The 116,718-nt window shown below is 32.4% G+C and overlaps 11 protein-coding genes and 1 non-coding gene across 20 annotated transcripts; 7 read left to right on the top strand and 5 right to left on the bottom strand.

The window, feature by feature from the left end:
* Positions 1-7,945: 7,945 nt before the first annotated feature.
* LOC101203670 (RNA demethylase ALKBH10B) lies at positions 7,946-13,239 on the top strand. Its single transcript, XM_011661026.2, has 7 exons — positions 7,946-8,903; positions 10,175-10,314; positions 10,618-10,735; positions 11,474-11,590; positions 11,778-11,893; positions 11,981-12,135; positions 12,318-13,239. Exons 1-7 carry the CDS (start codon positions 8,222-8,224, stop codon positions 12,787-12,789), a joined length of 1,800 nt encoding a protein of 599 aa, XP_011659328.2. The 5' UTR covers positions 7,946-8,221; the 3' UTR covers positions 12,790-13,239.
* Positions 13,240-13,646: 407 nt separating this feature from the next.
* On the bottom strand, positions 13,647-15,501 carry LOC101217772 (BSD domain-containing protein 1). The gene has a single exon (XM_004148821.3). The coding sequence runs from the start codon at positions 15,254-15,256 to the stop codon at positions 13,862-13,864; it is 1,395 nt and encodes a 464-aa protein (XP_004148869.1). The 5' UTR covers positions 15,257-15,501; the 3' UTR covers positions 13,647-13,861.
* Positions 15,502-20,425: 4,924 nt separating this feature from the next.
* Positions 20,426-22,602, top strand: LOC101203908 (probable galacturonosyltransferase-like 4). The gene is made up of 2 exons (XM_004148849.3): positions 20,426-21,221; positions 21,852-22,602. Exons 1-2 carry the CDS (start codon positions 20,496-20,498, stop codon positions 22,329-22,331), a joined length of 1,206 nt encoding a protein of 401 aa, XP_004148897.3. The 5' UTR covers positions 20,426-20,495; the 3' UTR covers positions 22,332-22,602.
* Positions 22,603-25,975: 3,373 nt separating this feature from the next.
* LOC101218012 (auxin-binding protein T85) lies at positions 25,976-30,289 on the bottom strand. The gene is made up of 5 exons (XM_004148822.3): positions 30,124-30,289; positions 28,622-28,728; positions 28,323-28,526; positions 26,945-27,012; positions 25,976-26,602 (listed from the first exon to the last, which is right to left on the bottom strand). Exons 1-5 carry the CDS (start codon positions 30,203-30,205, stop codon positions 26,494-26,496), a joined length of 570 nt encoding a protein of 189 aa, XP_004148870.1. The 5' UTR covers positions 30,206-30,289; the 3' UTR covers positions 25,976-26,493.
* A 1,358-nt stretch (positions 30,290-31,647) lies between these two features.
* Positions 31,648-35,837, bottom strand: LOC101218251 (protein RESISTANCE TO PHYTOPHTHORA 1, chloroplastic). The gene is made up of 4 exons (XM_004148823.3): positions 35,497-35,837; positions 33,725-33,935; positions 32,377-32,546; positions 31,648-31,990 (listed from the first exon to the last, which is right to left on the bottom strand). Exons 1-4 carry the CDS (start codon positions 35,740-35,742, stop codon positions 31,952-31,954), a joined length of 666 nt encoding a protein of 221 aa, XP_004148871.1. The 5' UTR covers positions 35,743-35,837; the 3' UTR covers positions 31,648-31,951.
* A 2,510-nt stretch (positions 35,838-38,347) lies between these two features.
* On the top strand, positions 38,348-66,962 carry LOC101218490 (piezo-type mechanosensitive ion channel homolog). Of its 2 annotated transcripts, XM_031888415.1 has the most exons (22): positions 38,348-38,750; positions 40,255-40,335; positions 42,731-42,890; positions 42,988-43,145; positions 43,873-44,029; positions 44,159-44,345; positions 44,651-44,766; positions 44,996-45,080; positions 48,108-48,323; positions 48,413-48,590; positions 49,645-49,773; positions 49,915-49,916; positions 50,022-50,088; positions 50,249-50,482; positions 51,552-53,099; positions 53,729-56,217; positions 57,136-57,531; positions 58,650-58,808; positions 59,536-60,045; positions 65,457-65,601; positions 65,687-65,831; positions 66,369-66,962. In XM_031888415.1, the coding sequence occupies exons 1-22, from the start codon at positions 38,702-38,704 to the stop codon at positions 66,502-66,504; spliced, it is 7,347 nt and encodes a 2,448-aa protein (XP_031744275.1). In that variant the 5' UTR covers positions 38,348-38,701; the 3' UTR covers positions 66,505-66,962. The 2 variants fall into 2 exon arrangements, with proteins under 2 accessions (XP_031744275.1, XP_011659324.1); XM_011661022.2 differs by having other exon boundaries at positions 49,915-50,088.
* Positions 66,963-67,897: 935 nt separating this feature from the next.
* Positions 67,898-69,911, bottom strand: LOC101218725 (methyl-CpG-binding domain-containing protein 4). Its single transcript, XM_004148825.3, has 2 exons — positions 69,787-69,911; positions 67,898-68,814 (listed from the first exon to the last, which is right to left on the bottom strand). Exons 1-2 carry the CDS (start codon positions 69,826-69,828, stop codon positions 68,311-68,313), a joined length of 546 nt encoding a protein of 181 aa, XP_004148873.1. The 5' UTR covers positions 69,829-69,911; the 3' UTR covers positions 67,898-68,310.
* Positions 69,912-73,130: 3,219 nt separating this feature from the next.
* TRNAS-UGA lies at positions 73,131-73,212 on the top strand. The gene has a single exon. It is a non-coding gene; the product is annotated as a tRNA-Ser (tRNA).
* Positions 73,213-73,530: 318 nt separating this feature from the next.
* LOC101219196 (39S ribosomal protein L46, mitochondrial) lies at positions 73,531-77,090 on the top strand. Of its 3 annotated transcripts, none has more exons than XM_004148827.3 (7): positions 73,531-73,653; positions 73,833-73,985; positions 74,121-74,186; positions 75,168-75,242; positions 76,005-76,134; positions 76,209-76,331; positions 76,636-77,090. In XM_004148827.3, the coding sequence occupies exons 1-7, from the start codon at positions 73,532-73,534 to the stop codon at positions 76,777-76,779; spliced, it is 813 nt and encodes a 270-aa protein (XP_004148875.2). In that variant the 5' UTR covers position 73,531; the 3' UTR covers positions 76,780-77,090. The 3 variants fall into 3 exon arrangements, with proteins under 3 accessions (XP_004148875.2, XP_011659322.1, XP_011659323.1); XM_011661020.2 differs by having other exon boundaries at positions 73,589-73,733; XM_011661021.2 differs by lacking the exon at positions 73,531-73,653 and adding an exon at positions 73,676-73,707.
* Positions 77,091-78,870: 1,780 nt separating this feature from the next.
* Positions 78,871-86,434, top strand: LOC101218955 (autophagy-related protein 18g). 4 transcript variants are annotated; one of them, XM_031888738.1, is made up of 13 exons: positions 78,873-79,460; positions 79,700-79,832; positions 81,279-81,465; positions 81,538-81,737; positions 82,076-82,346; positions 82,464-82,513; positions 82,884-83,126; positions 83,229-84,077; positions 84,147-84,298; positions 85,134-85,270; positions 85,508-85,777; positions 85,859-86,032; positions 86,107-86,434. In XM_031888738.1, exons 1-13 carry the CDS (start codon positions 79,369-79,371, stop codon positions 86,109-86,111), a joined length of 2,763 nt encoding a protein of 920 aa, XP_031744598.1. In that variant the 5' UTR covers positions 78,873-79,368; the 3' UTR covers positions 86,112-86,434. The 4 variants fall into 4 exon arrangements, 3 of the variants coding, with proteins under 3 accessions (XP_031744598.1, XP_031744597.1, XP_004148874.1); XM_031888737.1 differs by having other exon boundaries at positions 81,279-81,737; XR_970101.2 differs by lacking the exon at positions 79,700-79,832 and having other exon boundaries at positions 78,871-79,460; positions 81,279-81,737; positions 82,076-82,513; positions 85,882-86,032.
* A 2,897-nt stretch (positions 86,435-89,331) lies between these two features.
* LOC101219433 (LRR receptor-like serine/threonine-protein kinase ERL2) lies at positions 89,332-91,380 on the top strand. 2 transcript variants are annotated; one of them, XM_011661018.2, is made up of 2 exons: positions 89,332-89,644; positions 89,781-91,380. In XM_011661018.2, exon 2 carries the CDS (start codon positions 89,834-89,836, stop codon positions 91,019-91,021), a length of 1,188 nt encoding a protein of 395 aa, XP_011659320.1. In that variant the 5' UTR covers positions 89,332-89,644; positions 89,781-89,833; the 3' UTR covers positions 91,022-91,380. The 2 variants fall into 2 exon arrangements, with proteins under 2 accessions (XP_011659320.1, XP_031745049.1); XM_031889189.1 differs by having other exon boundaries at positions 89,337-89,466.
* A 4,050-nt stretch (positions 91,381-95,430) lies between these two features.
* On the bottom strand, positions 95,431-103,816 carry LOC101219671 (LEC14B homolog). Of its 2 annotated transcripts, XM_004148829.3 has the most exons (10): positions 103,588-103,816; positions 102,725-103,248; positions 102,278-102,397; positions 101,446-101,523; positions 100,578-100,754; positions 99,215-99,292; positions 98,719-98,894; positions 98,324-98,482; positions 97,872-97,932; positions 95,431-95,914 (listed from the first exon to the last, which is right to left on the bottom strand). In XM_004148829.3, exons 2-10 carry the CDS (start codon positions 103,148-103,150, stop codon positions 95,723-95,725), a joined length of 1,467 nt encoding a protein of 488 aa, XP_004148877.1. In that variant the 5' UTR covers positions 103,151-103,248; positions 103,588-103,816; the 3' UTR covers positions 95,431-95,722. The 2 variants fall into 2 exon arrangements, with proteins under 2 accessions (XP_004148877.1, XP_031744780.1); XM_031888920.1 differs by lacking the exons at positions 95,431-95,914; positions 97,872-97,932 and adding an exon at positions 97,944-98,250.
* Positions 103,817-116,718: the final 12,902 nt, after the last annotated feature.

The following is a 116,718-nucleotide window of genomic DNA, read 5'->3' as shown; positions in this document are numbered from 1 at the left end:
ATATCTTTTCTAATTTATTTTTTTCCATTTTATAATTTTTTAAAACTTAATGTCTTTCTTTACTTTTTTTTTTAAATTAAAAAAAAATAGAACATTTAACTAAATATTTATACTAAAAATCAAATTTTCATTTTTTCTAAATGAAAAATTAATTTTTAATTGTAAAATAGTTCGTCAAAACTCATTTTTTAAAATTAAAATTTCATTTTGTTTTCAACTTTAACGTTTTTTTGTTTCATTTTCAAAACTAAAATTTCATTTTTTCTGAACCATACAACTTACACAATTTGGCTCATGGAGTAATTTGGTTATTTTTTTGTTTATGTTTATAAAACATTAAAAACGGGCACCAAAACACAATAATAAGATAAATTATCAATTAAATTACATTTTTTAAAATATAAAAAACGAAACAATGACTTCTTTAAAACTTATTGAATAACAACATTTAGAAATCTTAGATGTAGTAGCTCACAATAAATAGTGGAACGTGACACCATTTGGATCAAAATTGTAGACTTAGCTATTTTTGTCAATATTCCATTTTGTCATATTTTTTCATTTATTTTTTTATGTTATTTTCATAATAAATTTGATCATGACTTTGTTTTTTTAGTTCTTTAAACAACTATATTATTTCAAAAATTAGTTTAAATTTTTTTAAAAATAAAAGTATGACTTTTTAATAGTCTTAAGGTTTAGGGAATTTCTTTCCCATATGAATGGATATTAAATGAGGACTAATTAAATACGTTTATAAAATACAAACATCAACTTATTACCTACAATAAAAATGACTCTAATTTACGATGAAAATTCTCACTATTCAAATTAAATTGTTATAAAATTTTAAATTAAAAGATAAAATTCACAACAATCAACAAATTGCAATAAGAGAAAATCGTTCTTAATATGAAACAAATCAGAGTGAGCACAAGTATTAGACAATCCAAACAAATAATCCCACGTCTAATTTGAGTACATAATCAACACAATAGAAGTTGTATTCAGTTGAACATGTTCATGTTAATTACATTCAATTTATAATGTTATATTCTAAAAGAATTTCATTTTCTTCAAATTGAGTGATTAGAAACCATTTTTCTATTTGTTTTATTACCTAAAAAATATTACTCAATTTTACCACAATTTATTTCTTTATTTCTATATTCAACTAAAATTTCAATTTTTAAAAATTAAATAACTTAAATGCATATGTTTAGTTAATAAAATAATTTGAGATAATTTCAAAGCTTTGCCCTTTTACTTTTTTTTTAAAAAAAATGTAATACCTTTTTAATTATTTTAAGATCATATAATTATATTAATATGTGGTTTAATTTATTAAAAAATGAACTAAAATTGATGACCTCACACAATGTTGCATTGCTGTCTTTAAATCAAAATCAATATTTAAAAAAAAAAAATTTCTTATAGTTTGTATATAATTTATTATTTAAAAAAATAAAAGTCAGATCGTTGTTGATTTTATTTATTATTTATTTACTTCACTTTTAGTTTTAATATGCAATTGGAGAATCAAACGACATGCCTCCCGTTTTTTAAGCAACAAGTCCAAATCAATAATTATAATAAATAAGTATTTAAAAAATTGTTTTAAATACTAAAACCTTCAAAATATTTACACAAAATTATACTTAATCATTTATTACATATAAAAACTAAAATTTTAATATATTTAAAAATGGTTCATGTTATTATATTTGAAAAAACTCCCTAAATTTAAATGTACTATATAAGTTTTTGATGTACATAGTACTATTTTACTAATTTCTTTTTTTCAGATTGACTTAATACAACTTGATTCGGAACGGTTTAGAAGTAGATCAATTAACTTAGTTATTGTAAAAATAGGATCGAGATAAAATATAGTTTTCATTTAAGATATTTAAACTTCGCATGCTTATTCATTCAATTGTTTTTATATTGAAAAATAAATTTAAAATGTCAAGTTGTTGATTTATTTATAATTTATAAGTATGAGATGTCAAGTGAAAAAAAATCTTATTTTTTAAGAGAAACTATTTCAACCGTTGTTAGTTATTGTCTTACAAATATAATTTAATTGGTTTTTTCTTTTTTTTGTCTTCTTAGTTTTATGCTTTTTATATTTAGGTGGACTTCTCATGCTTTCTCCTCTTTTTTATCTTTTCAAAGAAGTGCTTTAATTCGAGTTCAATTTTAAAGAAATAATTAAGCTCGACTACGAGGAAAAATTAGGAGTGAGTGTGTGATAACTTGAAAAATAATCGGTGTCAGTTGAGAAAAATCTTAATATAATTTTTTAAAAAGTATTTTTAAGGAAGAAACCTGATCGACCAATAAAACTTTGAGTCCTCGACGATGAATACAGTTTGAGTATTTACTAAATTGATTATAGTCATGATGGTTGGTTGAGAAAACGACAATGATTAATGGTTACGTTGTTGAAATAAGTAGTTTGAAAATAGTTGAGCTCATTTGATTGAACAAATTAAAATAAAATAATTATCAAATAGTTATATTTTTTTAATCATTTTATTTTTTTAAATCAAGATAATATGTGAAAAGTATATTTGAATGGTGGAAAACTAAACAAATAAACTATTCAAATGCTAACAAAATTAAATAATAATTGTTAAAGAGTGTTAGTTTTATAAAAAAAATTATCACCAAAACATGACTTTAGAATTTAATAGATCATTTGATAGAAAAATATATACATACTTAAATCAAATATTTAAATTATATTCAAGCATGACAAAAAAAAATGAGCTTGTCGATCAACTAAGATAAAATAGAAAAGAAATAAAACTATTGTAAATGATAAAACTCGTGAAAAGATTTATAAATGAATAAAATTTTAGATTTTATCTTATAAATTTTGCTACATTTGGTTAAATTTTGATTAATTTTGAAATCAAATAATTTTATAATTATTTTGATTCATTTAGGATAATTTATATATATATATATATATAAATGTGTAGTACAGTACGGTATAAAAAATGTGGATGTAAAATGAAATAAAAAGAGAAGAGGAAAAGAGGCATAGGGAGGGGCGACTAAATTGAATGGGATGGTCCTAAAGTCACTATTTCCACTAACCGAAGGGACGCAGGCACCGTTGACGGTGCGAAACTATCCTATTCCGTGGTCCCCTAATACACACGTCATTTTCTCATTACTTCATCTTCTCTTTTTATTTCTCTCCCTTTTTAATTTTATTTTATTTTGAAAAAAAAACCATAAAAGTAAATTTCTTTATTTTTTTATCTCGGGGTTTTTTTATTCATTTTTATTTCTGACGTCACCATGATTCCAATTTCTCTTCACCTGTCTTCTGCTTTTTCTTTTCATTAATTTGTTTGTATTAGGAAATATCTTTTGTTTTGTTTAATTCATGTTAAATTGAGTTTTGAATCTTTTTCAATACCAAAATATACACCATTCTTAATTTAATTAATGAAAGGTACTTAGATTTTTGTTGAAAAAATACTCATATTTCTTATGATGGATAAAATTGCATCGGTAATAAAATTATTGAAAATATTTATAAAATATAATAAATTTTAGTTTCGTACACGGTTAAATTCTATTAGATAGATATTGATATAAGTAATATTTCATACTGATATGTATATAAAACTTTGCTATAATTTATAAATATTTTAGTTCATTTTACTATATTGGAACCAAAATTTGCGACAATAAAATCTCTATATATATGAAAATGCCCAAATTTAAATTACACTTTCATTCATGTATTTTGGAATTAATTCGATTTTAGTTTATATCCTTTTAAATATTTAATTTTAGTTTACACATTTCTAATCAAATTTTATATTTACTGTTGAAGTAGATTTTTAATAATAAAAAAGTTAAATGATAATAATGATAGTTTTAAAGTAAAAACAAAATAAGAAAATATTTATACTCTATTAAACAAAACTATTAAAAAATAAAATTATTATTCTCGATAAATATTTACGTTTAATGCTATATTTTTTATGATTTTGAATTATATATATAATATGCACTTTTGAGATATATTGAAATAAATGAACTAAAATTGAATATTTTAAATTACTTAAACTAAAATTAAAAACTTATTAGTAATAATTATATCACTATAATAGTAGCATTTCTAGTTTTTTACAGAGAGGGAAAAAGTAATTTTTAATCTTGATCATATTTGGATTTTAAAAATTTGTGTGAAAAATATTAGAAAATATAACTTTTTAGAAAATAAAACAAAAAGAAAAAAGGAATTCACTTTGCCTTTGTGTGCAAAAGATTTTTTCTCTTCAATATATTATTTCAATGTAATAATTATAGAACCTATGGTTTTTATTTTTATTTTTTTAAAAAAAGAAACGTTGATATAAATGTCATAAGAATAAAAAGAGTATATAAGGAATATTACTTCTAAATATCTTGCCATATTTTTCTATATTTATTTTAAAAAATCTTTCCCTTAATAATTAAAAGAAGGGGAGATTATGATAAATTTGAGAGATTATTTTTCTGAATAAAAACAAATTTTAAACTTTTGAGATAAAATACACAATAATCGAAATTTAGGTAATTTTTTTTAATATATGTATAAGTCTAAATTAATTTTTTTAAAAAATACATAACAAGACACAAATAATGTAATAAGTAAAACAAAAAGTTAATGATCACATAATTGAATTAAATTCAATCTTAAACCATGTAGTTAATTATTATATGTTATAATTTAACGATTTAACAATCACGATCTAAACTCAATTTAAGGACATTTAAGGCATCTTCTCGAGTGATGTAATATTTTTTTTTAAAAAAAACTTGAGAATATAAATTTGAAAAATAATGATTAAAAGGAATATAAGAGAATATATATACATATAGAAACTATAATGTTTAAAGGTGGCAAAGTACATATGGTTTGAAACTAAGGCACATGCTCTAGTGATCTTTATATAAAACTTAAAATTGAAGTAAAAAATTAAAAGATGAAAGAGAAAGAGAAAATATATCACAAATATAATTGCTTTTCTTTCTTTTTATGGACATGATTGAGAGTTATTATATATTAATTATTTTTATGTAATAATTTTATTTGTTCTATGTAGTACCCATACCTAACGAAGCAAGTTTTGATTAATTTATGAGTTATATTTTTTCTAATTAATTATCACTAACAAATCAAAACTTGTGAATATTAAGAGGTGATTATGTCCATGTTGCAAATTACAACTTTGTTCACTTAACTAGATTTATTGTTCTTTCAACCAAGATATTAGATAGTTTAGAAGCTAGCTCTCACGCGATAAACAATTCCGCATATAACGTTATTTTGCTTTCAATATTTACGAGAAGGAAACCGTGAATCATACCAAAACTTTGTTTCATGAACAAATGACATATTCACATTACGTTGAGTTTTCTCTTAATTTATAGAATCGATATTTTCTATCGACTTCCACCTAGACATATACGATTCGAATATATTCGAAGTCAAACATATAGATAATTAATATATGTGTTTTGCTATTTCATGCCCAAAAGTGAATAATCTCTTAGTTCATGTGTTTCAAGTGGTACACTAAACTAAACTATATAAAAATTAAGCTCTCAAATCGAATTTGAACTCTACCAACTCATTTATTTAATTGTCCAATTTATAATTTTATTTTGTACTCATTGATCATTAAAAGTAAAATTTGAAGAAAAAAAAGTACATAATTTGTGTTCAATTTGATTAAATTAATTAAAGGTGGATGCCATGTCACCATCGTTTACAATTTTCCTCATAAACACATCTAAGTATCTAAACATAATATAATAATGTCAAGCATATAGACAACATTGCTATATGCAATGTCTCTCTTAAAAGAATAAAAAAAAGATTTGCAAATGATAAAGAAAAGATTGTGGGCAAATTGTAATTAAAAATCACTTATAATATATAGTGATAGTTTTTAACTTAGAAATACATACATTAAGCTTAGAACTATTCATGACTAATGTTATATGAAAACATGTTTAACTCTATAATATTTGGGTGTAAAAATAATTTATAAGAAATTAATTCTTAGGGATTCGTGACCACCATGGATTGAATCATTAACCTCTTAAGTCATTTGCCGAGAATTTGAGACTATATCTCTTTTTGATCATTAAGCTAACTCATGATAGTTTTTTTTATTTAAGAGAAAAAGTAGTGGGGCGGTTACAATTATACAAGCTTTTCATAATAAAAATGGAATCCTCAAGGTTGTACAATTGTTAAAATTGGACATTTCATATAATAGTTGTTAATTGAAGCACCAAATGATAAAAAAATGGAAATTCAAACTTATGCAATAATTGTTACAATTTCTACAATTATGTACGTTTGATAATTTAATTTTAACAGTCGTATAAAGTTCAATGGTTTAGATTTTACAATTGAAAGTTCAAACCTATACCGTTAAGTATATAAGTTAGGGTGGCCAAATTATGTAAGTTTTTAGGGTTCAATTTTTACCTTGAAAGTTTAAAGTTATAATGACAACTACCACACCCTCTTTTCTAGAGTTTGTTTTCGTACTTTGCTCTAAAAAATATATATAATTATGCAAAAAAAAAAAAAAAACTTTCATTTTATATTTTGTACACACGATTATGAATGTAGTATAGAAATATTCGTTGCTAACCAAATTTGTATTAATTAGAACGTTAATCAATTATGCATGTAAAGTATAAATCTAACATTTTTTTTTGGGGTCATGTATATGTGAAAATGTTAACCACATTACGAAAATATTCCTGTAAAACATTTTGCCCAGTTTTTCACGAATATTGAATCTTCGAGAAATATACTCCCGGCCCCTGGGTATTTGCTTAACTAATTAGGTAATTTTCGGGTCAAATAGTTAAGCTATTTCATTGAGGAGAGGCGAGACTTGAACCAAAGGCTTATCCATATAGTTGATAGAACATGTGCCTCCGCCTTGGTAGGTAGTTTTTGGTATTGAAGTCTTTCATTTCTAGAAACTATGATCGTTTTAACTATTATCAACAATTTTAATTTATATTCAATATAAAATATACATGGACTATATATATCATATGTATTGAAGATTAATTGATATGTCATTCAAGTCTTCCTTCCTTATTTTTTAGGTTTTATCAAACTATAAAAAATATATTCTAAACTTTATAGAGTTGCAACAACTCAACATTAATTTAACTAATACAATTTTCACTATCCTTGGATAGACAACTTTTACTCCTTTCCCCATTGATGATTGTGTCAATTTGTACCATATTTTAATTTTAATTAAAATAAAACATTACATGATACAATGAAGTAAGTAAGCTAAATAAATAATTGATTTAAAATATTATTGTATACAAAATGATTCTGTTGCACTTTTTGAATCACATGCAAAATATTTTATTATCCAATTACTTGTTTTTTTATGTATGTCATATCAAATCTTCACTCTTTACTCACAATCAAATTAAAATTTTAAACAACAAAATTTCTACTTTTAGTCTAAGTAAGAAGTAAGTTATTGAAGATTTGAAGCACAATAATTAAACTAAATGCAAAACCAACATAATTATATGATTAAAGAAAAAAAAAGGAAGGAGAAAGAAATGTGTAATTGTCTTAAATAAGAAAATCTAAATTTTGGTATTACTAAGATACATCACCATGATTGGAAATGAAACAACATGATTACATTTCCTTACATTTTCAGCAGCACATATTTATTATAAAAACAAAAGTACAACAAATACCAAAAAAAAATTAAATCACTTTATTTAATTTCTAGTTTATTTAAAAAGTAATTAACTTTATTTTTAAAAGAAAGAAAGAAAGAAAGAAAGAAAATGCATGCCACGTCACAATCCCTTAAAATATGCCACGTCATAGAGCTCCCATATATAAATAGCCCTTCAACGCCTCTTTCCTCATTTCTCTGCTAATTACGAAGAAGAACTAAACGCTTTCTCTTTTTACATTTTGACATTATTTATATAAAATTTTCATATATTTGAATTTATATATATATATATATATACACATTTTGTGTGTGTGTGTATATAATTGAGGGTGTGTAGAATTAAGGAGGAATAGCGATTCGGTTCCGAAATTTGGGTGAATTTTGAATCAGGAAGAAGAGGAAGGGAGAGATTTTTTCTTTGGGGAATTTTTTTGTTTTTGGTTTGGTGATTTTAGTGGATGCCGATGGCGGCGGGGGCGACTGAGCGAGCGCGGCCGGTGGTGATGCCGGCGGCGGCGGCGATGACGGTGACGGACACATTAGCGAAGGACGCGGTGTTAGGGTGGTTCAGAGGGGAGTTTGCGGCGGCGAACGCGATAATAGATGCGTTGTGTGGACATATGGCGCAGGTGAGTGAAAGTGGAGGATCGGAGTATGAAGCAGTGTTTGGTGCGATTCATAGACGGAGGTTGAATTGGATCCCGGTGTTGCAAATGCAGAAGTATCATCCGATCGCTGACGTTGCGGTGGAGCTTCGGAAAGTGACGGCGGCGAAGAAGAAGAAGATGAACAAGAATCAGGAGGAGGAGGTGAAAGGCGGAGGTGAGGTGGAGGCTGTGGAGGTGGCGTTGGCTGAGGGCGATGGCGATGGCTATGGCGATGTTGAAATGGAGGTGAAGAAGATGAGTGAAGAGGATGAGAAGGAATTTGTTGAAGAGGATGAGAAGGAATTTGTTGAAGAGGATGAGAAGGAATTTGTTGAAGAGGATGAGAAGGAAATTGTTGAAGAGGAAACAAATGATGGAAAATTGAAGATCGAAGAGATTTCGATTGAGATTAACGAAATTGATGGCGGAAGAAATGAGGTTTTGGCTCCCATTGAAGAAGAAGATTCCATTGGAAGCGAGATAACTGATTCAGGTAAGTATACTTTTAGTTTCGTTCTCTCAATCAATCAAAATCTGTAGCACATTTTTGTTTTCATTTCTGTCGATTTCTCTGTTGATCTCGGAACTTGAACACTATCTCAACAGTTTACGATCCAAAAACTTTTGATCCGATCTTCTGAAAATTTCTCAAAATTCCTCTGTCTTTGTCTGATGAACAGTGAAATAAAAATTCTGAATCGAGAAAATTTCTCGAAAGTGGGAGAAAAATCAAACAAACAAAAGCAAAGAATTCTTTTCCACATTCAAACGATTCAAGAGTCAGATCCGTGATTTTAGTCTTTACATAAACCCTGTTTCGTCAAATTTGTTCAGCCACGGATTTCATTTGTTTTACAATTACCTTCCAATTCATCTTAAAAAATTGCTCAAAATTTCAAAATCATAACGTTTTTCATCCCAGTCGCTTTATCTTTACGCCAAAATTCTTTCCAAATCAACAAATCAAAGGTTCCCCAACTCCAATCGTAAATTGACTGCAAGTTGAATATCTTCCCGAGGTTTAAGTGGGGGTTTGAGAATTTCGAGGCGAAGGAAGAAAAAGTTAAGCTGTTACAAGATTCTACAGTTAGTTCCGGAATGACGAATACTGTCAGATACGCAATGCCTCGAGATGGAAGCTTTGTTTAATCAAAATCAACACCCATCTTTCAATCTCAGCCATCCATTCTACCCAAAACTAGAAAGAAAAAAAATAACCCTTTCCCCAAATATTATTATTATTATTATTTCCTTTGGGGTAGGTTAAAGGACACTTTTTTGACAAATTTCATTTGTTTTTTACCCCTTAAATTCCTTTGACGACAAATTTAATAGTAATTTTATTGTTGAGCGTAGGTTTTGCACACACACATATATATACATATATTCACTTTATTTATTTACGGATTGTACCCGATATATACCCTTTCTTTCAAGAACAGGAGTTCATAGGTTAAATTATAAATAGTATAAATTTTATTTGTTTGAAATATTTGGGGATGGTGAATAGGCTAAATCTATGACTATGTGATGACCGCTAGAGCATAAAAATTGTCACGGACAAAGAGTTGACTAAAAAAGAGGCGCATGAGAATTAAAAACACCATCTGGCTGCAATTCTGACTATTATTTTAAATTGAACAACTCATTAAATGCATTTGTTTAGTTATTTGTTAAGTAATTTATTGTTATTGAGGCTGAGATGTAAATGTTTCTGTTTTCTTTTGGGAATTCTTTTTTTTTAAAAAAAAAAAAATGGGGCAGGATCTCAAGGAGGAGAAGAAGTGCAGGCCAATTCTGCAAGTGTTGAAATTTGTTCTAACCATGAAGAGTGTGAAGCACGTCCAGGACAGATGAAGTTGACAAAAGGTTTTTCCGCCAAGGAGCCAGTAAAAGGCCACATGGCGAGTTCTTTCTTTTCCATATTGAAATTTATTTAATGACCCCCTTGAATTCAATCCCCCTTTTGGTAAAAATCATAGTTCAACAGTAATTGACTTTACTGTGTTTCTGTTTCTTTAGAGTTAAAAGCCTTCAAATTTTCATACGTACTTCAAGGAAAACGGTGCATGAGATATCAAATTAATATACATATATCATTAAATGAGATATGTTGAATGTAGAATGGGGGACTGTAGTATTTGAAATTTTCTCGAAGTTTGGTTTGGGACTGATTGTTTCATTCATTTGGTGACATTTGGTGGCAGGTGAATGTAGTGAAAGGATTGAAGTGTTATGAAGATATTTTCACCCAATCTGAATTGGGCAGGTTGAATGACTTTGTTGATGACCTTCGCTCTGCTGCAAATAACGGGGAGCTTTCTGGTTAGTCTCTTTCATTTTATCATTATTTGATTCTCTTCTTATTATTGATTTTTTTGGGCTTTTTTTAACACTTGTGTATGCCCTGTTTCTTAAATATAAATGATGTGAAAATAAATTTTTGTTAATTACTATTTAAAGTGGTCCATCTTTTAGTAAATTCTATTGGAGGTGTATACTATTTTCAATAATTTACCATTTCAATCACACGTCTTGAAATCCATTCTGATATGGACAATCAATCTCCTTCTTGAATTCCATTCTGATATGGACAATCCCCTTCCTGTACTCTGTACCCATTTTGTCCTACCATGTGTTTGTTTTGTTCAAAGTGTCTAAAATGAAGATGTCGACAATATTCAATAATTATAATAACAATAACAATAATAATAATAGAATGATGAAGTCTTGATTTGACGAAGACTAATGAAATATTGGCCTCAACAAAATTTCATGAAAAAATTATAGGAATGAAGAAATTTATGTCTAGAAAAACAGAATAAAATTTAATATGTAAGTATTTTGTTTTTCTTATGGCACCGTCTTTTTTATGAATGTCAAATCCTTTTTATCCTTGGTTCTATTATACCAGAGGAAATGTACGGAATGGCTTAGTTTGAAGGCCTTTCTCCACAGTTTCTTCGACTTATTTTATCATTTCGTGTTTGTTTATCAGCATAACCAAAATTGTAAGATGTTTATATTGGTTTAGAATCTAAATTAAATCTTTTCAACGTGCAGGAGGCACATTTATTTTATTCAACAAGCAGGTTAAAGGCAGCCGGCGAGAGATGATCCAGCTTGGCGTGCCCATTTTTAGACAGATAGGAGAAGAATCGGGCAATAACAGCCAAACAAGTATGACATAAACAAAACTCCCTGATTTCTGAGGTTGAAATTTGTGTAGGCTAACTTTCGTAAGAAGTGAACTAAACTACAACATTGTCAAACCTGAATTCAATATGTTAAAACATTAATAACGTCTGTTGTGAACGTTCTTAGAACAAAGGAAATACTAAAGTAACTACATTCGCCATACTTACAGGCAACATAGAGCCAATTCCGCATATTCTTATGACGGTCATAGATCATCTCATTCAGTGGCAACTGATTCCAGAGTACAAAAGACCAAATGGATGTCTTTTCAATTTCTTTGAAGAGGTAATTCTATTTCTAAACGACGTTTTATGTGGCTACAATGAGACCTAAGTAATTAAACGGAAGGAAATTATTTTCTTGTGTTTGTAGGGTGAGTATTCACAGCCATTCCAGAAACCTCCACATTTAGAACAACCCATTTCCACTCTCGTTCTTTCTGAATCAACTATGGCTTTTGGGCGTTCTATTGTTAGTGATAATGAAGGCAACTATAAAGGACCACTCACATTGTCCTTGAAGGAAGGGTATGCACTTTTGAACTTTGTTATCTTTTTCTCGATTCATTATTCTTAGTGCCCTCATTTCTTTGCAAGGTTACAGTTTCTTGTACTTGAGTTGGTGATTGAAAACAGACGTGTTTCCAGTGTTGTAGCCTTGTTTCAGTTCTTGTATTGATGATATAATGACAAGCAATGTAATATTGCAGGTCACTTTTGGTCATGAGGGGCAACAGTGCAGATGTTGCACGCCATGTCATGTGTGCATCTCCTAATAAAAGGGTCACCATCACGTTCTTCCGAGTTCGGCCAGAGTATGATCAATGCCAATCACCAACCCCTCAGATGTCCAATGCTATGACTCTATGGCAACCAACGGTTGCAGGTACATGTGCCTTGCCTAATGGAGCCACCTATGGCTATGAAGCAATGGAGGTAATGCCAAAATGGGGGATCCTTCGTGCACCAGTGGTCATGTTAGCTCCTGTGCGCCCTATGGTAATGAGCCCTGGACGATCTCAACGTGATGGCACTGGAGTGTTCTTACCATGGGCTGTTAATACAAGAAAACCAGCAAAACATCTTCCTCCCCGTGCTCGAAAAGGACGGTTCCTTGCATTACCTCCTGCTGTCGAAACTCGTCTACCAGACTCATCTCACGAGCCAGGCATAAGTGTTTGAGATTTGACTACCAAACTCATCTCACAAGCTAGGCCTAAATGTTTTGAGTTTGAAATCAAGTTGTGGCAGTTCTGAAGTCGAAGCAACACGACTCGACTAAGTAGTGTTCTTGTCCTTTTACAAAATGATCTGAGTGAGTTTTTTTCCCATTCCACCCCTTCTCCCAACACCACAAAACCACTTATTTATTTGGATCCCATGTTCTTAGGGGTTTTTTCTCTCTTTCTAGATGAAGTTGAGGTTCAAGTTTGAAGAGTGAACTAGAGGATTTAGGTTGGAATTTTGTATTTACTAATTGTATTTAAATCTTTCCTTTTCTTCCTAGACTTAAACTTGAACTCTTTTCTACTGGGTTTACATGGGTTTTTCTGCTTCCTGTTTCCCACTAAACAAAATAGTGTATAGAGGAAGCAAAATTTGCATCAGTAAAATGATTGATTGACATCATAAGAAACCAATTTGAAATCTAATTTGTATATCAACCAAAACCATTAAGGCAAACCTGGAACTCCAAGCTTCTTCAAATATCACATTCTTTTAGTTTTGTTTCTTTCAAGCTATAACTGCCTTCATCCATCTTATACACATGAGAGTGATGATCATATGAAGAACCTCAAACAAAAGGGTTTTAAATAAGGCAATTAGAAAAGATAGTACCCGAGAAAGATCGGGATCCTGAAATGTTAGCTTACCTCTTGAGCGAAGTGATTCTTAAGTGTTTGCCTCAAGGCTGAATAACGTGAGGATGTGTATAATGAAGTGGAAAAAACATAAACGTTTCACATATTTATAGAGTTTCAAGACAGGAAAGTACTATCATATATATATAATTAAAATCAATGTGGAGAAAAGAACTCAAAAGTTGAAGGTAAGGAATTTGCCTAATTTTATGAGAAAAAGAAATCAAGTACAAATTTGAACATGATTCCTTGAATGAAAGTTGAAGATATACAATCACAGCACATTGCATTTAACCGATAAGGAATAATAACACTTCCAAAAAAATGAAAGATAGAACATAGGAAATCAAATAATATAACCTTCCACGGATTTTTGATCTATCGAAGTTTTGTTATTCTGTATCGGTACCCCAGTCCAGATCTTCATCATCTTCAGCAGTACTCAATCGCTTTTGTATTTCCTCTCTATTTGTTATCCCACCTTGAGTTACTACTCCTTTCTTTTCCTCAATGATGCTCAAATCCTCAATCTCATCCCACCCGAGATCTTCGTCCTCAGGCATAGAAGGCTGTGTTGAAACAATTGAAACATCACTGTCTTTAGAAGATTCACCATGATCAGACTTGGCCTCGACAGCCATCGGTTTCAATCCTCGATCCTTGTTATTCGACCCAGAACCACCTTCCAAATGGACTTTCTGATCAGACCCTTTCTTTTCTCCTTCTAATTCCTCAACAGAAGAACTCTTCTCCCTCTTTCCATCGTCACCAACAGAGCTTCCTCCATTCAATTCCTTCACAACTTCAATAGATTCTTTCCCACCGACTTCCTCCTTCGCTGGTAAATCATCCTTCACTTCAACATTAGCAGTAGAATGCTCGACATTCACTTCTTCACCTTTTGTAGCCTTACCCTGATCTTCATTACTTACATCATTCTTCACTGTATCCCCTTTCGACCCAGCATTCATCTCATTATATCCTTCATTGTCATCGTCATCATCGACATCCCAACTCAAATCCTCCTCTTCTTCTCTAGCAATAGCTCTCTTCACAAGATTAGCCCTAACATCCTCAGCTTGCTTAAGCTTATGCACTTTATAAAAATACCTAAACCAGAAAGTTTCATTATCAACAACATTAGGAACAACCTTCTTGTGTATATTATCAATAGCTCCATTTTCTTCAATCAAGTTTTCAATTTCTTCACTCTTATCATTCAGAACAAATTGTGATCTCCACTTCTCATAATCACCCAAATCTTCAGGTTCATCACAGTAAGTGGCCGTATCGCCTTGAAGCGAACGAACCTGAGCATCAAACCTACTATAAGGCTTGGAATTTGAGCTTCTTTGATTACTCAAATTCTGGTTAGTACTACTATCAGAATCAGATTCTTGATCTATAGCTTGGATCGCATTCTTACCTTGAGCGATAATTTGAGCCGTACCTTTCAAAACGGAGCTACCGAATTCATCAAAAGCATGCCCTACCGTCTCCAGCGATCCATGGGCGACTTCAATTTCCTTCTTCAAACCCGAACCAAATTCCTGGAGATCGCGTCGGTAAGTCTCGATAACTGACTCCGATCTAGCACTCAAAGTCTTGATCAACCCACCGAAACTCCAAGCTCCGGCATCGTCGACAGGGGTTGGATTGGAAAGAGGACTGGAATCCGATGATTGTTCTCCTTCTTCGAAAGAGGATTTATGAGGCGATTGAGGTTCAGTTTTGGACGCGGTGGAAGGATCGGGATCGTCGGAAAACACCGATCTGAAGAAATTCATTGGAGGGATTTTGGAAAAACAACGACGAAATTGAGAAATTAATTGAGATTATGGAAGAAAGGAAAGGAAGGGATAGAGATTTGAAGAGGTTTAGTTAGGAATTGAAGAAGAGTGTTGATGTTGTTCTTCGTCAAGATGGTGAGAAGTCTGTGTCAGGAAGAAGGGAAGGCCACGCCATTATCGATAAAGTTCTAAATCTCAATCTCATTACTCAACTTCAGTTATTTGTTGTGAAAATTTCTATTTTTTAGGGCTTCCATATCTATATATATATATTGATAGATAGATAGAGGTAGATTGCAACAACTAATCCAAAAACTTTTTTTTAAAAAAAAAAAATCAATTTTTGGTATTAATTGGTAATTTTTTTTTTATATTTAGAGAAAAATACAAAATTATTGGTTCCAAAGGGTATATGAATATACAACATCCTTAAAAGTATACTTTCATTTTGTATTTTACAGTTGAATACAAATATTATTTCGAACTTTTGATCTGATTTAGGTACGCTATGGTGGTGTTTCGTGACAATTTGGATGCATACTTGGTCTTTAAGTTTTTCTCCTATTGTTGGGGTGAAGCTCTTTGAAGTCCAATAACTAAAGGCATAACAATATTTATGCACATTGATTCCAATTCTAATATTTTATGCGTAAGTGATTAAATTTTGATTCGATTTTATTTATGTACAAGTAGTTTGGTTTCAACTGGGTTTGACACAAATGAGAGGTTGTTTCAGAATTTTTTTTTTTTTTTTGTATTTTGTGGTTTCGGCTTCAAAACAAATACCAAAAACACCCCTAATTTTAATTATGATTCTAATTTGAAATTTAAGGATATGTTTGATAAAGTGAATATGAATACATGTATAAATTTGATAACAAGGGATTAAATAAATACATAATTGTATTTCATGTTTTTGAATATGTGTTTGATAGTATAATTCAAAAATTAAATTCTAATTTAAACACGTGTAAGCTGACAATAAATTGTTATTAATTTATTTTCATGTTTTAGTTAAAAAAAATTCAATAAATATTATTTTGTAAAATAATATATTGTTATTAATTTATTTTCATGTTTTAGATTTCAAAAATTCAATAAATATTGTTTTGTAAAGTAATATAATTTATATAAGTTAAATTGGAAGTTTGATGGTAGGTTAAACATTTATAATTAGAATTTAGTCATCTTCAAAAAAAAATTAAAATTTACTTTCTATGATTTGATAAAATCTTTATAAATAATTCGCATGGAAATTATTATTTAGAAGGATATTTTCACAAAACAAGAAACTGTATTTAAAGTTATAATAAACTAAGAAAAGTTATACTCTAGTTTTTAAAATCAAATTTTACCTTCTGCTTTATTGAATTTGTATTCTTTCAATTACATAAATCAAAACAACTTCGGAACGTGAGAGATTGTATGTGGTTGAACTCTCAATGAAATCTAAAAACATAAACACACCAATCTTTGGGTGGGTTGGATACGTACACACCCAGATTACAAAAATGACCTAAAGTATGATGGTAGTTACATCTACACCATCAAATTTTCAAATGTAAAAGTTATATCCCTAAACTTCTAAAAATATTAAAAATAGATCCTTAAGTTCACAATAACATTAGAAATTAGACCTACATTATTAGAAAGTTAAACCCTTTAATTGAACGTTTAATTTAACTCAATGTTAACACTTACGTAAGTTCAAAAGCTCAATTTTTAAAATTAAAAGTTTAAGAGTATAATTGCAATTATACCTATAGTATGTAGGAGTGATTTTTGCAATTTTTTCGAGATTATATAAAGAAAAATTGTCAAAATAGCAAATTTGATAAAATATTTATAACATATAGGCATTGATAAACATTGATATTCTTGTATCAATGGCATTGATAGACAGTGATAAAAGATTATCAATTTCTATCATTTATAGAATACAAAATTTTAGTATAGTTTGTAAATATTTTAATTTATTTTTTATTTTAAAAAATGTCCATTATATAAAAGTATTAACTATGACAATTTTGGAATTTTACTACTACATCCAACAAAAAAAAAGACGAAATAAATTGAAATTATTTCATCATCTATTAAAGATAATGATCTTAACTATACTTATTTGTTCGATCATTCTTTTGTGATATGAGAGAGTAGCTGTCAAATTCTGTCATCTAAATTCTTCTTTATAGAATTTCATGTCATTATTTGTCAATCTATATTAAAATTAAATCCTAATGATAAATAAAATTTGAAGTTTACAAAATAATTGAATTTAGTAACTAATGAACTAAATTAAGGCGTTGATCCATTTTTCTATCGCCAACCATTACTATAGACTATGATGTTTAAATTTGAACTATTTTAAGAGATCATTTGGATGGGTTTGGAATGTATTTAGTATTTATAAGTGATTAAATTAAAATAAATTATTTTTAAATAGTAATGTTAGTTAATTGAGAAACTTCAGTCATCATCGTCGTCATCGGTCAAGCTTTGAACTATCTTCGATGACTTTCATTGGTCAACCTCTTTTCACCACTTTCCTATCAACCCACCTTCGACCACCTTTTTCACATGATTGTTGGTACACCCTTTGATTATCATCTCGAACAATTGTCATCATCAACCTCTAATCACCACTTTCCATGACTTTTCCTTCCATTTGACCATGAAGGGTAAAGTAATTTTATAATAATTAGAAATTAATAAACACCTTAGTGTGTAACAAATAATCTAATTATAAACATTTTAGTGTATAACAAATAACAATAGATGTTTGTTCGTAAAAGTATTATCAAACACAAGTGTGTTTTTATTTTAAAATTATCCAAAGTGTTAAATGAATGTTTTTTTTAAGTATAAAAGCAAAAATGATAGTTGTTAAAAAAAAATTAACTAGATGAAAATTATACGATGAATATAGATTCTTCTTTATTTTTTAAGCGGTTGAATTAATAAATGAATATATTCTGTTGACTTTTATTCATAATTTTTTTCGAGACTTGTCTACGTCTTTACTCTAATAATCCATTATCTATCATGTAGAACTAAAATTTGAAAAAATCAAAACATGAACAATAAGTACAAGAACAATTTTCAAAGTAAAGAAATCAATTGGGTTTGAGTTTGATTTTACTCAAATTAGACGAAATCTAAAATGGGTGTAATACTTACCAAGAAGTTTTTCTGGCAAACTTGGTTGGCTGATTTGAGACAGGTTCATCATCTTGATGGCTTCAAATTTATTAAAAGGTGCAACAAGGCCAAAATCCCTTGAACCCAACAGGCCAGGTGTGGAAGTTTTTCTTGTTTATCTTTTTTTAATCTTCCACTTCTTGCATGTTGTGGAGTTTGACTGTTTGGAAGTTCTAAACCTTCTAGTTGGCAAATCCGAGAATCTTATTGAAGTATCATATTTCATACATGAGGAGGCAAAGTTTCCAGAGTTGGCCGACATCTCTTTCGTTCATGTTCGTTGCTGAAATAATTAATCATCTGTTGGCACATTCTTTAGCTTCTAAGATGTAGGAAGAATGAACTTGTATTCTCTCTTTTTTTGTTCTTTAACATGAGTGATTTGTGCCTTGTTCTTTTCTTTTAATGATACTTCCTGAAAAGGGGAGAAAAAAAGAGTAAACACTTTCTACAATGAGAATCATACAATGCTATGATAGTGTGTTTTTTTCTCTACTTTGTTGAGATCCCACTACAAATTACAATCAACATCATCTAAAACCAAAATTACTTTTAAAATATTAGAACACACCTATTCTCTTGCTTATATCATTGTCAAAAATTAGAACCAGGAAGGGAAAAAAGGTAGAAAAAGATATTGGAGCCTTTGACTACTTTGATCCAAGCAAAAAATCCAAGAAAGGTAGATAAATTATTTAAAATATAGGTATTAGTTATTTCTCCTAAGAATTTTCCCTTCCCTCAAAATCCTACCAACCTTCTTGTTCCCCATTAATTAATTCCTTCTCATCACTCATTTTCCTAAAGACACACTCGTCAAGCCTTATTAGATCATGTAAAATCAATTCATGAAACACACCTTTTTTATTACTCATTTAATTTTTACAAACATCATAGATGCACATATATGTTATAAAACCAACGTTTTCTCAACCCATCAACTTTAATATATTGATCAAAATGTACATATCATTAATACACAAAGCCCTAGAGTTACCTAATGCTAGATTTCAAACATATAGTTAACTCAATAGTAAGTTTCACATGTATGATTTTTTTGTTGTAATCGAAGGTTCAAATCTCTATCCTACCTTTATTCCATTACAAAAATCCAATGAGAAAGAAGCTAACAAAAAAAAAGGTGGACAAATTAGGGAAGAAGAAGGGAAGGCAAATATCAATGTAAATCAAACAAAGAAAATTAAACTTTCTTCTTCTACACGTTCCATTTGAAAAACCTTCAAATGAAACTAACAACTATTTCAATTAAATAAGTCGATAAACTTTCATAAATGAATTAACTTAAACTCTCATCAATCATGCATTTAAGAAAAAGTTAAAATCATGTTTAAAAATTAATAGTAATGATAGATAACGAAAATGTGAAAGAGAGGTAAATAGAAACTCTCTAAAGTTCAAATTCTAACTAAGACAACCCTAGAAGTTTTCTTAGCATACAACAATTTTTGGATGGAAGAATTAAGTCTCCCACCTGTTAGATGAAACATCATCTCAATTATCACTCACTTCAACACATCACTTTCATCACTCTCACTCTCGAACTCTCAAAATTTTGGAGAATAAATTAATTGATATTTGTCCTAATAAAATTAAACCCTACATAGACAGTGTACTTTTCCTTAGCTTACTTTAAGATCCCACACCACAAACAATTGAAAATCATCTAAAACCAAAATTTACTATAAAAAAAAACCCATGAGTCAAACAATATATCCTTAATACCATTGTCATAAAATTAGAAAAAAATGGTAGAAAAAGATGGAAGAATAATGGTTGACTATATTTTGAGAAAACAAAAAAATCTAAAAATTGCCCTAGATACCCTCTATTCTAAATTATATCCTCAAACCAAAACAATCCAAAACAATCAAAAATAGAGTAATTAGTTTTGTCCTAAGAAATTTCCCTTCCTCAAAATCCTACCAACCCTTTCTTCCTCCCCAATTATTAATCCTTCATTTCTAACTTCTTTCTTCTTCTTCCTCCTCCTAAATCCTTCCTCAAACCCAGCCTAACAATGGCTGCCATTTCTCTCTCTCTCTCTCTCCTCCAATCCAAAGAAATTTCCCCTAAATCCCTTCCTTTTTCCTTTCACCCTTTTCAACAAAGCAAACAAAGACAGGAAATGGCCAGTTTCTCAATCAACAACAATAACAACAACAAAAACAACAAAATCCATTATTATTTCTCCATCTCTTTCCTCGGTCTTTTCTTGTCTCTTCTCCTCCCAACCCCCGTCGCCGCCACTCCCTCCACCCCCGCCGGAATCCGGTTAGGAATCATCCGAAAACCTACCTCGGACGTCCCAATCTTCCGGGAAGCACCAGCGTTTCGAAACGGGGATTCGTGTAATAAAGATGAAAAGATACATGTAGCAATGACATTGGATTCGAATTACCTGAGAGGAACAATGGCGGCGGTCTTGTCGATCCTTCAGCACTCGACTTGTCCGGAGAACGTTGAGTTCCATTTCTTGTGGGCGAGATTTGAAGGGGAGGTGTTCTCGTGTATCAAATCGACATTTCCTTATCTGAAATTTAGGATTTATCGTTTCGACGCCGGTAGGGTTAGAGGGAAAATATCGAAATCCATCCGGCAAGCTTTGGATCAACCGTTGAATTATGCGAGGATTTATTTGGCGGAGATTTTACCGTCGGAGGTTAAGAGAGTTATTTATTTGGATTCTGATTTGGTTGTTGTTGATGATGTTGCTGAGCTTTGGGGTGTCAATTTGGGTGATAAGGTATATATATATATACATATTCATTAAAATTGGTCTTCTTTTTCATAAATTCCACTTTGTGAAATTTGTGAAACTTTTTTTAAAAAAATTTTGGATTGATTATTTTAATTTACGTTTTTTTTTTTTCAAATTGGAGTTGGAAAATATTTTTTTGGAGGAGTGGAAAAAAGAAAGACGAATTTGTTTTCAAATATCTCTAATTGCGTCGTTGTCGAAAAAATACCCTTAAGGAATTTCTTGACGATGTTTTCAACTTGTGGAAACAAAAAAATAAATTTGGCCTTTTCTATTACAATGATATTTGCCCAAATTATTATTATTATTTTGTTGTTGTTATTAAAAATTCCATCACCTTTTTTACATTAGAAAGAAATAATTTGCCTTAAACCTAATTTATTTCGATATTTTTCATACAAACATGCATGTGGGTGGAATTCAATATCTTATTTTAAGGTTGATATGATATAAATGTTATGTCTACATGCACTCTGCTCTGTCTCTTTCAAACTTTTTCAAATATTAGAATTTGGTTTAAAGATATTGATATCATCGTTTTAGTTGAAAAAAAAGAATGGAAGAGTTTCAATCTTTTTCTTAGTTTTTTCTTTCTTTCTTTTTTCATATACATAGGTATTAGCAGCACCGGAGTATTGTCATGCAAACTTCACAAAATACTTCACAGAACAATTTTGGTCGGACATGGAGCTAGCAAAGACGTTCGACAGGCGAAAACCATGCTACTTCAACACAGGTGTAATGGTTGTCGACGTCGAGAAATGGCGTAGGGGTGAGTTCACACAAAAGATGGAAGATTGGATGGCAGTGCAGAAGCAACGACGAATATACCACCTTGGCTCTTTACCGCCGTTCCTCCTCGTCCTTGCAGGTGACATACGCGCAGTGGATCACCGTTGGAACCAACATGGTCTGGGCGGAGACAACCTGGAAGGAAAATGTAGGAGCCTCCACCCTGGTCCCATTAGCCTCCTCCATTGGAGTGGCAAAGGGAAGCCTTGGCTAAGACTAGATTCTAGGAAGCCTTGCACTGTTGACCACCTTTGGGCCCCTTATGATCTCTACCGTCCATCCACTCATTCATTGGAAGAGTAAAGAGTATATAAAAGAGAGAGAGTGAGAGTGAGAGTGAGAGAGAGAGAGAGAAGAGGGAAGAAGGGAAAAAAAAAAGGTTTTTTTTTTCTTTTTTTTTCTAATATGAGTTTTTTGCTACGAAATTTGGGTTAACCTAAACTAGAAGGAGCAAAGAACGTGTACTGATATAAATGATCAAAGTTGGATTTGGGGGAAAAGTTGGCAAAGTGGTTTAATTCTTTTTTTTTTTTTAATTTTTTAATTTTTTTTGGGGGGGGAGTTTGATATTTGGAAAATCTTTTTTTTTTTTTAAGAACCAAAAGTTTTCCTCAGAGAGAGAGAGAGAGAGAGAGAGATTAAAGATAGAGAGAAAGAAGAAGGGAAGATATACATATGGTGATTATGAATTTGTTTTGTTGTTGTCAATAATAATCTATCAATAGAGAGAATGATATGAACAATTCAAATAGTTCTCTTCTTTCCTATGATTTGTTTGTTTGAGGGTCACTACTTCTTTAGCTAACTTTTCCCCATTAATTATTCACCACTTTTCAATTATATATATATATACACACACATATATATATATACACATACATATTTCTTCAAAGTTTATATTATGTTAAAACCCCCATGTCTTGTATATATATATTTTACCTATTTACTTTCATCGTTATTCTCATACATAACGATTGTTCAAGAAAAACTATATAATTATATAGTTCAGAAAGATGATAATATATATGAAGAGAAAATTTTAATTATTCTCTGTTTGTTCCCTCTAAGAATTTAATGAGCAAATTAAAATAATGCCTGAATCAAAGTAGTACTATAATACACAATTTATACATGAAAATATTTTATATTGAAAAGGGTAAAATCTATTCATTCACATGTCTGGAATTTAATTAGAAAAACGAGCATTCACATATCGGAATTAATATCTTTAGGTTTCTATAATGTAATTTGGACATTTTAAATATATACTGAAGAAGCAGCTAAAGTTTTTGTCTTTTAATTTTGGATGTAAAATACTAATAAAAATGTGCAATAATAGAAATTGCATGATTAGTTAATTATAAAACCCTACAAACAACAACTCGTACACGTTCACCTTCCTTCCAAATTTGGTTAATATTCATGAAAATATTTGAGGTTTGTCTTTTTTGAATTTGAGGGGGCTCCCATTTCTTCCTTCTTCCTTCTTCCTTTCCATCTTCTAATTACTTCTCTTCTTCTTTTGCAATATTTTTTATATCTTTTTTAAATCATGATTTTGGTTGTCGATCAATCATCAATTGCATGTATATTTTTTTTTTCCAAAGTGTTATTTGGTTCAAGATCGTGTACAAAATATATAAAATATCTTGGTACACGATCTTAAACCAAGATCGTTTAGATTTGATATGCAATTTTGTATCATTTTCTACACAATCGCATATGATCATGATCGTTTAAAATAAGAATTAAGCGAGTGCATTTTTTATATTTTTTTATTGTGTGTTTGTGACCTTTTTTCCGTTTTCAAAATTGTAAATATTTTTTTGGTTTTTTATATTTTTTAAAAAATTTCTTATTCTTTTTCTCCAAAAACATCATTTAGAAAACACTTTTTCTCTGCTTTTCTCTCATCTTTCTCTAATTTCTCTAACTTCTTTTCACCCGAGCTCTCTTGCGATTTTTTAGAATTTTTAGTCACTATCGAACAAACTCTTTTGTTATTTTGGAAAGTGTTTATGTTTTTTTTTAAATTAAGTATTGTTTAATACATAATTTAGCAAGTTTTTTTGTTTTTTTCATCTCACACAAACATTATTTCGCAAACATCTTCAAAGGGAAAAAGAAGACATTCAAGTTGTAATTTTTTCCTTTTTTTTGGTGCTAAATATGTATTAAACAACCCTAAATCTTTCAAACAGTTATAAAATTGATTTTGGATTATACATTTAAGGTTTAAATATTTCACCAAGAGAGTTTGTTGAACAGTGACTGAAAATTAGAGAAAATGTCAAAAAAATAAGTTTTTTTCACGTCTTTTTGGGAAAAAAAATAAGAAATAAACTTTTCATATAAGGGCATTTTTTTTTATTTTTCATATCTTATTCGTCCTAAAACTCAACTTTAAACGGAAAAAAAATCCAAATACCTATATAACGCCCCTTCAAGTATAATAATTATAAACCCTACAAAACCACTACTATGAAGCTAGATTGCAATTGTGTTGATTCATATCTTACTGCTCCAAATTTTTCAAATTAAACTTTTAAGAATAATATCATTGAGGTGAAGGCGTTATTGATATTTTCAATTAACATTTTATTGATACATATACATTTTCTAAAAGCAATGTTTTGAATGAAGAAGGGAGGGCAAAACGTTATAAAGAGGCTGAAACTATAGCTTAAATCAGATCAAGGGTGGAGATTAATTTGAAGATGAAGCCAACACTCCCACGACTACAAAAACAATCATACTCAGCGTTGTTTATGATGCATAATCAAGTCACGCCTTCACAGTGGAAAGCGCGTGAGAAGATGGGGACACAAAGTTCTGATTCAGTTTATATCGTATTTTGGTAATTGAATTTCTTTTTTTCTAGCATATTTGAGTTTTTACCATTAAGATTTTAACTCTTTTAACGGAATAATGAGATGATTTCTATACGTGAAAAATGCTAGGTTGTCAATAATCACTTTTAAATATCTAGGATTCTAATTTTTAATTAGGGGTATTTTGTGATTTAATGAAGTGTTATTTGGGTTTATTTGATGAATCTATAACATAATCATTAATTCAAATATAAAAATTAGAGTTAACATAATCCTAATGACATAAACCAAAGTAACTTTTTTTAAAAGAAATTGAAGACTAAAAAAGCGTTTTTAAAAAATTAGGAATCAAAATCCAACCATTTAAATAAATTAAGAATCAAATATAGAAAAATTGTAATTTTTTTTAGATTTGAGTTCTCTTACGGGTTGGAGATTTATATTTCTAGCTCCAATTTTTCATTAAAAATTCTTTTTAATGTTATTTTTTTTATTACTATTATTTTATTTTTCTTGGCTTTATGTGTCATAAAATTCAAAATATTTACAAATAAACAAATATTATACTAAAAAGTTTAAGAAAATAAATATAACATTTTGGAATTAAATTTAGTAAATTATAATTAAACAATAGTAATCTAATTATAATTATTAAGAAATAATCTCATAAAATATTGTCTATTTATATACCGAATAATTTCAAAAGTCATGTGATTTAAAATAATTTTCTTAAAATATAAATTCATAAAAAAAATTAAAAAAATGATTTTTCTATGAAAGGTCAGTATTTTGTCAATTTTAAATGGAAATATTTGTTTTTTTTTTACAACTTCCTAAGCATAATGATAACTAATTATTTATTAATAAATCAACAGTTTAATACATCACTTTTTTATGGATTGGTAAAAAAATTAAGTTTGTGTATGTAGGTAAGAAATCTAACTTCGTAAACCCAATTAATAATTATATATATTTATAATATATTTCCAAATATACGACCCAAAAGATACAATATAATAGTCTATCTTCGTCAATCACAAGATAGACTATGATATTTCGTAAAATAATTTTCATATATTTATTTACTGATTTGTTAGTTAATTAAATTTCTAACACTTCCAAGCACCCGTTGATCTATTAGCTATTCCAACAACTTGAACATAGCACAACTTTTGTTTTTCTTTCAAATAAATATCTTATCAAAACACTTTCACAATAAAGTGATCAATGGAATTGATAGATTCGCAGATTAATAGATCACTTTTGAAATGACATATATGTCACACAAAAGGAAACCTAACAGGGCCTGAACGAAGATCTTTCATCCACAACCAAATGTCTCAAATGTTGTGTGAGATATTATACTGCCATTTTTTCTGCCCATTGGAGAAATAATCTTGCAAGAGCAAATGACAATCACTCCACTTTTTGTCAGTCCTATGGTATGAGGAAGGATTGGGGAATATGATACTTCATAACAAAACCAGAAATATGAAGTAGAGGTAGAGGTAGAAGTAGAACAATGAAGATTTGAATCTTCACACTGAAGTTCCACATATTTCCACTACTTTCTTGAGAGTCTACTCCACACTTCATGCGCAAGGACAAAACAACATTGAACAACATCAAAGTGATCAAAGTTCGTCCTTCACCGGCGGCGCTTCGAAACATTGTTCGTCCCAATAGTAAGGGAACTTCAATCTTGCAGCAGTGTGGGGCATGAACCAATCATCATAAATAAACCTGAAAGCAAAAACCAGAAAAGAAACTTTTGAGTGAAAAAATAGAAGACTAATTTTCTTTGACATTTAGTCTTTATTCCTTGGTCTAAACCAATAGTGTTTGTAGTTGTTCAAGAGTCTTAAGCCCCACCAACAGCTTGAAATTACTGCCTCAAGAGATTGTACTTTTAAGTAGCATATTTTTTAAGTAAGATTAACTTAGATGTATATGTGTGTATGTGTGCGCAACAGCATTAATGAACCTTAAACCACAGGATGCTCAAGTTAGACTCATCTTCAATCTCGCTTAGAAACAGAAACGACAGATGAAACTTATAATGTAAAATGGAAGAAAAATACACACACTTTGGCTGGTGGCCTAGAAATGATGACAAGCATTTGTAGATCCTCATGTTCATTTGTATTCCCAACCTGTGTTAATGGATGAACATTCAAGTTAAATCAAAGGCTTGGTTCAAGTTGAGAATTGATACAAGCAATGTTGTCTATTTGCTAAACTGAAAAATATATTTCGGTAAAAATTCCAAATAACGTATAAGTGGGGGCAACTTAGTAAAACCAAGTAATGCAAGCACGATCAGAGGTTTAAACTGATGATACCATCCACATCAGTCCACATTCACAGATCAGAGGAGAAAGTCACTAGAGAAATGTTCCATCTTTTTTAAAGAAAGGAAACGAGAAAGGTTCCACCTGAGCACCAGATTTCATAATTCTTTGTTATACTAAAAGAAGAGGAACGTATAATCCTAATCCCATTCCTTTTCGTATCTTTTCCTTTCCATTGAAGGAAACAGAAATTTGTTATCCCATAAAGAAAGATATACAAAGGGAAGGGGAGGTAAGGCATCAACTCCCCAAAGACAGTAAGATGAAGTAAAGTGTTGTATACATTTGGTCGATGTTATCTTCGGATTCGTATTGCTGTGTTTTCTAGTTTTTACCCCCACTCTCACTTTGGTGCATGTTCTCTAAGTTTTCCCTTATCCTTTATTTTAACTTTCTAAGGTGTAATTGTTGCTGTAGTGCAATTAGTTTTGAAGATTGCTAAAGCAAAGACAAAGTCGTAGCATGGGCTAAAAAAGAAAATGAATGTCTGAGGAAAAGAAAGTACGTGACTAACAAATAAGTTGATTTTAAACAGTCAATTCATTGTTTTCTTTCTCAACCATTATGATGCCACTCTTCTTTGGCATGCACTACACTCATAGGATAAACAACACCCTTTCTTTCTTGTTTAATCCTACAAGGAGAAGCATTAAAGGCCTTTTTGCAGTCCCTCAAATACTGAAGTAAAGGCTAAACCCACTCAAAACATTCTTATGCCTTGAAGAAGAAAATTCTCCACGAAACCTCCAAAACCACATTTGAAGGAGACTTTTACAAGTCAAGTTAGCTACCCAACCCAACCTTAAACAGTGGATATTGCACAATACTTCACCTAACAAAGTAAGAACCCCCCACCCTCACCTACTTTCGAAAAGAAGCCTTCCATGAGCTTTCCAATACTTTTTGAATGGCAACAAAAATTCTCAAGATAGCAACTGCTCATTCATGCATCTGGTACATAGGCATGTTATACTTGAGTTATTTTCCTAATTCAACTCGCACAAAATTATTGGGTTTACTACCCTAGAAGCAGAAATGATGAACATCAAATAAGCCACAATATTTATGGATGGTTGGGGAAGCAAGGAGGAGATTTAAGTAGATCAACATACCTGATGAGCATCATTAACGGGTATGAGAAATGTACTGTTTGAATAGATAGGAAATTCTTTTGGTGTTCCAGGGCACTTTTCATGAGAACTAGGAGCGAAATAGAGGGTGCCAGTCCCCTTCAGAACCACAAAAACTTCTTCACAGGAGTGCCTGTGAATAGGTGTGTGCGATCCAGGAGAAAATGTTTGGAGCCACACCTCCACCTGCAAAAGCCAGTAGGGCGGTAATGGCTAGCCCAAGCAAATAAAAAATATCTTCTGCTTCATTATGAAGCTTGACTCGGTCCTAGAACCTTTACCTCCTTCAGCCCATGCAATAGTGAACCTGCAACAGTAATGTGAGACAAGCCTCCCCTTCCATAGTTATCTTGTGGAAGCTCACTGATATTTCTTACTAGGGGCACCCCTGTGGACAAAGGAAAAAATTTACATCCATTTAAAAGAACAAAAGATGATAACTACCATACAGAAGTCAGTCAGATGCATAAAGATCAGCCTTCAGGCCGCCCCATCACTTTTATTACTTTACAAGTACAGATGAAAACATTTCTTACTAGGGGCAACCCCATGGATCAAGGAAAAAAATTTACATCTATTTAAAAGAACAAAAGATGATAACTACCATAGATAAGTCAGACAGATGCATAAAGATCAGCCTTCAGGCCACCCCATCACTTTTCTTACTTTACAAGTACAATTAAAAACACTTAGGTTCAAATCCAAATGCTTAAAGGTTATATAAGCGTATAGACAACAATTTGGAGACTCAAACAAAGCATAACATCAATTAGTTCGATTGTGAACTTGTAGCTTTGTCCTAAATGCTATCATGATATAATATGTTCAATACTGAAATACCTTGAAACCAAAAATCACCATTTCTCTAGTCTTAAAACACAAGCACAAAATATACTTAACCCAATGTAGGTATCGCTGAAAATAAGAAACCCAATTTTATGGATATTATTATTCAAGACAATATCTTCAGTTTCGTAGAATTCCTTGTTTGGAAAGCTGGGAGTTTCTACTTGCCTTGCCGGGATAATGGAAAATTGGCTTTTGGAAGGCCTAAATGTGTGGAATCTAATGGAGAAAGCCAATAGCTCTTTCGTGGCACATACCGAAAAAAACAAATATGAGATCCTTTAAGTCTTTACATTTTTTTCTTTTTAGTAATCTTGCACAAAATACATCTTGGTGCATATCTTTACACCCAACATTCATTGTAATTACAGCCTCTTGATGATTATCAATGATTGAACGGTTATCATTGTGTAAATTTTGAAAAGGGTGCCCTCTACCCCTGATTTTAGGCTGTTCTAGTTCTTTTATGGAATCAAATTCTAAAAAATAAAAGAAAGAACCAACTTCGTTTGTGCTCATAGTGATGCCTCTCGGTGGTACGGTCAGGGTAACCTTTCTTAAAACTGGTTTTGGAAAATTTACGACGAGTATAAACATGCAACCTTCTTCAAATGACGAAATTTCCTCTTGTTCAATCTGCTTCTTCAAAATGCCAGCCAAATTCATCAAAATCCTCGAAAAAATTCTGTAAAAAAACCTAAAGGAAGATATCGACCTGGTTGCTTGCCGCTTAGTTAATTCGAAACAAAGTCCCTAATGGTCAAAAGGGTTTCAAAAGCTACCGAAATGGAAACCAAAGGATTCAAATATAAGACAATATAATGTCAAAAGCATTCCATATGACAGAATTCAACTTCTTCAGAGTACACAGAGACCCATGACACCAACGAAACAATAAGTGCGACAAGATTGAAGGAGGAGGAAGAAAAGTGATTACCGATGATCGAGCAACGGGATGCTTCAGCGATTGCAAAGAGAAAAATTGAGCAAAAAGATAAAGCTAAGGAAAATACCGCCATTGATATGTAGTCGCTTGCTGCACTTTCACCATTTTTGGTGTTTCATCACTCGTTCACACTATATACCCTCGTCGATACTTCCATAATTTGTATTTAAACCAACACAATTACTTATTAGTTTAAATCTTAAACTAATAATTATATTAATTCAAACCTTTAATTTCATATACTTTATCAATTTCAACTTTCAATTTAATAAATGTATGAATTTAAATTATAAATTTTCATAAAAATATGTAAGTAGAATATAATTGAGTGTCCAAGTTGATTTTGATTGATTTCTTTAAAATGAATTATTTTTTAAATTAATTATAAAAAAATACATTTTCTCATTTTTTTTTCAAATTAACTTTTTCTGCAAATTTAAACCTTTCAAAATTTAACCCAAAACATACCTTTAGCAAGCTTTGACCATTTAGACACAATTTTAAAAAACTCCATTTTTGATCGGAAAAAAAGTTGTTTTCCAACATTTAGACCAAATTTTGAGAATGTTCAAAATTTTGAGCAAACTTCAGTTTTTCTCTTAAGAATGGGCTATGTTGCAACAGTTCGAAAAAAAGTTAATTTTATGATATAGTTTTACATATTAATATCATTTCCAACTCAAAATTTGTCAAAATATCCATAAACCAAGTAATCGTTTAAGATAGGGTATTATCGTTTTTCTTAAACATCTAATATGGCATGGAAACAATATCGTAATTTGTATCAAAATTATCAAATTTCTAAATTAGATGCTCCAATACCGTCTTTTCGACATTGTTTGGAGCATTATGCATAGTCCTAGTCGTCACTAGCTGAGCTCTATGAAATATTTGCATGCATGGAGATTAGCATTTACCACACATTAAAGTATATGCATGGATATTTTGCCACTGTCTTATTAATTCTCTTTGTATTTTTAGATTTCTTCCAATATTTGTTTTCATACCTCACTTTCTTTCCCTTTAGAAATACAGCGACTAAAAAAACAAAAACAAACATTTTGAAAATACAAAATGACTGTGATCTAAAAAATAATAAATAAATATAAACAAAACAGTAAATATAAACGGGATAAGAGAAGAGAAGTAGAAAATAGCAAAAAAAAAAAAAGGATATGAAATAATACTACTATAGTTAATTGTAGGTTATTAACTATTGAAAACACCAACTATTATAACTAGAGCAGAAAACATCTCAAACATAAATGTACATGAAGGTGAGTTATAATAATCCGCTCCACTCACTTGAAGTTGGAAGGCAAAACATCCTTTTTAAGTTAAATATATCAAGCAACTTGTATTCTTTTAACCATTTACGAATTCTCAATTTGGGTTCCTTTTGAATGTATATATGTATATATAAAAATATTTAGTACAATCAAAATACAAACTTTTTGGTAGCTAACAAATAAGTTTTTATTCAAAATACAAACCTTTTGGTAACTAACAAATAAGTTCAAAAAATAAACCATCCCACATTCATATCATCTAATATAAACTTTAGAATCATCATAATCTATAGCTAAAGTCTCCTCAGGGACAAATAAGAGAATATAGATAGTAATTATACTCCTCCAAGACCAATCCTAGAGTTTGATTGAGCTATATAACAAAATCCAAAAATGCAGGCGTAAATTTGAAATTTGAGGATATCAACAGTATATTACTACCTTCCATAAGATCTCAAATAATTACTGTACCTTCTATACATTAGAATTCTTTTTACAGTTTCGATTGCAATCCGAAAATCTTGATTTGATTATTCGAGGTCCACGTCTGTTCTCTGAAACCATCCCAACTGCAGATGAAAGCACTTTTAGAGAAGATAGTAAATCGAATATATAAGTTGTTTGGTGACATTTTCATTTATAGTTTCTTGTTTTTTCAGTTTTTGAGTAACATAGGTGTTTGGTGACTATTTTTTATTTCTCATTTCTTATTTTAAGAAACGTCAACAAAATGAAGTTTCTTGAATATTGTTCTTGCTTAAAAAAATATATAACATAAGATTTTTTTAAAACTACTATTCACCTAAAAACATTCAAAGTTTCTAATTAAACAAGAAATGTGGTTATCTTTTTCTCTCTTTCTTCACTAGAAAACAGGAAATGAGAAATTGGAACGTGACCATCTGAGGCCTACATTTCTCATAAGATTCATTATACACGAAAGAAACAATCATACCTTCCAAGCATACATTCCGAAGAAGGCAACGGTATCTGCTGACCAGACGACTGCAAAAGACTTCAAGAAAAATGGAATTATAACGTTGAGTAATGGGACTAGGAGAAACAGGTAGTTGAGAGCTTCTTTCTCATTTTTTGAGCAGTCTCGTGCTCGGAGCGAAGGTATTGCTGCCATTTGAATTTTTCATGTCATCAGTCAAAGTTAATTTGAAATTTTCTTTTACAGTGAGCATAAGGAAGTTATCATGGTAAAAACAAGTAAAAAAAAATTAAAGACTTCAAACATTAACGACAAGAACAGACTCCAATATCCAAAAATAAGAGACCAAGATGGTAATTACAAAAGGGATACGATGGAAAAAATAAATGAAATGTAATTAATTCTAATTCATGTACTTGATAGAAAAAAAGTAAACAGTGGTGCTTGTAGGATATAACTTTTCTTTTCACTTATGATAGGATATAATGTGATCAATCATACTACAGATGATGGGAACAAGACAAAGTCTTCTAGAGTTTCATTTAATTTATTTACTAATAAAAGGAATTGTTTAACAGTTTTATTTATTTATTTATTTTGGGGGAATATGACACAATTTCATTGATAAATGGATTATTCAAAGAGATACGAAGGAGATTCCCTAAAAAGTTCCAAGCTCCAAAGGTTAAACTGTTTGAAGTCAAGTCTTCAGTTTTAAACAGACTTCTAAACTTCTACTATCACCAAGTAATCAGAATGTCATGTCCATATAAGAAAAAAGAAATAGCTATATTTGGCTGAACAAAATTTAAAAAACATATGCACACATAACATCTATCTTGTTGCATTGCATCAGAACAGATTGAAAAGAAAAAAATCATTTTCTTGTTCCTTTCCTACCAAATAAACTGCTAGAAGAGAGGGTGTGGATGACACAAGTGCGGAGAAAGTAATTTTTTATTCAACTCAACATGCCTTTATATAGGCTTACAAAATGTAACAATGGAACTTCAATAGTTAAGAAACCATAAACATTTTAACTCTCATGACCTCTAAAAACTCCCAAAGAACTCGATGAACACAATTTAATATAAAAACCAAAAGCCACAAATCAATTTAATTCCTATAACCCTTCAATTCTCATTAATAATATGAACCTTTTATCTTCTCAACAATAAACTAGTTTGTATGTTCAAACCAGGAGAACATTTAACACAAAAAAACAACAACGACATCAAAATGTTTCTAGCTACAAAAATTTATTAGAGGTAAGAAAAAGAGCTCTGCTAATGGTGGACGAATACTTAAATCTAGCAACTAAAAAGGAAAAAACGAATAGAAATAAAGAAAAAGGGGAAAAACTTACTGAACATCCAAATTGACCACATTCCCATTAATCTCCATATATCTGGTTCGTTTGAGGGGAATAAAAGATTGAAAGATAGAACACCGCCTAACAACATTGAGGCATAGCCTTGAACCTCAAAGACAGTATATAAAGTAGTTCCAGGTACAGCAGGATTTTTTGAGGCAGTAGAGGCCCTTGGTGCAAATGTTGCAGCAGTCTTTTGAACAACCTATTATGAACATCAAAATCATGAAGTGCTTAGATATCAACTATGCTTAAACTTTCTCTTCAAACTAAAATATGTTCTCTCTTGTTTTTACTTAGGAACATAAGTTTAACAAATATAACTTTTTCTTTCAAGGAAACAAAGACATTGCATTGATAAAAATAAAAAGAGATTAATGCTTAAAAATACAAGAATTCCAAAGGGGAAATGAGAATAATAAAGCAATAGTCGAATATTAAATCAAATCATCTTTCAAGGGAAACAAAAAGGCATTCCAAATAATGCAAATATCCCAGATCTAAATAAAGTATCCTGTGAAGCTATTAGAAAGAGAACATCGAGAAGAGGTCTTTAGACGAGTTGAACTGAATCAATCATCCCAAGGGAGATAAATGTTATGAATACCACTCTGATTGTGCTTCAAACAATAATTCGGAAAATAAAGCTTTACTGCATCAGGCCACGAAACTTTGGATTTGAAACCACAGCTGATCAACCAATCAATTATTGAAAGATATTTTCCTAATATGAATTTAGAAAAACCCCACTAGTTGTTGAAGAGTGAGAAGAGATTCCACCAACATTGCCTCTTAACACATAGGTGAAGATGTTGCCAAGGGTTTTCATAAAGAGTTCACAGAAAACTTGCCTGATAATCAAGAGACTGACATCAAGAGACCGAGTTATCAATCACTTTCTAACCCACTAACCATCCAAGGAGCTGCTGAAAATCAGAAATCTCATCATCTTTAAGCAATCTTTCAAAACTAACGTTCCGTGAACGAGAAGTACCCACCCAATGAACACAAATGTCTGGCCGGAAATGTTAGTGCTCCTTTCACCCGACAATAATAATAATTCAAACATGTGCTAACCAGTCTCCACTGAACTCCATAAAACTAGGAGAGCTTATGCGAAGGAGATTCACACTCGAAATAAAAACTGTAATTCAACTAGTGCTTGAACTTACAATATTTAGTTCCTATAAACCACCCGCTGAAGCCATTGGTACTCTACGTGCTATCGAATCCATTCATTTGAGAGAATTATTAAAAAATCGTAATTATTAGATAACATGAGATTCCATCTCACAATCATTTGACAACAGGAGCATAATTCGTATATCTTAGAAAGATTGTAAATTTCAATATGTACCTCTTTGGATTCACCATTCTTGAGGTCAAATCCTTTTATTTTTTACCTACTACGTACCCCTTGAGGCTTCATGAGCTCTAATATTAATGGAAACTAAATGGGTAAATCATCTATCTAATAAATATTATACGGTCTCATCATTTTTTAAAGGGGATCCTCTATAGTAACAACAACTCCCATCAGCCTACAAAAATCCCAATAATCTACCAGACGGAGCTGACAAAAAACCATCAGACAGTTCTGAGGGAAACTCCACGATTCAAGTAAATTTCGGAAGTTGCGATCAAACCCACTAAAATACCACAGAAGAAATGTAAAATAACAAATACCCATTAGATATTAGCAATCAAAGAACCGCAAAAACAATGAAAGATCATTAGATACAGCGAATGCAGCATAGAAAGCGAACCTTCTTGAGGTCTTTATCGAGTGCAGGAGCAGAGGACGCCTTGGTTTGCTGCTGGGGTTCAGCTGCAATCCCATTTTCTTCTTCTTTCGGTTCCTCAACTGCCTGGGTTTGTAGGTCGTTCGAATTGGCGCGCAATCTGTGGCTGAATTTAATGGCGGAAAGCTCAAGGGAAAAGGCAGTTCTGTGGGGAAAGAAGCTTGGAATATAGCAGAAATTGCAAGGAGAAGTGGGAATTAGAGTGTTCATTGCTTTGGTTTTGGATAAGAAATTGCAAGCCAGAAGGGGAACCTGGCTGCACGACTAGTGGCACCACACCACCGAACTTAACTCTATCATTCATTATTGTTTTTATATACATGTAAAACTATATATGCTTATACATAGGGCAATTTTACTACTAATGGGATTTCTTTTTACGAGCCAATGGTAAGGATTTCTTTTTACGACCGTAACCTCACTTAAGATGTTTTGTAAACGTAATTTAATTATAATTCATACTATTTACTTTTATTATACGGTTGTTTTAGTCGATCTACAACCTTATCGATTCATAATTCTTGAATGGATCATTTTTAGCTTAGCAACCCAACAACATACATAATTAAATGGACTTACTTTCCAAAATATTACATTTTAAGAAAAACAAATCTACCTTCAATTTCATCATTTTTATTTTTCATTCCATTTAACCTTGAAAAATTGTAGTCAAAATCTTCATAAACTTACTAGCTTTGTAAAAATACATATATTACAACCATATAGTTGAATTCTAGTGTTTTGTAACTCGTTTAACCAGTCATCAAGAATGAGAAATTGTGCAAAATATTTATATAATTTTTTAACAAGTTTGGGAGGAGTGCAATTTAAATTAAAAAAAGTTATCAACATGATAACTATTATGAAAAACTCAATTAAGTAGAAATTGAAAATTCTACTATCATATGAATTACTGCACAATTTTTTATCATAGCTTTCATCTTTTATACTATAAAGAATATTTTGACACGTTCTATGAAAGATTGATTGAAATGTTAGAAAATTGAAAATAATATAAATATTTTTCCAACCAATTTTTAAAATATTACATTATACTAGTAAGTATTTGAACTTTGAATCCATGTAAATTACACATAAATCATTTTTCATCACAAAGTTTTTTAAGGACGAATATGAAGTTCTCATGTGGAACTATCACACTCGTAATGCGGCTAAACCTAAGGTTTCCTTCCTTGTTTCCAAAAAAAATATTCAAATGTCTTTTGTCCTCTCATGAACATAACTTCCAAGAGTTGGATGAACTCACAAGAGTGGGATTAGGCCCTATAGAAAACCCATATAAAGGCCCACCAAAGCTGAGGAAAACCAATTAGTGCGAGCAAACCAATAAGTAGCTTGTTCTTTGTTCTTTATTTCTTGACATTAGTCCAAAGGAGATTAGTGAGTTAGTCTTCACCTTGAAAATCGAGACAAACCAATTAGTGCAAGCAACTCGATTGGTTCAATCACTGTCTCGTCTTCAAATTTAAATTATTGTTTAAATTATTCTTTTAGAATTAAGAAATAAAAAGTTTAATGACGTGGAAGTGAGAAATTTGAACACATGGGTTTTTTTTATAAGGCTATTTATTAGTTTTTTTGGTATCTACATTCAGAAGGGAAAAAAAAAAAGTTTGGTCAAGAATTATAAACTAAGGGTAAGATGTTAATTTAATGTCAAAAAATAAAAAGCAAACTTCCATTCATGTGCCGTAGGAGAAAAATCACGTGGTGCCATTCCCTTGGCCAATCACTTGGGCAACAGCCAGCAAATTCTATGTACATATATTTAAACCTTTCTTTTAAGGAAAAAAAATTATTTAGATAAAGTCGGTCATTATCTTTCAAGAGGTGTCTCGAAATGAACGTATAATAATTGATTCTAATCCTAAAATACTTTGATTTCTAAGTTTTTAATAATTTGGTTGTCGGACATTTGAACTTTAATACATAATATCTTATAAAAACTTTAAAATTTATAATGACGTCAAATTTAGTGTTAAATGAACATGACGAAGAGAATTGTGGATATAAGTAAATGTGGAAAGAGTATAAGGTTTAATGATTCAATCCTAGTAAGGACATTTGTGTCATTTCATCTTATAAGTCTCCGCAAACAAATTTTTAAAATTGGATAAGTTTTCAAAATTAAAAATCCAAATGACTAGTTTTTTTTTTCTTTCTTTAATGTCCCTTTCTTTGCCTAGTTTATTATCAAAGTCTGATATTCAAAAGAACGAGAACTAGATCGTTGTACTAAAAAAATTTAAATTGCTACACATTTCAAAGTTATAAAAATCAATGTTAGGTTTATCATAGATAAAACATAATCCATCATTGCAAATGTAAAAAGGGGTTTTAGTTCACTATACTCGATGTTTATATGTATGTAATTGTAATAAATTGTGAGATCGTCTCCAAAATTGCAATCAAATTATGTAGTCTAATGCATAAATGAATGATGCTCAATCTGATTATACTTGAATATTGGATGGGACACACTAGCTTTAGTGTAAATATTGAGAATTATGAAATTGTCACATTATCGTTACTTCAACTGTTATCTTCACGCTAAGCAAGGATAATAGTAATTACATTTATGAATTAAGCCTCGAAAATTTCATTCATATTAGAACAAATTTTATTGCCCTTTGACAAACAGCCTAAATTATTAACAAAAATGTTAAGATTTGAATTTACAAATTAAATAGTTAGAGACTAAATTATTTTTAGAAGTTTGGGGAAACACAAAAGTGTTCTTAAACCTAAAATTATTTTTTGGGCTTTCGTCTAAATATAGTCCCGGCAGTTCATCTTTCAACTAATCAAAATTCAGTTAACCATTTATCTACATACATTTTCCGGAGCTTCGATTCTAAAGGCTGGTTGATGCTATTGTCTTCCTAGATTATATAACCATACTGTCCCAGCGTCAATTTTGGAGCTCCCCAATTAATCAAATTCTGATTTCTTCTATTGCAAGTCTAAAATCAGCTCACTTTTTGACTTTCTGAATTGTAGGGAGCTTATTTATTTATATATATACATACATACATATCTAGCGCTTCCTGGAAATGGGTTTTCACGATTTTGATTTAAATCGAAAACCCATTGCCGGAGCAGTGCTATTGATGGAATCGAAGTGATCGTTCTCTGCAATTCGTCTCTCATGGGGAGTTTTCTTGGTGGCTTTTTGTTGCCGCTTCTGCTTCTTACTGGTAAGAGTTGGTCTGTTTTCATGTTGTAACTTGTTGTGAGTTTCTTTTCTTGTGAGATATCTGTACACTTTGCTTTGAAAATTTGGTTGAGGGCTTGCTGGTTTAATATTTCGATTGAAGGAGCTAATGTTTGTGATTATTTGTTGCCAAGTATGTGATAGTTTGTACTTTTTACTCATTTTGATATCTCTCGAGGGATTTTATAGGATTTTCATCGATATACTGGTAAACCAAAGGGTGTGGTGTAGCTTGTAAGTGCTTGGTGTTGAGCGAGAGATAATAGTTTTCGAAACCCGCAATGTCATTTGTTCCTCTTTAGTTTTGATTTTCACTTGCTGGATTCTTGTACATATCCCCAAGTATAGTGTTTTTTTTTAATAAGAAAAGAGAAGCGATAATTTATTAATAATATCAATACTAATGCTCAAAGTACAAGAGAGTAGGACACAAAAAACAAGAAGAAACTAAGAATTTGAAGGCGTAGCCGGACATAAACTAGGTAAGCATTCCCTTAGCGTCTTCATCATATCCTCTAAAGAAACCAAAATAAAACCATCGTACAAAGATACAAGAATAAGTCAATCACACTGCAGTAAAAAAGACAAAAGAAGAAGAAAAAAAAGAAAGAAAAACAAACAAACAAAACCAGAATAAGGAGCAAGGAACTACAAAATACAAGTGTAATGTTGAAGTGTCGATATAGTTAAATTTAACACAACCCATTGGCTTTTAAGCTTTTGGGTTGAACCATGATTTAACAAATGGCTTGACATGTTTGGAGGTGAGGTGAAAGCTGACGGTTAAAAATTCAATAAGTTAGAACTCTTGTTTTGTCTCCACAAGCTGGCAGCCTTTAGTGGGTGAAGATAACTTATGCAAAGAGTGATTCAGATCTTGAGACCTTGGTTGCAAGGAGAGAAAAAAAAGAAAAAGAAAAAAGAAGAATCAACATAACAGTCATACTAGTAGGCCTTTTACTCCATATAACCATGTCTGGCATTCTGGATTGGACAACCCAATTCTGATCAAAGAAAACATTTGGTCAAAGTTTGACTTCTGATATTTCTAACTTCATGAACAGCCTAATAATTTATATGAAATTTGTAATTGCTTAAATGTCCAAGGTTCCTTAACTTTATTCGCTGGGAAGTGCAATCTGATACACTCCCAGGTTAAACAGAAAAAGACTGATATGCCATAAAGTTTTTTCTTAGGAAACAAATATTATATTTTAAAAAAAGAGGGCAACAATGAGGACCGGGGTTTTAACTCTTTTATAAGGGAGGAGGTCATAAAGTCCTCTTCCACATTGCCCAAAAGGAAAAGAAAAATACATGTAAAATGTTTGTGTTTGAACTTAGAGTTCTTGACATGTTTAGCTTAGAGTTATTTTATTATTTAGCTGCCTTCTCAATTAATATCACATAAAGATACTGATGAATGGTTGTCTATTTGACCTCCAGAACTTTTAATTAACTCTTTTTATTTTCTCATTTTCTTGCAGCGGCTCTAATAAATTGGAGTCTGGTCTCTCTTACAGATTTATTGGTGTTTCTTTTCATTCAATTTAATGCACATAAAATAGGTAATGCATTGTCAATGTACAGTCAATAAAATTTGTTGTCATCTTTACTTATTGTTTGGTTTGTGCCTAGCTCATTCTAACAAATTTAATTGATGAATGGTATGAAAACGACACAACTGTAAGAGAGCTTATGGGTTTATAGATAGAATGCCCAGTATGCAAAAATCAAGGAGGTGAAATATTTGCAAAAATATTTGAGGACTTTGAGGGGAAAAAAACAAAATAAGTACTTCAGTCTTCATCCAAGGACATTTTAAAGTGGTTTCAACTTTCAAGTACCTCAATATATATTTTTCTTCTGAAAAAGAAACACGTCTCTTTATTCATATAGATGTAAATAAAAAGAGACTTTTTTTAAAATATTCGTGAGTATCCAAGTCAGCCTACGCGTATCTCAACTAATATCACGAGACAACCCGCCTGACCCTATAACATTTGGATGTCAAGGTAACTCATAGGACATTAATTCCTAGGTAGGTGGCTACCATGGAATCAAAAGAGACTAATGCTCTAAGTACATGAGTGTTATACAAAAAGCATAAACATGATCAATAGGTGCACCTGGACATTTCAACTAGGTTGACACCCCCTTGGCGTCCTGATCATATCCTTCAAACAAAAATAAAAAATCTCACTTGAGGCTTATATATTCAGCCATTACAGAAAGAACAAAAGACTATAATTCACTAGCCTTGCAAAGGTTTCAACATTGAAACATACAGAAGATCTATATCAAAAAGCACATAAAGAAGTTAATTCAAAACAAGTAGGTTAAGCTGGGAAAATATAAACTCTCCAATTTGAGTAGATTTCTTGAATGTTGTAGCCCTCAAAAGGCTTAGAGAAGGAACACCGCGAGGGGGCATTCTTACGGGCGACTTCAAATTGATCCAACCAAGCAAAAGATTTATCATGAAATACCCTTTGGTTCCTCTCAAACCATAATTCTGCCAAAGGCGACTTTATCGCATGTAACCAAAGTGATAGAGGGGTTTTTTTGAAACGCACCCCAACTAAAAGATGATGCATATTTCCTCGAAAGTCAGCACCAAACACCCAAGATAGGTTAAAGATAGAAAACAGCTTCTCCCAACACCGAACTGCGTACGAACACAAGAAGAATAGATGTAAAGGGTCTTCCCCATGCTGATGACATAAGGGGCAATTGGAAGTAGAAAGATAATGGTAGGAAGTATCCTAATATCCAAGGTCAAAGACTTTCAGGTGGTCGTTAGTCTTTCAGTTTGCTTGTCAAAGATAGTTAATGTCGATCAACCACTAACAGGTGAAAGAAGTAGTGAAGTTTTTGGGCATTTATATCTAAACCTCGACCCACCACATAAAAGTAATAGTTTTAAGGGAAATATTTTTGCTTCAAGTTTTTTGGGTGTTCCATTGCCCTTTTTAACTACACTTGCAACTCCTCATTTTCTTAATTTTTTGAAAAGGAGACAAGCTTCTTTATTATTAATAATCTCAATGTACAAGAGAGCTATACAATGAGAATTATAGGGAAACCAATAAATGAGGGAGAGATAGAGAGATAGGATCAGTGGGTGCACCCGAACATCTCAACTGGGTTGACACCCCCATGGCACCTTCATCATATCCAAAATACAAAGAAAAGACCAAAGTACAAGAACAATACTAAGGTCATGAAAAGACCAAATTAACAACCAAAATAACTACAAAAGCTACCTACGGTAGACAAAAGCAAGGCTGAAAAGTAAAACATAACGGCAGAAATACATATAAAACTCGTCCAAACTACTAAAGCACTAATTCTGAACTGGAAATTGGGGGAAACTACATTGTAACTCATCCGATGAAGGCGGTCCAATTGAGGCAGATGTCTTGAATGAAGTATCTTTGGATTCTGCATTTGAAGAACACCAAGCTGCTGCGATGAAAAGTTAAAAGGACAAACCCATTTCATCATCAAAAAGTCATGGTAAATCGAAGTCTCAAGGGTCCTAGTCTAGACACTGTTTCATCAAAGTTGCTTTCCAATCACAATCCTCAATAGATTGCTAAAATGTCATCACATGTCCGCACAACCCAAAGAATACTTCTCCTTGATACGGTGATGATCCCTACATTTTGGAATGAAGCAAGAGTCTTGTGGCAGGCTTGTTGTTTTGTTATTTTGTTGGGATTATGGCTTGAGAGGAATGATGGGATTTTAGCGGGGTTGATTGGTTTTTGGAGCATGTGAGGGATTGAGGTTTAATTTGTCTTTATCTGTAGCTGTTAGTGAGACTTTTTTGAATGATTAACTTAGTAACATTCTTTTAGATTTTTTCGTTTGTCTAAATGAAACATGGTTTCTTACAAAAAAGGAAAAAAAAAACTCTTGTAAATTTATTTGTACTTTACATGGGCTTCTTTCTTGTAGGGTTTATTTTTGGTCGGCGGTTTTTGGTATTATGGCCAATTATCATATTCTCTTCGCTTGTTATTCTTGCTCAAGTTACTTTTCTTGTTATATGGTCTCTTGAGGGATATAAGTGGAGCATAGCCAATGCATGGTGGGCTAAGCTAATTGGATTCATGACGTAAGTGCTGAAAGAAAGCATTTTCCTTTTTCCTTTTTTCTTTTCGTTCACTTCTGCTTCTACTTGGTGAAAATTTATTCTTGTGGATCATTTGCAGGATTCAGTCATGGAAGTCGCCTTCTGTTATTTATTTCTTGGTCGTACAACTGTTAGCAATTTTTGTTGCCACTGCTGATATTTTCTGGTACAGAATTGGTCTTGTTCCAAGAGGAGATTCATGCTGGGTTCATTTCTTTTCTTTTGTCAATCATCTAGGTTTGTAGATAGTACCATTTAATTCGATTATTAGCCTTTTTCCGTTTTGTAAGATTATCACTCCAATTCAATATGCATGCATACATGATAGAATTTGATGCACTTTTGCCAAAGTACAGAATGTATGGGGGAAAAAAGCATAGATTGACCAATTTTGAATAGGAAATTTCTGGAAGTGAACCATGGTAGTTGGAAGTTGTGGAGTATATCGGGGTTAAACCATTTCAGAAGGGGAGAGAGCATAATTGTTTATGCACTTACATGCTTCAAGTAATGAATTTAATATCTCTCTCTCTCTCTCTCTCTCTATCTATCTATGAAGTCATCGACCGCCTTGATTTTAGCCTCTAGATCTCTTCATTCTCGCAATATTAAAAGCACTTTAGCACAAGGGTCCAATGCAATCATGAATCTTTTGAACTAATTTATTTGATTAAATCAACTTTAGTTCAGAAAACTTAAGCCTTTTGTTGTTGTTTTTAACTTTTTCTTGGGGGAAGGAGGATCAAAGGGTACAAAGCAGTTGTTTATTTTCTAGGATAATATATCGTGCATGTAGGACTAATTATAAATCAACCTGTTCTGCACATTAAGCACTTTGCACTCTATACACATTTGTTAAGTCTTCATTTGCAATTAAATTTTGTCTTGACTCTTGAGATTTCTTCAGAAAATGAAATGCAAGATTCTTTTTTTTTTTTTTTTTTTTTTCTGTTGAAAATGGCAGGTTCTCATCTAAGGGTTGCTTCTTGTTTGCTACTTCCTGCAATTCAGATTATTGTGGGAATTAGCCGTCCGTCATGGGTTTCTCTTCCATTTTTCATTGGCAGCTGTGTAGGTCTGGTGGATTGGTCTTTAACAAGCAACTTTTTAGGTCTTTTCAGGTTGTTCCCCTGAGATTCTAGATAGTTTCTTGGCCATAAACTTTGGTGCATGAACACTCTGTTGTAGTTTGAAGTTGTTTTTATCAGTTGCATTCTTTTTTATGTTCTGACTTCGCATGTTATTTGAAGGTGGTGGAGGCCTCTTCAACTATACGCAGGTTTCAGTATTTTTCTTGTTTATGTGTATCAGCTTCCAGTTGAGTACCCTAGTATGTTGAAATGGGTAGCTGAATTCATTGGTCTATTTAAAATATCATCAAACTCTGAATGGCCTGAGATCTGTTCCAACGTTTCTCTCATTCTTTTCTATATCATGGTATGTAACTTGTTTGTCTAATTCTTCCCCTAATTTAACTTGTAAATATTGATGGCAAGATGTGAAGCAGAAAGTATCTGTTTCAACATTTACAGTTCAGGTGCACCGATAGGTGTTGGTGTTTTTCTCTTTTATTTCATTGGTCAATGCATTGTTTTCTCTTCTTCAGAAAAAAAAGAACATTTATGTTTCAGACTCGCTATGATTCCCTCTAGAAACTTTGTTGAATTAACAATTTGTTTGCTTTATGACCGTATATTGCTGTTGCTGATCTTCTGTTTGACCGAAAAGTTGTATTTATGCAGCTTTCTTGCGTTAAGTGCGACCTTGAGGAAATGGATTTCATAATGTCAATGAGAGAAAGCAACTTAGTGGAGCAACTTCTTCCCTCCAAGCATTCATTCTTCATTCGTGAATTGAGGTCTCAAACTTAAGTTGTTATCATCTGGTTTACATGATATTACTTTTTACTTTCTTATAAATACATTTTTTCCCTTTCCCCTGATTCATATCTGCTTAGTATGGTCTCAAGATTATGTTTTAGTGAATATCTTGAGAAAATATTGAAAGACCAAAGCTGATCTTTACAGGGTGTATTTGCATTGTGATTGTAGTTTTTTGCTCACATATACCTGCTGTTGATGTTGCAGGTCCGGTGTGAAGCATACTAATGTTTTGTTAAGGAGAGAAGTTTTCCGAACATTTACTATTAACTTTTTCACGTATGGTTTCCCGGTATATATTTCTAATCAAAATATTTTCTGTGGACCAGTGTATACTTTTGTTTGTTTCTTCTTATGGGTGTATTACCTTGTTTGTGGTTCTTGCAGAGTCATGGTGTGTTAATCTAATAGATATGACGTTGAATATGGATACAAATGTTATCTATGAAAGGAATAATGATTTGGTTTCATAGTTTGTGCTAGCCATTTTGTTATGATGTTTCTAGTTTTCAATTGGTTTCTTGTGAGCTTGTCTGAGTTCAGGGGTTGGGGTTTAATAGCATGAGTTTGTTATATATTTTTTAAAACAAGAAACAACTCCCATTACTGAAAACAGCTTCGATGGAACCTTGCTTCATTTTGTGAACCTTGCATGGTCATGAAATATGGGTTGGACACAATGTGAAGGGCAACTTGATTATCACCCATAATTTAGTTGGCACAATTATTCACACTATTTCAAACACCAATTGTGCTATAATTCTATATTCTAACTTCATACTCCAATGTGAAACCACATTCTACTTCTTCTTCCATGATACTAAGTTTCTTCCTACAAAACACTATCCAGAAGTTGATCTTCTATCTTCTCCAAATTTAGCCCAATCAACATCTAAAAAATTCTTAACTTTTGTACAACCATGATCTATATATAAGATCCCCACATCTAGGTGAAGCTTTTCAAGTAGCATATAATTTGTTCTATTGTATCCTAATGATCAACTGGTGGTGAAGTTATATATTAACTGACAATACTTATTGTATAAGCAGTGTCAGATCATGTCATCATCACATAATTCAACTTCCCAACCAATCTTTTTTTCCTTTTTCTTTTAACTCTCTTTGGAAAAAGGAAATATTTTTTTAAAAAATTAAAACGATAAAGAAAAAATAATGCTTGAGATACAAGAGCATGATTGGGACAAGGACTATCTAAGACTATTATAATAACCTCTTTGCTACTATAAATACTATTTTGTAGTCTTTAATTAACTAGAGTTAGCACTATTTCAAAATACTGATTTGCTATCTTATTTACTATTTGCTACAACTTTTTCTATTTTACTTTTATCATTTTTCTATTCTTTTTTTTGAAAAAGAGACAAGCTTCTTTATTATTAATAAACTCAAAGTACAAGAGAGCTATACAATGAGAATAATAGGGAAGCCAAGAAATGGGGGATAGAGAGAGGATCGGAAGGTGCACCCAGACAACTCAACTAGGTTGACACCCCCATATCACCCACATCATATCCAAAATACAAAGAACAAGAACAATACTAAGGTCATGAAAAGACCAAAGTAACAAGCTAAATAGCAATAGAAGCTACCTACGGTAGACAAAATCAAGGCTGAAAAGTAAAATCATAACGGCAGAAATACATATTAAAGTCCATCCAAACTACAGAAGCACTAATTCTGAACTGAAAATCGGGGTAAACTACATTGAAACTCATCAGATGAAGGCGGTCCAATTGAGGCAGATGCCCTGTATAGACAAATCTTTGAATTCTGCATTTGAAGAACACCAAACCGCTGCGTTTCTTTTAGAAATCTCTACGATGTCAACCCAATCCCTTTTTTTTATCATGGAAGATGTTGCGTTGATTACGTTCAAACCAAATCTCAGCTAGAAGCGCTTTTATCAAATTAACCCAAATTAGATAAGGTTTTTTTTTATAAATAAGGCCCCCTCAATAATTGGAGCACATTGGCGCTAAACGAACCATCAAAGACCCAAAGTGATTTGAGCATAGAAAATATGCTAAACCAACAATTAGGTGAGAAGAGACAGAAAATGAAGAAGTGTATTAAGAGATCACTGTTTTCCAAGCGGAGGGTGCACACTGCCACTGCCATAATCCAAACCAAGACATTTATTCTCCTTGGACTGCTGGTTTTCCACAGTGCTTTAAAGTAATCTTTTTCCAAACGTGAAGAGGGAGAAAGGTGCTTTGAAAGGGACTTAACTGAAAAATGGCTTGAGGATTCTAATGACCAATCTCTTCTAGCTTTCAGACCAACGCTTTCCGCAAGCCCATCACTGATTTCTAACTCTCTCAAAAGCCTTTCATCTTTCTGCTCTATATCAATCAAGAGTAGCATGCCAATTTTTTACGGCAAGTTTCACTTTACGAAGCTGCTCATGAAGAATGAAACCAGCCCACCCAATGCATGGGGGATGCTTTTCAAAACTTCCTCAATGACCTTGTTGCACTCTTTTATCAACAACCAACTATTGCAAAATCTGAATGGGGATGACCCATAATATTGCACCTGCCTCTAATAATAAAGGAAAGTGATCGGAGAAGATTTTTGCGAAACGACTTAAACCAGACCCCAAAACCTCAGTTAAATCTTAATTTGTGACGACCGAGGTATTATTTCTTTTATCTGTAGCCCACACCTCAATTAAGGAGTGAAATTTGGTAGGAATTGAAGGGTACTTTTCCATTCCACTGATGTTGCTGTTCGTAAAGCCTTAACCAAATGCTTTCTATCTTGAATTTTAAAGTGTCTTGTAAAATATATGTGAGTTGTATGATAAAGAGCATGACACTCATTTTTCCCTTTCGCGGTCAGGGTCGCCAAGAGTTTCTTGGTTTCCCACCAGCAGCAAGCAACCAATGTTGGCTCAGTTGGTTGCTTTTATACCAAATTGATGTAACCTCAAGGACTAATTATCCACCAATCAAGCTTGTGAATCTTTTATTAGAATGATAATGTGTTTGATATAAAGGGGAAGACTAATATTATAGAGTTCATTATAAGTGAAGACAAAAGAGGAATGAGCCTATAATATTACCCAAGTGACCAGATTCCTCCTTCATCATAATGTTCCAAGAATATTTTGTTGCACATAGCTTTTTATTGTTTATTGTTTTTTAATGACAAGATATCAAACATTTCATTGCATTTTACATTGTTCATTTCATTTCTCTGTTGTTCTGTTAATGCCACTTTAACTGTTCAAGTTATTTCTTGTTTCAAGCTCATCCATATTGAGATTTATTTAAGCTTGTAGAGCTCCTTGTGACAGGTCTCCTTGGTTGCTTTGTCCTTCTGGAGTTTTCATTTTGCAAGTTTATGCGCATTTGGGTTACTTGCATACGTTGGATACATCATTTATGCCTTTCCTTCATTATTTCAATTGCATCGATTGAATGGGCTGCTGCTTGTCTTCATTCTCTTCTGGGCCATTAGCACATATATTTTCAATGTAGCATTCACATTTTTGAATCGGAAGATTGGAAAGGTATTAATTCTTGAATTGACTACCTATTAATATCTTCATTAGGACACATGCATCAATGGAAGTCTTTCTTGGTTATGTAATGTTTGCAGGATATGGATGTTTGGGAGATGGTAGGTTTGTGGCATTATCCAATACCAGGATTCTTTCTCCTAGCACAATTTGGCCTTGGAATTTTGGTTGCCTTAGTCAATCTTGTAAACAATTCAGTTTTTCTTTGCTTGTCTGGTGAGGACGAGCATTCTTCAAATGACAACTCCAGTCCTGGAGGTAATTTGTGATTGATTGATTGTCACTTCTCATACTTATTACGTTAGCTTATCTTATTTCAGTGATTGCTGTGCTTTTTATGTAGCTTATGTAGCCTTTTGGCTGCTGTTGGGATTTGTAATCAGTTGATTTTGCTGGTTTTCCTTAATTCTTTTCTGTGGAGCTTTTAATTTAAAGCTGGTTGGTTTGTATGTTTCATAGAATTTTTAGGCTGATTGGTTAGTTAAGTTTTATGATCAATTGGCCGCCTTGTTAGCTTGTTAGGGAATTAGTTATTGCATTTCATACCTTCAAATGTCTTCCCCTATGTTAACAAAAAGTCGGTTCATTCAATAAAGAAACTTTGAACTGCACAATTACCTACAACATTTTTCCCTCTTTTTATGCCTGCCAACGTTGTGTCACAGCCATGGATTATATACAAGCCATTGATTTTTGTACCTTCTGATTCCAACAAAGCTTACCTTCTTTTATTGGTAAAGCTCAAATAGAGCTCAAATAGTTTTGACGTTGAAGTTTCTTGGGTTTTATGAAAGTAACTGTAAAAATTTGGTAGAGTATTAAGAATCAATAGCTTCTATAACCAGTCTATAGTGATTACTGTTTTTTATTTTGTTTTAAGTATACATTATCAGTTCGTAGCTCTCAAATAGAGAAAATGACCCAGGAAATTAGAATACATATTTTCAAATACTAAACTGGTTTTTTTAATTCTCAAATAAAATCATAGCCCCTTTGATCTAAAGCTCCGATGCTATTGTTGAGAAAAAATGGAGATAAAAAAATGTTGTAGAAGCAATAATCAACATATCAACGTAGTTAAAGAAGCTTCTATTTACTAGGTGTTGTTTATAAATACAATTTATTTTGGTATTGAATTTATATAAATTTTTAAACTTTTTGGAGGAGTCTGATCCTTGGCTACATCTTTCATTTGTCTTGTATTCTTTCATTATCTTAGAGATATTGATCATCTTCCTCTGAATTTTATTTGTATTTTTGTCAATTACTTGATAGCGGTAAAGTTGGGTCCTTTACACGATTTAATTTTCAGAGGCAGGAGAGACGAAGGTATTAATTGTGGCTACTATCGCATGGGGTTTGCGCAAAAGCTCTCGAGCTATCGTGCTAACTTTGATATTCCTGGTTGCAATGAAGCCTGGTTTCATTCACGCTGTGTATGGTACGTTTTTCTATGCCAGTTAATAATCATAGTGAAATTTTGCGTTATTTTTGGTTGTTTCTTATGACACGAGAGCTACAAATTATGATTTTATGTAATACCTCAATTTTCTTATTGATTCTTTATTTCAACGTTCTTCAGTGGTATTCTTCCTCCTATACCTTTTGAGCCACGATGTTAGCAGAAAGATGCGCCAGTCTTTGATTCTTCTAAATGTGGTTCATTTTGCATTATTATATCTTCTTCAGATCAGCTTGATATCGAGTGTATTAGACCGGGAAGGTTCTTTGTGTAGGGAAATTCTGTTGCAACTAGGTACGTGTGCTTTCACCCACAGATGTTACATTATGATATTAAAAATGGAGGTTCAGTTTGCTTGTCGCCTCAAACTGTTTTCAAAATAATGTTGAAGGAATAAATTATAAGTCTGATAATGAAACAGGTCGCAGTGACTTTTTTCAGTGGTTCAATGCAGGTCTCCTTGGACGTGATAGCATGTGGGAGTTCCTGGAAATAGCTCTGCTTGCTTGCTTTTGCACAATTCATAACCATGGTTTTGAAATGCTATTTTCATTCTCTGCCATTGTGGAGCACACACCTAGCCCCCCAGTTGGATTTAGCATTTTACGAGCTGGCCTTAATAAATCAGTTCTGTTATCAGTTTATACGGCCACAACAAGTAATTATTGCCATGATAACCCTTCGCATGGTATGTCTATCAAAACTCATCGTTGATTACAGTGAGTCCATTATTTGATCTGTGATACAGTAAAAAGCAAAGGAAACTTACTGTTAAGATTTTATTAAATCAGTTAGTTGGATTGCAAACTTTATTGTTGGTTTGAATTTTTTTTTTTTTGGTTGAATCAAAGTGATGCTTGATTATCATGCCCTGACAGCTTATCCACTAGTCAATATACCCCAAGGTTAATTGGTAAAATAAGGTTTAAGATTGGTGACCAGGAACTTCCTTGAAGTTGGGTCATAAACACTCCAGCTGTATTTTTATTTTCTGCTTTTTTTATTTTTTTATTTTTGTATTTTGAGCATTAGTTTCTTTTCATTATTTTAATTTTGCATTCTTTTCAAAAATTGAAAAAGAAAAAAAAAGCTCCAGCTGTTATGTATGTGAACAGCCTAGGAGAACATTTCTTAAACCCTTTGGATCTAATTTATTCTTTTGGTGATTATAGATATGCAAGTTTAAGATCCAAAAACTTTAAGCAGAAGAGCTGTGAAAAGCTTGGTGTAGGAAAACTTTTTTGACAAATGCAAGGGAATACTGTTGCTTAAACTCTAGTAACTGCCTGTTTATAATGATAGAGCCACAAATAGTTGCTTCCTTCCACCCAGAATTTATTACAAAAGTCCACTTTAAACATAACACTTTAGCAACCCCAACAAACCTTGATCTTTCTCTTGCCACGACTATTTTGTGGATTATACTATTTTCTGTTAGGTTTTCTTTTAACAACTTTGACACAACCATTGTTTCAATTTTGATATGCATTAGCAACTTTCTTGATTAGAGGAACTAATTTTGTTAAGTAGTGTCTGATTAGTGGATTATACTATTTTCTGTTAGGTTTTCTTTTAACAACTTTGACACAACCATTGTTTCAATTTTGATATGCATTAGCAACTGTCTTGATTAGAGGAACTACAGAATAATTTGGTTTTTATGTTTTCATGATTCGAATCAACACTTGAGGTTCTTCAGCTCTGTATCCATTTGATACTACATCATTTGTATCCTCATTTATTTTCTTTTTCTGCAGAGAGAAAAATTGCTTCATTCCTCAGTTCCATTGGAGAGAAGTTCCTATCCATGTACAGATCATGTGGAACCTATATTGCATTTCTGACTATTCTTCTCACGGTGTTCTTTGTCAAACCAAATTACATATCCTTTGGTTACTTATTCCTGCTTCTTGTTTGGATGATTGGAAGACAACTGGTTGAAAGAACAAAGAGGCGACTATGGTTCCCATTAAAAGCTTATGCAATTATAGTTTTTGTCTTCATATATTGTTTAAGCAGTTTCTCCAGCTTTAGGATGTGGTTATCTAGATCAATTGATCTTGATTTTTACTTGGGATTCAATTCAGAGGCTTCATCTTTGCAAAATTGTTGGCAATCTTTGGCCGTATTGATTGTGATGCAACTTTATAGCTATGAGAGAAGGCAGAGCAGGTATAGCAGCTCCGATGAACCTGAGCTATTAGAATTTGAGAGACTTGGGTTTATAAAACGCTTCCTTATTTGGCACAGTGACAAGATTCTGTTTGCTGCTCTTTTCTACGCGTCCATATCACCAATCAGTGCATTTGGTTTATTATATCTACTTGGCCTTGTCATATGTGCCACTTTACCCAAGATTTCGCATATTCCATCAAAGTTGTTTCTGGCATATACAGGAGTTGTCATGACAGTGGAGTATCTTTTCCAGATGTGGGGTAGACAAGCTGGAATGTTTCCTGGACAAAAGCATTCTTATTTGTCTTATTTTCTGGGTTTCAGAGAATTTCAGCCTGGATTTTGGGGTCTGGAATTAGGCCTACGGGGAAAAGTACTAATAATTGCTGCATGCACTCTCCAATATAATGTCTTTCGCTGGTTGGAGAGGATGCCAGGTTCTGCTTTAAATAAAGGGAAGTGGGATGACCCTTGTCCATTATTTGTCACAGAAGAAGATGATTACGACATATCCATTTCTAATGAGAAAAGTAAATCATCATCAGACTCTGGAAGATTGTTTGAGCAGCAGGAAGGTCTGGATCATATTAGAAGGTCATCCTTTGTCTCTGGTCAGTCTCAAGTGCCTCATTCTGCATCCAGTAAAAGAGACAACTCTGAATGTAGCAGCAATAGCAAATATTCATTTGGATTTATATGGGGAAGCATCAAAGAAAGTCACAAGTGGGACAAGATTCGTATTATATCCTTGAGAAAGGAACGGTTTGAATTGCAGAAAATAATTTTTAAGATATATATGAAATTTTGGATGGAGAACTTGTTCAATCTCTTTGGTCTCGAGATAACCATGATCTCCTTGCTTCTTGCCAGTTTTGCTTTATTGAATTCTGTCTCGCTGTTCTATGTTGGGTTGTTGGCTGCCTGTATTCTTTTGGATCGTGGCATTATACGTAAACTATGGCCTATATTTGTTTTCTTGTTTGCTTCTATTCTTATCCTTGAATATATTGCCTTCTGGAAGAACATGTGGAATTCAAATTGGCCTATGCCGAGCAAGGCTGGTGTCCATTGTCATGACTGCTGGCGAATCTCTAATCAGTACTTCCAATTTTGTTTGAACTGTTGGCTGGGTATGAATCTTGTAGCTGTTGATACTTTGTATTCAGTCTTAAGATTAATCAACAAGACATCTTCCAATTTGCCTGCTTTTATTAGGCCTTTTCTCCTTTATCTTTTGCCAAGAAGTAAATGAATTAGTGAAAACTTACAATCATGTAAATATCCCCCAGTAGAAGATTATTAGCACGTTAGACAATTAGATAGAACAAATATTTGAACATTGGTTCCAGATACATGCTTGAAAGACTTGAAATTTTGAGTTATTGACTTGAGGATTGCAACTGCAAATCCTCTCTCTCTCTCTCTCTCAATTATTACTTCAACCTTTGTTTGAAAAAATGGATTAAAATATGGTATGCTCTTTATATAAAAAAACCCTTTGGTGCAAATTTATCCTCAAAATTCTTTTCTATTTTAAAATTTATAAGGTTTTTAATAGAATATTTTTGGTGTAGAACGGACATGCTTAATTTGTGATGGTTACTTTTGCTCTTCTTGTAGCCAGCCTACCACTTGCATTTGGTCATTGGCATTCTCAAAATTTTAATGCAATTATGCTTGTTATTATTCATCTTGGAGCTTTTCCAAAGACAATTTCTCCCTATTTTTGTGTGTAACATCTGTCTTACCTGATATGCAGGACTAACTGTCGATGATTCAAGGATGCTTTTCAGTTATTTTGTGGTGTTCATGCTTTCATCTCTCAAACTCCGTGCTGATCATTTATCCGGTTTCTCACTGTCATCTACTTATCGTAAAATGATGTCCCAACGCAAAAATACATTTGTTTGGAGGGATTTATCTTTTGAAACAAAAAGCATGTGGACCATCCTTGACTACCTGAGGCTCTATTGCTATTGTCATTTGTTGGATCTTGTCCTGGCTTTGATTTTGATTACTGGAACTCTTGAATATGATGTACTGCATCTTGGGTATCTTGCCTTTGCACTGGTTTTCTTTAGATTAAGACTTGAAATCCTGAAGAAAAAGAACAAAGTATTCAAGTTCTTGCGTGCATACAACTTTGCTCTTATTATTCTCTCTCTAGCCTACCAGTCTCCATTTGTAGGAGAAGTTAGTGCTGGCAAGTGTGAAACCATGCATTACATATTTGAGATGATTGGATTTTACAAGTATGATTATGGATTTCGAATTACTGCAAGATCTGCTCTCGTTGAAATTATTATCTTCATGCTGGTCTCCATCCAGTCATACATGTTCTCCTCTCAAGAGTTTGAATACGTATGTCGGTATCTTGAAGCTGAGCAAATTGGTGCCATTGTTCGTGAACAGGAAAAAAAAGCTGCTTGGAAAACTGAACAGTTACAACATATCCGTGATTCTGAGGAAAGAAAACGGCAGCGCAACTTGCAAGTGGAGAAGATGAAATCAGAGATGCTCAATTTGCAAATCCAGCTTCACAATATGAACTCATTTGTTGATGGCAATAATGTTTCTCCAAGTCCAGGGAATGAATCCTTTAGAAAGCGAAGCACCTCTGGGATACATGATGATGCAATGACCACCGATATAGAAGGAACACCTGGGAAGGTAGAGCAGATAATTAGAGAAAATTCTTCTCTCCATCCTGAATTGCAGGATTCTCTTGCAAATCTGAGAGCAGGATTAACAACAGAGTCAAGAATGCACTCAATGGAATTACCAGTTGCAGAAATTTGTGAAATTGATTATCAGATTTCGGATTTATCTTTGGATTTGGATAGAAAAAAAAAACATAAAGGTTCAGCAAAAGGAAACCCGTTAATGTCTGCTGTACAGTTCATTGGTGACGGTGTTTCGCAGGTACAGTCTATTGGAAATCAAGCTGTCAGCAATCTTGCAAGCTTCTTGAATGTTATCCCAGATGATGACGATAATGAACAGAGCAAGACTGAGGACAGGGTGTATGATCAGATAGAAAGCCAGGAAACTAGGTATGCACATTTGGAGCGTTCACATTTGGAGCGTTCTTCCTCACTGCAGTCTGATAAGAGTTCTGACCCTGCAAGTATGCAGTTGGGAAGGATTTTTCGACACATATGGGCTCAAATGCGGACCAATAATGATGTTGTTTGTTATTGTTGCTTCATCCTTGTCTTTTTGTGGAACTTCAGTTTACTTTCCATGTTTTACCTTGCAGCTCTCTTTGTTTATGCCCTATGTGTAAATACTGGTCCTGGTTATATGTTTTGGGTTGTCATGCTAATTTACACAGAATTGTACATATTGCTACAATATCTTTACCAGATAATCATCCAGCATTGTGGGTTGACTATTAATTCGGATCTACTACAGGAACTGGGCTTTCCTACTCATAGAATTACTTCATCCTTTGTTGTCAGTTCATTGCCTCTGTTCCTGGTTTATTTATTTACTCTGTTGCAAAGTTCAATAACTGCAAAAGATGGCGAGTGGGCGTATTCTAGTGCCTTCAATAAAAATGCTCTCCCCAGTAAACAGAGTCTTGGACATTATGGTTTGACTGACAGAGCATATGAACTCCTATATATAGGGAGAAAAATGATGCTGTTTGTACTCAGAAGTTTGTGCAAGTACTGGAAATCACTGACTCAAGGAGCAGAATCTCCACCTTACTTTATCCAGGTTTCTTTGGATGTCCAAATCTGGCCAGAAGATGGGATTCAGCCAGAGAGGATTGAATCTGGAATAAATCATATGCTTCAAATTATCCATGTTGAGAGGTGTAAGGAACAGAACCCTCGACTTTGTTCTTTTTCTAGTCGAGTCCATGTCCAGAGCATTGAAAGAAGCAAAGAAAATACAAAGATAGCCTTAGTTGTTCTAGAGGTAGTATATGCTTCTCCTTCAACTAACACTTGTGCAGAATGGTGCGACTCTCTTACTCCTGCAGCAGATGTAGCAAACGAGATCCTGCTTGCACAACGCAATGAATTTGTTGAAAGCACAGGATTCCCATATCGAATACTCTCCGTGATTGGGGGAGGCAAAAGGGAAATTGATCTATATGCCTATGTATTCGGGGCAGATATGATAGTGTTCTTCCTTGTTGCCATTTTCTACCAATCAATCATTAAAAATAATAGTGAGTTTCTCGATGTGTATCAACTAGAGGACCAATTCCCCAAAGAGTTTGTGTTCGTCTTGATGGTAAGTGTAACTATTAAATATAGTTATTTGTGATTAAAGTCTCTTTAGTTTTGTATTCTCCACTTTGGATTTATGGATTGACAATTATAGTAGGTGTTCTCCTTTTGATCTGAATTTGTTCTTTTTAAAAAAATCCAAGAGAGACAAAATTTGTGTCCACATAGTATTATTTTTGCTTTTTCATTAGCCCCTAGTGGAGAAGTTAACCAAAGGGACTAATGAAAATATTTCAGTGGCTATATTTTCATAAAGTTTTTAAAAAAAACATTTGTACTTTGTAGGGATGTAGTTGTTTGTGCACACAAAATGCGGAACTGCATGTTTAATATTGCTATGCAAGCAATAATGAAATTAGTTAAGGGTATTTGATTAGGTCTAGCCTAGGCTGCACCTAATATCATTGTTTCTTCTTTTCCTTATATTGTAAAAATAAATTTAAAAGAACTAATATTATTTTGTATAATAAAATAAAATTTATCACATGGTAGATTTTTATTGGTGGGTTCTGTTTGGGATGCACAAAGGACGAGTGCAGCTGGCTGTACCAAAGTTTTTTTTTTTTTTTTTGGTATTTTGAAGATAGTTGGATTCAAAATTTTGTTCCCATGAGTTGCATAATTGAATGTATAAGCTTCCCTTATTTTGTTGTGTATCTTTTCTAAGCATGTTATTGGTGGAATGTTCCTAGCTTGGTGCCATGATAGATGTCCTGCTGAGCATGCATTTTAACACATTGTGCTAGGGAAGTTATTGCATGATGTGCACCGCTTTTGCATGAAATTCTTGAATTTTGTGGAACACTATTCTGAGAAGTAATTAGAAGAGATGCAACGTAGAATCAAATTTAAAGTTTCATGACTGTCACGTAGCTTTGATATGTCATCTGCTACTCTTAACTAAATATACTCTGTGCCTCAGATAATATTCTTCTTGATTGTGCTCGATCGATGTATATACCTCTGCTCATTTGCCATTGGTAAAGTGATCTTTTACCTTTTCAATCTCGTTCTCTTTACTTATGCGGTAACGGAGTATGCATGGCAAATGGAGCCTTCCAATCAGCATGCTGGAGAGTTGGCACTTCGAGCTATATTTCTTGCAAAGGCGGTTTCTTTAGCACTGCAAGCAATACAAATCCGATATGGTCTCCCACACAAAAGCACCTTATATCGGCAATTTTTGACAAGTGATGTTTCAAGAATAAACTATTTGGGGTACAGGCTTTACCGGGCTCTTCCCTTCTTGTATGAATTACGGTGTGTGCTGGACTGGTCCTGCACAACAACTTCTCTGACCATGTACGATTGGCTAAAGGTGATTATTTCATTGTTTTGAATATATCATTTTATGGAAATGCCCTGTGGAAATCTTAGACTTAAAGATCATAGAAATATTGTTGCTGTAGTAAGTTTTAGAGAAAAATCTATTTGTGCCGAAAACTTTTCAGGTTGTGTTCATCAAAACCATAAATTAACAATTGTATCGATTAAAGTCTAAACACATAAGTGAGTCAATTTAATCCATCTATTAGTGATTCATAACTATTTCACTTGATTTCATTTAAAATTATTGTGTTCCTGTTTTCAAAGCATTAGTCTTTTTTTCATTTCTTCAATGAAAAGTTCCATATCCCTTTAAAAAAATCAAGTTAAAGTCGCCTAAACAACAATATTCTTCTCCCTAAAACCTCCCATCATAGTCCTTTCTAAATGAGTAGAGAAAAACAAAGGACGGAGGGAAGACAAAAAACTGTTCATGTTTCTACTGTCAACCTGAGTTCATCATTTCATTCTAATATTGCATTAGTCTCTACACTATAGATACTGTTAAACGTTAGAAAAGAGAGCACAAGGTTTACGTGGAAAACCCTAGAACAAGAAGAAATAATCACAATAGAGTCTTTTTATTGGCTCTAGCAAGTCCTGATACAAAAAAGGAAATAAACTTAGGAAAAGCAAAATACTAAAATACTCTTGGGGCTATAAACTATCAACAAAGCCATTTATTTCCGACAAATGCCATACATGTGTGACAATTACGTATATCTATTTTAAAACAAAATTGTAACGGTTGGTCTAAACTGATATCACTTCTAAAAGTTTAGAATTTTAATTAATACAATTATTAGTTTAGGGTTCTAATTGATTCAACCCACAAAGTTTAGAGGTACAAAATGAATTTATTTTCCAAGTTTTAAGCGAGCATAATAATAAGTTTAAGTTATATGAAGGTTGCAGTGACGCATGTGTGACTAGGTTTTACATTTCTTTTTTCAGAAATAAATCATTGATTTTCTTGATACCTCATATCCTCATTGAAATTTAACCGTTTGGATGAAAGCTCTAGACAGATTTATGTTTTCTTCTATATTTATATACCGACCCTAGGGATTGAATGCTGAGTTAAAATAATATATGAATTTCTTTTCTCAGCTGGAGGACATAAATGCAAGCTTGTATCTTGTCAAATGTGATGCAGTCTTAAATAGATCTCAGCACAAACAAGGAGATAAGCAAACTGTAATGACCAAATGTTGCAATGGAATATGCCTGTTCTTCATATTAATCTGTGTGATCTGGGCTCCAATGCTGGTAAGGAACTTGAGAGCATTAATTGTTGTATGCCCAAATTTCTTTCTACTGAGATTTAGTAATGTTTTGGTCCCATGAAGTTGACGGATATCCCAATTATCCAAAAAGAAAAAAGATAATAAATATATGTTTTAGGACCCAGTGAAATGCCGCTTCTCTATGTTCTTTTTTTCTATATTTACCAAAAAAAATTCTTCCTTATCATTTTATGAGCCTCCGTGTATCTCTTTTAATCAAGAGAGGACATGTTTTATATACCATTAGAAGTTTTCTAATGTCTAATTGATTATCATTTATTATTTGCAATAGAAAAATTTATACTCTCCACATAATGACATAAAAGGTAATGTTCCACTTTGGTTTTGTCATAATTTGCATTCCGTCCGTTAATTCTATGGTTCTTTATAATCTTCTTGCACACCAATGTGAAAATATGGTATTATGAAGGATAAGGTGATAAAAATTATTAAGGAACTCAAGAGACTAGAGCTTTGTAAGAGACTGTTTAGAGAGAAGAGAGCTGTTGAAGGGTATTCCGTAAACCTTTTTCTTTTATCGGGGAGGGGGTGCCTCATTTCGTTGAAGCCCTTGAGGGGCTTTTTTCAAAAGCCTGTTTGGGCCCCCTTCAAAACAGAGTCCACCAGCACATGTATGTTTTAACCAAAAAACTCCACTTGACAAATTAATAGTGAATGTTGCTGACAATTGAAACTCCTCTTTGTTACAGATGTACAGTAGTGGCAACCCAACAAATGTTGCAAACCCAATCAAAGATGCCAGTTGCCAGGTGGATATCAAGACAACTTCAGGAAGATTGACTCTCTACCAGACTACTCTTTGTGAAAAGATCTCATGGGACAAGTTGAATACAAATATGGTTCTTGATCCTGGAGGTTATCTGAGTCCATATAATCAGGATGATATTCAGTTAATTTGTTGTCAAGCTGATGCAAGTGTCCTGTGGCTTGTCCCTGATGTGGTTCAATCCAGATTCGTTCATTCCCTTGACCGGAAACAAGATATAATCATTTCTTTCACTTGGATACTCACCAGGGACAGACCAAAAGGGAAAGAAGTTGTAAAATATGACCGTGTTATTGAATCTCGAGATCTTCCTAATCAATCTGATGTTCAGAAAGTTTTGAATGGCTCAATGAATGGCTTTCGGATAAAAAATGTTTACCAAAGATATTTCCGTGTCACAGGCTCTGGTGAAGTTAGACCTCTGGAACAAGAGGTACTCCTTACCACCTACTAGCTGATATTTTTATTATTCTTTCTTAAAAGGAAACAAGTCTCTTTATTAATAAAATATATGATACTAATGGTCAAAGCACAAGAGGATTAGTGATGTGTTTGAAAAGAAAATCGTTAGTCAAATTGGAAATCATTACAATTGACATGATCAACACATAAAGACCAAGTTTTACCAAAATCGTGGTCATCTTTATAAAGATTAGGTAAGGAGTCAAAAGCTACTACTTGACATTTTAGAATGGTAAGTAGGTTGGCTTTGTGTTTTATTATGAAATGGAAACGTTGGATAAAAGAAAGCATCTAACGTGCATTCTACTAATAGTTCTTTGGGTTTGCAAATATTTGAGGGACAAGTGGTCGAAATATAAAATAAATTCTTGGCCTTAAAGATAGTGTTCCCAAACCTTGAAAGCTCTTACCAACGAATAGAGTTCTTGTTCATACGTGCTCCGTTTTTGTCTTGCTTTATCACCAAAATACTCAATTGGGTGAGTGTGTTGAGACCAGACCGCTCCTATCCCATATCCGCAAGCATCGACCGCCGCTTCAAACGGTTGAGTGAAATTCGGTAACGCAAGAACAGGTGTGTTAAACAATCTATCTTTCAAAAACATAAAACTTTGAGTTTGAGGGTTAGACCATGAAAATTTTCCTTTCTTTAAACATTCCATTAGCAGGGATGCTATAATGTTAAAATTTCTTATGAATTTTCCGTTGAAAGAAGCAAGCCCAAGAAAACTTTGTCAATCTTTTACTGTCTTAGGTTGTGGCCAATCTTTTATTGCCTTAATTTCGTTGGGGTCTACGGATATTCCAAATTCGTTAATGATAAAACCTAAAAATATATTTCTTTAACTAAGAAAAAACACTTATTGAAATTAATACTAAGTTGATTTTCTTGAAGTGCTTTAAAAAGTTTGTGCAAGTGGGATAGACTTTCGTCATAAGTAGTGCTGTAAACTAAAATGTCATCAAAATAGACTACTAGGAATTTATTAAGGTAAGAACGTAGAACCTAGGTTGACTCATGAATGTTCTAGGTGCGTTGGAAAGTCCGAATGACATTACCCCATTCAAAGAGGCCCTCATTAGTCTTAAATGTTATTTTCCATTCATCTCTCGTTCGGATTTGTATTTGGTGGTACCCACTTTTTAAGTCGATCTTGGAGAAAATTTTCGCTCCTCCAAACCCTAATGGATAGTCCTTTGGACCTGTCTTATGGCGTCTTCGGACCTGTCTTATGGCACCTGGACCTTTGGACCATTTAGTGGAATAAGACTCTGCAATATCCCTGTCGTATGATCAAATAGATCAGACATCCTTGGAATGGGGAAGCAATATTTGATTATAATTTTGTTGATGGCTCGACTGTCTACGCACATCCTCCACGATCCGTCTTTCTTGGGAGTTAAAAGAACAGACACGGCATAAAGACTTAAGCTTGGTCTAATGTGTTCTTTCTCTAGAAGTTCATTCACTTGTTCTTGAAGGATTTTGTATTCTTTTGGACTCATTCTGTAGTGAGGTCAATTTGGAAGCGTTGAGTGAAGAATGAGATCGATATTGATATCTCTCAATGGTGGCAAATTAGTGGGAGCTTCTAACACTTGGTGAAATTCTTCTTGCAACCTTTTGATGTCCTTGTTTTTCTTCTTGTAAGAACGGAGTTGATACTTGATTTTTTACTATCAAAGCCCACACTTCTTTGTCTTCCTTTTCAACTATCCTTCCACTTTCTTGGATGCGAAATAGTTGTTTCTTTATTTCCTTCTTGTTCTTGGATCCCTCTTTATCTCTTAGGTTCATAGAAGGTAGAAGCTTCACTTTTTGCCCCATCCAAGTAACTTCGTAAGTATTCTCTCTTCCTTGGTGTATTGCTTGTAGGTCTTATTGTCGAGATTGTCCTAGTAAAATATGACATACATTAATATCAAGAACCATCACAAATAATTTGATCTTTATAAAAATTACTGATAGAGAGAGTAATTGTCCAAGTTGAACTTATCTATGCTTCGTCGCTTTTCTTGATTGAACTAACTTGTTAAGGATGCGGATGTGAATCAAGCTTGAGGTTAAGTGCTTGCACGAGCTTTGAGGAGACAATGTTTTCGCTACTCTCGCTATCAATTATGACATTGCAAACTTTGCCATTGATTGTGCAACGTGTTCGGAATAATGAGTGTCATTGTTGGTGAGTTTCGGTCTTCGATGTTGGTAGAATTCATTCAAATCTTCTTTGGAATTTAGCGTTGTCTCGTCTTCTTGGCTTTCTTCTCCCTCAACATATGTTACCATCTTCCACGTGGTCATTGATTAGACAAGTGTCCCGTTTGATTATACCAGTAGCAAAACCCAAGATCCAGTCTTTGGTAGTTATTTGATCCTCCTTTCTTGTTGAGAGATTCTTGGATTCTTGGACTTTGATTGGCTTTGGGAGGTTGATCATCTTTAATCTTTGACGTGTTGGAGCCTTGACCTTGCTTGTTATTTTTGAAGTTCTTTTGTTGGTACGGAGTGAATGACTTATCCCACGAATTCTTTTTGGTTTCACTGTTTCTTTGCTCTTTTTACAGCTTTAGTTTGGCTTTATAAGCCATTGAAATGGCGGGCGGCAATATGAATATGGGTTGCAAGTCGAATTCTTGTATGTCTTCCTTGAAACTGTCAACGAATCGGGTGATTTGGTAGTTCTCACTCTCGTTCGTTCGGGTCGTAGCGCTTAAATGATGGAATTCTTTGGCATATTCCGCCACTTTCCTATTACCATGGTAGCACCGTTGGTATTGTTGGTAGAGTATTTGCTCGAAATCTGCGGGTAGAAAGTGTTCCTTCATCATTTTCAACATTCTTGGCCAACTTCTTATTAGTGTTTTTCCTATTAATCGTTGGTTGACTTGAAATTGATCCCACCAAGCTGATGCAACCAGTTTGAGTTTATGCGACCAACTTCACCTTCTTGTCGTTGGCTGTTTCCATGTATTCAAAGAAACTCTCCACGTCTTTTACCAATCAAGGAATGCCTTTATATCCAATTTGCCACTGGAAATTGGTAAATTAACCTTCATCTGGAAGTCTTGGTGAAACTTTTCTCAAAATTGGAATTCTCTGTGTCGGGCAGGTACAATTTGGCCTTCGTTGTAATCTTCTTCTTTGTTTCGATCATCACAATAATTTCCTTCTCTGTTTCGGCCCCTTTCTGAATCTTGGATGATGGTTTCTGACCTCTCTTTTTGTTAGCTAAACGTCATCTTCTTCTTCAGTTGAGTCTTCTAAATCTTGAATATCCATTATGGGTTTTTGCAGCCGGTAGCATTTGGGGAGACTTTGAGTATTGTTGGAGGATTCTGAGGTGTCGTCGTGGTCTTTTCAGCACGGTTGGTGCTGAATTCAGCCGGCAATGCGCTGAATTTCTTCTCTCTGTTGGTTTTTAGTGTTGACTTCTTGCCGCTGGGGAAGGGCATTCAAAACTACTTCCAATCGTCGAGCAATCCGTTCCACGATGGTCTGCAATTCATTCATTTGGTCGTTGAGTTCCACCATATTCTCTTCGACGACCATCAAGCTCGCAATTGAGGTGTGCAAGAATGGAATCTCTTCATCGACTGCGATGATACGGCAACCCTAATCCTCAGTCTAAAGATTCAAGTTATTAACGTAGCAAGAACCTTTGCAATAAGAAACTAACACCTCTTTATACTAATTTAGATCAACCAAGAAAAAGTTAGGATTAGATTACCTCTTAGATTGAAGATCTTGAAGCAAGATTTAGAAATCTTGTTCTAAATTGAGTCACTTCATAATCAAACTTGATCAATGTTAGATTGAATAACTCGCATGCATTCTATCACAAGAATTGCAAAAATAGGAAAAGTCTCAAAGCGAGATTTTAAATTCCTTTCATCAAAAGTCTTGTTCTTACAAATAGAAGGAGAAAGGCATTATATCGCCTTGCAGAAATATTGTCCTATTTAATGAAAATACCAAAAAGTCAAAATAAAACATTCACTAGGTTTTCTATCTTCCGACAACTATCTTCCAACCACCATCTTTAATACTAACCTCTCAATGGTAGTTACCCTAACTTGTCAAATTAAAACAAATGAAAATACAATAAAAATGTGATATTAACTAAATCATAAGGGTTCATGGAAGCTTAATGTCTACCCATAGTCCACTTTAACCGAGAAAACATTGTCATTCAATACTCCAAATGGTCCTTCGTCTCTTGTATTAGTAAGTGACACATGAAATTAAGGACGAATTGACCCTATCCATTCTTGTACATAAAGAATGAATGATCGTTGAATCTTTGATGCCTTAGATTTTGTAATTGGTCCTTGTGGAACGAGTGGAACACCATGATTCTCATCACATCCATTCCCTTGCTGGTCATAGCTCCCTTCGCCGAAGGCGCATACAAGAAAACTGGGATTTTTTTATTAATATTCTGCACAACCTATGCTTTATACTATGGACAGAAGCTGACCTAACACCTAAACAACCGGTAATGCTTAGAAAAAGCTAAGTAGAATTATAACATATAGTTAAATAAAAGATGGCCATTAAAGATAAAACATAGCAAGCAACTGGTAGCTACTAGATACATCAACTAGCTGATATTTTTGTTGATGAGGTTTGTTGAAGTATTGATATAATTTACTTTATTGTAACTTATTAGCTTGAGCTTTTAGATCATTAGTGATTTAACATGGTATCACAAGGTATTCCCGTTTTTTAAAGTCCCATAATGTCACTTTCTCTTTAATGGTTATTTGATTTTTCACTTGTTGGGTTTTTATAAATTTTAGCTCACAATGAGGTGTGAAGTTAATGAGTTAAGTTTATCTTGTAATATTCAATTGTTGTGTTTATTGATTATTGATTTGGCACTAGGCCCCACATTTAATTACGTTTACAAAACACAGGTAAACAAGCAACAATAAATGAATCAAATGTGGCACACTTTTCAAATTACTATTGATAGATTACGTTTTTAGGATACTAAACATGGCCGGTGGTCTGTAAGTTTTATCGGTTTCTTTTTTGTCCATTTTTGGTCCTTGTGCTTTCACATGGATATTTTCACAAAACTTGATGCTTACAAAATTTTGGGGCTACAAATTGTGTACTTTAACTTGGGGGCTAGATTATATGCTTAGAAGACATGGGGAGGAAAGACAGGATCCATACAAAATTATTTCCCGAATTTATTTGAATGTTTGGAAACTCACGTCCCAAATAACTGTAATGGAAACTCACGGTGCAGTTCACTGATTGAGGATTTCTAGATCTGGGGTCATGTTCTTCATCTACTGAGACAAATCAGCCAATATCATTTCTATGTTTGTTTGAGATTTTATTCAAATAACTGATCTTATTCTCATTTACAGGAAAGTTTCGTCAGTGCTGATCTCATCTTAAACCGTAACAACTATGAATGGTGGTCCTTCCATGACATCCAGCCAATAAACGTCAGCGAATGTGGACGTTTCACCGGACCAGTAGCTTTTGTAATCTCTGAGGAAATACCACCTCGTGAGTCCGATTTAAAGAATATGACAAAGATCATTAATAGAAGAATGTTTCAAAATCATATTACTAACCTTAACATTTCTTTCAGAGGGCATTCTGGGTGACACTCTCAGCAAGTTCAGCATCTGGGGACTTTATATTACCTTTGTTCTAGCAGTGGGCCGTTTTATAAGACTTCAATGCTCTGACTTGAGAATGAGAATTCCCTACGAGAATCTTCCTTCTTGTGACAGGTAATGTAACAAAATTCACTTTTGCAATCTATCTCTGCATTTTTTTTTTCGTTTGAATGACAAAATCATTAGTTTAAAAATATTACAATCAGGCTTTCAAAGAAAGTTTGAGTGCTTTTATTACATGTATAGAAACAAAACTTTTCATTGAAATGACAAGAAGAGACTGATACTCAAGATACAATGAAATAAAAATAAGACAACAAATCCTTCTGCAACAAAGCGTAAAATTTATGCAGAGAAAACTAAAGGAATCTGAATAATACTAATGAAAAAACGACCTTGGAAAAAAGTAGAATGCACTAAGTTTGGATAGGGGACACCAAGACGTAATGTCTATTCAGAGAAAACCACGAAGAGAGTTTGAGCAATCTGGAAAAAAAAAAAAAGCAAACAAACCAAGGAAGAGACTGGTGCTTTTATTATTTTCTATGATGATACCTGGTATCTTGTTTGATTTATCTACATTCTCAATATGCTTTTGGTAAACTACCCCTTCTAATATGAAATTAGCTATGTTTCCCAATAATGTTGTAGGTTGATTGCCATTTGTGAAGACATATATGCTGCTAGAGCTGAGGGTGAGCTTGGAGTCGAAGAGGTCTTATACTGGACACTTGTGAAAATCTACAGGTCCCCACACATGCTGCTTGAATACACAAAAGTAGACTAGACAGCAAAGTTTAAACAAAAATTTACCAGATACCTAGATCGCGGTTATTGAACACGGAGCCTAGATATGAGTACGTATACGACTAACACCAATTATAGTGAAAGCCAACCTCATGGTGATCAGCGCGTTCTTGAGCACATGGTATGTTTCCATATTATCTGTTGAATACCAAGACAATGGATGATCGGGTTAGTGTAATGAAGTTTTAGCTTAAAAAACAGAGGGACCAGGCTTTCTTACTAATTCTGCAAGTAAATGTAGGGTTGAGAGGTTTGTTTCACATTTTTTTTTTCTTTTAGTTGTTTATATAGTTTAGATGTTGACTTTACTTAAATTAAAGAGGCAGTTTCTTAATTGCACTATTACTTATTATTGATTATTATTGTATCCACTTCTTTTGTTGATGTTCAATCACCGCTACAAGTAAACAGAATTAAGAGCGATGGTATTTCTCAGAACTAAAAAAATCAACATTATACTAAACAACTTTGAAGTGTTTATCATCAGTCGTTAGCATCATCCCTTTGTGCTCTTATATCAATATATAATGTCAGCAAGTGCGAGCAAATGGCAGGAGTAATTAAGACTTTTAAAGTAGTAAAATGTGTCTTCGTTGTATTAGTGGCATGCATGAATGAACTATGCAGCTATGGTCAGAGACCCAATGATGGCGGCGAGCTTCATGGTTGTAGAACACGTACAGTGGGGTGGCGTTAGGTGCCTTTGGGTGTCCAACACAAACCTTATTGGGTGTGAAGAGCTTAAATGAGGAGTATAATTTTCAAGTTAACAAAGAGAGCTAATCCCAAACTTATTCGAATAAGGGGCTTGTTTACTGTAACTTTTTAAGTGAAAAAAAATGTTTTTAAGAACTTAGAACATAATACCAAAGTAAATATGGATTAGATAAATGTGGGTTTGGAAAAGACTTGGAGTGGGGAGCACTCTTAGAACCTCCTCTAAGAGCATTCTTAATTGTCTTTTCTTTTAATCTTTTCTAATAAGTGCTTTTTAATTACATAAAGGAAACTTAAAGATTATTTTTAATTAACTACAAATATTTTGGAAATCATCCATTTTAACTCAAACTTGGTGAGAAAATGGCGATTCTTACACTGAATTTTCAACTTCATCAAAGTATGCAATTTCTAACTTAAAATTTACCAATTGTTACTATAAAAAAAGGTTACAACCCGAATATAGGAATTAAATTGATATCTATATAAAAGTTGAGGGACTAAAAGTAATTTTAAATTAAAAAAAAACGATAAACAAAATTAATAAAAAAATTATTTTAAATGACTACTTTTGAAAATATTTACGATCTATAACAAAATATCAAAATTTATTTGTGATAAATACAAATAGACATACTTGATCTATTATAGATAAATTTGGATCATTTTGCTATATTTAAAAATAATCTAAAATAATAAATGTTCAATACACAGAGTTAGAAAAAGAGCAACCAAGTAAACTAACGAGGAATTTTCATGAGATGTCGCACCTAATCATCCTCCATTCTTACCTACCATTTACTATGTTTATGGGATAAAATGGATTATTTTTCCTAGATATTTGTCACTGCTCATTGCTGTCACCAAATTCACTCAGTCCAACAATCTTCAGACAGTCATCAAACATGGCAATATGATACCATATACCCCAACTCTCCTCATAAGTGAACAAGAAAATGGTACAAACAATAGTGGAGAATCATCATTCTACATCTTTCGGCACAATATCAAATCATTCACAAGGGTTAAGATCAACAATAGAATGCTACGAGCAAATCCCTAGTGATTTTCATTCAGTATGGGCAGATTCATTCTTTGTTTTCTTAATTCTTTTGGCACTGCTGCTATTTAAACCCTCTTTCAAGATGCTTTCAGGAACAGTTTCTTCCATAATTTTTGGGACAGCAAAACTGAAGTTTGAAAGAGCTATATCTTTGTATTGAGGATTTGCTTCTACAAAAGCTAACACCTCTGTTGAAGATCTCACTGTCTTCCCTGTGGGTGTAACATAGTAAGCATCGAATTTAGTGAAGTTCTTTCTCAGCACTAAACGTCTTGTGAAACCTTCTGGGGTCTTTGGGATGTTGGGTTTGTCAATTCCCCATGTTCGAGTTGTATCATAGTCAATATCGGGAGGATCTTCACAAGAAGTATCGGTTTTCCTTTGGCAAGTGAAAGGTTCTTCTATAATTTTGCTTCTAATACCTTCATACTCCTCTTGGGTACTTATTAACCTCCATTTGAAGCATTCCTCACACTGGGCAGCAAATAAACCCACTGGGAGTCGTGTTGACTGTAAACAGAAACCAATAACACCTTAGATTACACCAAAAGAGGCTTCTAATAACTTAGATGGACTTCTTTTTTATAGTTGGAACAATCAACGCGACAATAAAAGAAGATCCTTTCAAGTATTAAATGAAAAGTTGTAAGAGTTACACTTAAAGAAATCCAATCGGTAAACACATGAGACTCAGAAATTCACTTCCATCTCTAACTTTCACTTCTGTTTGAGTAAAACAAATAAAGAATACAAGAACAATATAAAGAATAAGCCGTAAAGAAGTATGTGTCCTCCACTAACTACAAAATGTTCTCGAGCCCAAACTAACAAGATCAATGACATAATTACAAAAATTCCTAGTGACCAATGCCCACAAAGAAGCATCGAACCTCTGAGTTTCACTTTAAAACTTCAAGAAACTATAATAAAAATGAGTGTCCCAGAATAGCTGACGTTGAATTTCATAATAACTTCCCCACAGCCACTGCCAACAAATATTTTAACGAACTTGAACTTTGATGAATTTCTTTAAGATTATGTTTAAATGAGCATTAATTCTCACACAACAGATGGACCTACAAACCAATATCAAGTTCAATTAAACCTCCTTTTTCCATAATTAAGCAAAACTCAACTAATTATCTCCCCATTCAACTTTCCTATTTCCAAGAAATTATTGCAGGAGACTGCTTCAATGTAACCGATAATTACGCACCCTTGATTATAGCCACATTCAATAAATTTTCCCTATGCACCGTGAAACTTCGCAGTACTCGCTAAACGAGGAAAACAAAGGCGTAACCAGCTCCAAACAGCATCAATTTACTTAGGCCGTATTTTCCAATCTTCAGAATTTAAGGGTTACAGTTCCCCAGAACGCAAATGAGAGATAATTGAAATTATTGAATGAATCCGATAAAGAGGAAACCATGTAGGATATAAAGAATAAATTGGAGGAAGAGAATAGAGTTTCCGGCGTACCTTTGTCGGCGTTTTGGGAGGCCTGTCGGCGGCGGCGGCCATTTCGCCTCGTCTATGGCGTGATCTCTAATAACAAATCTTAATAGTAAATTGTGCTTTAAAGAAAAATTTATTAATCTTTCCGGAAGAAGGTGCTGTGTTAAGCGAATAATCATATATTCCTAATTTATTTAAATTATAAACTTTTGTAAATGTATCAAATTAAACGTAAATATATCGATTTAAATCATAGTTTTTTAACAAGTACATTTAAATAAAACATAATTTAGAGTTTAAATTGATACAATCACATAAGTTTGAGGTAAATTAATACAATCAGGTAAGTTTGAGGTAAATTGACACGCTTATAAAAAAAGATAGTTACAAATATAATAATTGTATTCAGAATATTAGCATATCTATATAAAACATTTTTAAAAAATTGCAAATATAACAAAACTTATTAAAATCTATCACATGTTGTAAATATTGGTTTATTAACGATAGACTATAAAATTTTGTCGACGATATATTTGATTTTTTTTTGTTATATTTACAATTTTTAAAAATGTTATTATGCACTTAATCATTATTCTTAAAATTGATATGCCTATTATAATTACTCTTCTAAAAGTTTAAGGATCGTTTGGTCCAAGGGTTATCACTTGAAATAAATGTAGTTTATACATATGAAAATACGGAGACTCCGTTGGAAGTATAGGAAGTGGCGCTGGCAGCAGGAAAGCGAAAGTTGCTCGACTTAAAGGTTCAAGGAATATTGACGAAGCAGCTCGTACGTACAAAGATTGAACTCCCTTTCGAAAGGAAACCAACAGGCGAACTCCTCTTCCGTAGAGGCAAATGGTCTGTGGCAGTTTCAGGATAAGCTAGAAGTCAAGACCTGTTTTTCGTCCTCCGTCCTTAATCGTAGTCTGACTGAGTTAATTTGGATAGTTCTTCGAACCTGAAACTGATTTATGGAAGGAATATGATATCTTACCTATAGACTGGAAAGGAACGAACTTTTTCTTGTTGGAAAAGGAGAGACGAAAGACTCGACTTAAGTGATAATCCTTGAGCCAAACCACCCTTAAATTTTTATAAGAGTAATTATAATAGGCATATCAACTTTAAGAATAATGATTAGGTGTATAATAACATTTTTAAAAATTGCTCTTCAACTCTCCATATTTTTTAATTTTTATTATTTAATTGATCAAATGTCATTTGTTTTTAATTAATTTAATAATCTTAAAAAATATATATTTTTTAAATTTATTTTATTTATAAATTAATTTTAATGAAATATTTATTGGGATTAATTTCTGTATTAAGTCCTGATATTTAACTTTTTCTAAAAATATTATTATTACAAGTCTTTTATTTGTTTTTCTTCGTTTTTCACCTTTTTCAAATATTTTATTTTAAAACTAATTTATTAGATCTAAACTGTTTTCGATAAATTTAAGTTAAATAAATTTCTAAAAAATGAATTTGATTAAATTTATAAAAAACCAAATCAAAATCAAATATGATAGTTTAATATTAAATTAAATAAGTTTGGAATCTTTAAATAACCTAAACAAATGTGAAACAAATATTTTTAAAAATATTTATACTTTAAATGTATATAATTTTCTTTTAAAACTTTAATTTAAGGTTGAAATTTGATTTAAGATTTATTTAAATTAAATTTTGAATCTCAATTTTTTACCAAATTATGCTCTAAAATGTACATTTTTTCTTTCTTCTTCCATATTTTTATATCTTTCATTAATTTATTGGAAATTTGTTTATCATTTTTGTTTGTCGGAACGTTAATTTAAAAGAAAAATTAATAATTTATTCTGTTATCTTTAAAAATTTACTGAAAATTGTTTTGGGAAAATATAAAATTTTGAAAAATTATATATACGTAATTAGTGTATTAGATTTAGAATACAATTTTTTTAAAAAAATTAATAATTTATTTAAACGTAACAACTATATAAAAAAATGTTAAGATGGACATCACATTTAAAAAATTTTCTAAAAATTGTTTTACGAAAGTGCGGTTCGTTCGATAAATTCCTACCTCTCTATCTATCTCTAAGATATTTGGATTTTTCAAAACTTCATGCACATGCAGAAGAGAGATACTAAATATGACAATTTGGTAAATTAAATATATGAAATTTGTGTATTAGATTTAGAATATTAATTTTTTTTAAAAAAATGTATAAAATAATAAATTTCATAACACAACATGCGTAACTCTTCTCTCAAGCATATTTTATTATAATCATTCATATATAATCCTTCGCTCAAACACATATTATTATAACATTAATCCTTCCTCGAACGTTTTTTTGAAAGGTAAAATGATATAATTATTAGTTTGAGGTTTAAGTTAATAAAACTTTACGAATATGATTATTAGTTAATTTTCTAAATTAATACAATTTCTATAGTTTGTTGTACGAATTGATATTTTTTAAAATTTTTATCAAATATAACTTTTTAAAAAACTAAATAGACTTCATGGAGTACTTTTATCTGCCTAAAATACAATCTAAAATATATATAAATATAACAAAATTTGTATTTATCTTCTAACAACAAGAAATTAACCTAAGTTTAGGAGTTGAAATCCCTCCACTTTATATCTTTATATAATTGATTTTATATGTGTATAGATAGTTTAAAATTATTTCTTTTTATAAACTACATTAAATTCCAATGTGGTTAATTTTAAAAATCCAATTTTAGTCTTTTGTCACTCTGAGACTGGATGTGCACATATTATAATACATTGAAATATGTTAATGTTTAATTTTAGTATATTTATTTATTTCTTAAATTTAATCATTCAAAAGTTAATTGTGTATTGAAATTGGTTAAATAGAAATAGCAACAACAATAACATTCATGCAATAAAGACTAATTTACTTGTTTAATCATTTTTTAAAGGAAAATCAACAATAAACTAACCATATTATTTTTATGTATATTATATTACATCATATTATTAATCTGTGAAAATGATCGGCCGATAAACTTATAAGTCTAGATAACAATTTTTGTAGTTTAACTACTCCCTGCTTAGTAAACACATCTCACCTCTATACATGTGTGGCAACTGATATAAAAACAAAAACCTTCAATTTTTATTTTCATTTTTCTTCTTAATATAGAAAACAAATTTCTTATTTTAAAACAAGAAAGATAAATTAGTTACTAAATATATTCATTTTTTAAAACAAAAAAAATGAAATGAATGAGCTACTCAATCTTATTAAAAGTTTTTCAAGATATTGTTTTGTTTGTTTTTTTCTTCTAAGAAATATTAATTAATTATTGTTGATTTAGGCGTTTAGTCCATCGAGGTCGATATGTCCGAGTGGTTAAGGAGACAGACTTGAAATCTGTTGGGCTTCGCCCGCGCAGGTTCGAACCCTGCTGTCGACGTTTTTTCCTTTTTTATTTCTTATACAATTTTATTTTATTTTTGTCATGAATCTCAATTATAATCAAATTTAAATTCGACACGTGTGTGTCTAATGATCCAAATGAAAATAATTAAAGCAGTTAGAATGCGAAAGAAATTGATTTGTTGGTTTTGATTTACGAGGGCTCAATAAACATGTCAGTCAGTTAATACAAAATTTCAAATTTATTGTTACCACTACCTCATACAATCAAACGGTAACGGAATCGGATAATTTTTCAATTGCTAACGGTAACAAATAAAGTGATATGATAATGTACAATAGGAGCCCAAATGGTTATGATCAGCTCAAAGCCCATAGAATACCCAACCTCGGCGGCCCACTTAAGAACACTCAGAACAACAAGAGAAGGTTACCAAAGCGCAACCCTCGCCGTCGACGGTCACACTGTCATTCTCAGGTGAACTCTTTGCGCCTTCTTCAATGGTAGCTTATGAATGCGTCTTCAGTATCGGTTATACCTCTTCTTAGAACTTCAATGCAAGTTCCAGTGTCATTTCCTTCAAAATTTATTTTATGGTTAATGAATTGCTGTTTCTTTTTTCTCTAATCGGTTACGTGTGATTCTCTCAAATTCAGAATGCAGAGATCGTTAAATTTTGCCGGTCAGCTCGTGAAGAGGCGAGGATTTTCGACGAATTCTGAGAAAATTGTAGCGGCTGTACTGTTCGAGAGGCTGCCAGTCGTGATTCCGAAGATTGACCCCGTGATCTATGCATTTACGGACTTCCAGTACGTTGTTTTTGCTTGTGTTTTTTTTTTTTTACTGAAAGAGTTGCTGTATCTTGACTTGGTTTTCATCGGGATAGGGAGTATTTCTTATTTATTTCTTATTTTGATCGTTCAGCTTTGCTCGATTGTCTTCAGGTTTAGGTGGCAACAGCAATATCGACGCAAATATCCTGACGAATTTTTAAATAAAGCTGATGGCAGGTATATTTTCTATCATTTTGTTTGGCTACGTCAAGTATAGAGTTTTGGTTTATGCATTGTTTTAACTTGACTTTCTCTCTGAACTCCTTCAATTCTTGTGACATTTTAAAGCATCAAGTTCTAGAGAGTGCTCTTTTAGTCTATTTTTTCATTTTGTCAAACATCATTATTCACAACAATGTGATATTAGTTATCATATTTTAGCTTATTTTATTATTAAAAGTGCAAGAAATTTTTTTTGTGGGCTACTCTACTAGGAGGGCACCAGTTGATTCCAAACTTTGAGCAAGAAAATTTTGTGTAAGTAAAGAACACCTATGTTAGTTAACTTTAAGTACCAATGTAATTTAATTATCAAACGGACGACATTGGCATCCCAATTGAGGAGAGTTGGTTTTAGTCTCTAATTACAATAGATTGCAAATTTCTAATTTGATTTGTTACATTGAGGTAATAACTTTTTCGTTCTCTTGAAAGTTGGAACTAACAACTTTTGGCACCGAAAGAAATTAACGAAAGTTTCCAGTTATTGGTAAAGTTAAATTTTATGACTTCCTTGGATTGGAGCCTTCTAAGATGAAGCTTTATGTTGATAAATCTTAGGGCTTTCTTTAGTAGTGAGCTTAGTATAATGTAGCTTTTGGGTGATCAATTTACATTTTCTTTGAATTATTTGGATGGATTATCTGGGTGGAGGATGACCAACTCTGTAACGCGTTTTTCCTTAATTATCTAAATTCATGTTTATTTCAAATGGATGGCTGCGGTACTTGAATTTCGTATATATTACTACCACTATAGCACAATGTCATATGCCCATAGGCCTTCAAAATATTTATATTTTGAAGGCAATCTTATCTCATGTTACTATCAATTTTCAGTTAGCTAATTGTTGGAGCTTATTGTCCAAACACTGGATAAATGAGAATACATGATTTTTCTTTCTTTTGGCAATTGTATGACTCAAGCTGCTGATAACAGGGGAAAAGGTGACTACCAAATTGATTATGTTCCAGCTCCACGGATTACTGAAGCTGACAAAACAAACGACAGGAAGTATGCAATCTCTTCTTTCTTTCTTTCTTTCTTCTTCTTTCTTTCTTCTTCTTTCTTTCTTTCTTTCTTCTTCTTTTTTTTTCCTTCTCTCTCCTTCTCTCTTTAATATAACTTAGAATTGATTGATTGAAGGTTTCTTTATCCATGCAACGTCACTATTGAGTGAAAAGAAACAGAATCTATGAGTTTTTGTTCTTGTTCATGCTAAATAATCTTCACTGTTGTGACTTTTCTTCCCTGAAATTTTTGTGGCACCTTGCAGTTCTTTTGTGTTTGTTTGAACATATTTTCTCGTTTCTTATATAAAAGAAAAAAAACAAAATAACACTTTTATATCCCAATATTGCACAGTGCATATCAAGCTCATGTGCATGCTGCTCTGTTAGGTGCTTTCAACTCATTTATTTTAGTGAAGCGCTCTTACATCTTTAAAACCATAGTTCTACTTAGTTTCATGATGACTGATGAAACTTGTTTTAGCCTGGGGAAATCCCTTTCATTTGATTCATGATAAAATTTCCAGATATCGTTGGATATCTAATAAATGTTAAAATTGTATTGCTTTGTTTGTATATCAGGCTATTGATATCTTTTCTACTCTACAACTGAAGTTTCTAGATGGTGTCTCTTAAATACAGAGACTCCCTTTTCTCGCGTTTTATTTAGAGTTCAGGCCATCTGATCCAGGTCATTAGTTTGCTACATTTTAAGCTCGAAATTGAGATATACATTCTGGTTACTGGAATTGTTCTCTCCTTCTAGGTCACTGAAAAGAGCACTTGACAGAAGACTTTATCTTCTTCTCTATGGTCCCTCCATTGGGGCACCTGATGAGAAACCCATCTGGCACTTTCCAGAAAAAGCTTACGAGACCGAGGAGACATTACGTAAAGTAAGAGTTGGCTACTGGTACTCTTCAGTTCTATTTTTCATCAATTTTACCCTTCTAACTTTTAAGTTCTACAGTGTGCAGAGTCTGCCTTAAAGTCCGTCCTTGGAGATCTTTCTCAAACATATTTTGTTGGTAATGCTCCAATGGGTCATATGGTTGTACCACCTACAGAAACTGCACCAGTTCCAACTTTGAAGGTATATGTCTTCTACTAAAAAATTTATATCATATAATAACTTCAAGCATCGGCAATTGGAATTGGTTGAAATATCATTTTGGCCTCTTTACTTTTGGTTTTGTTATGCTTTCGTTAACGTATTTTCAATAAATCTTAAATTTAATCATTTAGAGTTATTTTTAAACACTTGAAAGTGTAGGAACTAAAATGGAATAGAACCCAAATTACATGAATGAATCCAAAGTTTATACTTGAATGCTGAGTATTTAGTACAATGAGGTCATTTATGTGTTTGCTTAAATGAAATCTCTCCTGTTTGCCAGAGATTCTTTTTTAAGTCTCAAGTGGTTGCAGCCGATAAATTTGATATTGGGAAATGTGAAGATTTTGTATGGGTTACAAAGGATGAATTGTTGGAGCATTTTCCTGATCAAGCTGAATTTTTCAAGAAGATGATCATCAGTTGATGTTAGTAGATTGACGATAGGAAGCCTCACATAGATTGCCTCAACCAACAAATTTATGGTCAGGATGTAAGTGGCGTAGATGATTTGAGTTATGAAATGTTAAATTAAGTGTTTGAGGCTGGAGGTTTTGTTTGTTCTGATGTAAAATGGACGAATGAGGATACCAATTTGGAATTAGTTTTAGGCAACTTCCTCTTTGCTGTTTCTTTGATTATTGGACAGTCAGAATAAATGGTTCGATCCTCTTATTCTGATTTCTCGAACCAACAATAGCAATCGCAAATTTTGAATATAATGACTTTTTTCGTTTCTTTTTGGTGTTATGAGAAGCAATGAATCCTTCACTTCATTGTCGTGGTAAAATTACTGAGCCTATGTATGTGCCAGGGGCATTAAACGAAGTTTTACGTTATTATTTCTTTATCGTTAATACATAGTTTTTATATCCATGTCTAGGTCTTAGATGCACAATTTCGAGATCAAAATATCGATATTGATACTGATATCGAAATTTTAATGTTACGGATATATATGTATATCCTATATTCTGAAATATCTATACAGCTATATTTTACAAGTATAAAAACTATTGCTATATTATGTCGATAAATATTTTGCTTCTCCAATTGTCATATAAAGTCATGTCTCTTTCTCAAATAACTTCTTGTCACCATGATTTGATGTTACTTTTCCTAACTCTTTAGTCTAATTACAATTTTGCTTATAACTTGTAAGTTTTATTTTGTTACTTTGAACATTTCAATCTTGGATTGTTTGTATTCATCTTTCAATTTCATCATTTCATCATCTAGAACTTTCTCTTCAATGCAACAAATAGTTAGGTTGATATAGATTCAACGCTGACACAAGTGAATTAACGTTTTTATTGAATTATAGAAAATTTCATAAAACATATTAAACATGTTAACTTGCTTTAAAAAAATGATAAAATGATTGTTTAACTTCTTTGTTATTATAATTTTTGCAAAATCATGTCATTTACTTTTTATTGATATTTGTGTTTCCACCTTGTCAAAATTAAAGACCTTGATATTTTTGTTGGTATTAACATTTCTTCGGTATTCATTGTCAATATTTTAAATTATGGTAAGAGGTATATTATAATAATACAACACTTATTTTAAGAGCCTTGATCAATGGAATCTTCTATTTCGAAGATTTTGTGTTTCTATGATGAAGTATTGTAAAAGAGGAATCGTCGTATATAACAACTTTTTTGTTTGAATATGGTTGATTAGGAGCATTCAAATAATACGATAATACAATTAAAATTATTCGATTCAAACTGCACTCTTGGGTTTGTATTTTTTTTGTTGGGTTTGGTTTTGAGTTGAATATATATATAGTTTGAGTTTATCAAATTTTAATAATTAGTTAGGTATTGCACATTAATTTAAGTATTTAAAATAATAACCTGACAATCCAACCACATCAAACTTGAATTTTATAGACTGAGTTGAGTTGGGTTAGAGACAACGTTTTAAGTCTTTTAAACAACTACTATAACTTTATTTAAAATTTTGGTTTGATAAAAAAAGGATTTGTTGACTCTGATCCAACCTAACTCATGTACATTCTTATGATTGATTGGTCAAAACGAGCTTGTAGTACGTGTTAGCAATTTCGAGGTTTGTGATTCAAAATTAATAGATAGGTGAACAATTGTATCAACTCGTAATTCAACATAGAATTTAACATGGACTTTTTTTTTATGGTAAACATTGCTTTCAAATTCTTAGCTACATTTCCTAAACTTAATTATTTTTATATATCATCGTATCATCACTTATATATAGTTTTGAGAGGAATAACTTTACTACTCATATTTGATTTTACAATGTATTAGTGATAACAATTAATAGCTATGATTTCAGTTTAAAAAAGTTGAGAAGAAGCACTTACAACAACAGTAACAAATAGAAAGTTATAAATAATATCAATTGATAGCTATTAGTGATGTGAGTTAGAGTTTTAAAATTAAGCTTAAAAAAACTTTATAATTTTCGAATTATGGAAGTTTGAATTATAAGTCCCTAACAAAACGGAAAATTTTACTTTTTAACCCCAAACAAAAATGAGGAGCGGAAGAGATCGACACGCAGAAATTCCGAGGGAAAAATTCAGAATCATGAAAGCGACAGAGCGGAACGAAAACGATCTCATTTTGGACCTATAATTTGCCGTCAACGTTGTTCAAATCTTCAATCATAAACACTGTTTCTTTAAGTCAATTTTCCGATTAAAATCCAAACCCACTTCTCTATTTCTCTGCTGAATTTCTTTCCGTTTTGTTCAATAATTCTGTCGTTTTCGAATGAGATATCTGATCGTCGGCGGCGATCGGAGATGTTCTTCGCCGGTGGTACTGGATACGGATTTTTTAGCAGAGGAGATTGATGGTGAGACTGATGATTCTGATGCTGATTTGGACCATTGGTCGACTGAGTCAGTAGAAGAGATAGTATTTCGTTGGTGAAGTGGTAATGAAGAAAGGGAAGGGCAGGAACCTCGGGCTTTTGCCTAATTCTCTGAAAATTATATCGTCGTGTTTGAAGACGGTGTCTACTAATGCCAGCACCGTTGCTTCCACCGTCCGCTCTGCCGGTGCTTCGGTTGCTGCTTCAATCTCCGCAGCTTCTTCTGAGGATGAGAAGGATCAGGTGTTCGTCTTCTCTTGTAACTTTCTATAGCTTTTTCTTTTAGTTTATCGATGAATGAATGCTTGCTTGCTATTGTCAGTGATTCCTTGGTAATATATTGGAACATGATTTCATGGTTTCTATCGATATATATGTGTGCGTATAGTTTCCCATGAATAGCATCTAGATAAATGGGAAACTATCTGATTGTTACAAATGTTGAATAAAACCTCGACACTTGTTGATTTCCATTTGACCAGGATTTTGGAGGGGAGTGTAGTAGCAAACAAAGGGCGGATAAGCCGGAAAATGTTAGGGGGTGGCTGGTGGAGGTCTGAGAAAAATGGGAAATTATACTTTTTATCTGCTCATCAGGCTCTCACTAAAAATAGAGTATTGGGTTCCCCTTTTTCCTTTTTATGTGTGAGAAATTACATTTGTAGCTACTCTCTTTTTTTCCTTTGGTTAGAAACAGCCATTTCGTTAATGAAACTGAAATCTTCTAAAAGCGGATACTATTTGTGGAAATAGAAGAAGGGGGGTATTTTTAGATTTCTTCAAAAGGAAAGAGGAGCAATAAAAACTGCCAAAATTTTACTTTGAAGCTTAGAAAATTCCTCACAGGGTGAGCTTCAGAAGATGACCTTATTTGAATAGGTAGGTGGGACAGCTATTTTCACATGAGCTTGAGCTGATTTTTTGGAGGAGTGATAATGGTATTACCCACATAAAAGACGTTTCGAAATTTTCATTTTGTCCACTTATAAAATTAGAAATAATTTTGAAAAATGTATAAAAACGCTTGAAAAAGCATTTCAAGAGCCATAATTCCAATACGCCAATAGCCTTCTTTTTGTGATGAAGACCTCAAGGGCAAGAAACAATATCATCCTCTGCGGCTCTGCCAGGGAAGATCCTGTAAACACCAAAGCTGTTAAAATCGTTATCTTTCTAACCAAATAACGAAAGTATTGAAAAATAGGTGTGCCATCTTACTATGATCTTGTACAAAGAGAGCACAGATGGTGGTTCTTCCACCTCCTTATCTTATACTAACCACCACTCCACCTCGTCTGGTGCATTAGACAAAGAGAAACATTCCAACTTTCAATTAAAGAAAGTGATTCAGGATTTTGACTTTGCTGGACAGAAAATTTCAAAACTTGCTAATCTGTAAAGTCGAGGAGACTTTGAAGCCACAGATATTTCATAGTCCACGGATCAAACAAAAAGTTTACCCTATTTCCATCTTGGCCTGAAATGTAGTTTTAGAAGAGAACAAGCTGTAGAAAACCAGGGTCTATGAGTAGAGAGTTAAAAAGAAGTTTTGTGCCCAATTGCAACTGTCCAGCGCTAACTTTGCCAGCAGCAATTTTAAACCATAAATAATCTGTCTAAAAAAGAGAATTATATTTCTGTAACTTTGTACATTGCAGCAGGGGACTTTTTTGTCAATCCAGGAATATTTAGGGTACACAGCTTCTAGTTGGAATGTTCTTCATGAGCTCTTTTGTAATCACATAGTATTTCTTTTTACAAATTTGTATTTGGGGCATTTTCTTTGTTCCTTTTCTAAGGAAGATATCTCATCTCCCTTGGGCCTTGCTTCTCCCTTTTGATGTAGATGTACTGTGGGGTTTTTATTTTATTTATTATTTATAATTTTAATTTTAAAATTATTATTATTATTATTATTATTTTAATATAGAATAATGATGAGGACGATGATGATTTATTTAATATGTGTGTCTGTTACCTCAAAATTCTTATTCTAAGTTTTTTCTAGTAGTTACTCTTGCCTTGTAAACTATTTATGTATTTTGTTCTGACTTCGAGCAGGTAACTTGGGCTGGTTTTGACATTCTGGAAGTTGAACCATATATCATTAGGCACATTCTCTTACTTGGTTATCTGAATGGATTTCAATTACTTGATGTGGAGGATGCTTCTAACTTCAAAGAACTTGTTTCAAAGCGTGGTGGCCCTGTTTCATTCCTACAGATTCTCCCTTCTCCAGCAAAGCCTGGTACTCCTCCAGCAAAGTCTGATAGGCATGAACTACTCAGAAGATCACACCCTTTATTGCTGATTGTTGCAGGAGAAGAAAGCAAGGATGTAGCTATGGGACAAAACCATAGTCCTATGGGCGTCCTCCCAGGAAGTTGTGCCAACTCTCACAATGCTGTTCAGTTTTACTCCCTTAAGTCTCACTCTTATGTGCATGTTTTGAGATTCAGATCTGCTGTTTGTATGGTTAGATGCAGCTCTCAGATAGTAGCTGTGGGCCTGGCTACACAAGTAAGGACCAAAATGACTGACAACTATGGATATAGAATTGATTTGATGGTAACATCTTCTTGATGAGTATGTTAAACATAGGGAAAATGCACTTACAAAAAGTTATGATGATCTGCATTTCTATTCAAGTATTGTTCAAATGATGCACTCCCCGGAACATTTTCTCCCCCTTGTGAAATGGTAATCTGAATTAGTTTTCTAGTTTGGAAGTATGATATGAATTATTATATCAGTCAGTTGTAGGATCTATCTTATATAACTTCTTAGATTATGAACATAATATTCCAGCATGTTGTTTATGTGAGAAACTTTCTAACTAGCTTGATGTTTGGTGGCAGATATATTGCTTTGATGCAATAACCCTTGAGGTTGTATTTAGTGTTTTGACCTCTCCAGTTCCTGAGATATCAGGACAAGGAACCACTGGAACTAATGTTGGTTATGGTCCCATGGCTGTGGGTCCGAGGTGGTTAGCATATCCTTCTGTTGGCCCAGTACCATCAACCACTGTTCCATTAAGTTCTCAAAGCCCATTCCCCTCCCAAAGTGTTAATCCCCCATCATTGCCTGGCAGTGATAGGACAAAGGCTCATTATCCAGTGAAGTCTGGTAAGCAACTGGCTGCTGGAATTTTCAATTTGGGTGGTATGGGATATAAAACATGGTCCAATTACTATCAAGATCTAAACCTTAACAAGTACAATTTCTTGATTGAATCAAATTCAGGATGGAAAGCTGGAAGGCTTGCAGGAATGGAAGCAGATTATCCAGGGATGGTTAGTTTTTATTTTTGTGAGTCCAATGGAATATCGTTACTAGAAATAATTCATGAATCATAGATTTCCTTTCATTTTCAGGAATGTGAACATCGTGTTTTGCATCATTCTAAAAAACAGTATTTTTTTTCAATTATTTATGTTGCTTATACTTGAACAGTGGTTTGCTTGTGTAAGTTTGAGTTACCCATTAGTTCTTTTGGCATTTCTTTTCAAGGTTGATTTGGAGGTCATCTTCTGGCAACAAATTAAACCCTTAATTTAATCTGTTCCATAAAATAGAAATCCAAGAAGGAAAAGCATTTGAAAGCATCTTGATGTTCATCAAAGCATTTGAAAGCGTTTGAAAGCATCTTGATGGTTATTGCAGGTTGCTGTTAAAGATTTTGTTACCCGAGCTATTATAACTCAGTTTAGAGCTCACACCAGCCCATTGTCTGCATTATGTTTTGATCCTAGTGGGACACTTCTAGTGACTGCATCAATTTATGGGAATAACATCAATATCTTTCGAATCATACCAAACTCACGCAGTGGATCAAGTGGTCTAAGCTTTGACTGCAACTCTTCTCATGTCCATCTCTACAAACTGCATCGTGGAATAACATCAGCTGTTAGTACAAATGTGGTTTTCTGATGGTAGTATACTTGGTCTTCATCTTCCTGTGTTTTCAAAGTTTCTGACCTCTTCTATTTTCCTTTCTACTTATCACAGATGATCCAGGATATTTGCTTTAGTAACTACAGTCAATGGGTGGCAATTGTTTCATCTAAGGGGACTTGTCATGTTTTTCTCTTGTCCCCTTTTGGTGGTGAAGCTGGATTGAGAATTCTTAATTCTCAGGGTGAAGAACCATGTGTGCTTCCAGTTCTAACTTTACCCTGGTGGTCCACGTCTTCACTCATAATAAATCAGCAATCTTTTCCACCCCCACCACCTGTTACTCTTTCTGTCGTCAGCAGAATTAAATACAGTAGCTTTGGATGGCTCAATACTGTAAACAATTCAGCTGGTGCAGGAAAAGGTTTTGTGCCTTCTGGTGCTGTTGCTGCCATTTTTCATAACACACTCTCTCATAATATTCAGCATGTAAACTCAAAGCCCAATTCCCTGGAGCATCTATTGGTTTATACTCCTTCAGGTCATGTAGTTCAGCATGAACTTCTGCCTTCTTTTGGTGCCGAACCAAGTCTCCACAGTTCTAGAACCGAATCAAGTTCCGTTTTACATATGCAGGAAGATGATCTAAAGTTAAAAGTTGAGCCTATTCAGTGGTGGGATGCATGTAGAAGATCAGATTATTCAGAAAGGGGGGAGTGCATCCATGACTCCACCTCTGATGGGCAAGATATAGCCAAAACCAACGCTATTCAGAATGAACGAACAGACACTGAGAAAACTCATGAATTGGATTTCCAGGAAATGAATGATGGTTCTAGTGCAGATGAGATTCTTAGAGTTAGAGGTCAATCTGGTATAACTCATGAGCAATCTCACTGGTTTCTATCAAATGCAGAAGTACAATTGAGCTCTGGAAGGCTACCAATTTGGCAAAACTCCAAGGTAACTTCATGTATGGTAGTATTACAAAAATACCTTGAGACATTAGTAATTTGATTTGTTCTGTTGTAGATTTATGTTATGAGTTCTCCAAGAATCAATAGTATAGCCGGTGGAGAGTTTGAAATCGAAAAAGTCCCTGTTCAAGAAATTGAGGTTCGGGAGAAGGAACTGTTACCTTGTTTTGACCATTGCCTCAGCCTCAAGTCTGGTTGCAATGACAGGCGAGTACAAGTTCTTGGTTCCAATATTTTATAGATAAATTTTGTAGGGAAGTTTCGGTGTTTGGGAGGGAATCATTGATGTACCATAAATATTTGTAGAATATAGGTTTCGCAACATTGAATCTTGAGATCATTGAAACTGTTTTAAGATTTTTACTTTTCAAAAATGATTTTATTAAAAAAAAACTATACATTTCAAGTTTTTACTTTTTGATGTTCTGCCCAAGTTTGATGAAACAAAATAAGTTTAAATTCTTTTTTGGTTTTTGGATTTGTTTGCTATTTCCATTTTGATTTATATATAAGAATTAAACATTCTTAGTTCTTCAGTATGGAACTAAAAGTCATTTTAGTCTTCGCGATTGATTTTTTATTAATTATTTAAGGAAAAAATATCTATTTATACTCAAACTTGAGGGTTGTATCAATTTAAACCCTGAACTAATAATTGTATCGATTTAAATGTTGGACTTTCTTAAATATATCAATTTGCACCATTTGCTACGTTTTGCTTGGATAAACAAGTACATGATATATTCTTATCAATTTGAACCCTAAACTTTCATATGTAAATCAATTTAGACTCTCCTTTAAGGTTTCTTTTTAAGATTGTCCATGCATATTAATTCTAGTCGTCCATTTTATTAATCTAGCATTTGAAAAAGTTTAGAGACGGGTAAGAATTGAATGCATGAGTGATTTTTAAATATTATTTTAATAAGGGGTCTAAAATGTTGGTACTGTTATCCCTTCTTTGTAGTGAACTTCTGCTTATGGAAGGTTTCTTTTTATAAATATATCATTGACTGTTTGGTTATATGTCGTGTGAATTCAGAGGGCTTCTCTTGGGAAGATGCATCAGTCCTACTTCTTCTGAGATCTATCAGTCTGAGGTCAAAGTTACTGAAGAAATCGTTGTTATATGTCACTCCAAACCTGCATCACTTAGCTCCACAGAGAGCTCAGATGGAGGTAATTTTAATAACAATCTCCTTCAACTTATCAATGGCTTTGGACTATTTCAAATCGACATTGCTACCATTTGTTGGTTGGTTTCGTTACTATTAGTTTATTGAAGAGAACTGTTCAAATCCACTTGTAAATTCCTAACTGGGATTGATGATGTCTGAAATTACTTTTATGTACATATTTTGGTTACTCTAAAAAAAGTTGCTTAGTTTCCTATACTTTACTTTTAACATCATGAAGGTTCGTCAAGAAGGATGGAAAGTTCTATTGATTTTGATCAAGCAAGCTGCGAGAAGTCTTGTACTCCTCTTTGTCAACATTTAAATGAGATGTACTGGGAAAAAAGAGCTAGCGAGTCTTTCACGACTCCAAAATCCTCAAATATTCTATGTACTCAAGTTGAAGGTTCGAGAATTGATGGTTCCCCTTGTGGTTTACACTTCTCAAACAGCAATTTCGGTTTCCCTTCCATTGAACAAGTTTCATCCAAAACACCGCCTTTCAACGAAGGTGCAACTAACGTTTCCATTTCAAGCCATGTGAAATTGAATCATACACTCGTTGCCAACAGTGCTAACTTATAAATTGCAGTTACTTTTCAACACATTTGCCAGGAGGAACCCTGCAAGGTACTGGAGAGTAATGATGGTTGCCAGGATATAAATGACATTTCAACCGATCATGTTGACGGTTTCGAGTACGAAAACATATGTAGCGATGAGAATGACAAAATATTTGGTGACATGTTCACCTCTTCTGAAGAAGGTTCAACCCTGAAACCTTTGTCTTATCTATTGAGATTAACTTCATATTTATCACTACTTGATTTCTTTTGGCAGGGTGATACAATGATAAAATTTGTAGATCTTATTGTGGTCAAAGGGTGCTAAATAAATATCATACCCAGCCACATCTACCAATGTATGTGAATCTCTCTCTCTCTTGTATAGATCTTGTGAATAAAATCTCTGAAATATGTGAAAGTTTCATTCCTTACTGGTGGTTTTTATAACTGTTTTTGATGAAATAATATGAAAATATGTCCATACTTGTAAAGTGTTTGGCTTGGAAGATTACACTGTAACCTATTTGTAAAAGAATTCCCAAAGTTGTATAAAAATTACTTCTATCGTTGGAAAAGGAATGAATTTTCATGATATTTTTATATGAGTGGTTTCCTTTTTCTTTTCTTATAGTTTTTGTTTTTTTTTCCAATTAATATGTTCTTTAGGATTTTAGGGTTAAGAAAGGGTTCTACTTTTCATATCTTAACTAGTAATCTCATTAGGACCTATCAATTTGATGTATGGGATAGATATAATTTACTTTTTGAGGTAGAGCAAAAGTTATAGTTGTTGTGGCTACTTTTGTTGTTAGTATTTAATGTGATGATTGCATAATTCAAATTTTATGGTGCTCAATTATTTATGATATTAAAATTCTATAAATTTCTATACAATTTTAGTGGGTTTCATGTGAGATTATTATTTTTGCTACTATTTTGGTATTTAGTAGTTGCTACTCATTTGTCATATTAAAATTCTCAAGTTTCTGGTGAGATTAATCAGAATAGGTTATCACTTAATTATATAGAACAAAAAGAAAATCAATTATAATCAAATATAATCACGAATATGGGATGTTTTCAAATATAGGATATTGAACCAAAATATTTTCTAAATATAGCTAATTTTCGGTAGATACTAATAAACATTCATAAACTTATATTTAGGTGGCCAATGAATTATTTTTTAAAAAAGATTTTTATAACTAATTAAGATTCAATATTATAATTACTAATTGTGCTTGAGGATTTTATAAACTCTAAAGACTAAATTACAACTAAATTCTTTCTCTGAATTATAAGAATCAAATATGAAAATAAAAATATATATAGTATTTAAAAGCTTCATACTTATCAAAGACTAAATTGGTTCAATAGGTTAAAGTATAAACCAAAAGAAGTCTTCTCAAATAAGCTTATATGAATCTAACTTAATTCATCTCTATAATTTATAAAATATTAATTACTACAAAAGTATGTATATTTTCTATAAATATATTAATAAATATTTCAATGTTGGAATATTGACTTTTAAAAAAGTATTCTTTTTAGTTTCTAATAAATAATATTTCAATGTTGGTTGAAAATTTGTTGTACCAAGATAACAACGTTATTGACAAGAAGTTCAAATAATGTTAAATTGGGAAGAAAGTTGGTAAAGTTTAAGCATTTAGTATTAATACCAAATTGTTGGAATCAAGGAATCTCTATGTTATTAATAGTTGTGATAAACATGAAACCCTAATTAAACTATCAAGTTAGAGTTAATAAGTCTAACGACTATATGTTGAAGTTACTAATTTTGCATTTGAATTATAGTTGTACGATGGAATATCTTGATAGTTATGAAAGATAGATTGAGAGAGAAAGATGATGTTTATTCAATACATGTAGAAATAGAAAAATATAGATAGATTGAGTTACTCAACAAAATGACGAGAGATTCTATTATTGAAATTGAGTTGTTTACATCAACTTAAGAAGGCATGCGGGCTAAACGATCCTTTAAGAGAAGAGTGTGTTGGATGGTGCATGAGGTCAAATAGATGTAGAGCCTCTAATTAATTGTGGACAGGGTTTAAAATATGAATAACGGTTGAAATGTCAAGGTCTCAATTTTACAGAAATATCGTTTGTCACTAAATATTTCTAAAAATGTATATATAAAAACAAGAAATTCACACCATACTCGTAATAAATAAATATTTTACTTAGTTGAATATCTAATTACCTATTTTTTTGTGTGGACAAAATTTAAAATATACTGAAAAAATCAATTCATCTTTTATATCAATATCGAACGGTGAAAACGAGATGTAAACGTAGGATGAAAATATTGATACACCGATAACAATTTAATATCATTGTATATTTGTCTGACACAAGGTCTAAGTAATTGAGGGGTCATTGACAACTAGAAGGAGAGAAAAAAAAGTTCCACCAATCTAAAGCTAAAGCAACCATTAAAACATTTTTAATAATTTCGAAGAACGAACTATCCTCAACAAGATGCCCCAAGAATTAAATTTGTGAAGAAGTCTATCCATTGCTTTTCTAAAAGTTTTGAATTGTACATATATTATTATATATTATTAAACAACATTTATGATCTTGGATTTTTTTTTTACAAAAATAATAATTTTGTTCTTAAAGTTTAATAAGTAACAACCTAATTTTTATATCAATATTTGGATGTTAATTTTTATTTAGATTAGTAAAGATCAAATTGTTTTTCTAAACTACAAATATTAAGTTTTTACATCATAGAAATTGACACCCAATTTTGATAAATTTTTTTCATGACAGACTAAACTATCTACAAAATGATAAAATATAGATAATAAATTGTTGTTTAATAAATTATATATATATATAAACTCGTGTATACGGAAAATTAAAAGGTTTATTAAATTAAAGTATAAGATGTATAGTTAGAATCCTCCAACCTTAAATTATCTACTAAAATATTTAAAAAACAAAAGATTATCTACGAAATTATTACTCGTGAGAAAGTTCATATGGACAAAAAAGGCTTTTTAAATTTGCAATATTAAAAAGAGAGAGAGAGAGAGAGAAAGCTCTAAACCCTAATAAAAAAAAAAAACTCCTAAACCCTAAATCCAAAGGAAAAGACAAGAAAAACTCCTCTACGACCGTTTACATCGTACAGATTATTTGAACATCCGACGTGGCAGATCCTCTTAGGCTTACAACTGTCAATGTCACATCCCAAAGTGCATTTTCGCGTGACTATTATAACTTAACGTCGTCAAGTCCACGTCAACTAAAAGTTCACGGCCGTCACGCTTTATGACCTCTCTGTCTCTTCTTCCCCAACCAAACCACCCTCTCCACCACGTGACCACTGTCTCAAAAGCCAATAACCTCTCCTCCAAACCTCATGCCTCGGACTCCCTCAAGTTGGCTCGGACAACCGTTTGACTCCGAACCTAAACAAAAACAAAAATATGTTTATATAATTAACAAACAAACAAATAAATAAATATTCCGCCATTAAAGAAAAAAAAAGAGAAGAGAAAGCGTTTCTTGGTTTGTAGAAACTGAGAGAGGCTCTGGATTATAGCCATTGAATCTTCTCTACGAAGCTTTTGAAGTTCTTCCTAAAGCAAATACAGTACAGTGATTAGAGATTTTAATCCTTTTTCTTTCTTTCTTTTATTTATTTTTTTTGGTTTGAAGATTCTGTGATCTTTTCTCTGTTTGCGTCTCTTTGAAGCTAATCGATCTCGCGGGTTTTGGAGTTTTTCGTTTTTGATCTTTCTTTTTTGCAGGTTTCCGCCATTAATTTAGAGGTTTCTCACGAGATATCTTCCTTCTTTTTCAACCTCTTTTGTTTTGTTTCTCACGGGAAAGAGTTCTTAAAGTATTCAGTTGATTGCACTATATATAATTGTATTGTGTTTGTGCTGTTTTGTTCCTATCTCTCAGAGCTTGCTGCTGCTGCTCTAGTGGCGGAAGAGAAGTAACAGAGGGATTTGAGGATGAGAATGAGGAGTTTTGTTGTGATTTTGTTGTGTTTGGTGCAATGCTGTTGGTCTTCTGAGGCGATTTTGGATCCGATTGATTTTTTGGCTCTTCAATCGATACGGAAGGGTTTAGAGGATTTGCCTGGCTCTAATTTCTTCGCCTCTTGGGATTTCACGGCTGATCCTTGTAATTTCGCCGGTGTTTTTTGTGATTCTGACAAGGTTGTTGCCCTAAACCTAGGGGATCCGCGTGCTGGTTCACCTGGTTTGGTTGGCCGGATTGATTCTGCCATTGGTAAGCTCTCTTCACTCACGGAGTTCACCATTGTGCCTGGTCGAGTGTTTGGAGCTTTGCCGCAGTCCCTCTTCCAACTGAAGAATCTTCGTTTTCTCGCTATCAGCCGGAACTTCATCAATGGTGCTCTTCCGGCGAATCTCGGTGAGCTTCAGAGCTTGAGGACATTGGACCTCAGTTACAATCAACTCAGCGGAGAAATTCCTCGCTCAATCGGAACGATTACGGAGTTGTCTAATGTCATCCTCTGTCATAATCGTCTCACAGGTTCAGTCCCTATGTTTCCGTTCCGTAGCCTTAATCGTCTTGATCTGAAGCACAACAATCTCACCGGACCTCTTTCCCCGGACTCTCTTCCTCCTTCTCTCCAATACCTCTCTCTCTCATGGAACCGCCTCAACGGTCCTGTCTTCCGCCTCCTCAGCCGGCTTGACCAGTTAAACTACCTCGACCTCAGCCTAAACCAGTTCACCGGAACCATTCCAACTCGGATCTTCAGTTTCCCGATCGTCAACCTCCAGTTGCAACGGAACTTCTTCACCGGTCCAATCCTACCGGTTGATCAAGTGGCGATCCCAACCGTCGATCTCAGCTACAACCGTCTCTCCGGTCCAGTATCCCCAATGTTCTCCACCGTACAGAATCTATACCTGAACAACAACCGCTTCACGGGCGAAGTTCCAAACAGCCTTGTGGATCGATTGTTGGCTGCGAATATTCAAACTCTGTATTTGCAACACAATTTTCTAACCGGAATCGCGATCAACCCGACGGCGGAGATTCCTCTGAGTAGTTCATTGTGCTTGCAGTACAACTGTATGGTGCCACCGATACAGACGCCGTGTCCGGAGAAGGCCGGGAACCAGAAGACAAGGCCGATGGAGCAGTGCGGCGAATGGAGAGGGTGAAATCTGGAAATTCACACACTCTTCTCTGTCTCTCTACAAAAGGGCATAAGTGGAAGAAAGTAATTAAAAGTGAAACAAAAGAAAAAAATGATTTTTTTTGTTAAGAAAATATAGTTTTGGATAATTAATTAAATTTGAAAAATAATATATACAAAATCGGGGGTGGGGGAAATGGGAATGTTGTATTATTATTTACTTTTTAAATATTCGTTTATTTGTTTGTGTTTAGTATTTGGAGGGATAAAAAAAAAAAGAGAGAAAATAAGAATACTCTTTATTTATGTAATTGCTTTGGAGAAAGCTTTCTATGTTTCTTCAATTATAAATTTATATGTATAGAGTCCATTTATTTCTTTTCATTCTTTTTTCTTTTACATTTCTGTTTCCATTATTCTTATTTTTTAATAATTATAATGGATAGCAATTTCAAACATACTAATTTAAGTATAACAACGTTTTTAAAATATAGCAAAAAATTTTAATTGAATTTCTTAAATTTCTATCCATCTCCTCTTGTTTGTGTGCTCCAAAAAAAGACTAGAAAGTATAAAGATTCAATTTTAGTTGAAATATATGAATATCAAAAATAATTTTTTAAATGATAAATTTTTTTAAAAATATTTATAAATATAATAAAATATCGATGATAAACTAAGTGATCTATTTCGACATTTATTTCATTCTATTATATTTAAAAATAGTTTCATCTAAAAGCAAATTCTTAATTTAACTTCTTCTTTTTCCCTCTTGAACAAAGAAGGGAAGATTTGAATGAAAGGATATTTAATGCTTTGATTTATCTATATTTCTTGACAAGTTTAATCACATTTAAATCTTGTTTTCATTATAAAGAGGTTAAGATTTAATATCTCATAACTTCGTTAAATTGATTGTTTTCATTAAAAAAATGTGTTATAATAGAATAATATTAAATGGGTCGAAAGTCGAAAAAAGAAATATAATTCCATTAATTGTGAGGATGAAGTCATGTAAGAACTTAAACAAGAAGAGATTAGGTAGAGATAATCAAACCACATGTGAATTATAAAGAGATCACAAAGTGTAAGATATAAGTCATCATCCAACAAAAAAACTAAGCAATATTTGTTTGCATTGTCACACCTTTAATTAATAAACTTCATTCAATGTCTTTTGTTTTTTCCCTATAACTTTACAACCCAAAATATAATTGAAAAGAAAAAAGAATTAATAAACTAAACCTCTTGTTCCCATCAATATGATATATCCAAAAACTTTAGTTATTTTTTCCTAAATTGAACCCTTAATTTAATTCTTAGCAATTTGAGAGAGACAAACTTTGGGAGCTCTTAATTCTTAGCCCTTCATGGGAGACCAACTTTCATTTACCTCTCTCTGTACAAATTTTTTATCAAGTTTGGCTAATAAATGAGTGTCAAACACTTGTTTGGATGAGGAAATCAAACCATCTTTGAAATGAAATTAAAGTGCTCAAGTAAATAATTATTACATATTTTATTCTTTTATATTTAGAAATGGTTGGAAATATAACAATTAAATTTAAAAAACAATATTTTTTAAAAACGACATGTATAACAAAATTGGTTAGAGTTTGATATATAAAATTGGTTAAATTTGCAATTTTTTTTAAAAATGTTATCATACACTTTATTGTTATCGGTAAAATTATTATCCATTATAATTACCCTTAATTTTAAGGTTTTTGTTTAATAGACTTAAAAGATTCTAAAATTTTATGTTGTATAATACATCCTTAGATTTTCAATTTCATAATAAAAAATAGAAAACTAAAAAAAATTATTACACAAAATTGAAAGTATATAGACATATCGTCATATATTTCTTTTGAAGTTTATGGATCTGGTAACACAATCACAAAAACTTAGGAACTAAATTGTAATTTAATTAACCAAAAATAGTCTTAGCAGAAGAAAACCTTTCTTCTTGTCAATGAGAACAATCATATGTCTTTTTTTACTCGAAAAATTATGTGAAACTATGTCTTAATCAATAAGAACAAAGATTAATGTGAATATATTTGAGTGAAAAAACATCATTTGCCTCCTAAGATAGGGTTAGAGACATTATCTTTTTCCCACCTTGGTAGAATTATGATCATCTAAAAAGAAGGTTAAGGGAGGAAAAGGCTTGAAGTTCAACTAAGAGGCATAATTATTAAGGGAAGATTTTATAATCACTTACAAAGTGAAAAACTACTTTATCTTTTATGCATATATGTATGTTGAATTATTATTGAAAGGGTTGTTAATAATTTACCAAAGTTTCTTCCACAAGTAGGATTAGTGGGCCATATTTAAATTATTAAATAAATAGCTTAATTATTCACTAAGTAGGGGCCCTCATGGTTTTATGTTTCCTCTCTTTCTTCAAAATGCTTTCCTACAAAAGTTCTCTTCTCAACTCATCATTATCATCTCCATGAAACAAAAAATGGTCATTTTGCAATAAGGTTATGTTGGAAATTGGGGTTTAAAAAGCAAAAGTTGGACTTCAACAAATCCTCATTTTCATTTTGAACTACTTAACCCTTGTTTCACTCCAATTCAAGTTGCTTCTCAAAATCACTTTCTATTTTTTGAAATTACAATTGCTTGGCTCTAGCATCTCATTCGTGTTTGTTATTGTTGCATATTCATCGTGGGTTTATCCTTGGATCCACTTTTGGAGTCGACTTTCAAAGTACTTCCATTATATTAGTGTGTTGTTAAACCCACTACACTCTGATGCCTAAATTAGTACATGAAAGTTATAGATTCTTCTAACACTCGTATTTAATTATGTGTAATGCCCAACAATATCAAAGTTGTTTCTTACACTTGAGGTTGTAGGGTGTTAGATGAAACACATTTATTTTCTTAATTACTACTTGGTATATATATTTATTAAGTTGTATGCTTTGCTCTTATTTTGAGCAACCCTAAACATAATTTCTTTGAATACATTGTGCTAACTTTTTCAATAAAAATTGTGTCGATTTTCTTTCCATCTAACTCGATATTTGTGCTGGGTTAATACAATTTCAATTCAATACAACGAAATCTCCCATAACAACTTTATTTCTTGTGTTTTTGCTTTCTATAAAAGGCTTGTCAAAATCACAATAAATGCTTTAAGAACAATTTTCGAAATCACTTTTGTGTTTACTTTCAAAAGTATAATTGAATGGACTTATTTTCTAAAAAAAACATAAAACCAAAAAATAAAATAGTCAAAAGAATAACGACGAAAATTATTGTGCTGAAAATTATTGCACCATCAAACCATATCGAATCCAAGTTTGTGACATTTTTCTTTGACAACTTCCCTATCTTTGGGATAAATATTTCTCAGCTTAGAAACAAGAAGATGGATATATAAATAATGCATTCATGAGGATTTTGAGCCCCAAAAAGGTGTAATAGTAATGAGTATTGCTTTGCTTTCACAGGAAATTGAAAGCAAAAATGCAAATAATTGGTTAGTAAGTTTGGTATGTTCAATCATATTATTAGATTTCATATTTCAAGTAGGACTTGGACCAACTACATTCAATTATTTCTCTGATTCAAGAATAAATAGTGTCACCAAACTCAATAATGTGTCTTTTAGCATGAAAAGACTATGTTTTTTCTTTCAACTTTGAGTGCCTTTGATGTAAAGTTAAAAACGAGTGTCCAGCGTACATGTTACGTGATAGGAGGCCTAGCTAGATTGACATTTGAAGCTTGGGACCCTACTCGACTGACATATAAAAAGTAATAGTGGTTGTAGCACGAGTTTGTTTCCTGTCGAAAACTTGGCTAACCTCAAATGAACCCAGACCTCTAGGCACTATCTAGCAGTAAACATTCAATCCTGAGTAGGAAAAAGTTAATATACTATTTTAAAACAATTGTTAATTTGAGGTAAGTTGGGTATTACTAAAGTTGTCCCTAAGGATGAATGGAAAATCAACAAATCTCTTAAAAGTAGTAATCCAGCTATGATTCTATAAATCTTTCTTTTAAACAAATCATTCCCCTTACTTACTCATCTATACAAATTTAAGAAGTCAGTAAAATGTAAGTTTAATTATAAATAACGAACCTATAGTTTGGAAAAGAAAAACTGGAATTTAATCTTTATGATTGGATAAAACTTCATGAATAGTCTCTACAATCTGAAAAAATTACCATACATAATGTCTATACTACGAGAACTCTTTAGGAAGGTTTTATCAAATCATAAGTACTAAATTCTAATTATAAACCAGAGGAACTAAACTCTAACTCTACCCGGATACCAAAATTTCGATATAACCTAAAATGTAACAGAATCTCACACAAAATCTTAATTCAGAGGGAGGCACTTGTAGAATCAAGAGCAATAAAAAGTTCTCCCTACTCTAAGAGGTAAAAAAAAGGGCTAGAATTAATAAAACACTGATGCTATGCACTTTTCATCATTTTGTTGAACACTATTTATACACTATATATATCATATTATTCACATAGATTACAGACAGAAACATTATATCAAAGATTCGTTTCAAGCATGAATGACAAAATATTGCATCCGTGAGAGATTAAAAAGCATACTAAATACTAATTGCATCTTATTTTTGACAGTAAGATAGGATGCATGCATCACATTGCAAGACTGTATTTTGCCAAGCTATGAAGGGCAGGAAAGAGCCTGGCTTACAATTTTCTACAGCAGTCTTCAATAGAAATGTCGTCTACGGACCCTCTTCTTGTTCGGAGGAGTCGGTGCTTCACCACTGCCTGGAAATTCCCATTTAACTACATCCCCATCCCATGAAGAGCTTACAAGCATTGGATATTGTGGGTGCCAGCTACAGTCTCTTACAGGTGATTTGTGATGCTTGAGTGTTGCAACTAGAACTCCAGTCAACTGCAAGGATACACAAACAAGAAAGATGGTGCAAAAATAAGAATAATAAGATACATGGTATACAATTTTTCGAGGACCAGAAAAATACCCAACTCTGCCTATGGTTGCATTTTTCTATGACCAGATATCCCCATTTTCAGTTATTGAGGGGTTAAGAAATGTTAGCCCCTACCTAATTTTCCATCTGATGACTGATGGTTTGATAATATTGTCAATCATCAGTATCTCAGGTAAATAGTCAACCACTAAATTAAGTTCTAAATGGATAGGTTAGTGTATGTATACTCTTTACTCTTTAGTTTTTAATACATATTGTCAACTGTCGTTCTCACGTGTGAGCTTGGAAATTTATGCAATACTTAAATGGAGAAAACTATTGATACTAGTTCAAGAGAAATAACATTTCAAGAATTTGAGCACACGATCCTTCCTCCAATACCCCGGGTAAACGAATACTGAGCTCAACAGCTTAGCTAATATTTAAATTGATGGTGAATTTTATATTTCCAATATTTGCTCAACACTTTCCTCACCTGTGTTCACCACAATAACCACGAGTGACTTAAGTAATTCCCTCACTAGTGTTCAGCATAATTACCACCAAGTGATCTAACAAACAAGGAGTTGCATGAACTTTTAGCTAAACTAGTGATTCAGCTATGGCCCGTACCCTAGAAAATCAGCCAGAGATTTCAACGAAGGCAATAGACTCAGTCCACAAGCCAAGAAAGTTTTGAACCGAAAATGAAAATATTGTTAAGTGGAAACCAAAGGAAGCAGAATTGAAATATAAAAGAAAACGGAGTACAACAATTTCCAATATCTGGGATAACTAGGAAACTAATAGGAAGGCTATTATGGTTATTATTGGGGTATTAAGGGAATATCAGTAGTTACTCATTAGCCATAGAGTTTGTTATGAGAGTTTTGTTAAAGATAGGTGGGCTAGAAGGTTGAAGGCAGGCAATTGTTCCATTGAATCAGAGCTTGAGTGATGTTTAGAGAGGGAAGGTCCATGTACCTTAAATTACATGGTTTACTTTTATATTCCATCAAATGTTTGGTTTTATCATAATTTTCTATCGAGGATATCAAATTAGAACGACGAAGAGATCTCACAATCCTCAAATGAGGAATCAATCTAAAAAATATTTGGAATCCAATTCAAGAATGGTGAACCCAAAGAGATACCATATTGAGGAACATGGTAAGGATCCTACGTTGAAAAAACCAAGACCTCACATTCTGTATAAGGTACAAGGTTTACTCTTTCCGTTGCCAATTGATCTTTAGATGGAACGTCACATTTATCTATTGTAGCATCAGAATTGTATTTGAAAGGAAAAAGAAAGCTATCATGTCCATTCGTTGTCAAATGAAATCAGATGTTTCTCTAATATAGTATCAGTAGGATTCAGTAAAAAACAATAGAACCCAATCTAAAATGTTGAACACAAAGGGAAGGCATGTTGAGGATCACATGGAACAAATGGAGAGGTTTTACAATCATTATTAGATACCCAAGTTACTCCTCCTATCAATTGGTTTTCAAATGAAACTTCATGTTTACCCATTGCCTCTCCTTTGAGCATTCTCACAGAAACTATTAAACCATCGCCTATCTTCCTCCCCGCCACAAACTCACTCCTACCATGTTTATACTCTTAAGAATTACCTCCCATGGCACTCCCAACATGTTCTTTTACATTTTCACATTAGTGGTACCAAAAATTAATTTTTCCAAGTGTGCAATTGGACTAATATTCTTATTTTATCTTCTTAAGGACGGTCAGAACTATAAATGACTCCCAGGCTCCAACTTCAACTTGAAACCTCAAGTGAAAATAAGATGCATACGACCTTACTTGAATAGGATCTGTTCTTCAGGTTGTATAACCATGTCCTTGAGTTCTAGAGTGAAAATAAGATGCACAAAAACAAATGTCAAGTGACTTACCAAATCATAGATATAAACACAAGAATTGTGAGACCCAGTGTAGATGTACTTCTGACCGGTGCTGCAATGATGAAAAATAGACGAGAATCAATATATAGACAGTCTCGACAATTAACAATCTTAAACGTATCTAACAAGATAAATAGTAATTCGAATTCACAATAAATAAGGTCTATTTTAAAATCAAGCAAAGTAGGAAGATGAAGCCGATAACAAATAAAATTAATGGAGGTCAGCTACTTCCCTTGAAACAAAGCTTAAATAGCATAGCACAAACTGCTGCATAACGCAAAACTTCACAGGAAATATTTTGATTCAGCAGAGCAAATAGTTAATGTCTCTCAGTCATACTACGCAAGGCAGACAAAGGAACTCCCTCCTATGAGTTCCCAAACTATTAGTCAAAGATCTCTTAAAGCTATAAATATGCAGTTGCAGTCACAAAAGCTCACCTATATTCCGGGGAGAAATAACAACGAATAAGTGTTCGCAGGACTGAGTGACCCTTGTATGTAGCGAGGGATCGATCACGTGGATGCATCAAATTTTTTGCATGGGGTGGATAATCCATCCACCTGTAGTCCCAATCATAATTTCTAGGCCTATTGTAGCTGGAACAAAAAGGAGGGTTGTTCATCAATGAAAAGAGTTTCCCTTTTAGGAAAGATACTATACTATAATTAATATTCACGAAAGCTCGTTGGTAGTTGATGTTTTTTTTTCTTTTCTGACATCATGAAACTAAGCTCAGTTTCCTACCATCAAACGAGAAGTAAAGACCCAGAATGAGTGATTAGAAAACGTACAAATAGAGTGTATATTTAGAGAGTATCGAAACAGTACATACTGAGTAGCATTGTTGGACATCTTTCTGATATCCCAAAGTTTGATGGTCTGGTCTTTACCATTGGAAATTAAATATCGACCATCCCCACGACTATCGATGAATGTGATACCTTCTACGTGTCCTTCTAGAATCCCTGCAGCCTTCCCTTTAGATATAAAGCAGCGTCTGTCCCACACCTACAGCGATATATCTAACCTTTTAATCCTTGGAAAAGAGCACATTTTCCAAACATGAAATCCTCAAGCTCACACACTTTTAGAATTAGCAAATAGTTAGTTGCCTTAGGTGATTAAAACCATTGGGTTCAACTAATTCCTAAGTTACAGAAAAACTGATGTTGCAAGGCCAAAAATCATTTCTCCAGGATTCATTCAAAAAAAAGGTTGGAAAACTATTAAATAATGGAACAAAAGACTCTGAAATTCCTTCTAAACTAAAGTGGTCAATCTTTGACAAAAAAGAGCGAAGTATCCTTAAAGTTGCAGGGGATTTGTACCTTACAGAAAGTATCATCACTTCCGGAATAAACCAGATGGCCAGTTTCATCAGCAAAACATACAGTATTCACATCAGACTGTTCACCCAACAAGAAAAAACTTAGAATGACAAGAAAATTTATTATCAAATAATCAACAGAAACCTCAGCTGGTGCATCATATGCAAAGATTTTCTCCACAGTTATGTTTAATTTAACAAGATGATAAAGTGAAGTACAAGATGATATTTTCCGAAATAAAATACAAGATGAATAAGAGGCTAGGTGCAAGAGAAGGAGAGTTAATATATTAACCAGTTGGAATCCTCTTGAAGTTACAGTAACCAATTCTTTGTCTGTTTCAGAAAGGTTCTAGCCTATAAAATGCTATGTTAGCACATCTTGCAGGTTACATAAGGTCAGTAGTTGTTGGGGGGAAATAGTTACGGTGCTTTAAAATTAAAACAGATAAAAATGAAGCAGAAAGGAAAATGAGGAATAAAAATATACTTTTCTGCATCAATATTTAAAATAAAGAACATCTTTTAGAAACTATTCCAAAAAAACACTTTGGGAATACACAAGAAGCTTCCATCATAAACATGTTTCTAACCATGTACCACAAAGACCCAAGTAATTTGGAAAATTACATAAATACAGTAATAGATATTCAAATTAGACACGCAATGTTGATAGATAGGATGAAAACTGTCAGCCATATCACCAATCATCAAATCATCTCACAACCAGGCATTACAAGCTATGGTTAGCCATCACTTGTTGATAAAATCATAAAATCCACTACAATATTGTGAATCAAAATGTAATGACTGAGAAATAGATTTGAACAGTCATTTCTTCACTAGGTGAGAGACCAGGAATTTGTCTTCTTTAACTGTCTGTTAGTAAATGGAAAAAAGGAATTCAGGCTGCTGATTTTTTGTTGATGTCATCTTGTAAGAAAGAGTCTTGTAATTAATCAGTAGTTGGAATATAGAAATTAAGTACAACTAAATTCTCGCAATTATTTGCAAGATAACTTTTCTGCATAATTTTAAGGTCAAGTAGCCTATCAGGTTGACTTTAGAAAATTCTCAGTACATGTTCCTTAAACAATACAGCCAAAAATTAGATAATTCAAAGAGCAAGTAAGAACAAACCAATCTACTCTTTCTTCTTCTTTTTTTTCTAACAATTCGATATCATAGATTCTTATGAATATAAGAATTACAACAGTTTGAATCATTAAAATGTCTATAGTTCTTGTTCTTTTCTCTTTTTTTCTATGCATGCACCTCAAACAATAAAGCAAAATATTGGAAAAGATTCTACAGACATATGAAGCATATTGAGTAAAGACAAGATAATGATGAAGAAACATTACTCGGTGAGCCAAAATTCGAAGCGAAAGCTTATTAGTTTCAAGATCATAGACATATATTGAATCGTCGCTACTTCCAGCAACAAGTTCTCGTCCATCTGTTGAAAATTTCACAGAGAATATTCCAAAAGAATCTCTTCCATCACCATGTGCACAGAAATCCAATCCCTCATGAATCTCCTGCATTATTCATAATACAAAAGTGAAGAAAACAATTTAATATAGAGAAAAGCGGAAATCAATATGACACAAAAAATCCAGATTTCCAATAATCTTAGTCAAATAGATTAAAACATACTATTTGTAACCTTCTCAAGGAGGAAATTTCAAGAGCCAAAAAGGTAGGAGGATGGCTGAGTTCAGGCCAAAACCATGAGACTTGAATTTCTAGTTCTATAGCATTGCTAAATGAGGGTGCCATGAGGCAACATGCTCTCTTTGTTCCATTTTATGACATCTAACAATTTATACTTGTACAAGAAATTAACATGTTGCAAGATTAGTTGACTTATTAGGCTTGGTACAAGCACCATAGACTTAACACCCATATAATTACAATGCCGATATGATTGTACGTTCAAAATATTCCAATAGTCTTAAGAATATCAATAAGTAATCAGATAGTTGAGAGATACCAACAGGCAACAACTAAAGTAGACTTTTGTTGTTGTCTTCTTTTTGTAGTTAGGATACTCTCAAACTTTCCCATGTGCATTAGGTAAACAGTTGAAGCATGGAGAATCACAATCAATAAAACAAAAAGACGGACAAAAATCTATGTCATTTCATAATATGAGTTTAACATCAAGTAAAACTACATTTCAATAAATAGTATCGTCAACTGAATTCCAAATTTCAGCAAAATACATACCGTAACATTTGCAAGAGACTCCGTTTCAGCAGATGTCACATTAACAATGTGGATGATCGGTGACATGCTGGCATAGACCTAAAACAACAAGGCCAATAAATTAGATAACTCGAAGACAACGCTATATTCACTCCACATTCAGATATCATCCACTCATATAACTGAACTCTATTACAATAGAATAATAAATGCATCCTGAAAAAAAAAAGTACGTGCACCAACCATTACAAAGGAATCGTTCCCATTTTATCTCAAAGGTGGAGCTGTATTATTAAAATGTAGAGCTGAATAACAACATAACTATGTCTAATCCAGTACAAGGATACCAAAATTAATTGAATTTCAAGCGTTTTCTGAAAAATACACTGAAAAAGAATATAATTCCCATTAAATAATATTAGCAAATAATTTGAACTGCAAAAAAAGAAAAACCCTGCTCCATCATGATTTATGCTACTATAATTTGGAAGTTGTCTCTGTGTGCACAGGATCCTTTAGTGGGGTTTCAGTGTATTGCAAAGAAACAAGGTTTTCAACCTAATCATGAACAACCAAAATACTGTCATCTTGAATGTTGTTAACGGTCAGGTTCATTTATAATTTATCAAAATTAACCAAATAAACAAAAACCTTAGCAACCCAACAGGAAGATTTTCTTCAAGGCTATTTAATAATCCAAGCACAATAATCAACTAAGACATGTAACACATTACTGAGTATCCCCACAAAAGGTGAGATAAATAACCAACAAGCTATTTTATGATGACACAGTGTCACAGAAACAGAAACCTAAAAGCTTAAAACACGTATAACTTATCAAGTAAGCACTTACAAGGTAACGCTGGTCAGGAGAAAGTGACGTATCTGTGATCGTCCACCGCAAACTTTTTGCAAGAATGTTCTTTTGAACTTTCCACCCACTATCCACATTATATATTCTAATGTGACTCCCCTGCCAACAAATGTCCTCGTAAGTAGTTAATAGTTATAGTACAAAGTAATAATCTCCCAAGAGCCAAATTTTCAACAGAGAAAATAAAGGCAGTACAAGGAATCAAGGATTAGGCACATTAATGATTTAACACATTTTAAGAATTGAAAACAGGAAGGGAATAATAATTATCGATAGTAATACCTGTAAGAAAAATTAAAGAGAGAAAGGGAGAGAAAGAAAGAAAGAGCTGCAAAGCAAAATTTCTTCACCATGACCATATTTCATCAGAAGCCACAAAGAAATTTCACATAATTACTTTTTTATACAAGCGTTGCATGGAGGTACCTGAAATCCTGCAACAAATAGGGAACCGTCTGATGAAAACTGCGAGACATAGGCTCGGCTAGTCATTTGATCCACAAGCCATGGACCATTAACAGGCAAATATCTGCTTAAAACGTGACAGCAATCTCCAGCTGAGAACCTCCCCTTTCCTGAGTAGTTACACTCCCGACCTGCCAACATTTTTACAGGGGAAATATATACCTCCGGCTTCCCAGGCAGTACTTGACTTAAATGTGCACTTGGTCCTGATTTCATTCTAGTGAGCTGTGCAATTTCATCATCTAAATTATTCAAAGGTTTATTCGACACTTGAGCTTCACCCGATGCACTGGTACTCATGTCACCATCACAGTCAGAACCAATTTCTAGCCTACTCAAAGCATAACCCATGTCACCAATGATGGCCCAGCTTGGAATACCATACATTTTAGTTCAATAACACCCTGTAATATGTCGATCACTACACTCGTAAGACTTTAGATTCACCTTCATCTGAACTCCAACTTCATTCCATAACTGGTTTCCTACAAACCAAACGTTCCAAAACCCAGAAAAAAAAACACAGATGCTCAATTAAGAAATATCCGGAAAATTCATTAAAAAAGAAACAACAACAATCAAAAAAAAAAAGAAAAAAAAAAAACGAAATCAAAGCCTAATCAGGTCCCATAAGAATAACCCATATCCCCAAATCCCAATGGCTATCTTCAATTATATGCATATGGGTAATTTACATCCATAATCCATCCCCTAGATTGACATTCTTCACTCTAGGAAATGAATTTATCAATACAAGTTCAATTCAATTAATCAAAAGTCATGCATATAACTCGCAAGGAGAAAGAGAGGGAAGAAAGTCTAACCTGTGTGGTGGTGAAGATGGAGATATTGTGAAGAAAATATCAGTTCATCAGTTGAAATTCCTATGGGAATTGGATAACGAGTGGAGTTTGGTTGTGGGTTATGAAGGAAATAGTTAGGTGCGGTGTGGACGATTAATAACTCTCCGTTTCTCGTGTTTGAAGAAGCGCTTGGTAAGTCGGGATTTTGTCTCCCAGCACTTAAAAGAAAGCGCTTTTGTGAGTTTTAACTTTCTATTTTGGTATCGGTTACGTTTTTATCCATTTGCCTTTTCTCTCAGATTTTCTATTTCTTTTTCCAAAGGTTTATACCATTTTATTCTGAGTGTCAATCAATCAAAGGTCTAACATGTGAATGTTTGATGGACATGGAAATGTCAATTTTTATTTCAATATCTACTGTGGATATATCTTATTTGATCTTCAATTGCTTCCATAAAAAAAAAAAACTTCTAACCGTACACGCTATAAAAGTCTAATAAATTTAGGTGTTCGAGAGTTACAAAGAACGTACTTCTTTTATTACAACAACTACAAAGTGAGGGTTGAGACCCCTATCTCCCGGGAGTTACATCATGTAAAAGTTACAAAGTCAAGCACACTTCCATATTAGTATGAGCTTGCTTTTTGTCTTTGAATAATAGTGACACATGTATTTATACGATAATTAACCTATAATTCTTGTATCTTCTCAAATCTAAGTTAGAGAGTCGAACTAAGTTGACCTTTCCTAATTCTTTAGAATATGAACGTGCATGTTACACGTTCCAACTAGCTAAACAAAAAGCAACCAGTTTGGTCCTTATTTAATTTCCACGGTTTCCTAGCCAAGGGCATGCATTTGGGATAAGGCTAGCTCATCAAAGTCCAAATTCTTATTTTTCCTAAACCTAATTCAACTTCTCGAGATTTGCCTTTTTTTTTTTATTTGGTGGCTTTTGGATTGAACAATCTCCCTTATGGCCACTGATAAGAATACTCATTATTAGAAAATTTGTTGTAAATGATGAAACTGCTAAATGTATTTACAAATATAGTAAAATTTCATGATATATTAGTGATAGACGCGGGTAAACATCTATATGTTTCTTATCCTTTATTAGTGATAAATGATAATAGGCTACCAGTGTTATCGATATTTTGTTATATTTATAAATATTTTGTTTCATTTTGCTATATTTGAAAACAACCTTATTATTATTATGATAATTTATTTCATTTTTTCTTAATGTTTCATCAACTTTTTTACAATATAATGGAAAATTCTATTAACATTTTATGTTGTTGTAAAAGTATAACCTATCAACATGAGTAAATGATGGTGGAAATATTGATAGGTCGACAAAAACTTAATGCCCTAATAAGACAAGCTAACCATTTGAAGAGGTTGCACAACATCGAACCCATAGTTTTTGTGTCATTTTTTTATGATAGAATATTTGAAATCATATTAAATAGTGATTACTTATTCAAGACATACCGATTTTCAAATCAAAATTATCTTATAATGTTTAAGAAACAACCCCGTTATAACGATCTTATTGGATAATTTTTCACTCTATTGTTTAGACAAAGATCAACTAAATGAATGAAAGAAATATGTTGATAGCAAAACTAAAATTCAAATACTGTATTGCTTGTAAACAAGAGAAACCCAAAATCTATACACTTACAATTTGAGTGATATACAATGTTGTTGTGCCATTTTGAGAGTGAAATGATGAGGTCAAATTAAACCTAAAAAGTAATAAGCATCACAATTTGTTTTAATAAGAAAATTAGACATTAAAGGAGTGGAAGAGATTTGTCCACAAGTCAACCTCAATGAACTCCCAAACCTCTAAAACAAATCATGTTTATCATATCAAAAACATAATTTTTCACTTTGGTATGATAAAAATGATTGTTTTTAGAAATACTTTCTTTTTGCCGTCTATCTAAATGGATCTTTTAAGTGTCTATAGGTATTAGATATATTAAAAATGACAAGTTGAGAATAAGATTGATGAATACATATGATATTTGTATTTATTTTGGTAAAATTTATATTAATTGTGATATAATATTCAAATAAACAAATGCAATTTCATTGCTAAATATAGATTAATTAATTATAACTAAGAAATGAAGTCCACATTTTATAAGCTATGATATGACGTAGGAATATCTCAACCACAAAACGAATAGTCATGTAGACAATTATATATTGTCACAAAATTAATGCTCAAATAGAGACACTTACAACCCCACAAAACATATATCTAACTTTCTTTTATGAAATTAATCTTATAAATCTTAACAATTATTTTTAAAAAATATTTTTAAAAATAGTAAAATAAATCAAAATATAGCAAAATTTTAGATTCTATCACTAATAGTCTTCGATCACGGTAACATATCAACAACTCTTTTTAAAAATTTCCCTATTTTAAAAACTATAGTAATCTAAAATTAAATATTAATTAAAACTTAACTAAAACTATAAACCTAAAATGATTTAACAAATCAATTCTACATTTGTAGTGAAAATCATTTTTTTATATAAGTAAACATTTAGAAAATTCAATTCAATTTGATTTTAATTATTTAAAATAATTTTTTTATTAGGAGTAGGTTAAATAGGTCTCAAACTCTTTTGGATTTTAGTCCAAATTTAATATTTTGAAATTAATTAAATGGTGAATAATAAATTTCTTTAAAAATATACAATTTGTATTTCGAAAGTTTACAGAGAAATGATATAGATAAAGAAAATAAAATTAAACGATAAACAATAAACTAACTTTGATGACCAAAATCTAAAATATTGTTAAAGAGTACATGGATTAAATCAAAAATTTAAACTAAATTATATTATTATTACTAAAATATTATTTTCAAATTTGTTCAATTTTATTACTTTTTAGGAGTATTTTCACGGTAAATTTAAAAAATATATACCTATCATGATTTTTGTATTAAAATTACTATTTATCATTTAATCGATTACAATACAAATTAATTTGGAGCAACTAAATTTAAGATATTTATTTATAACCAATACTTATGAACAACCTTGTGTGTGGTCGGTGGGACTAAACTGAGTCATTTTCTCATTCGGTCACCATTTTTCATTATGATTCCCTCCACCAAACCGACAGAGCTGGTTTGAACAGGTGACCATTTCTTCTTATTTGTTAGATATTATTCTTTTAGGATACGTGAATTTGGCTAAGGATTCGTTTGTTTCTTTGGGCATTCTTGCTTTTACATGTGACTGTTCATTTCATCAGAATCTCTTAACTTCCATTCTAAAAAAATTTATTCCTTTTTGCTTCTGGGTTTCTTTTTGGAGCTCCATTTGAGCAATCAACATGTTCATTTATGGCAAATTTTCTTTCCATCTTTTTCTGGGTGTGTTTTCTTATTCTAGATTTCTTGTTTAGTTTCACGAATCATTGGAGTGAGGATCTGATACCATGTATAAAGAAATATTTCATGAGTTTGTAAGTTCCTTTTGGGCCTACATCCTTTTCACCTAGTTTCATATGCAAGTTTTTTTTTTTTGGACCACATTGAATTTATTAAATTGTTACTCAACTTGAATTTAGATCATATACTAATTGATATTCATTATCAACAACTGTTGCTTTCAAGAGTTACAAATGGTGAGGATGTAAAATAAATAGACTAGATACTGTAAAGGACCCGTGCAAGATGTCACATTCATATTGAGAGTCTATAGCTTCTCTCCCTTTTAGACAAGTTATTTATCTTTGTATCATCTATGTCCTCTCTCTCTTCAATTTGGCTAGATGAATCTACAGGTTATTATGCTTAGTAAAGTGGGTTATTGTGCTTAGGAAAGTTGGGTAATTGACTGTTTAGAATTTTAGTGATCAGTTAAAGGTCATATAATCGAAGTCGTCTTTCTTAAGAGAATACCTTATTCAAGTTCAAATAATAAAAAAATTAGTTCATATGCCAAACACATTATTTTATTCCCTTATCTCTCCTTTCATATTGGCATCTAAATGCCCACTTACTGCCTTTGTTTTCTTGAAGAAATGCATGCAAAGGAAGATTGTACCTAAATCATGATATTAATTGCAAAGCATGGTTGTAAAGATTGAAAGATATTGCAAAGGAAGTTTCTAGTTTGATTATGAGTGATTTATATTGTTCCCAATACCATGGAGGCTTGTGTAAAGTATCAAACTTCTTTTTGTCCTCTTTTATTGTTTTCAGAAGGAAACATTTCTTCTCTTTCCTTTTTGGACTACAAGAGCTATCAGATTGATTTAGTGCTTCCACCTGTAGTTTTTGTTTGGGGAAATATTGTCCATCTCACTTTTCAAGTGTTTAAGACCTTGAAACTACCTTCCTCTTTTGATTGTAAGGCTTATGGATATTAGAGAAAGTGACCTTTGAGCAAAAACTCACCTATTAACATTGAAGTGACTTGTTTTGGAGGAAATATGAGTTTTCAAGCAAACATGAGATATTCAAAACCTTCTATAATAATACAAAATTATTGGTTTGTTTTCCTATCCTAGTTAGCAACACTCAATAAAACAACTCACTTTCTTTTTCTAATTTGGCCCTTTATCACAAATGCATGAGTTATCTTCTTTCTTTTTCTTTTTCTTTTGTTACTTTTTTAATTGTTTTAAAAATGAACAAGCCATTATTTTTCTGTTTTCTTTTAATAAATAAATAAATGAGCTATCATAAGTCAACTAACAAATTGCTCATTTCTGTGTTAAATAGTGGTGAAGTAGTTGATTTTCCATACATGCATGCTTCTAAATTTTGCTTCACAAAGTAGGAAGAGATTGTTGAATTCCCCAATTATCAGGCTGAGCTTGCTAAATCTCTAACCAACAAGTTATGTTTGATGAATTTCGTCATCAACATATTGAGTATGAAAGAACTTTCATTGAATACATGATTTCATTAAAAGTTCATCTAGCACATTGCATTTTTATTTCTTGATTTTGATTGTGTCCTGTAGTTTCGATTTTACATGTATGGTTCGTTCTAGATTTTGCTTTTGGATCTAACTCTACTAGGTGATTTTGGTTGCAACTTGTGCTTCTAATTTATGATCTTACTCTGCTTCTTGTTGGTGAAGGTGATTGCATGGTTTTGGATCTAATTCTAGTTTGTGATTATAGGGGTAATAGCTATAGCATATAGTGTTGAATATATATGTAATGAGAAACCAAAAGAGTGCAAAACAAAAGGCCAATGGAAATACAGAAATAACCCAACCAAAGGAGCCAACCAACTTAGTAAAATATGCCTCTAATCCACTAGAATAAGACCTAACAGGTAATTAGGAAATTCCTTAGAGGCCAACACTTAAATAGAAGCTAGACTTAGTTGACGACCAAACCTCCTCCCGAACTCTTCTATATAAACTTTATAATTTCTTTCAACTTCCAAGCCAAAGGGCCCAAAAAACTGCAAATAAACCAACCTGCCATAAAACTGAACCCTTGTCTTGAAATGGCTAGGATCTCCTTTATTATAGAACTTCATTCCTTGTTAAGAAAATGCTAAACAGCCTTCTATGTAATTTGGTGAGGGACCGCTCAAAATACAGAAGTAAGAATTACAAAAGAACTCTCTAGAAAGGTCAGGGGTCAGATTACAAGAATCCCTACCCCTGGGAGTAAAGATGGAACTCCCAAGCAAAGAAAGGGTGGCCGAAACCAAAAGGAAAGGAAGAAGAGGTACTTGAATGATGGAGACATGGAGATCTAGTACAAAGAGGACTAGAGGATTGTTGCCTAACCAAGTGTCCTTTCAAAATTCGTTTGGACCCAGTCTTCACAAGGCATTTCACAGGATTGGGAGAAAAAAAGGGAACCCCAGAGATTATGTCTGACCAGTAGTTCTACTTGGTTCTTATGGTACTGACTTGTAGTTCTAGTTTGTATCTTTAAATCAACTTTCTCAGCAGTGATTACAGTTTTATGGTTCTGGATCTAGTTTTGGTTTTTGGTTGCAGTTTTTTTGTTTTAGATTAGGATTCTTGTCTTAGAATTCTGGATCTAATTCTAAATGGCGATTATTGGCGAGATTTGTAGTTTCAGTCTTTTATTTTTATGACATTTCCTAGTTGGTGTTTTGGGTTTTGTAGTTCTGGGCTTATTTCTAGTTTGTGTTACTTCTGATTTTACCCTTTGGGGATCAATTTCTACCAGTGGTCGTTGTTCCGGTACAAGACTTCTAGTTGATGCCTGATGGTTGTGTTTAGCTTCAAATTTAATATGAACTATTGTTATCAACAAAATCCCCCTATAATTCAAGGCTATGCTATGCGTGCTTAATGTAGGAGTTCTATAAAATGGAGGAAAAGAAGTAATGGCTTTGTTGTTGAACCTCATTCTAGGATAATCATAGAATGGGTGGTCGGATTTCTAGATTCTTTCTATTTAAATTAATGTTTTAGTCCTCTCTTCCTTGGGATCTTTTACACTTTAGTTCCTTTTGTTTAAAAAGTTCATCTTAATCCCTTATGTTTTAACATTTTTCCTTATGTCTTTTTAGTTAGTATTTTAAACGTGGTTGATTGTAGGGGGTGTTGCATGTTGAATTGAGGACAGAACAAAAATAAAATTGTAAAAAGTGAAAACGATGAAAATGAAGTTTAATTGAAAACTGTCGGAACAAAATGAGTTTAATATTAAAATTCGGTTCAAAACACTCAATCTAAGGATGAATTTTGGATTACATTACAATGCATTCTAATTCATTTACAGGTGTCCAAACATCTCTTCGTATTTCTAACCCAAAAATAATTTTAAACCCTAAACCCAAATTGTATGAGTGGGTTTAGTTTACAAGTTTTTGGATAGTCTATTTTCTTGACTCCCTTGGTTAAGAGTATATAGAACTAGTAGATCTAACAAATGTCAGGCAACTTGAACAATTTGGTTGGATCTAAGCTCTAAAATATCACAAAACCTAATCAACTCATAAATACCCCTAGCTAATGGTAATCTAACCTTCTATACCATAATACTAAGTGAGTTCCTTCCTCCAAATTTCTGTGAGTGTCGTCAACTTGTGTCAGTTTAGATCTAATAACATTAAATTGAAAATTTGAAAATTGTTATGATGTATGAAAGTTTGAAAAAGAATACAAACAATATTCTCCAAATAACCAGGTTTCCTCCAGCCAAGGAACAATAATCAATAATCAGATGTAGATCCATCCATAGCCTTCCTGCCTAATATGCTTCTATGTAAACTTCTACATGGAAGTGATTGTGCTTTTCAAATATAATATACTTTCCTGAAGTTCCTTTTACATAGCTCAAAGTGTTGTAGACAGTTTCAAAATGAGTTGTTTTAGGTACATGCATAAATTGACTTGCCGTGCTTTCGACATATAAAATATCAAGATTTGTATGAAATAGATTAATTAATCATCTAACACAAGGACTAAAACACACACCAACTCCAAGAAGGGGTTGACGAAGGGCCCAATTCAAATTAAGTACACTTAAAACTTAAGAGGGAGCATCAGTTCTAGAGGAGGCAGTATGCTGTATAGAATTCTCTATTTCTATCTTTAAGCAACCCATTACTCCTTTTAATCTAATGAGACTAAAGTATGGGTTCTACTAGCTAATTTCTATGAAACAGGTGATATTTTTTGTTCTAATGACCTGCCATTACAGTTTCAAGGAGACTTGTTGATATATGCATAGCTGGAGTCTCTTGGATGTTTTTTGTAAGTCTGTTTTTTTTTTTTCAACGGAAGTTGTCTCTATTAAAGAAAAAAGAGAAAAAAAAGGAGAACAAAACCACGAGGAATTTTCTTTTGGACTCTATCTTGAGCCTTTAAGCAAGAGTCCAGTTAGATAGGGGTCATTGATAGGTCACTTTTGAACTTCGAAATTAGTGCAAGGCTCTTGTCAAGGTCAATTCGGTGAAGAAACGACATTGTAAAGGATCGAATAGAAGATTTCCTACTCTAATACCATATCTTGTTAACTCACTGCTGAATCCAAAAGCTAAAGTTGCTTGGCTCCTCTAAATTTCATCTTTTACTCAACTCTCATCACTCTCCTAATATCTACTTTTGGGAATAGAATGAGCAAGAAACCATTATCTGATCAAGTTTATTCAAAGTTATTGATGATTATGGATTGCTTACTTGTAATTTATTGTCGTTAAAAGAGCCTATCCATTGGTTGCTGTCTAGCTAACTACCTGTTTCTTCCAGTAGTTGGGTGCCATTTTGTATGTACATGTGGCTTCATTTTGTTCGTTTTTTAAATAGCTTAGCCGACATTTTCACATGTCTAAGTTTTGTAGTAAATACTTTAGCTGCAAATATGTAAATGCATGGTTTGTTAGAAAAGAGATCAAGAGAAATGCGTACAATCGAACGATTTCTTTAGCTACATTCGAATAGTTTCTATTTCGTTCCTAAGTTTGAATATGTTGTATCTTTGAGTTTTATCTAACTCACTATATGTCTTGAACATAAAAGAAAAACAAGCTACTTTATTGAGATGACTTTTACTTCTATGGACTTTTTTATCGTTAGACACATCACTAATGAAATATTGTTTTATATCATTGGTGCGATGCATTTCTAAAGTGCTTCTTAATTTTATGACAAGTTGTCTTTTTGTTTTTTTTTAATATATTATATCATAGAAAATTGTAGAAACCCTTATTATCAAAGTACGAGAATTTGTAGAAAATAGAACCTTTGACAAAAGTTCGTAATGAATTTTTTCTTTTAGTAATTTCATTTTTTGAGAATAAATAATTTGTTTTAAAGGAAAAATTACACTTTTAGTCCTTTGATTGATTTAGAACATAAATATTTATACATATATAGGTTTGTTATATAATATTTTTATAATAACACACTCATGTTATAAACTTAACATAAATCATAGAAACTCAAGTTTTTGTATATCAAGTTCACCTATTTGATAAACTTTCACTGTTTTTAGGAGCAATTTTTGTGCAACTTGTAGAAGTGAACAATTATTTAATATCACTATTCATAATTTCATAGTTTTTGAAGGCAAGAGCAACCTCAATAATTTAAATAAAAGAAAAAGTAGGGCATTTCTCAAAAAGTAATTTGAAAAAAAAAAAAACTTCATCTTTGTAGAACACTATCAAACAGTTTCAACTTCCTATTCTTCAAAACAAAATTATTATTTGGTAAAATGAGAACATCAACTATATATATATACATGTATATGTTTCTGAATAGTACAAAAATGATTTGGCCATAATAATGTATGGACAATGGAATTTAGAAACAAAAAATGAGGGGAGATGGAAATGAATTGAAAAGTGGGAGTGTTTGTTTGGTGGGAAAGAAACATTTCAATAGTCTCCATCTTGGAAAAAGAAAAGGGGGAAAAAGAAAAACATAGAGCCAAAGAAATTCCCTTTCTTTTAAATGTCAAAAACCCCATTTTTGTCCATTCATTTATTTTTCCCTCTTTTACCAATCATGCATGCCCTTCAAAAGGGTTTCAAGTTCATGAACCTATTTCTCTCAAAGTCAATCCTACTTTCAACAAATTGTTCATTTGCTTTTAGAGGGTGGGAGGCCACCTCAACCCTTTGTCTTTTCATAAAAAAAAGAAAAATTTATTGTAATACAACTTAGGATGGAAGGATTTGACCTCGAGATTTCTTATCCTTGGATATATGAAGATGTCAATTGAATTTAACTCAACCCTCTTTTTCATTCTTAAGTACAATACGATAGGAAAGGTTCAAACTACAGATCTCGTGGATGTTGTCTCTCATATTATATGTTAATTGAATTATGCTTGCTTTAGTCCATATTTGTGATTTTTAGTTGTGTTTTGTAATGAGTTTGTAATTTGGTAGTCTTAAGTTCGAACCTTGTGTTGTATAAATGAAAGGAGAATAAGAAGATAGGAGCTTGGGTTACCTAAATTAATGTTTATTGGTTTTTTGGTTTATATATGAGTATAAATTGGGAGTTTTGTAAGTTTGAGTTTATGTAGTTTAGGAGTTTAGTCGAACAAACTCGTAACTTGGGGTATGAGAGAGGAACAATTGACCTAAGTGCAATTTCAATGGTTAGACACGCAAAATTTTCTCATATATGTGTCATATTGGGTCTAAATCTATTTCTTTTTATTTACTACAACATATTCTAACGAGAATAAACCTCGACGAGATCAAAAGACTCTCAAATTGTTTAAATTATACCTAGGTTAAAGGTTAACTTAAAGTTGAATTTCTTGAAATTTGACATCACAATTAGTTTTATAATTGATCAACACATATTCTAACCTAGGTTTAAAATGTAGATGTCAACCAAAATCTTGAGGTCTCAATTTTATGAAACATTTAATGGATATAATGATAAAATATACGTGTTAGATTAAAACTTATAAAAAATTATTAAAAAAAAATAAAAGTAATGATGAAATATAAAAGAAAAATAAATATCTTTCACTTCATTAATGTGATAAAAGGTTGGTTATTTAAATGTTGTTTGTTGTCTTTTCTTATTTTTCAACTAAGTTTTGTTAATGAAGAAGTCGATTCATCCATTATATCATCATCGATCTCATAAGTACATAAACTTCACACACCCGGGAAAGTATCGTGACCAATGTCCTCTTCACCCAATAGGGAAAATAAATCCAAAATCCCCTTTTTCTCCTCCAAGATTATTCATTAGCCATAATTAAGGTTATATCATTACTCCCACCTTTCAAAAAATCCAACAAATTAAAACTTTGCATGCCAATTTATACATTATGACATTTTTACTATTTTTCTCCCATGAAGAATTGAAAATATTAAATGATTAGCAAATCTTATTAGTAAATTCTTTTGAAAGAGTAAGACCATAAAGATTAGTTTTTTTTTTATCTAATTACTCAAAAGGAAAAAAAAAGACAATGAAAGAGACTAACACTAATCAATCATAACATGGTTCATCGTTTGGCTTGTCGCACACGAAAAACCAACCTTTTCTTAAGTCTAAATTTTATTAACTTCAAAGATTCATCTTCAAATACTAAAATTAAAACTAATAATAATTTTAAAATTGAAAAAATTATTTATATCACTTAGGATGAAGGAGTTTGAAGTTGTGTGAAGAATCCAATAAAGCCAACAATTAGAAAAGGGGGGAAAAAAAACCTAGAAAGCAATAATTAGGGAAAGAAATGAGGAAAAGAAGCAAATTGAAATAAGTGTTTGTTTAAATGGAATAATGATGTCTTTTTTTGTCTAAAACAAAACTAATAGGAAATTGAATATATATATACATTGGAAAAGGACAAAGAAAACAAAAGGCAAAGGAATAAAATGACAAAAGTTGGAAAGTTTTGGTGTAGAAAATTGAATTTATAATAAAAGTTTAAAATGATTTCCCATTGTGATTGACAGATTTGAAATAACACATTATTAGCATATATTCTCTATATAAAAATACATATAATTAGAAAGAGAAAACCTAAAAGAAAAGAAAGTCAAAATATATTGTTGTATGTTTAGGACAAGATTCTATGTCTTTGTCCAGAAGCTTAGCTGTTCCCATCTTTTCCAATGCCAACTTCAATAACCAATCCCATTTTGCTTCTTAGGATTTCCCTAACCCTTTCTTTTCCTACTTTGGATTTTTCTCACCTTTTCCACTTTCATTTATATCTCTATATTCAACTTACAATTATTTAACGAGTCTAAAATTTTACAAATTTACTAGACACGAAATTCAAAATTTACGTTGATCTTTCATTCTCCTTCAATCCCAATAAAATAGAAAAACAAAAGAGTAAAATGCACTTAAAGTCTCGGTTAGGTGTGTTGCATGTTGAAATTTGTGTCATAAAACTTGTAGTTTGTAGTTTAAAATCATACTCTATTCAATAACGATTGTAATTGAGGAATTATTAGTTAAATTGAATATTATAATCTTGAATCTAATAAACTAAGGTCTCAAAGCTATCTTTAGTGAACTTGAACTTTTTGTAGAGACATAAATGTGGATCAAGTTCAAGTATATAATCTAAACAGTTTATAGTATATGAATAAGGTTGGATGTATTATCCTGGAGACACTATGAATGCAGTTCGCTTTGTAGTTATTACAAATAATCTGATCGTGAACAGTTCATGTGGAGACATAAAAGTTGGGGCATCCTATGTAAAGAGTTTACATAAAACTAAAACCATGAAATAGTCACTTTTACGTTATAATATCGTTTACTGTATAAAACTAACTATTTCGATTATTGATGACCTAAGTAACTTAATCTTAATCTTGAGCTAACTATGAACTCATGTTCAAACAGAATTATCCTTAGATCTGCATAGATGGGGCTCGTTCAACACCAATAAGCCTTACTTTTCAAGGGCAAGACCAGGTGGATAACTGAGGACATAGGGTGCAAGACGAAATTCTCTCATGGTTGTTTCCTTAAGGTTAGTAGATAAGTTGTTCCCTTAAGGAATGAATTCAGGTCTTGAAGAAGAGGCCCTACCCTTTCATTGGCTCGAAGGGGATTTGGTTTATAGTTTTGACCTTAAACCAATTATTCAATAGTCAATTAGTAGGGCCTAAGGAGCAAGATGTAATCTCGAGGGTAAAACGGTATTTTGACCGAGCCAAACTAAGGTTATGGACAACCTGTGAAGGATTAACTTGTTATATTGAGAGAAGTGCAACTATGGGACTTAGTGAAATGACTTGTTAGTTAACTAATTTTCATTAGCTCGGTCTAAAAGAGTTTAGTTAGTTAATCTTTGATTGTTGGACCATATGATTTATAAGTCCACTAGGTTCCTCTACTAGTTCATATGGAATGAACTTGGAACAATATGTTGGATTAATTCGAATAATTCAAATTAGGTAAAGAGAGAGAAACTGACAAGTATATATGATATAACGATTGGTTATCAATTTAGAGATAGAGATTTACATTTAAATATTAAAAATATGAATGCAAATTCATATTCGAAAGTTTGAAAATGATAAAATTGGTCAAAGTTATAAAAAGTCAAAGGGCTGACTTGCTGACTTTTAACTTTGAACGATGATAAATTCAAACGTGATTTGAATTTTGAAGAAAAAAAAAGAATATGGATTCATACTCGAAAGATCAGAATTAGTCAA

This window comes from Cucumis sativus, chromosome 7 (genome assembly GCF_000004075.3).
Source record: "Cucumis sativus cultivar 9930 chromosome 7, Cucumber_9930_V3, whole genome shotgun sequence".
In the NCBI taxonomy this organism is placed as follows: Eukaryota; Viridiplantae; Streptophyta; class Magnoliopsida; order Cucurbitales; family Cucurbitaceae; genus Cucumis; species Cucumis sativus.
This window is presented reverse-complemented; position numbering and strand designations above follow the sequence as displayed.

What these genes read in the sequence shown, in the direction of transcription:
- LOC101218725 (XM_004148825.3), bottom strand. Translation starts at nt 69,828, where the DNA reads ATGGCCGCCGCCGCCGACAGGCCTCCCAAAACGCCGACAAAG. An exon ending in CTCCCAAAACGCCGACAAAG is followed by an intron (nt 68,815 to 69,786) that starts GTACGCCGGAAA and finishes TTCTGTTTACAG; the next exon opens with TCAACACGACTCCCAGTGGG.
- LOC101217772 (XM_004148821.3), bottom strand. Translation starts at nt 15,256, where the DNA reads ATGAATTTCTTCAGATCGGTGTTTTCCGACGATCCCGATCCTTCCACC.
- LOC101218955 (XM_004148826.3), top strand. Translation starts at nt 79,284, where the DNA reads ATGAAGAAAGGGAAGGGCAGGAACCTCGGGCTTTTGCCTAATTCTCTG. An exon ending in CTGTGGGCCTGGCTACACAA is followed by an intron (nt 81,738 to 82,075) that starts GTAAGGACCAAA and finishes GTTTGGTGGCAG; the next exon opens with ATATATTGCTTTGATGCAAT. An exon ending in AACACCGCCTTTCAACGAAG is followed by an intron (nt 85,778 to 85,858) that starts GTGCAACTAACG and finishes TATAAATTGCAG; the next exon opens with TTACTTTTCAACACATTTGC.
- LOC101218251 (XM_004148823.3), bottom strand. Translation starts at nt 35,742, where the DNA reads ATGAACACTCTAATTCCCACTTCTCCTTGCAATTTCTGCTATATTCCA. An exon ending in TCGATAAAGACCTCAAGAAG is followed by an intron (nt 33,936 to 35,496) that starts GTTCGCTTTCTA and finishes TGTTCATAATAG; the next exon opens with GTTGTTCAAAAGACTGCTGC. An exon ending in TCGGAATGTATGCTTGGAAG is followed by an intron (nt 31,991 to 32,376) that starts GTATGATTGTTT and finishes TTTCATCTGCAG; the next exon opens with TTGGGATGGTTTCAGAGAAC.
- LOC101203670 (XM_011661026.2), top strand. Translation starts at nt 8,222, where the DNA reads ATGCCGATGGCGGCGGGGGCGACTGAGCGAGCGCGGCCGGTGGTGATG. An exon ending in AAGCGAGATAACTGATTCAG is followed by an intron (nt 8,904 to 10,174) that starts GTAAGTATACTT and finishes AAAATGGGGCAG; the next exon opens with GATCTCAAGGAGGAGAAGAA. An exon ending in AGCCAGTAAAAGGCCACATG is followed by an intron (nt 10,315 to 10,617) that starts GCGAGTTCTTTC and finishes ATTTGGTGGCAG; the next exon opens with GTGAATGTAGTGAAAGGATT.
- LOC101218490 (XM_011661022.2), top strand. Translation starts at nt 38,702, where the DNA reads ATGGGGAGTTTTCTTGGTGGCTTTTTGTTGCCGCTTCTGCTTCTTACT. An exon ending in ATTTAATGCACATAAAATAG is followed by an intron (nt 40,336 to 42,730) that starts GTAATGCATTGT and finishes TCTTTCTTGTAG; the next exon opens with GGTTTATTTTTGGTCGGCGG. An exon ending in CCATGTACGATTGGCTAAAG is followed by an intron (nt 57,532 to 58,649) that starts GTGATTATTTCA and finishes TTCTTTTCTCAG; the next exon opens with CTGGAGGACATAAATGCAAG.
- LOC101219196 (XM_004148827.3), top strand. Translation starts at nt 73,532, where the DNA reads ATGATCAGCTCAAAGCCCATAGAATACCCAACCTCGGCGGCCCACTTA. An exon ending in TATGCATTTACGGACTTCCA is followed by an intron (nt 73,986 to 74,120) that starts GTACGTTGTTTT and finishes GATTGTCTTCAG; the next exon opens with GTTTAGGTGGCAACAGCAAT. An exon ending in GACAAAACAAACGACAGGAA is followed by an intron (nt 75,243 to 76,004) that starts GTATGCAATCTC and finishes CTCTCCTTCTAG; the next exon opens with GTCACTGAAAAGAGCACTTG.
- LOC101203908 (XM_004148849.3), top strand. Translation starts at nt 20,496, where the DNA reads ATGGCTGCCATTTCTCTCTCTCTCTCTCTCCTCCAATCCAAAGAAATT. An exon ending in GTGTCAATTTGGGTGATAAG is followed by an intron (nt 21,222 to 21,851) that starts GTATATATATAT and finishes TCATATACATAG; the next exon opens with GTATTAGCAGCACCGGAGTA.
- LOC101219671 (XM_004148829.3), bottom strand. Translation starts at nt 103,150, where the DNA reads ATGTATGGTATTCCAAGCTGGGCCATCATTGGTGACATGGGTTATGCT. An exon ending in AGTCTCTTGCAAATGTTACG is followed by an intron (nt 100,755 to 101,445) that starts GTATGTATTTTG and finishes TGAATAATGCAG; the next exon opens with GAGATTCATGAGGGATTGGA. An exon ending in GTGTTTATATCTATGATTTG is followed by an intron (nt 95,915 to 97,871) that starts GTAAGTCACTTG and finishes GTATCCTTGCAG; the next exon opens with TTGACTGGAGTTCTAGTTGC.
- LOC101219433 (XM_011661018.2), top strand. Translation starts at nt 89,834, where the DNA reads ATGAGAATGAGGAGTTTTGTTGTGATTTTGTTGTGTTTGGTGCAATGC.
- LOC101218012 (XM_004148822.3), bottom strand. Translation starts at nt 30,205, where the DNA reads ATGGCGGTATTTTCCTTAGCTTTATCTTTTTGCTCAATTTTTCTCTTT. An exon ending in ATCCCGTTGCTCGATCATCG is followed by an intron (nt 28,729 to 30,123) that starts GTAATCACTTTT and finishes CTTTGTCCACAG; the next exon opens with GGGTGCCCCTAGTAAGAAAT. An exon ending in TCTAGGCCACCAGCCAAAGT is followed by an intron (nt 26,603 to 26,944) that starts GTGTGTATTTTT and finishes TTTTGCTTTCAG; the next exon opens with GTTTATTTATGATGATTGGT.